The sequence below is a fragment of the Canis aureus genome, chromosome 19, assembly GCF_053574225.1.
Source record: "Canis aureus isolate CA01 chromosome 19, VMU_Caureus_v.1.0, whole genome shotgun sequence".
Lineage (NCBI taxonomy): Eukaryota > Metazoa > Chordata > Mammalia > Carnivora > Canidae > Canis > Canis aureus.
Window position 1 is genome coordinate 41660785 of NC_135629.1, and position 135951 is coordinate 41796735.

A 135951-nucleotide genomic window follows, 5' to 3' on the forward strand; every position below is an offset into this window, starting at 1 on the left:
CAGAGGAAAAAAAAAAAAGGAACTTGACAGGAAACACCCCTGAGTAAGCCCAGGCAGTGGAATTTTTTTTTTAAGATTGTTTATTTCATTCATGAGAGACACACGGAGAGAAGCAGAGACATAGGCAGAGGGAGGAGCAGGCTCCCTGCAGGGAGCCCGATATGGGACTTGATTGGACCTATGGGGATCAGGCCCTGAGCCAAAGGCAGATGCTCAACCACTGAGCCACTGAGGTATCCCCCAGGCAGTGATATTATCAGTGAAAGGAAACTGGACAAAGAGCTAAAAGAAATCAGACAGGGCAGCCCAGGTGGCTCAGCGGTTTAGTGCTGCCTTCAGCGCAGGGCCTGATCCTGGAGACCCGGGGTCAGGTCCCGCATCGGGCTCCCTGCATAGAGCTGGTTCTCCCTCTGCCTGTGTCTCTGCCTCTCTCTCTGTTGTGTCTCCTGTGAATAAATAAATAAAAACTTAAAAAAAAAAAAAGAAAGCAGAAAAACAATGTCTGCATAAAATTAGAATATCAATAAAGAGAAAATTGTAAATGGATCTAAGAATGCTAGAGCCAAAAACTATAAGATAACTGCAGTGGAAAACTAGAAGTGTTCAACAATACACTGGAGCAGGCAGAAGAAAAGATCAGTGAACTTGAAAGTAAGACGAGATATCCAGTCTGAGAATCAGAAAGAAAAAAATGTGCAGATCCTGTAGAACACCATCAAGCACAGCAATATATGCATTGTGGAAGTTCCAAATAGAAAAGAAAGTGAGAAAGGGGCAGAAAAAAAGTTTTTGAATAAATAACGGTCACCTCCTCCCCCCAAATCTGATGAAAAACATGAGCACACACATCCAAGAAGTTTGGTTTGGTGGCTTGGGGCTTAGCATAAATGACTCCATTTTGGGCATCTTGCTTTTGACAGTAAATATTGTATGAATCCCATTTTTATGAGTGGGATATTTAAAGTAGCCAAGTTCATTTAAACAGAAAGTAGAATTGAGATTATCCAGGGTTGGAAGAAGGAGGAAATAGTGAGTTATTGCTTAATGGGTACAGTTTCCATTTAGAATGATGAGTTCTAGAAGTTCTAGAAATAGTGGTAATGGTGGCACAGTATTTTTAATGTAATTAATGTAACTGAGTTGTACACTTAATAATAGTTAAGGTACTAAATTTTATGTATATGTTAGCACAACTTAAATCTAAAATTTGGGGATCCCTGGGTGCTCAGCGGTTTAGCACCTGCCTTTGGCCTAGGGCGTGATCCTGGAGACCCGGGATTGAGTCCCATGTCGGGCTCCCTGAATGGAGCCTGCTTCTCCCTCTGCCTGTGTCTCTGCCTCTCTCTGTGTCTCTCATGAGTAAATAAATAAAATCTTTCAAAAAATATAATTTCTATATCCAGTCTTCCTCATACCCATCCCCCATTCCCACTACTAACTTGGGATGAGAAGGGAAGGACAATGATACAACCAGGAAGTGCGTGATGTTGCAGAAGCCTGTGTTTCGAGAGGTTGGTCAAAAAAGGAAATGTTTATTAAAAGCGGCCGCCATCGCAATGACTTGGCAAGAGTCTTTGATGATTCACTGATCATTGGAATTTACTTGGTAAATGGAATGAGTTGAAGTCAAAATATCCTTTTCCCCCCTAAATTGGAAACTGCATTTTCTAACAGCATTTCTTTATTTATTATTAAGTAATCTCCATGCCCAACGTGAGGCTTGAATTCATGACCCCAAGATCAAAAGTTACATACTCTACCAACTGAGCCAGCCAGGTGTCCCGTCTCTATCCATATCCCCTTTATTACCCACCCCAGGGATTCTCAAACCTGTAACCAGATCCCTGTGGGCTGCCTGAGAAAGCTCTGGGACTCACATTACTCTTCTCACTCAATATTTATTTGATATACTCACCAGTTTATTCTAGGCTGTTTTTTCCATGTGTTTTCAAAATTTTATTAATTTTTTGAAAGATTTATTTATCTGAGAGCATGCATGTGCAATGGTATGAGCAGGGGAAGGGGCAGAGGGAGAGAGAATCCTGAAGCAGATTCTTCGCTGAGTGTGGAGCTTGATGCGGGGCTCAATCCCAGAATCCTGAGATTAGGACCTGAGCCAAAATCAAGAGTCAGCCGTTTAACTGACTGAGCCACCAAGCACCCCTGTTTGTTTTTTTTTAATTTTAGATTTATTTATTTATTTATTTATTTATTTATTTATTTATTTATTTTAAAGATTTTATTTATTCATTCATGAGAGTCACACAGAGAGAGGCAGAGACACAGGCAGAGGGAGAAGCAGGCTCCATTCAGGGAGCCCGACATGGGACTCAATCCCGGGTCTCCAGGATCACGCCCTAGGCCAAAGGCAGGTGCTAAACCGCTGAGCACCCAGGGATCCCCAAATTTTAGATTTAAGTTGTGCTAACATATACATAAAATTTAGTACCTTAACTATTATTAAGTGTACAACTCAGTTACATTAATTACATTAAAAATACTGTGCCACCATTACCACTATTTCTAGAACTTCTAGAACTCATCATTCTAAATGGAAACTGTACCCATTAAGCAATAACTCACTATTTCCTCCTTCTTCCAACCCTGGATAATCTCAATTCTACTTTCTGTTTAAATGAACTTGGCTACTTTAAATATCCCACTCATAAAAATGGGATTCATACAATATTTACTGTCAAAAGCAAGATGCCCAAAATGGAGTCATTTATGCTAAGCCCCAAGCCACCAAACCAAACTTCTTGGATGTGTGTGCTCATGTTTTTCATCAGATTTGGGGGGAGGAGGTGACCGTTATTTATTCAAAAACTTTTTTTCTGCCCCTTTCTCACTTTCTTTTCTATTTGGAACTTCCACAATGCATATATTGCTGTGCTTGATGGTGTTCTACAGGATCTGCACATTTTTTTCTTTCTGATTCTCAGACTGGATATCTCGTCTTACTTTCAAGTTCACTGATCTTTTCTTCTGCCTGCTCCAGTGTATTGTTGAACACTTCTAGTTTTCCACTGCAGTTATCTTATAGTTTTTGGCTCTAGCATTCTTAGATCCATTTACAATTTTCTCTTTATTGATATTCTAATTTTATGCAGACATTGTTTTTCTGCTTTCTTTTTTTTTTTTTAAGTTTTTATTTATTTATTCACAGGAGACACAACAGAGAGAGAGGCAGAGACACAGGCAGAGGGAGAACCAGCTCTATGCAGGGAGCCCGATGCGGGACCTGACCCCGGGTCTCCAGGATCAGGCCCTGCGCTGAAGGCAGCACTAAACCGCTGAGCCACCTGGGCTGCCCTGTCTGATTTCTTTTAGCTCTTTGTCCAGTTTCCTTTCACTGATAATATCACTGCCTGGGGGATACCTCAGTGGCTCAGTGGTTGAGCATCTGCCTTTGGCTCAGGGCCTGATCCCCATAGGTCCAATCAAGTCCCATATCGGGCTCCCTGCAGGGAGCCTGCTCCTCCCTCTGCCTATGTCTCTGCTTCTCTCCGTGTGTCTCTCATGAATGAAATAAACAATCTTAAAAAAAAAATTCCACTGCCTGGGCTTACTCAGGGGTGTTTCCTGTCAAGTTCCTTTTTTTTTTTTCCTCTGTGAATGGGCCATACTTTTCCATTTCTTAGCATGTTTCATAATATTTTGTTAAGAACTAGACATTCTGAATATGAAATGTGGTAATTCTGAAGAGTGAGAACTCTTCAGTAATTTCTTTTTTTTTTTTCTTCAGTAATTTCTGATTTCAGCTTGTGGAGGGGTGAAGCCATCTGTTTATGACCTCTCCATACTATTTTTACAAAGTGTATTTTCCTTGTTGTGTATAGAAACTGAAGTTTCTATTCTATTATCACTTGGTCAGCCAGTGATCTGACAAAGATTTCCTTAAGTGTCCTGCTCCCAGAAGGAAGGTGGGAATGGGGGTGGTGAAGTGAGGTCTACTTAAATCCCTTGGAGCTGGGAAGCTGCCTCAGCCTGTGGGGTTTGAAACAGGGAAATTCATTGAATTGAATTTCTCCATCAAGCTCTCCCTTGGATGCTGCAAGTGTTCAACCTAGACTTTAGAATTCCAAAAAAGCTGCTACACAATTTCTGCTAGGTCAATAGTTATTTTAATAGAGGGAAGGATTCCTGGGGAGTGCTACTCTATCACCTTTTGTGATGTCACATTGTGTTCTAAATTATTTATCAAGACAGTACTTTGTCAATCTAAAAGAAAAACCTGGTTTGATTAGAATTGTATTAATGCCAATAATTTTGGGGAAAGTCCTTTTTTTGGACAGTTGGCCAAGAATTTCTAGCATCAAGTCTTGGTTCTGTTGTAATACTTTTTCTCTTAATCTTCCTCCCTCCTCTTGCATTTTACCATAAATAGCAAGAAGACCTAAGGCTGTATTTTCAACATTTTGCTTGGAGATCTCTTCTACCTAATGTCCAAGTTCATCATTTACAAGTTCTGCTTTCCACCCAACTGCTGGACACAATTCCACTAAGGATCACCTAGGCCAAAGGCAGGCGCTCAACCACCGAGCCACCCAGGCATCTTTTTTTTTTTTTTTTTTTTTTTTTTTTAAGATTTATTTATTCATGAGAGAGAGAGAGAGGCAGAGACACAGGCAGAGGGAGAAGCAGGCTGCATGCAAGGAGCCTGATGTGGACTTGAACCTGGGAATCCAGTATCACACCTTGAGCCAAAGGCAGGCGCTCAACCGCTGAGCCATCCAGGCGTCCCTCTGGGTGTGATTCTTGAAAGAGGAGTCAAGGTTGTCTCCTAGATTTTTAGTCTGAACAACTAGGTTAACGGAGGTGTCATTTACTGATGAAGGCAATTATGGGAGGTTTGGAAGGAAGAGTAAAGAGTTCAGTGTTAGCCATGTTTAATTGAAATGTTGGCCCTCCGGGGGAGATAGTGAAAAAATGCTGGGAATAGAGAAGCCATTGTCTGTACAGACAGCACTGAAGCCCTGCGGCTGGGTGATTTGACCAAAGAGTAGATTTTATCAGGAAAGGAAGAAGTAGCCAGGACTGAGCCCTGGGCTCTCTATTAAGATTGGGAGGTGAAGAACCAGCTGAGGAGCTAAGAAGGAGTGTCCAGGAGGCAGGACAAGAATAGTAGTGTGGGAACCTGAAAGTAAAGAAGGCATTGGCTTTAGCAACATGGAGCTCACCGGTTACCATAACAGGTGTGGATTTGGAGGAGTGATGTAGTGATGGACTGGAGTGGATTTGGGAGAGAATGGGAGGACAGGAATTGCATGCAGCGAACTCTTCAGGGGAGCTCTGCCAGAAGGGTACAGAATGTGGGTGTCACTGGAGGAGGCTGTGTCATAGACAAGAGAAGCCTAAGAAGATGTAACAACTAAACATGTGGTGTCCTGAATAGAATCCTAGAAGAGAAAAAAACATAGGTAGAAAGTAAGGTAATCTGAATAAACTATAGACTTTAGTTAATAGCATACCAATATTGCAACCACCATACCTTAATGTCAGATGTTAATAATAGGGGAAACTGTGCATGTGTGTATAAGGGAGATATATATGGGAACTCTACTATCTGCTCAACTTCTTTATAAATATAAAACTTCTTGAAACTAAAGTTTTAAAAAAGTGGAAAGATGGACTAGATGATTCTATTTTTTATTTTTCATGTCTAAATCATAACTTAATCTTATTTTTTATTTTTAAAAAATATTTTATTTACTTATTCATGAGAATACACAGAGAGGAGGGCAGCCCGAGTGGCTCAGCTGTTTAGCGCCGCCTTCAGCCCAGAGCCTGATACTGGAGACCCAGGATCGAGTCCCACGTCGGGTTACCTGCATGGAGCCTGCTTATGTCTCTGCCTCTCCCTCTCTCTCTGTGTCTTTCATGAACAATTAAATTTTAAAAATCCTAAAAAAAAAAAAGAGTTCTTCTAAAAACAAACAAACAAACAAACAAATAAATAAAATACACAGAGAGGAGAGAGGCAGAGGCACAGGCAGAGGGAGAAGCAGGCTCCATACAGGGAGCCCGATGTGGGACTCGATCCCTGGTCTCCAGGATCACGGCCTGGGCCAAAGGCAGGCGCCAAACCGCTGCGCCACCCAGGGATCCCCATAACATAATTTTAGACCACAAAATATTAATAAACACACACTTAAGCGCCTTTTGTCTGCTTTTTATAAAAGTTATATTTTAAGTATGACTTTTTTTTAAAGATCGCAAAGACAGAAGTAGAATAAATCACATATGAATTACGTAAAAGCAGAGTTCAGAGGTATGCTCTTTCAAAAGTAACATGTGTCTTGCAAAAATTAAAAACTTTGTATTAACACAGAAATCTAACTATGGTGAGCATCCTTTTCTTCCCTTCAATCCATTTTTTCCAGAAGTCCCTCGGCTGAAAGTTTCGAGTGAGTTCCTCCGGATTTTTTTCTTTTCTATGTGGTCTATGAGAAAAGCCGTATTGTTTTGTTCTGTTTGTGGGTGTGTGTTTTGTTTTCTCAGAAAGGAGTTGCAATGTCACAAATCCGAGATTAGGAGTTTTCCTGTTCTACAGTGCGCAGTGGGCGCGTCGCCGGGAACGGGGAGCAGCAGCTTCTCTCTCACGTTCCTCTGGGAATTGTGGCTCAAGGTCGACGACTCCGAATTCGACGTTACTGTCCCGGGGCGTCTGGGCGCACATGCACAGTGCCAGCATCAACCGCCAACGAACGGAATCCATGTTCTCTCCACCCAAGTAAGTAGTCTCTAAGCTGTTCCTTTTTCTCCAATTCCCTCGAAGTCAACCGTCTGAATCTACTTCAACCTTTTCGAGAGAAAACCGTGATCAGCAGCTACCTCACAGTCCCAGCAATCCGCGCCGCTGCTAGGGCCCCGGGGCTCCCATCCCCGGACACGCGGCCGCTGCGCCCCCGGCCCGCGCGGCAGCTCCGAGCTCGCAGTGGATTCGGGGCGCCCGCGAGGCGTGAGGAACATCGGCACTTTGACTCTCACGAGTGAAAGGGGAAGCTGGACTGTACCGCGGACGCACCGGCACTGGCCACGCACAGCCAGGTGGGCTGAGGCACGCGGGCACCCGCCGGCCGCGGGCACAACCACAGACCAACGGCGCGTGAAGAAGCTGCTCTCCGCCAGGAGGCGGCCGAGCGCCACGGCTGCGGCAGTGCGCCTGCGCCTCGGACGCCGTCGCGTCCCCTTTTACGCTTGCGTGACGCGACCTAGCGTCGACTGGAGCTGGAAGATGGCGGCTTCCGCGGTTTGCCGGGCGGCGGGCGCCGGGACGAGGGTGCTGCTGCGCACCCGCCGCTCGGTGAGGCGACAGCGGGAGCACAAGGCCGCGGAGCGCGGGGCTTCGGCACGCGGACGGGAGCGGACTGTTTAGCCGCGCAGGGTCACCGTTGGGGAGGTTCCGGGGTCAGGGCCGTGCGAAGGTCACGGCGCTGAGCGGGGATTGGCGTCCTGCGGCGGGCCGGGGCGGGGGGGCTGCGACCGGGATCCCACTGCTGGCCAGGGAGCCGAGGTCAGATCCCGCAACCGAGTCCTCAATCTCGGTCGTCCCTTTTTAGCAGTCGTCCCTGCTGAGGTCGCCTGCCTTGCGGAGCACCGCCACCTTCGCCCAAGCTCTCCAGAGCGTGCCAGAGACACAGGTCAGCCTGCTGGACAACGGGCTGCGAGTGGCCTCCGAGCAGTCCTCCCAGCCTACCTGCACGGTGAGCCGGGGCTCCCCTCGGGAGGCCGCCTCCCTACTGCGCCTGGCGTCTTTTCCTAGGTCAGGGTGTGACCTTGGGCTCAAGTCCTCTGTGGTTTGGGTCAGACTCCTTATTCACCACTGAATTGACTCTACTGCCTTAATCCCGACCCCAGCTAGGCCCCACTTCTTGGAGGCATTCCTTACTATAACTAGCACACATTTAGTATATGATGCCTGCCAAGCCAGAGGCCAGGTTTTTTTTTTTTTCCAGCGTATTCTTAAGCACCTCAAAGGAGAGAAGTGATCCTGTTTTCATTTTACCATGAGGAAAATGGGTTTCAGAGACATAAGGTAACTGCTAGAGTCACAGCCCAAAGTCATAATCTCCTGGCTAGACTACTTACGGGCCTGCATAAGGAATGCATTTGAAAATTCCGAAGAAATTGATTTCTTCCAAAAAAATACAAATCCCCCAAATTGACTTAAAAGAAATCTTGGTTAGATATATGAATAGATGAGAAGATTCTGAAGATGTAATCCTCTTCTCTGCACTCTAAATGCCAGGGTGCAATAAGACCAATAAGTGGTCTTATTAGTAAATTCCTTCGGTTTTCCAGGAACAAATAATGTGCTTTAAGTTGTTACTGAACGCAGCAAAAAATCATGGGCAACTTTTGTATTACGTGGCTCTTATATCCAAAGCCTGTTTAGAAAGTTGGTGAGAGAATGCTGTATTTCACGGACTCTGAGAAGCTCTAATTGTAAGGGGCACCCACTGTGTCCCAGTGGCATATAAAGAATGCTGCCTATGATAATCAAAGACTATTGTGGGTTTTAAGATTTAAGTTTTCCTTCTGAGATGTTAGTTGTGAAATAGATGTTAGCGTAAGAATTTATGTTATATTGTATGCCTATCAACATCTCTTAGGAAAGTAGATGTGAAAATTTTAAATCAGCTGTGAGCAAATATTAAAAGACTAGATCTATGTGACTTGTGTGGGATGAGTGATGTGGTGTGTGTTTCATAGCACACCAGGAGGCTGTTGAAGTAATGATGAGATTCTCTCATTGGGTGCCAAGGAGACATTTGACAGTGTTAAGTATCCAAGTCTGGTTAAAAACTTAAAAAAAGAAAAATTGTGAATGAAGGCTCCTTGCTTAATAAGATAAAATGTTCAGTGTCTAAACCAATAGCCTGGGCAGCCCCCGTGGTCCAGCGGTTTAGCGCCGCCTTCAGCCCAGGGCCTGATCCTGGAGGCCCGGGATCAAGTCCCAAGTTGGGCTCCCTACATGGAGCCTGCTTCTCCTTCTGCCTGTGTCTCTGCCTCTCCCTCTCTGTGTCTCTCATGAATAAATAAATAAAAATTAAAATAAATAAATAAATAAACCAATAGCCTTCCTTAATGGTGAAAGACAAAATTACCAGAACAAAGGCAGGGTATAATTTTTAGAAAGCAGAAAATAAGTTGTTGTTTGCAAACAATGTGTCGATTGCCTAGAAAAAAATAAAAAGAGTCAACTGAAAAGCAAGACAATATAAGAATTTCATATTGGTAATGGGGTTAGGTGAGTGTGCACAGAAGCTTTCTTGGGAACCAGTCTACAAATAGAGTGGGAAGGAGAAGGGACATGGTATGTCTTTGAGCCCCTGCCTGTGCCCAGGGCACAGCTGTATCTCCAAGCACATGGGGTCCTACTGAGACAACTCTCCCCCAACCTTGGGACCGTGAGCCCTGACCTGGGGCTTCTGTTGAGTCTTCCAGGATAAGGCATAAGTGGGGGCTGGGGTGGTTTGTGTGTTACCTTTGTTGATGGCTTCTTGTCCAGGTCGGGGTGTGGATTGATGTTGGCAGCCGTTACGAGACTGAGAAGAACAATGGGGCAGGTTACTTTCTGGAGCATCTGGCTTTCAAGGTGAGGCTCTTGAAGTCCTGCATCTCCCCTGGGGTTGGGGCTGCCTGGTGTCCCTCCTGAGGAGGATGTAGGTTCACAAAGTCAGCTTCCTCAGTTATGGGCTTCAGTTGGGGGGCGATCTCTGGCTGGCCTTTCTGGAAGGAATCACATGGGCTTAGCCTCTCCTGAGTGAATATATATCTGGTCAGCCCCTGCACAAGGCCCCCAGCGCCTGAAAGAAACCCAGGGAGACGCAGGACCCCACTCCTCACCAGAGAGGCCGGGCGTGCGTCATACACATGCATTGGTGCAGAAGTGTGGAACACGTAGATAGATGTTAAGATATGTATTTGAACAAACTTGTAGACTTGGGCTGTCAAGCGTTCTCGTGAAATGCTCTCTGGCCGAATACCTGGGCATCTCTTGTTTCTAGAAGTAAATACTGAGCTTTCCTGAGGTTGGAGATAGTCTTCATCCTTAGCCCCTTAGCCAGTCCATGTTGTCATGAAGTCTGTTTTTTTAAAAGAATGAAAAAAATGGAGGAGGAGATATAGATGGGTGGGGGCGTGGAGCAGGACCATGTAGATAGCCTAGCCAGCAGCAACATCACAGATGTGTGTGCAGATCTCAAGATGGATGTGTGTGCCAGTGGACACACGCACACATACACGTACAGGGCTGGGGTTGAGTCCCACAGAGGTTGCACTAGTACACACACAATAATATGAATGGCTTGGGGTTAGAGTGGGTAATGGCAGCATCAGCTGAACATTGATGTGTACTAACCTGACCATGACTGTCAGCAAGGTGACAGAGAATGGGAAGGTCAGGCTGCTATGGGGCTCTGGATTTCAGGCAATACTTGCACTGGCTGTGCCTTTCTTGGCCCCTGGCTGTCTCCATTTTGTTAGCCTATGATACTGTGTGGCCCTGCTTGGCACTTGGTGAGTATGGATTGTAGGCCCTATATTCCCATCATCTTTGCTAAAGGATGTGCCCGTGGACTAGTGATCCTGCTGAGACTTTAGCCTTTGAAGATAGGGGTCCTGAGTTCCCATGTGGCTCCTGATTGGTCCATTTGCTGTCTGGCTCAAGGGAACAAAGAATCGACCTGGCAATGCCTTGGAGAAGGAGGTGGAGAGCATGGGGGCCCATCTCAATGCCTATAGCACCCGGGAGCACACTGCCTACTATATCAAGGCACTCTCCAAGGACCTACCAAAAGGTAAAGCCTGGAGGAGGAGGCAGGGACAGGATGATAGGACTTAGGGGTACAGAGGACAGGCCCCCAGGAGCTTGGCCTGGCTGAAGAATGGGGTTACCCTGACAGTATACTCTTGTAGCAGGGCAAGCAGGCATGCCAGGCCTGGGGGGTGAGGGGGAGGGGGTTGTGCTGTTACTGGCCTGCAGTAGCCACCTGGTGCCTAAACCTGCTCTTGCATCTAGCTGTGGAGCTCCTGGCTGACATTGTGCAGAACTGCAGCCTAGAAGACTCCCAGATCGAGAAGGAGCGTGATGTGATTCTACAGGAGCTGCAGGAGAACGATGCGTGCATGCGGGATGTGGTCTTTGACTACCTGCATGCCACAGCATTCCAGGGCACACCTCTAGCCCAGGCTGTGGAGGGGCCCAGTGGGAATGTCAGGTGAGGGTTGGCCGGACCTCTGCCAGAACTTGCTCAAGCCCCATTCACATGAGTTTGTTTTAGTTGGCCTGTGCTATTATATTAATTTGCACAATTGGAAACATCTCTGTTGCCACATGGTCCATGGGGTTCTTTTTGAAGACCTGTGTGGTCTTCATTTAGATTGTGGGCTTCCTTGTAGGGTTTTATGTGTCCTGACCACCTGAGGGAGAGAGCATTGGGGGTCTTGTCCTCTGGTGGGGATCCTGACACCTCCCTTGGAGAGAAAGCACTGCCATGAAGGCAGACATGTGGTGGGGACCTTGGCAGGCTGGGTGGCAGAGATGGGAAATGGGATCAAGGGGTCTGCTAGGGCTTGCTCCCTGGAGAAGTCCTGTCTCCTCGTCTGTCTCCTCAGCTCTGTTTTGTGAGACCCAGATCACTGTGATTTGGGAGAGGCGTTGAGCCATTGGCTGTATGTCTTTCAGGAAACTATCTCGTGCAGACCTGACCGAGTACCTCAGCAGGCATTACAAAGCCCCTCGCATGGTGCTAGCAGCAGCTGGAGGTGAGTACTGGGCTCACTGAAGCCCTGTGGTGATGGGTGGGTAGGACCAGCCTTGTTTACCAGGGCCCAGGTCTCCTGGTTCTGACCATAGGGAATCTTCCATTTCTGGGGACCCTGTTCCTATTCTGTCCTTTAGGGGAGTGACTGCCACCCATCTTTGGGACCCGCCACATAGGGATGCTGCTCCCCCTCATTAGTACAGGCCTTTCTCAGCCCTACCTGTTCCCTAAAAGACCTAGTTAGCAGGCTGATGGGGGATATAGGCCCTCAGGGTGTTCCTTGCAGCCGTGCTAGTGGGCAGCCAGGCACTGGGGTGTGACAGTGCATATTTGATGACAGACCAGGAAGTGCAGAGTTGGAGGTTCAGGGGTGCTTTTGAAGTATATGCTGTGGGAACCAAAGTCTAAAGGATGGGGGGAATCAGTCAGGAGGGAGCTGGGACCCTGAGTGGTGGGGCAGGGCAGTGTCATGGCCTGATGCTTGGCTGTTTGTGGGGGCTGGAGCACATGCGGACCGATCAAGATGCTAGAGCGGCAGAGAACTCCTCTTGTAAGGGTGAGGGTGGGAGGTCCTGCAGTGTCCTGAGGGGCTGAGGTCACAACGTTATTTGTGAATGTCCTCAGAATGAGTCACAGCCCTGTGGTAGCACCTCTGTGCCCTCTCATTTGCCACCTCTACAGGGTAGCAGCCAGGATCCTCTTGAAGGGTCAGAGTGACGAAGCAGGGCAGGAGGCCTTGTGCCCGGGGTACCCCAGTCTTGTCCTTAATGTGGGAGTGAACGGATCACATGGAGACCCATCTGCAAGCCCAGCATGCTACTGCTTCCCTGGGGATGAGGTCATGGGCACTCTTTGACCGTCAGGTGCCTGCCCTACCTCTGAGGCAGAGTCTGCCTACATGGGACTCTTCCCTCACCCTGTCCCGATGTCATGTTCTCCTTCTGTCTCCCACTGAAGATAGGATGTGGGGTCCCCTGACCCTGTGCTTTGGACCCTACCTGGCCAGTAACAGTGCTGTCTATTTTGGCAGGGGTGGAGCACCGGCAGCTGCTGGACCTCGCCCAGAAGCACTTCAGCAGCGTTTCTGAGACATACACAGAGGACACTGTGCCCACTCTGGCTCCATGCCGCTTCACGGGCAGCGAGGTGGGCTGCCTTGTGGGCTGGGGCGGTGTTCTTAGCCCAAGCCTCTAGATGGGCCCTCACGTACCTGGTTGTCTTCATGACTCCAGAGGAGCCTCGGGAGTTGGAAGCGGGTCTTGTGGCTGTTGTGTCACAAGCACAGGTGTTCACACACACACGTGCATGCTTCACCCACAGCTGGTACCTTTTCTGGTCTCTGGATGTTCTGCCTCTCTCAGTCATGCCGTGTCCTTTTTCAGATCCGCCACCGTGATGACGCTCTGCCCTTGGCCCATGTAGCTATTGCAGTAGAAGGGCCTGGCTGGGCCAACCCGGACAATGTGGCCCTCCAAGTGGCCAATGCCATCATTGGCCACTATGACTGCACTTATGGTGGCAGCACGGTAAGCACCGGGGCGAGCATGGGACCTTGCCTTCAAGGTACAGAGGGTACCAGGGCTGTGGGCTCCTGTACCTTGGGGTTCAGGGTGTGAACCATCGACAGGAGGGTGAATGCTGACAATCCTTGCCCCGGCAGCACCTGTCCAGCCCACTGGCTGCTGTCTCTGTGGCCAAGAAGCTGTGCCAGAGTTTCCAGACCTTCAACATCTGCTACGCAGAGACTGGGTTGCTGGGCGCACACTTTGTCTGCGATCGCATGAACATTGATGACATGATGTTCTTCCTGCAAGGCCAGTGGTGAGTGGCAGCCCAGTACTATGGGGTGCAGGAAGGGCCTTTAAGCAGGGGTGGGGTAGGAGACCGCATCATCTCTCGGGATGACCACCTTGTCCCCTGTCCATTTCAGGATGCGCCTGTGCACCAGTGCCACAGAAAGTGAGGTGCTCCGGGGCAAAAACATCCTCAGAAATGCACTGGTGTCTCATCTGGATGGTGAGTTGTGCAGCCCTCTGAGGAGGGTGTGGAGCGCATCCTGGCAGGGACAGCCCCAGGATAGCCACGTTCCCAACCAAATTGGGAAAGGAAAACTCTGAAGGCCATGCCATATCCCCACTTCCACTCCCAGGGGTGTGGTGTGTCCAGTACGAGTGCCAGTGGGCCAGGTCAGCAACAACCCATTGTTACAGTGGCAAGTGATAGTAGAAGTGGGGGTTGAGATCTGGGGTCAAACCATGGTCCAGATGTCAGCCTAGAGCTGGAGGCTCAGTGAGTACCGGTGGTCCAGGACTGGACTGGGTGGACTGGTAACCCTCCCCTGACCCTTGCAGGCACCACTCCTGTGTGTGAGGACATTGGACGCAGTCTCCTGACCTATGGCCGGCGCATCCCCCTGGCTGAGTGGGAAAGCCGGATTGCGGTAATGTGGGCCCCTGGGGGAGGTTCTGGAGTCTTGACCTGGCAGACTTCTAAAGGGCGGGGAGTTCAGGCCTGACAGCGCACTGTGCAAACTGCTCCCGTAGGCATCTCTAGTGTCTTAGGCAGCGTCACCCACGGGTGGCATTATTGGAGGGCAGGGCAGAAGCCGATGGCTGAGGGGATGGGCGGGGCCTGCTGCCTTTTCCCTTTGGGTGAAGGGCAGCTCCTTGGTTCATATAGAAGATCAGGGCTGGCTGGGTGATGTTGACCTGCTGAGGTGGTCCCAGGAGCCTGCCTGTCAGTGTGCTCTCTACTTCACCCTGCAGGAAGTGGATGCCAGTGTGGTGCGTGAGGTCTGCTCCAAGTACTTCTATGACCAGTGTCCAGCAGTGGCTGGATTGGGTGAGTAGCCTAGAGGGCCTGTTCTTAGTCCTCCTCCTCAGGCCTCCTCTTGGCCTCCCCTTCTGCCTCTGTTCCCCCACCCCCTAGCCTATGCTGGCAGCAGCAAACTGAGGCCCCCGAGAGGCTCTGCCCACTAACCTGGCTGCCAGGGAGTTCTTGCTCAGAAAACCTGTCCCAGCAGCTCCCTGACTCCCTGCCAAGGTACCTCTATCAATACCCCACACCCGCCAGGTAACGGACACCTCTGTGTGGGGGGTGGGGCTTCAAGAGCATGAAGTGACAGGCTCAGCACCCCTGGGGGAATGTTCTCTTCCTTTTTTCCACTGAAAGCCTGTCTTGTGCTGCTCTGGGCAGCTCTGAATCGGGTGCGGCGCAGGGCCAGGTGTCCCTGTACAGGCCAGGTACCCCACCCTGACGCCCCACCCTATCCCCACAGGCCCCATTGAGCAGCTCCCAGACTACAACCGGATCCGTAGCGGCATGTTCTGGCTGCGTTTCTAGGCAAGAAGGCTGTACGGGCAAGAGGGCTGGGCCAGGGTTCATGGTCCCTCCCCACCACAAACATGCCACCTCGGCTCTTCAGACCTGTGTGCAGATTACCTTGCCTCCAATAAAGTCCTGTGTTGAGAACTGTGTTGTCCTCTCGGCATTACCATGGAGTCCACTGGGCAGTGGATGGGGGAACAGGGACTTCTCTTAGGTTCTGTATGCCCCCGATCCTTCTGCCTTCCCACAGGCTGTTGTATCCCCAGCCAGGGGCAAGCGTGGGGGCCGCAGTATGCAGGCCGGAAGCCTTTGATGCCTGCAGGGAGCTGAAGCCAGATGTTTCCATTTAGCCATGTGGGGGATGCTCCTCGCTAGTCTGTCCCAAGAGTAGGGTGTGGGAACCCATGTTTTTGCCCTGGTAGAGGTTCCAGCCTGGGAACTCGGAAGCCAGGAAGGAAGCCCTTGGTGTGGGCCCTGTGCAATTGCTTTCTGGCAGTTCCTGGTCCCCTGGACAGGCCAGGAGGGCCAAGGAGTATCCCTGAGGAAGCCTTCTTCATGTTTACTCTGGATCCTGGGAGGAGGATAGCCTGGGGCATAGTGTTCCCATCTGATTTCTAACTATTGCCTGGACAGGCAGGGCAAGAATCCTTTGCCTCGATTTGCTGCTGACTCAGGCTCCGAGAATAGCCCTGAGCTCAGTGGGGCCTGAGCCCCCTCCCTTGACTAGATCTGTCCCAGGCAAGTCCTGAGCTGCTGGCCTGATGATCCCCTTCCCATCTACCTGAGGCAGCCAGGACCTGGTGGAGCTCTCTGCTGCCTAGTCCCCCTTCAGGCCCTGGGCCCACAAGGCAGGTCAGCAGGTAGACCCTTCTTGCTTCCAGCCCTTCTGCAGTCAGATTCCCTGGGAGCCCAGGAAGGAAGTGGAAGTGAGGGGCCTGATTTTCTTAGCAGAAGTGCTGCTGGCAGTCGGGACCAGAGTCCTGGAACAAAGGTCATTGAGAAGCAGGCTCTTCAAAGTCACCCAGCACCCCAGCCTTACAGTGGCCCAAATAACCCTTGAATCACTCCTGCCCTGCCCCAGTGTCTTTCCCTCACCTCTTCATTGACACCAGTTGTCAGTCAAGAAATAATGATCAAGTGCCTTCTAGAACCCAGAGCTGGATAACCCAGGTCATTCTACTTTGTGATCAGTTTGAGAGAAACTGCTGCACAGTGCGGAACCCTGACAGGCTCATTCCGGGTATTTATAGGTGCAGCACACTGGGCCCAGAGAATACCAAATCTTGGCTCTGGGTGTCCCGGGCACACGAGAGAACCCAAGCTCTGGAAGTGATCTGGTCCCAATTGACCTTGTGTAACCAAGCAAGGGATTTTGATCTTTGCTCTGGAGACATTTTCAGGGAGGTATCTTGGGAGTTACTGGGAAGAGAAGTGACTTGGTCAGCCTGAGATTTAGCATGGGGACTCTCAGGCTGGATTTCTGTGGCACCCCAGTAAGCTGTGCTATAGTAGAGCAGAGGTCACAGCTGTAGGCGGAGCTGGAGCGAGCTGTAGAGGATACAAGCCGGATAGCAGCCCCAGCAGAGCTGGGGTACCCCAAAGAGGGGTAGTTTGGAAGATGACCTTCCTAGCTTTGGCCATACTTTTGGTGAGAGATTGCCTGGGCTTAGAAATCAATCCCATCTTCCAGGAACTCAAACTTAAGGTCAAGATTTGGTATTCTCCAGGCCCAGTGTGCTGCAAGAGGCCTCAGAGGGTCACACACCTGCTTGTAGCCTAATGGGGGCTCCAGTCTCATACTCCTCCCCATCTGTTTGAACCTGCCCAATAGCCTCTCCCAGCACCCTCTGAGTGACCCCCACACCGCAGACAGCCTTTTCTCTTAGGGGCACATCATGGTTCTGATACCCTCTCAGCAGGATGTCCAGTCACCCCTAAAGGCTGGACTGCCACATGTGCATAGGACCATTCTACATGTGGCAGCTCTAACCTCTACTGTACAAGAAGAGGTGAGGGTCTTGTGGCAGGGACTGCCTCTGTAGGGAGATTGTGTCTGCTTTTCTCACCTATCAGCTTTAAGGGGTGGGGGTCTTGGGATGCGGCTAAGAGGACCATGACCTTGGAAAAAGTTCTGGGCCCCATGGGTCACAGCACTGTATCCTACGATAGGGAGAAGGATCACTGATAAAATACCATTCTGTAGCTCCAGCCATATGGGCAATAGTAAAACGGAACATGGATGGTCTTCATTGCCTCCAGCCCTGGCCATACTTCATTGCCTCCAGCCCTGGCCTCCAGACCCCCAGCCTGGAAGGCCCAGGGAAGATGAAGCAGTGCTGTCCCCATCTCTCCCCACTCAGCCTGTTGATCCCCAGGAGTGGCCTGGGGCCAGGCATGTTGGAAAGGACTTGGTGGCAGTGGTGAGTGTAGACATACTTTCTGGGCTTCTCAGGATTATCTAGGACTAGCAGGAAAACAAATAAACAAAAACCAGGGCCTGCTGTTCCTGGGAACATCTCTGCCTTGAGGTCACTCTCTATGATGCACACACAAAGACTCACCTCCTCAGTACAGCACTCGTGACCTGGAGATGTATTAAAGGCAACTGTCTACAGTCACAAAAGCCAGTTGAGGGAAATGGGTGGGGAGTCAAGCTGGTTAAGGGGAGAGCAGTGGGGCAAGGGTAGTTATGACGGTGGCAGCCACAGGTGGACCCTAAGAGCAGTGAGGGAAGGAGGGAGGCTGGTGGTGACCTCTGGGTCTGGTGGGGATGATGGGAAGAAGGGGGTCTTCAAGAACAATAGGGTGAAGGAGACTGCCACACCAGAATGAGGACAAATAGGGGGACTTGGAGCAGGACAGGGCCACCAGTGAGGATGTAGGCAGGAAAGAGTGGATTCCTGAGAGATGAGCTGTCACTGTGGGTGGTCCCACCCTGCACATATGGACAACCCCCCCTTCCCTGCAGGCACAGCTGGATGGCATCTGCCTGGGACTGGTTCAGGGCATGGTAGGGGGTACGGAGTACTGGGATAGACACGTATGCATATGCATGACACAGATTCTCTCCTGGCTTCCCCTTCCCAAGGTGGGGTGGGGTGGGTATTTTCCAGTGGTGCCTTGGTTTCCCAGGGAAGAGCCCAGAGCCCCTCATTTGCTGGGGGGTGCTCCAGCTGTCAAGGGGATTGGGGTGGGGCACAGGAGATCTAACAGACAGAGGCATGGCTGAATCACAGGAGTGGCCGGCGGGACTCATGGCCTGAAGGCTTGTCTGGGCACCCCCATAGGGTGGGGGGTGAGTCATCTCCAGCTGCAGCCTCCCCCCACCAGCATCCCACTGTCTCCTCCGTCCCCAGGAACCTATCTGAATTCCAGCCTCCAGCTGTCACTTCACTAGTCCCTCTGACCTTAAAGCACACAAAACTTCTGACCCCGGAGAAGGTTGGAGTGGTCTTCCCGACAAGAACCTTCTGGGGGGAGTCCTGGAAGCCACAGGAGGTGGGGGGCTTTACCTTCAAATGGAGTCAAATCATCTTCCCCGGGCTGGGGTGGTGGGGCGGTGGCCTTTGGGACGCGGGGTGGGGGGCGGGCCGCCCGGGACCCCGCCCGCAGCTCCGCCCCCCGGATCAGGGACTTTTCTCCGCTGTGGCGGCGGGACGGCGGCAACGGCTGGCGGCGGGAGCCGGTGGACGGCAGGCAAGACCGGGACTGGGGGTCGGGGTGGGCTGGGCTCGGACCCGCCACAGCTGCGGGGGCCTGGCTGACTGTCTCCCCCACCCAGGATGAGGCTGCCGCTCCTGGTGGCCGCGCTCTGCGCCGGGATCCTGGCAGGGGCGCTCCGAGTGCGGGCCCAGCAGAGGGAGAGAGGTGGGCACTGCCGAGAAGGACTCCATCCTGGGCGCTGCGCCCTGTCACCTGTGGCCTTCATCTGGCCCCCCTACCCACCTCCACGACCCTGCCCGCATCCCTCCTCAGACTCCCCAAACCCTGCGCCACCCCTGCTGGGTCTCCCAGACTGCATCCTATCCTATTGGGTCTCAAACTCTGCTCCCCAAATGCGGCTAGGTCACCTACTCTTTGTCACTCCACTCGGCCCCCTGAGGCCAACCTCAGTCCCAGAACCACATCCGTGCGCTTCCTTCTCTGCACACACCAATCCTCCTGGAGACTCTGCTCTGGGCCCCTCTGTCCCTCCCTTCCCAGGTTCCCAGGCCCCAGCCGGCCTGGGCCGGTTTGCTTCCCGATGAGGCCTACTGCATCCTCCCCAGCCCCTAGTGTCAGGGGACCACAGCACGAGGAGGGGTGGGTGGGCTCCAAGAAGAGAGCGTGATGGCTCCTCCCTGCCCTAGTGACCTGCACACGCCTTTATGCTGCTGACATCGTGTTCCTACTTGATGGCTCTTCATCCATCGGCCGTGGCAACTTCCGTGAAGTGCGAGGTTTCCTGGAGGGATTGGTGTGGCCCTTCTCTGGGGCGGCCAGTGCACAGGGTGTGCGCTTCGCTGCCGTGCAGTACAGTGATGATCCACGGTGAGTGGGGGCCCCTGGAGGTGGGGACTTGGAGATCTCACCAGGATTCTTCCCCCACAGAAGCAGAGAGCCCAGAACCCCTAGGCCAGGCCTTGGAGAACCCCAAGACCCCTCTCCCCTCAGCCAGGACCTCCTCTGGAGACAGAGGCAGGGATCTCTGAGGTAGAATACTCACACCTGAGACACTCTCAGGCTAGTGTCCTGCCAACGACAGGGCTGAGTTTTCTGATCTAGAGATGGGGAACCCAGGGGCCTCAGATGCCCCTGCCTCTTGGACTCTCCATGTTGCAGCCTCCCGATGCCTTCAGCCTCTCCCCTCCCACAGGGCCTTCCTGTCTGGCCAAGATCCACCTCCCTACAACTGGACCCTTCCTCCCACAATTCCCTAATTAAGCAGACATCCTGCTCCCCAACGCAGGGAGCCCCAAGGGCTCCAGCCACAAGCCGGACACAGAGGGTACCCGAGGAGTTTGTTAACGGCTTCAGAGGTGGAGAACAGGAGTCACAGCAGCAAGAGGACCCTCAAAGGGACATGATATTCATAGACCTCACCCCAGGGCGAGGCCAGGGCCAGAAAAGATCCTGGCCCCTAGCCTGTCGCCACCTTCCCTCCCCTGTGCAGGACAGAGTTTGGCCTCGGTGCACTTGGCTCAGGGGGTGATGTGATCCGAGCCATTCGTGAGCTCAGCTACAAGGGTGGCAACACGCGCACAGGGGCTGCAATTCTCCATGTGGCCGACCATGTCTTCCTGCCTCAGCTGGCCCGCCCAGGGGTCCCCAAGGTGATCTCTCACTCTACCACGCCCCCTACATTAGCCATCTGAGGCACACTGATGTATTGCCCTGCCCCGCCCCTGCCCCAGGTCTGCATCCTCATCACAGATGGGAAGTCCCAGGACCTGGTGGACACAGCTGCCCAGCGGCTCAAGGGGCAGGGCGTCAAGCTGTTTGCTGTGGGTGAGTACCCTGCTGAGGTGACAAGTGGGCTGCGGAAGGGCCTGTCGGAGGGCATGTGAGCTGCCAAGCTCTGACTGGGCCTCACCTCAGGAATCAAGAATGCTGACCCCGAGGAGCTGAAGCGAGTCGCCTCACAGCCCACCAGTGATTTCTTCTTCTTTGTCAACGACTTCAGTATCCTGAGGACACTGTTGCCCCTTGTTTCCCGGAGAGTGTGTACCACAGCTGGTGGTGTGCCTGTGACCCTGCCTGGTGAGCTCCTGCCCACACCTGTGCCCTGACCTGGACCTCTGACCCCACCCCAGCCTGGCAGTGCTGACATCAATCCCAGGCGCTCCTGACACCAGGCGGGGGTACCACCCTCTGGTCCTGCCCTGGCAGTGCTGACCCTATCCCATGTGTTCCTGACCCTGGACCCCAGTTCTACTTTACTTCTGACCCCTGATCCTCTTGTCTGATTGCCTGACTACCCCCCGCCTTCCCAGCTGATGACTTGACCTCTGGTCCACGAGACCTGGTGCTGTCTGAAGCAGGCAGTCAATCCTTGAGAGTACAGTGGACAGCGGCCAGTGGCCCAGTGACCGGCTACAAGGTCCAGTACACTCCTCTGACAGGGCTGGGACAGCCACTGCCAAGCGAGCGGCGGGAGGTAAGGATGTCAGGGGTGGTGTGTGGAGGGCTTGGGATTTGGCTGGGCAAGGTAAAGTGACCTCTGACCCTGGGCAGGTGAGCGTCCCAGCAGGTGAGACCAGCACACAGCTTCAGGGTCTCCGGCCACTGACTGAGTACCAAGTGACTGTGGTAGCCCTCTACGCCAATAGCATCGGGGAGGCTGTGAGCGGGACAGCTCGGACCAGTGAGTGATTCTGCTAACCTCTCACCCCATCACCTAACCATCCCTAACCCCTCCCCACTCCTGACTGTGCTAACCCCTGCTGCACCTTCTCCCAGCTGCCCTGGAGGGGCCGGAACTGACCATCCAGAATACTACAACCCACAGCCTCCTGGTGGCTTGGCAGAGTGTACCAGGTGCCACTGGCTACCGTGTGACATGGCGGGTCCTCAGTGGTGAGTGAGGAGTGTAGACTGAGGGCCTTCCCTGTACCTCAGACACGATTGTAGGGTTCTGAGTCTGCAAGACACACCAACCACCCCCCTTCCGCACCCCCGTGCAGGCGGTGTCACACAGCAGCAGGAGCTGGGCCCTGGGCAGGGGTCAGTGCTGCTACGTGACCTGGAGCCTGGCACAGACTACGAGGTGACTGTGAGCAGCCTGCTTGGCCGGAGCATCGGGTCTGCTTCCTCCCTGACTGCCCGCACTGGTGAGAAGGCTGGGTGCTTTCTTCAGGCTGGGTGGGCAGGCAGGCAGTGTACAGTGGCTACTGACGTCCCGTGTGCCCTGGGCAGACACTTCTGTTGAACAGACCCTGCGCCCGGTCATCCTGGGCCCCACATCCATTCTCGTTTCCTGGAACTTGGTGCCTGAGGCCCGTGGCTACCGGCTGGAATGGCGGCGTGAGAGTGGTCAGTGCAGGGGAGAGAGGTGGGCAGGCAGGGTTGGGCTTGGCTTCAGCTGACCTGACCCTGCCATCTTGCAGGCTTGGGGGTGCCACAGAAGGTGGTGCTGCCCTCTGACGTGACCCGCTACCAGCTGGATGGGCTGCAACCGGGCACTGAGTACCGCCTCACGCTCTACACCCTGCTGGAGGGCCGCGAGGTGGCCACACCTGCAACTGTGGTCCCCACTGGTGAGGGCTCTGTGGGCCTGGCCAAGTGACAGGGGAAGGGACGGGGACCCTGGGACAGCCTTTCATGCTGTGCTCCCCCACAGGGCCAGAGCTGCCCGTGGGCCCTGTGACAGACCTGCAGGCAACCGAGCTGCCTGGGCAGCGAGTGCGAGTGTCCTGGAGCCCAGTTCCCGGGGCCACCGAGTACCGCATCACTGTGCGAAGCGCCCAGGGTGAGATAGACACAGCCACGCCCATACACACATTAAAGATCCAGCTCTTGGGGTTTGACCACACCTTCACCCCATCTCTTTCCATTCCTGGGTTTCTACAGCTCCTTTCTGTCTCCTTGTCCATCTATCCCCCAAGGAGGCAATAAGCCCAGGTCTGCCACAGAGGCTGCCTGCTTCTGGCCCTGCCTCAGCCCATCTTCTCACCTGGGTCTGTCTGCACTCACTGCCCCCCCATCCCTGTCTGCACAAGGCAAGCTCAGTCCCTGCCCTTTGGTTACCCTATCTGGAACCACTGCCCACGCTCATCTCTCACCCCCTGTCCCCACCCGGGACTTGCCCCTGTCACCCACATCACTGTCTATTGATGACCTGTCAATTCACATTATGGTCCACTGACTTCTCTCATCCTACATTCCATGTCCCTGTCCACTGACCCCTGTCCTCCTGTGTCTCCATTCATCCCTGGTCCATTATCCTGTGTCATTGTCCATCACTGACCGCTGTTATCCCATATCCCTATGTCTCACTGCCAACCTATCCTGCCTTTTCTCTTAGGGGTTGAAAGGACCCTGGTGCTTCCTGGAAGTCAGACAGCCTTTGACTTGGATGATGTCCGGGCCGGACTAAGCTACACTGTGCGGGTGTCTGCTCGAGTGGGTACCCGTGAGGGTGGCGCTAGCATCCTCACTGTCCGGCGGGGTGAGCACTGCAGGAGGGCTGTGGGGGGGAGAGCTGACTGTCTCACTCCAGTCCTGGTCTTGACCTCTGACCTCTATCTTTAACCCTTAGAACTGGAAGCCCCACTTGCCATCCCAGGGCTACGAGTGGTGGCCTCAGATGCAACACGGGTGAGGGTGGCCTGGGGACCTGTTCCTGGAGCCAGTGGATTTCGGATTAGCTGGAGGACAGATGGTGGTCAGTGTGGGCTGTGTGTGGGAGGGCTATAGGGAAGAACAATTAGGATATGGGGCATTGAGGGGGCAGGCAAGAGCCATGTCAACACTTCTCTCTGACACTAGGTCCGGAGTCCAGCCAGACATTGCCCCCAGAATCCACGGCCACAGATATCCTGGGGCTAAGGCCTGGAACCTCCTACCAGGTGGCTGTGTCAGCACTGCGAGGGAGAGAGGAGAGTCCCCCTGTGGTCATCGTGGCTCAAACCGGTCAGGGTCTGACCTAGCTCCTTGGCTGGCTTTCTCCAGTGGCCCTTTAGACCCCTATGCCTTCCCTCTCAGACTCTCACTTTGCCCCACAACAGTCTCCCTCTTCAGATTCCCATGCCTTCTCCCTCAGAGTCCTGCTTTCTCCTTTGGCCTCCTTTGCCACCTCTTAAGCCCCTACCTTCTTCAGATTCCTCTGCCTCTCCTCAAAGATCCCACTTTCCTCTCTTTGCCCTCAGATTTCCACCACCTCATCTCTCAGGTTCCAACTGCCTTTTCTGCTCCACCTGACTCTCCTCTTAGACTTACGCTTACACTTTTCTCTGTCAGACTCCCTCACTGTCTCCTCATACCTCCATCAGAACTCTATTATCTTCTCTATCAGACCCTCTTCTCTCTCAGATTCCTGTCACCTGCCTCACTCAGATTCCCACTATCTCCTCTGTCAGAACGCCCCTTCTTCCCCCATCTGGCCCATTCACTACCTTCCCCATCAGATCCCTGTCTCCTTTTAGACTCCTATAGTCTTCTATTAGATGGTCCTCTCCAATCCTTCCCCATCAGATCCTCTACTGCCTCCTCCATTAGACTCTCCATTGCCTCTCCCTGCAGACCCACTGGGCCCAGTAAGGACTGTCCATGTGACGCAGACCAGCAGCTCATCTGTCACCATCGCCTGGAACAGGGTTCCTGGTGCCACAGGATACAGGGTTTCCTGGCATTCAGGACATGGTGGGGACCAGGGGTTTTGGAGGAGACTAGATGGTCATGGGGGGCAGGTCTGGGTAGAATGCAAACTGGGGGCTTATTAGGGGTCCAGGTGGGGCTTTGGGGGGCAGAGTCTGCCTAGCCCTGAAGCTGCCTCCATTCCCGTTGCCAGGCCCAGAAAAATCCCAGTTGGTTTCTGGAGAGGCCACAGTGGCTGAGCTGGAGGGGCTAGAGCCAGATACTGAGTACAGGGTGCATGTGCGGGCCCATGTAGCTGGTGTGGATGGGACCCCCGCCTCTGTGGTTGTGAGGACAGGTGAGTGGAGCCTGGCCAGCTGGCAACCACATCTCATTGGCTACCCCACCCTACTGTGTATTCCTGGCTGCTTCAGTTGCCTGCTCCATCACTGCTCAGTGACTTCTCCATGTTGACTAAGTGTCTCCCCTCAGCAACCTCCTGGCTGCTCCACACTGCCCACTCTGGGGTGCTGACCTCCTCCCTCTCAGAGGTTGACTGACCTGTGCATACCAACCTCACACTGACCTTCAGGCCTCCCTGCGTTGACCATGTTTGCTCTGCCACCCTGTTCTCTGCCAGCCATCCAGTGGCCCCTGACCCCTTACCCTGCCTCTGCCCCCAGACCCTGCGCCCGTGGGCAGTGTTTCGAAGCTGCAGATCCTCAATGCTTCCAGTGACATTCTGCGGGTCACCTGGGTGGGGGTCACTGGAGCCACAGCCTACAGACTGGCCTGGGGCCGCAGCGAGGGTATGGTTTCCTGACACGGCCCTTGTCCCTCCTGGCTGGGATTGACCTCTCACCCTGACTGGTAAGCCACCCACACCCCGACCGTTGCCCCATGTTTGCCTGCCCAGGTGGCCCCACGAGACAGCAGATGCTCCCCGGAAACACAGACTCCGCAGAAATACGGGGCCTGGAAGGAGGAGTCAGCTACTCTGTGCGAGTGACTGCACTTGTCGGGGACCGGGAGGGCGCGCCGGTCTCCATCGTCGTCACCACGCGTAGGCGGAGCTCGGGCTGGGGCGAGCCTTGGATTGGTGTCCTGGACGGTTTGGGGGCGGGGTTCGTGCTCGGCGGGGTACAGGGGGAAGGAAGGATGAAGCCTGGGGAAGGCAGAGGGGCCGGGGCGGTGCGCGTTGGTCTGGGGTTGGCTCAGGAGCCGGGGCCGGAGCCTCCCTGAGTCCCGGGCTTCCTCTGTAGCGCCTGAGGCTCCGCCAGCCCTGGAGACTCTTCGCGTAGTGCAGCGAGGGGAGCACTCGCTGAGGCTGCGCTGGCGGCCGGTGCCAGGGGCGCGGGGCTTCCGTCTGCGGTGGCGACCCGAGGGTGAGAGGTGGCCCCCGGCGGGGGCCGGGGCGGGGCGGGGCGGGCGAGGTGGGCGAGGTCAGTGAGTGGGCAGGGTCTGTCAGTGGAAGGGGGTGTCAGCCCGACCTGCGACAGTCTGCGGATCTGTCAACCAGATGGGTGGGATGGATAAGGGTCAGTCGTGCAGGGTCAGCGAGAATGAGGAAAGTCAATTAGGAGGGTGGATCTGGTCAGCAGGGGCAGTCAGTGAGGTGGGCGCGTTGGTTAATGCTGGTCTGGAGCATCTTTCCACGTGCCCTGGGTCCCCACTCTCACACCTGCCCCAGGTGGCCAGGAGCAGTCCCGGGTCCTGGGGCCTGATCTCAGCAGCTATGAACTGGATGGGCTAGAACCAGCAACCCTATACCGCATGTGGCTGAGCGTTTTGGGGCCGGCTGGAGAAGGGCCCCCCATGGAAGTGACTGCATACACTGGTGAGCCTAGACAGTCCATTCTTCCCTGGTGAGCCTAGACAGTCCATTCTTTCCCCCACTGACGACCCACCCTGGTTTCCTGCACCCCCATGACCCTTAGCGACTCCTCCTGTAGCCCTCCTACCACTCTTGCCCCTGGGGTGATCCCAGCACGATCTCCCACGACACTTATTTCACTAAGATGAATCTGCCCCAGAACCTCCTCAAATGGTCTCTCCCCCCTGGGTTCTCAGCTCGTAGACTCTGACCTCTGGTCTTTGATTCCTTCTTCAGAGTCACTCCGTGTCCCAAGTTCTGAACTGCGTGTGGTGGACACTTCAGTTGACTCAGTGACTCTGGCTTGGACCCCAGTGTCTGGAGTATCCAGCTACATCCTGTCCTGGCGGCCACTTGGACGCCCTGGCCAAGGTGAAGGGGAGGCCAGGATTGGGGTGGGCTGGCAATTGGGGTTCCAATGGAAGGCCTCCTGTTTAACCAGGTTTTATCCTCTGCAGACATCCCTGGGGCCTCACAGACACTTCCAGGGATCTCGAGCTCCCAGCAGGTGACAGGGCTAGAGCCTGGCATCTCTTATACCTTCTCTCTGACACCCATCCGGGAGGGTGTACGGGGTCCTGAGGCCTCTCTCACACAGAAACCAGGTATGATGGGCACAGTGGGAGAGGGTAGCTAGATGGTCCAGCTGCTTCAGTAACTCAGCCCCCTTCCTGCAGTGTGTCCCCGTGGCCTGATGGATGTGGTGTTCCTGCTGCACACCACTCAGGACAATGCTCATCGTGCAGAGGCTGTAAAGCGAGCCCTGGAGCGTCTGGTGTCTGCACTTGGGCCTCTTGGGCCACAGGCAGTCCAGGTTTGGTTCCAGAGGCAGTCAGACCCCTTCCTATCTCAGCCCTTCACCATCCCAGGCTTCACAGCAGCTACCATGTTCCTACTCTACCATTGGTCCAGGCTGTCTCCCAGCCCTCTCCAGGCTCCAGATCTCCTCATCTGCTGGTTGGCTTCCTATCCTACCATCACTGCTGACTCCCTAGTGTTCAGGTTTAGTCCCATACCTGGTTTAGTCTCCTACAGGCTCTGTCATCCTTGCTTTGCCATCCTCCCCACCCCAGGTTGGCCTCCTATCCTACAGTCATCGGCCCTCCCCACTGTTCCCGCTGAATAGCTCCTACAATCCTGATGTCATCCTGCAGAAGATCCACAGCATCCCCTATGTGGACCCAAGTGGGAACAACCTGGGTAAGGAACTGCACTGGATATGGACTCTTAGGGCTTCCTTGTGGGAAGCTGGTTCCCCTGGGTTCTGACATGTTCTTTCTCCCAGGCACTGCAGTGGTTACTGCTCACAGACACCTATTAGCACCGGATGCTCCTGGGCGCCGCCAGCACATACCAGGGATAATGGTTTTGCTAGTAGATGAGCCCTTGAGAGGTGACATCTTCAACCCTATCCGTGAGGCCCAGGCTGCTGGTAAGGAGTAGAAATGGGGCCTGGGAATCGGGCTGGCCCCAGCAGGGTTGTCACACAGGCTGCTGGATCCCTCTTTAGGGCTCAAAGTGATGATATTGGGCCAGGCCGGAGCTGACCCAGAACAGTTGCGTCGCTTGGTGCCAGGCATGGATCCTGTCCAGACTTTCTTTGCTGTGGATGATGGTTCAAGCTTGGACCGGGCAGTCAGTGGCTTGGCAACATCCCTGTGTCAGATTGGCTCCACCATTCAGGTTTGCAAATTACCTCTGGGGGGAGAGGTAACTGGCAGGGGAGAGGGGGCCTGGGGACTCTTGCTAGAAGAGCCTGGCCTCAAGGAGACCTTATGTCCACAGCCACAGCCAGAGCCATGCACAGTGCATTGTCCAAAGGTAAATGTTCAGGGTGGAGAGGGTGGGTGAGGGCCACACCTGGGGCTAGCCACTCAGATCCTCATTTGACCTATCTTTCCCCAGGGCCAGAAGGGGGAACCTGGAGAGATGGTGAGTGGCCCTAGTTGGAGGCAGAGAATGGTTGGAGGTCAGTGGGGCCGGGGGAGGTTGATGGCACAGGGCTCACTGATCACCCTTCCTAGGGCCTGAAAGGACAAGCAGGGCCTCCTGGCCCCCCCGGCCTCCCGGTGAGTGCCTCCCCACGCCTGTCCTCTGCTCCCTGACTGGCGTACTGCCTCCTTACCTGCTCTCTCCTCTCAGGGCAGGATTGGTGTTCCTGGCCCCCAGGGGCCCCCTGGTGGTACCGTTGCAAAGGGTGAGAGGGTGAGTAGAAACCACTGAAGTTCCCCTAAGACACTCCTCCAAGTGTCCTTAGGATTTTTAAAAGACAGAAGGAAAGAACAGGTGTAGAACCATGGGGTATTCCTAGAAGCCTAAGTGGACATTATAACCACATCAGAGACTTTGGGGGAAGGGCCTAAAGTAGAGCAGCCTGGGGAGTTTTGAGATTCCCCTAGAGAACCTGGGTGTAAGTTCGAAATCCCAGAGGCAGGGAAGGCCCTCTGCCTCATTGCTGCCCTTGTGCCTGGGATGAGGCCCTGTTTAGCTCGGAGAGGCTGTTTCTCTGCCCCACTGCTCTGCCCCAGCAATACTCAGGGGCTGTAGGGTGGGAGTTCAGGTAAAGAACAGTCTGGGCTCCTCCAGCAAACCAGGGGCATTGGAGAGAGGTCCCTTCCTGCCCTGACCTCTTTGCTTCCTTAGGGCTTCCCTGGGGCAGATGGGCCTCCAGGCAGCCCTGGCCGCCCTGGGACTCCTGGAACCCCTGGCTCCAAGGTAAGCAAGTCTTGCCCTTGCAGGTCACATGGTAAGGCTCTTGGCTAGAGTAGGCAGGTGGGTGGTCTGACTGTTCTGACTGCTTCCATTTACAGGGCTCCCCAGGGTGGCCTGGTCCTCGTGGAGAAACAGTAAGCTGCTTTCCCTTCTTTGCCCATCTAGTGTCTCCCCAGAGTTCTTTCTGCAGGCTGGGGATCTGTGGTGGTGGGGCCAGTGTTGGTATACTTGAGCCCAAGCATCACCCTTTGTTCTATTTTGTCCTCAGGGAGAACGAGGACCTCGAGGCCCGAAGGGGGAGCCGGTAGGTGAAGGGGAAAGGGAGGCAGCCTGGATGTCCTGGGAGAAGCAGGCTGGACACTGCGTAGGGCATGATAAGGAATATTGGGGGCACGTTTCAGGGCCTCTCTCACCTCAAGGCTCCCATACCCTGAATCCTGTCCACTGCTTCCTGTCCCACAGGGAGAGCCTGGACGAGTCATTGGAGGCGGTGGCCCAGGGCTTCCTGGGCAGAAAGGGGACCCTGGACTTCCAGTAAGTTCCAGGACATGTGGGGACAAGTAAAGTGTGGTGGGGGACCTAGCAGGAGGCAGGGTAGGAGTAGGGAGTCTGTGGGGTTGTACTTTATACTCTGTCTCTTCCATCAGGGCCTCCCTGGATCCCGTGGCCCATTGGGGGACCCAGGACCCCGTGGTCCCCCAGGACTCCCTGGAACAGCTGTGAAGGTGACAACATGACCCCTATATGGTCTCATGACCTCCATGTGATCCAGTGACCTGGTGACACCATCTGAACCCACACAACCCCTACTGGTCACTCTGACCCCATGTGAACCCTTAACCCCCTCTGCCCATGACTCCTCAGTTCCTCCATACCCTTTGTAATCTAGTTGGTCCCATGATCCTCATTTTTTCCCCATATGTTGGGGAGTGGAGGTGTAGCCCAGGGTCATGGAGTCATGATCTGTCTTTCAGGGTGATAAAGGTGATCGTGGGGAACGGGTAAGTGAGGGGCAAGGCTTTCTAGGGGTGGCTTGGAGTCTGATTCCCCTTGGCCATCTCTCCTGACCTGCTGTTCTCTCTCAGGGCCCCCCAGGACCAGGTGATGGCAGCACTGCTCCAGGGGAGCCTGGGCTGCCGGTGAGGGAGGCTTGAAACTCTGCCGGGGAACTTGGGAGCCATGCTCAGGGTTGTGGATACTGGGGCCAGGGCTCTGCTGGGGCAGTGGGTGGGTGCTGGGCCTCACAGTTTGGGGCTCACATTTTTACCCACTTTTCCCTAGGGTCTTCCTGGAAGCCCTGGACCCCAAGGCCCAGTTGGCCCCTCGGGAGAGAAAGGAGAAAAGGTAGGAAGCCTGACCCCTTTGTGTCCCAGGTCTGGGGCAGGGGTGGGGTAGGTGGGGGCCAGGTCTCCGACTCATCTGTTTCTCCTTCAGGGTGACTGTGAGGATGGAGCCCCAGGCCTCCCAGGACAACCTGGTAGCCCGGGTGAGCAGGTGAGTGTAGGGGCAAGGGTTCTGAGGGGTGGCCCTAGCTCTCTCAGCCTCCCACCCTCTACACTGTCCTTATGCCCAAACCCAAATCTCTGAACCCCTTCTAGGGCCTACGAGGACCTTCTGGAGACATTGGCCCCAAAGTAAGTGCCATTTGGGGGAGTCAGGAGTGGAGTGTGACACAACCGGACCACTATAGGGTTGGGGAAGGTGGGAAGATCAGGAGATCCAAGTCAGAAGTTGTGGTTTCAGGGGCAGGATGGCCAGAGGTTGAGGCACCTTTTCCGGGGCCTGACAGTCAAGGCACCTCTCTCTCCTGTCTGTTTCCCCTTAGGGTGATAGAGGACCCAAAGGGGCTGTGGGTGACACTGGAGAGAAGGTAAGTACAGCCTAGGGGTCTCTCAGGGCCCCAGAGGGCCTGGACCCAGACTCCTCTCTGACCCATCCTGTTCCATCAGGGTGAACGTGGATCCCCTGGCCCAGTGGGACCCCAGGTGAGCCCCGTGACCCCAATGCTGGTGCCCCTATCTGGTTCTGACTTCTAGGCCTTGACTCCTCCTGCCCCTCCACCTCTCTTCATGTAACTCCTGCTGACACAGGCTCTAACCCTCACTCCCTGGAACCCCCTTGAAACTTCCTGACCTTGCTGAACTGACCTTGACTTCCTCTGACCTGGTCTCTGTCATCCCGCTGGGTTCAACCCCTGCTACCTGAATCCTGACCTCCTGTGCCCTCTCTTCAGCACCCTCACCACCTTGAGCCCCTGTTTGCCATGATCTCCCTTGCCTCCATGCCTCCATCCCTGGACCAGCATCTCTGCTCTTCTTCCCCAGGGGCTGCCTGGAGTGGCTGGACGTCCTGGAGCCGAGGGGCCTGAAGTGAGTCTGTGACTGTGGTAGGACCTGGAGAGGGGTTTTTATGTGTTTCTCCACTCTGGCTTCACACTTTTTCCACATGCAGGGGCCACCGGGACCTGTTGGCCGCCGAGGAGAGAAGGTGGGCAATTGCCTGGGGGCCTGCCGCCTCCCCTGTACTAGGGATTGGGGCAGGCAGGACACCAGGACCTTGGGTTCCTAGGTGGGTCTCTGACCCATCCCTGCCTCTGTCCTTTTTCCACAGGGGGAACCTGGTCGTCCCGGGGACCCTGCAGTGGTAAGCAGAGGGAGGATGGGGCTCTGAACGCAGCGCAGCTCCTTGCACACTGGCCTGCCCCTAGCCCAGTGTTCCAGGCTGGGACCCTGTGACCTGGGGGCCCTGGGCAGACTAAGATCTCTGTGACTCTCCTTATGCTACAACACATGTCCTGACTCTTGGCTGTCACCTGTGACCCCATGACCGTCGCACAGGTCATAAGCTCTGTGTAACCCCTGCCTGGCTCCCAGAGGCAACTCTGTGACCTCTGGAGGGAGACTGAGCTCTGTGACTTCCAGTTCTATATTACCCCATCCCCAACCAGTCTCATAGTACTGTGGTCCCCAGGTGGGGCCAAGTGTGTCTGTCCTGTTTGTTTCCAGGGACCTGATGGGACCGGGGCAAAAGGAGAGAAGGTAATTCTGACAAGAGTGAAAGGAGGCTGACACAAGGTTGAGGTCAAGGTTGTAGGGCCTGCCTGGAGGCCTCTGAGGGGCAGGAGGGTCGTGGCATGATTGCTAGTCGGGGAGGTGGTGGGGGCTGGTCATGAAACCCAGGGCTGATGGCCAATGGTCTTTGTCACCTCCAGGGAGATGTGGGGCCCACTGGGCCCAGAGGAGCTGCGGGAGTCAAAGGGGAGAGGGTGAGTAAAGAGCTTCTAGAGGGATAGGGCAGGTGAGAGTTGCGTTCCCTGACTTCTGATCCTTCCACCACAGGGTCCACCTGGCTTGGTTCTTCCTGGAGACCCTGGCCCCAAGGGAGACCCTGGAGACCGGGTGAATAAATATGGGGTTGGGTAGTGTGAAAGAAGGAGATATGGTGGTACCTGGGAGCCCCAACTAAGTCCTGTACCCCCTTCCATGCCTTGCAGGGTCCCATTGGCCTCTCCGGTAGAGCAGGACCCCCAGTAAGTACCTGTGACCTCAGGTAACCTCCAGGTTTCTGGGGTTACCAGCCCTCAAGGGTTGGCTGCTACCTGTGTCCTTTGTCACCTCATTTCTGTCTCCCCCACAGGGTGACTCAGGGCCTCCTGGAGAGAAGGGAGACCCTGGGCGGCCTGGCTCCCCAGGACCTATCGGACCCCGAGGACGAGACGTAAGAAGGCTGGATTTTGGGGTCCTGGGGGGGAGGGGAGTGGGGTGTTGTCAGCCTCATGGGGGATCTGGGGACTAGGGCTGACTCTCCTGTCTCACAGGGTGAAGTTGGAGAGAAAGGTGACGAGGGCCCCCCGGTGAGACTCTTTCCCACTGTGGTTTCTGACCTTCTTCCCTCAAACTGTGATCCCGTTGGGCTGTGGGCTTCACCAGGTCATCCGGTCCATTCCCCTGCCTGCTGTCCTGCTGGGGCCCAGGCCCTTCTCTGCCCTACTCCCAGAGTCAGTTTGAGTCCAATTCAGCTGCTCAGTGTGGCTTTCTCTCCATCACCAGGGTGACCCAGGTTTGCCTGGAAAAGCTGGCGAGCGCGGCCTTCGGGTGAGGCTGGCAGGGCAAAGTAGGGGATGCTGGAGAGTCTGGAGGGAGGCATGGTGTGATGGGAAACTCTGGCATGATATTTAGGGTGATGAGGAACCTGTGGAAGTATGGGGGGGTCCTGAGAAACCTGCAAAATGCAAGGAGGGTCTGTCTCAAGCTAGCTGCTCTTCCCAGGGTGCGCCTGGAGCTCGGGGCCCAGTGGGTGAGAAGGGAGACCAAGGAGATCCTGGAGAGGATGGACGAAACGTGAGTCCTGACCCCTGACCTCTGTCCCCAACTCCAGCCATCCAGTTCCCAGTCCCTGATCCTGTCACCACAACCCTGCAGTGCTAAATCCTCACAATCCCCTGTGGTCTCTTATCACAACCCCCAAAGGCCACCAGGATCTCCACAAGTCCTTAGTTTGCTTCCCAAACTCCTGGAAATGGCTGCCTATCTTGAGTGACCCTGACCCCCTGACTTTCTGCAGGGCAGCCCTGGACCATCTGGACCCAAGGGTGACCGTGGGGAGCCAGTGAGTTGTGACAGTGTTCTGGGCTCTGGAGGGATGGAGATTTCCCGTGTTTGGTCTGGTCAGTGTCTCTGCATACGGGGCCTGGAGGTCAAGGTGGGGAGCACTGAAAGCCACCTCTAGGCCTGACTTGCCTTCTGGGCATTGGCATTGGAGTGCTTCAGGGAGTCTGGGAGCAGAGTTGAGCCTGGGGAAAACCTAAACCATGCCCTGAGACCTCAGGGCTCCTGTTAACCATGATCATTTCCTTTCCTAGGGTCCCCCTGGACTCCCTGGACGGCTGGTAAGAGTTGAGCTGATCTAGTCCTGTGTCATCTCCCTTGTTGGCCTCTGTTGGTGCAACATGGCATCCCTTCATCCCTACCACTGGCTCCCATTTCCCCCATGGCTTCCTGGGGGGAGCTTCCCTGATCCCATAGCCCCTCACTGGCCCCACTTCTCCATGTTGAACCATTCACTGGCCATTCCCCCCATAGGTGGACTCAGGACTTGGAGCTGGAGAGAAGGTATGAGGGTCTGTGGGTGGAGTGGGGCTCTGAGCGCAGGCGGCATCCCAGTGCCTCCATGATGGGCATGCCTGTGGCCCTGGGGCTGTTCCTTCAACAAGCTTGTCTCTGTCACAGGGAGAGCCTGGGGACCGTGGACAGGAGGGTCCTCGAGGACCCAAGGGTGACCCAGGCCCCCCTGGAGCCTCTGGGGAGAGGGTGAGTGTGGTTGGCCCCCCAAGGAGGTGTGGGTCTGAGGAGGCCTGGTCTGATTTCTTCCTTCCCCTATTCTCAGGGTGTCAGTGGACTTCGGGGGCCCCCAGGGCCTCAGGTGAGTGACGCTCTTTGCCCCAGCAGCCTCAGAGCCCCTCATACCCTCACCTCTCATCTGACCTTGTTCCCTCCAGGGGGACCCAGGTGTCCGAGGCCCAACAGGAGAGAAGGTGAGAGAGCAGGGAGGTTTTCTAGCCATGAGCCAGGCTTTTAGGCCTACCTTATCCTCTGAGGCCTCTTACCTCTCTGTTTTCCTCAGGGTGACCGAGGTCCACCTGGCCTGGATGGCCGTAGTGGGCTAGATGGGAAACCAGGAGCCCCTGGCCCCCCTGGACCGCATGTGAGTTGTGATGACCACTGCCTGGGCACACCCTTCCCTTCCGTCCTCACATGACCCCAGATTCACCTCGGTCTTCTTGGTCTTGATGAGCTCTGGAGCCAGATGGGATGTTTGTGTCTCCTCCTAGAATCTGCTGGGGTGGGGGTGGGAGGTTGAGGGGAGAGATCATGCCTTGTAGGCCCTGAATTCATAGGAACCTGTGGCTGTGTCAGTGGGTGGTGCTCCTGATCCTGTGATCACTGCAGACTCCCTGATTTTGAGTCTCTCTTCAGGGTGCTACAGGCAAAGCTGGAGACCCAGGGAGAGATGTAAGTGAAGGGAGATGTTAGGGTGGAGGGTGGCTCAGGGGTCCAGCATAAACACAGCCAAGTCATAGCACCATAGTATCAGTGGGAGTTGGGGGAGTGGGTCCAGCCCAGTGCTTGGGAGGGTCCCTGGCAGGCAGATTTTCGCAAGGTCCAGCTTTTGGACCTTCTCTGCCACGTCCTGGGAGTTCTTCCCTTGGGAGTTTTAGTAGGAACCCCTAACGAATGGGGATTCTGCCTCAGGGGATCTCAGTGAAACCTCCAAATTTTGGGGGGTCTCTGTACTCCCAAGGAGGATCTTAGTGGAGATCCCCCCAAGTCCATGGGTATGCTCCAGGGGCTCTCTCAGGGGGTCTCTCCATCCTAGCAAAGACTTTTTCCAGGGGCTTCCGGGCCTCCGAGGAGAACATGGCCCCCCGGGCCCCCCTGGCCCCCCTGGAATCCAGGTGAGACTGAGCTTTCATGGTACCCTTTTTTTTTTTTTTAATTTATGTATTGGGCATCCCGGGTGGCTCAGCGGTTTAGCACCATATTCAGCCAGGGTGTGATCTAGGGGGCCCGGGATTGAGTCCCACGTTGGGCTCCCTGCATGGAGCCTGCTTCTCCCTCTGCCTGTGTCTCTGCCTCTCTCTGTCTCTCTGTGTCTCTCATGAATGAATAGATAAAAATCTTTAAAAACATAACAAATAAATTAAAAAAATAAAAAAGTTTATGTATTTATTTACTTGCTTTGTTATTTAAGTAATCTAAGTAATCTCTACACTCAACGTGGGGCTCCAACTTGTGATCCTGAGTTCAAGAGTCACATACTCTAACAACTGAGCCAGCCAGGCGCCCCTCATGGTACCCTTTGCCCCTTTACTACCCTTACCCAAACCCTGACTTCTGATCAATGATCTGTTCTACAGGGAAAGCCAGGAGAAGACGGCAAGCCTGGCCTGAATGGGAAAAATGTAAGTGTCCGGAGCAAAACAGTGACACCTGCTGATAAATGTCAGCACATGTACCCAGCCCAGATGTGCATATACACATGGGACACACATGCAGACACCTACTGAGATGTGTCAACACCCATGTACCTAGCCTAGACCTACAGATACTTCCAGAAACACACGTCCATGTGCAGATGCAAGTAGCCTCACGGAGAGTGAGCCATATGGCTATGCTGACTTGTGCCCAGATGGTCTGACACCTGCTAAGATAACATATAGCCACAGGCATAGGCGAAGAGCCACAGACACAGATGGAGAGGTGCAGAAGTACTGGTATGAAGCCACATTCAGGGATGCTTGGAGACATGTAGACACACAGACACCTCCACCCAGACTAGAGATGTGCTAAGACATATGTGGAATTAGGGCCACACGTGGACTTGTGTTGAAACATGGGAAGACACACATCCAAGGCTCTGGCATGTGACACACACATTTATATCCACAATCACTCATACATATGGCTCCACGTACTGAGATACACTTGCAGGCAGGTGTCTGAGACATACAGACCATTCTCAAGGCACCAGGAACATGTAGATCCATGTCCATCCTGTGTATACATGTATGTGCCCATATCTAGATGTGGGTAAAACGTGCAGACTGAGATGCCTACTAAGTGTCACTTGCCAGGACACAGACCTTTGCATGGATACACATGATAACACACACACACACACACACATCCAGAGATGCATAGATGTGGAGTTACATCTAGAAAGCCAGAGAGAGGCCATGTGCAGTTACATGTGGAGGTTAGCAGAGCCACGTAGGCATGCCCTCAGATGTGACACAGCTCACTTAGTTGGTCACAGGCCCTCCTCTGCGACACACAGGGGCCTGGAACTACAGACACAGACATATAGTCATCTGAGACCAGCCAAGCCAGTGTCTTACAGCCAGACCCAGTGAGTTTTTGGGCTGATGTTAATCTTCTGCCCACAGGGAGAACCTGGGGACCCTGGAGAAGATGGAAGGAAGGTAAGGCCCCTCACTCGAAGTCTGCTATGGCTTCAGATTAGGGCCCTGTCTAAAGTACCCTTGTCTTCCTTAGGGAGAGAAGGGAGATTCAGGTGCCCCTGGGAGAGAAGTGAGTACTGGAGTCTTCTGCAATCTGGCCCCTGACCCCCAACTCTGCAGTATATGGCTCCACTCTTTTCTGGGATCTCAGAGTCCTGATCTTGGCTGCGTCCCCCACAGGGTCACGATGGTCCCAAGGGTGAACGTGGAGCTCCTGGTAGCCCTGGACTCCAGGGCCCCCCAGGCCTCCCAGGGCAGATGGGCCCTTCTGGCCAGGTGAGTCTCCAGGAGGGTAGTTCTAGGACTTGGGAATAGCAGGGGCCTTTATGTTTCCACCAGATACCCTCCTGGGATGCCATGATCCTGTGTGACCACTTTGTGTTCTGTCCTATCTCAGGGTTTTCCTGGGGTTCCGGGAAACACAGGCCCTAAGGTGAGCATGTGTGTGGTCGATAGAGAGTGTGGTGAGGGCTGAGCAGGGCTGGGGCATTTCTCTCACCTGATCATTCTTTGTTCTCAGGGTGACCGTGGGGACACCGGACCCAAAGGGGAACAGGTGAGGTCCCCACCTTTTTCATGTGCTCAGGTAGCCATATAGCTCTTACCTATGCACACACACTCCCCCAGAAACTGGGTCCAGCAGCTTGTCTATTGGTGTCTCCAGGGCCTCCCTGGAGAGCGTGGCCTGAGAGGAGATCCTGGAAGTGTGGGGGTGAGTGAAGCTTAGGACCTCGTCCTTGACTCTTACCTGCATGTGTGAAGGAACCACATCTCTCCCCTTCCCTTTGCTATGAGGCCCCACGGGGTCTGTCCTGTGTGCTCAGTCCCCTGTCCTATTGGGATTTCTATAGCCTACATTCAGGGAACTAGGGAATGGGGACATGCCAGGGAGGGGCTTCCAGGGCCTTGGGCCGCCTAAACCAGTGCTAGAGGGTCCTGTGGCCAGAGGGCTGGGTAAGAGGGTATGGGGGCTGTTTCTGGGAGCAGTGTAGAGCTTCCTGAGGCTGCCCCTCACCTAGCTTGTGTCCCCAGAATGTGGAGCGGTTGCTGGAAACTATTGGCATCAAGGTAAGTTGTTTGGGGCCTGGGAGTGGCGGTAGAGGGGAGCCCCGCAGGGCAAGTAGTGCCCACATGGCCAAGCAGGGGCCTGGGTGGCTGCAGGAACAGGTCCCATTTCTCCAAACTCCTTGCTATCACTCAGACGTCTGCCCTGCGGGAGATTGTGGAGACCTGGGATGAGAGCTCTGGCAGCTTCCTGCCCATGCCAGAACGACGCCGTGGCCCTAAGGGGGACCCAGGCGAGCGGGGCCCCCCAGGCAAGGAGGTGTGTGTCTGCCTCAGTGGGGGTGTCCTGGGGACAGCATCATGGCACAGCTAACAACATTCACTCTTCTGCTCCTCCAGGGCCCCATTGGCTTTTCTGGAGAACGTGGGCTGAAGGGAGAGCGTGGAGATCCAGGCCCACAGGGGCCACCAGGCCTGGCCCTTGGAGAAAGGGGCCCCCCTGGACCTCCTGGCCTTGCAGGGGAGCCTGGAAAGCCTGGCATTCCTGGGCTCCCAGGCCGGGCTGGGGGCGCGGGGGAGGCAGGAAGACCAGGAGAGAGGGTGAGCTGGCCTAGCCAAGAGGGCTGGGGATACGGGCCCAGGAGAAGCTGGACTCCTCATGGACATGGCCCCCTTCCTCCTATTTGTACCTCAGGGAGAACGGGGAGAGAAAGGAGAACGCGGGGAACAGGTGAGCTGGGAGGGCTGCAGGGGTGGGCCTGCCTGGGCACCGCATTGGGGCAGCCCTGCCATTTCCTTCTTTTCCACAGGGCAGAGATGGCCCTCCTGGCCTCCCTGGACCTCCTGGCCCCCCTGGCCCCAAGGTGATCAGCTGAGCCCTGCCCAGTGCCTATGACTGTTGTTACCAGGAGGCCACCGTTGACTCAGACCCCAGAAACTCCATGTGGTGTCTCTGACCCATAATCCTGTGAGATCTTGTGATCTGGATGACCCTTCCATGCCTTTGTGACTGATACCTTTCTCCCCTGTGACCTTGTGTGTGTAGGTGGCTGTGGATGAGCCAGGTCCTGGACTCTCTGGAGTTCAAGGACCTCCTGGATTCAAGGGCGCAAAGGTCAGTATGCACGATCAGTTGGGGGGCCACCCCCTGCTATGGCACCAGGGCCTGGCTTGACATGTCATCCCTATAGGGGGAGCCAGGCAGTGACGGCGACCAAGGCCCCAAGGGAGACAGGGTGAGGCCTCCCACCCCATCATGCTTCCCTGTCCTTAATGGGAGCACACAAAGGGTGGTGTGTATGTGGGCACACAGCAGTGCCTGGGGGCTCAGGACCTGCCATTCTGCTTGCAGGGTATGCCAGGAATCAAGGGAGACCGGGGAGAGCCTGGACAGAAGGGGCTCGATGGCAGCCCGGTGAGTCTGTGCCCTAGGCCACCACATGCCAGCCTGGGGCTCTTATCATGTTGTCTGGACTGGAGTCCGTACTACCTCGGATGTCTGGGGGAGGCTGGGGTGAGGGAACAAAAAGGAACAGTGTGGCCTTGAATCTATTCTCTCCAGGGTCTACCAGGAGAGCGTGGTGTGGCTGGACCTGAAGGGAAGCCAGTAAGTGGTGGCAGGAATGGCCTGGACCAGGCTCCTGGGAACAGCTGCTCTCTGCTGTGCGCTGGCCCCTCTGTGCACATGTCACTAGTAACAAGGGTTTTGTGCCTGCAAGCATGGGTGTGAGAGCAGATGCGTGACTTCCGTGCATGTGTGCCTGCGCATGTAGGCCAGTATATGTTATCCCTGAGGGGCAGCCCCTGGGTGAGGGGTGATCTCTGCCTAGGAGGGATGGTGGCCTGCAAGTGGGCCCTCTGGACAAAGGCCTCCAGAGGGTGGGAACAGGTCCAAGTGAGGCCCAGCTTGAGGCTCAGCAGCCGCCTTCTCTGTCCAGGGTTTGCAAGGTCCGAGGGGGACCCCTGGCCCAGTGGTGAGTATCCTAGAATCCTCACCCCCTCCTGCCCTCATCCTACCCCATCCCAAAAGGATACTGTCTTAGTTTCTTTTATGGGGTAGGACTGGCTTCCCCTCATCAAACTCTTTCTCTCTCCAACAGGGTGGCCATGGAGACCCTGGACCCCCCGGTGCCCCGGTGAGTCACGGGAGAGTACTGCCTGGTGGGAGTGGGATGGGTACTGGGCCCCACTGATGAGCCCAGTACATTAATACACTGATTTGTATTAATCCCTGAGCCCAAGCAGATAACTCTGACTCCTGTCTCCTCTTGATACTTTTTTCTAGGGTCTTGCTGGCCCCGCAGGACCCCAGGGTCCTTCTGGCCTGAAGGTGAGTATAGGTGTGTGTGAGTGTGTGCCTAAAAGGAAGAGGAGGCTCATCTGAGCCATGTCCACCCCAGGATAGCCACCCCCCTCTGCCACCCCCCTGAGATGTTGTCACCCTGCAATGGGGCTGAGTGTCAAGGTGTCTCATCCCTGTGGGCTTTGCTTATGGTGAGGGGCTGAGGAGCCTCTTGTCCTTCTGTGAGGTCATGCAGTCTCTGGGTTTTTGGCAGGGGGAGCCTGGAGAGACAGGACCACCAGGACGGGTGAGTGACTCAGCTCGTGGGTGAGAGTCACTGGGAACTGCCCTGTGTGAGGTTGGGACTGCCCTGAATTGTTTCTTCTCCCAGGGCCTGCCTGGACCCACTGGAGCTGTGGGACTTCCCGGTCCTCCTGGCCCTTCAGGCCTGGTGGTGAGTGAGGTTCCTGCAGGGACACCATGTTCTGCCCTCTGGGTCTCACATTCTCCCATGTCCCCCTCACATTTGACTTGTCTCCCTCAGGGTCCTCAGGGGGCGCCAGGTTTGCCTGGACAAGTGGTGAGTCCTGAAGGGTCAAGGCTGGGCCCCAGGGGCCAGGAGTCCATGGCAGGCCCCTGACAGAGCTCCTCCTTCTCAGGGAGAGACAGGAAAGCCAGGAGCCCCAGGTCGTGATGGTGCTGGTGGAAAAGATGGAGACAGAGGAGCTCCTGGTGTGCCGGTATGTTCCGAGGGAGCTTGCTTCAGGCCTGTGATGGGGTCCAGTCCTGTGGCTGGAGGATGAGGAGAGCAGGGTGGTGGGGTGACAATGAGTTCTTCACACTGCTCTGTCGCAGGGGTCACCTGGCCTGCCTGGCCCTGTTGGACCTAAAGGAGAGCCTGGACAAACGGGGACTCCCGGACAGGTGATCTGACCCCAATCTGTACCTCCTCCTCCCTGGCCTACTTCCGGCCTCCCATCCAGGATGGTTGGGCGGGGCTGGGGGCAAGGCCTGAGGGTAGGTAGCTCACTGGGCATTCCCCACAGGCTGTGGTCGGGCCCCCTGGAGCAAAGGGAGAGAAGGTGAGTGTGTGGATGGCCTGGGGGGAGGGGCCAAGTGCTGGAAGCCAAGGCAGCCCTCTGACCCTTCTTCCTTGTCAGGGAGCCCCTGGAGGCCTTGCTGGAGACCTGGTGGGAGAGCCGGTGAGTGTAGAGCCTCTGTCAGCACAGCTCACCGATCCTCCTGTCCCTCAGTGTCACGTTTGACCTCAGGCCTCATGCCTCTTCCCTTGAGTGGTCATCTTTCTGTGACCCTAATGCCCATGTTTCTTCCTGTCCCCTCTCTCTACAGGGAGCCAAAGGTGACCGAGGACTGCCAGGGCCTCGGGGTGAGAAGGTGAGGTGGGCCCTGCCTAAGGGTGTAAGCACTGAGTCACTGGGTAGGGAGGGCTAAGTGGGGTGGCTAGAGCCACTCACCGTCCTCTCTGTGCAGGGTGAAGCTGGCCGTGCAGGGGAGCCTGGAGACCCTGGGGAGGATGTGAGTCTGGGGTCTGGGCGAGTCTGAGCTTGGGGGGAGGAGTGCAGTTGTGGACATGAGGGACCAATCCCGGGCATGTGCACCTTCCAGTATATTCAGGATCCTGCTCCTGGGAGCACCTGGGATCAGGCATCTTGGCTCCCACACTCCCGGGTTGGGAGGGGGCATCCTTTCTTCCTTGTGTCGGTCCTAGGTCTTCTGCTCCTCACTGTGTCTGAGCACACACGTATGTGGTTTGTGTCTGCTGCCCCAGCTCTCAGGACACATCACAGTTCCTGTGGGCTCTCCTTTCCCTTTCCCCGCCCCGTCTGAGTTCCCCGTATCTGACTGTGTGTTTGTGGGCCCCGTCTTAGCTCCTTGAGCTGGGATGGCTCCGAGTTCCTGCACTTGCGTGCTCCTGGGATCACCTGTGTGTCTGTGCTCACATCTGAGATCCCTATGCCTGTGCTCATGGGGAGCTCTATGTGTCTGTCGTCACACCTCAACTCCCACATATCTGTGGTCCCCTCTGAGTGTCCCTCTGTCTGTGCCCTCATGAGTCCATGGTCACCTCTGAACTCCCGTGAGTCAACCCTTGTAAATTGGCTGAGTTTTGTGTCTCTAGGAACACATCTGAGCTATCCTGGGAATATTCTTAGGCTGTGTCTAAGGTTCACATTCCTCCCCTCAAGTACTATTTACATTGTTTTTTTAGGGTCAGAAGGGGGCTCCTGGACTCAAGGGTAATAAGGTATGTGTACTCTGAAGTGTCCCTGCTGGGGTCATGTTCCTGAGACTCCCTGAGCCTGATCTGAACCCTTTTTTCCTTGAAGGGGGACCCGGGAGTCGGGGTTGAGGGACCCCCCGGGCCAGCTGGTCTTCCGGGTGTGAAGGTGAGTCGATGCCCCATCACCAGAGGTGGGCAGTGGGCAGGGAGGTCTCTGGAACTGTGCAGAAGAGGGCATTCTGGGGCTAGTTCTGGGAGGGAGTCCTGTTGGGACCATTCCTCCCTTTGCTATATGTTCCAGGGAGATGTGGGCCCCCCTGGATCCCCCGGGGCTCCTGGTGTTGTTGGATTCCCTGGTCAGACAGGCCCTCGAGGAGAGATGGGTCAGCCAGGCCCCAGTGGAGAGCGGGTAAGTGTGATGGGAACAACATGTGCAGGACTTGGTGACTTCAGGACCTTTGAATCTGGTAGTGGATGAGTGGATGAGGATGAGGAGGGGGCCTAGGCCCTGCCTCGGGCGCTCCCAGTCTTGGAGTGGCCAAGGGGGCAGGAAGGTCCCTAAGTCACCCTCTTCCTCTTTTGCTTCATTGTTCTGGTAGGGTCTGGCCGGTCTCCCAGGGAGAGAGGGACCCCCAGGTCCCTTGGGACCACCTGGACCACCAGGGTCAACGGTGAGTAGAAGTGCCCCAATGTCCCAGCTGTGTGTTGGAGTCTGTCCATGTGGGAACTGGGACACACTGTGTGGCTGGGTATGTGTGTGTGCCTTTGAGGGGCACAGGACCCTCACCTTACTCTGCCCACAGGGAGTGCCCGGGGCCTCTGGACCCAAAGGAGACAAGGTAGGTGGGACAAGGTTGCTGGCTCTCCTGTATCTGTCATCCCTCCCACCTCCAGCGACCCCTATCACTCCTCCCACCTCCACTGACCCCATCACCCCCTCCCACCTCAGCTGACCCCCATCACCCTGTCTATCCCCATCTGGCACACACACCCCCACCCCATCCCCACTGATGCCCCTCACATATGCCTGGTATCCTGTTGCTCTCCAGGGAGACTCTGGAGTGGGGCTGCCAGGGGCCCGGGGTGAGCGTGGGGAGCCAGGAGTCCGGGTATGTATGTCCTGCTCTGCAGTCACAGCTCCCTGTATCACAGCCCTAACCTCTGATTTCCAACTTCTGACTCAATGAGCTTAATGTCCCCGTCCAGGGTGAAGATGGCCGTCCCGGCCAGGAGGGACCCCGAGGACTCACGGTGGGTCCCCTTGGGGAAAGCACCAGCAGTGTGACTTCAGTCCCCTGCCTGTGTCCTCTGTGCCCTTGGGACACTCTCCATAGCCCCTTGGGTCTTCTCATGTACTTCATCTATCCTCTTTCCCTGGGACCCCTTGGTCCTCCTGCCTCCCGAATGGTCTCCCAACGAATGCCCCCAAATTCCTTTAGCTCACTGTTGTCTTCTTCTCACACAGGGACCCCCAGGAAGCCGGGGGGAACGTGGGGAGAAGGTAAGTACAAGGGGGAAGGCAGCTGGGGGGAGCAGGGATGGGGCTAGATCCTGTAGTTCAGGACTTGGAACTCCTCCAATTTGGAGAGACTCACACTCTTCTACCTACTAGGGTGATGCTGGGACCTCAGGGCTAAAGGGTGACAAGGTGAGTGTTGGCTTGGGGGGGGGGGCAGGGACTAAGGGTGCTCCTGACTCCTCTGACTGCCCCCTATCCAATCAGGGTGACGCAGCCTTAGCCATGGGGCCTCCAGGGCCACGGGGTGCCAAGGGGGACATGGTGAGTAGGTCTGGCCCGTGTATAGCCTGGATCTCTCTCTTGTGTATGGTGTGGGGGGACTCCAATGGGGGCTGGGCCAGTGGATCTGAGAGCTCAAACTCTCAGATGGTGAGGACCCTCCAGCCCCTGACCCTGGCTTCTGACCCCTGACCCAGGGTGAACGAGGGCTTCCAGGCATAGATGGTGACAAAGGACCTCGCGGAGACACTGGGAACCCTGGAGAGAAGGTACAGGGAAGAGGGTGGAGTGCTCTGTATGGAGTCGGGAGAGGGTTTCTGTGGGCTGTGGGGGCTCTATTGAGGGTCTGTGAGGACAGGAGGAGAGGGTGGGGCTTTGTGGAGGGCAGAGGGGAGGGAGTTCAGTAGGCTGTAGTGACTCTGTGGGATGGCTGAGAGGATGGGGGCTCTCTGGAGGGCTCGAAGACCTCCATGGGAGGTCACTACATACTCTGTGGAATGTAGTTCGAGGAGAGGCCCTCTGGGAACAGACAAGGGGCTTCTTAGGTGACAGGGGTATTCCAGGTAGGTTTAGGGGCCCCGTGGTAGGAGGGAGAGGCAGGGATCTGAGGGCCTGGGGTGAGAAATGAGCCATACTGAGGGTGGTGGGTGGGAGCAGCTCTGCCCCCCGCCCCCCATGGGTTCCAGTCATACTCCAAGCCTCCAGCATGTGTCTCTCTCCTGGTCATACCCACAGGGCACCAAAGGAGAGCCTGGTGACAAGGGTTCAGCCGGGTTGCTGGGAGCTCGTGGACTCACTGGACCCAAGGTCAGCCCCACCCCAGGCACAGACCCAGCACTACCGGCCACACATGTCTGTCTCATGGGTGCCCTCTGAATGCTGGAGGGCTTCCAGCCTCCCTTGCTGTTGGCCATGTATGTGTTCACACAGGATTTGTGTGAGGCCTGGGAGTCAGTGAGTGGCATGGGGGAAGTCACACTGAAGGACTGCCCTCTCCCATTTGTGCTTCCCACAGGGTGAGCCTGGTGCCGCAGGGATCCCAGGAGACCCGGTAAGATCACATCACCTGCTCCCACAGAGATGCCTTGCCCCATGCGGCCCCTGTCCTCACGTGGTGGTCTTTGACCTTATAGTGACCCAAGGCTCTCATGGTGGCCTCCTGATGCCCAGGGCCTCCACCTCCACAGTAATGGCTGTGATGGTTCCACCCCTTCGGCGACCCCCAACCCCTGGAAAGCCCTGCCCTTCCAGTGGCTCTGGCCTCCATTTGTGACTCACCCTGTGATATCCCCTGTTCCTTTCCCTGGATCCCTCCTGACCTTCTTGACTTTATATTGACCTCTTTCCCCACCAGGGATCCCCAGGAAAGGATGGAACCCCTGGTGTCCGAGGAGACAAAGGAGATACTGGCTTCATGGGCCCCAGGGGCCTCAAGGTGGGAAGGGGCTGGGTCTTTTTTTTCCTGGTCAGGGGAGCCTGATGTGGGTGGTCACGGTACCTGGGGTTGAAGGTCAGATATCTTGGGTCAAATGTTGGGTATCTGGGGTTAAATGTAGGTTATTAGGTTAGGGGTTGGAAGGTCAGAGGTTAGAGTGTCTGAGGCCAGTTTGGGAAGTGGTTATGTGATCAAGGGGTCATGGGGTGAGGTATTGGGAAGTCCCTCTTCTATCTGCTTTTCCCCCGCAGGGTGAACGAGGGGTAAAGGGGGCCTGTGGCCTCGATGGAGAGAAGGGAGATAAGGTAAGGAGGTGATGGGGGATGTCGGCAGCTGTGGGGCCCAGAGCCTACGTCTGACACCTCCACCTGATGCCTACAGGGAGAAGGTGGTCCCCCAGGCCGCCCTGGGCTGGCAGGACGCAAGGGAGATATGGTGAGTGTCGGGCACCCAGGATGGGGAGGGGATGAGTAGGCCAGGGCCCAGCTTATGTTTTCTCTTCTCCAGGGGGAGCCAGGTGTGCCGGGCCAGTCGGGGGCCCCTGGGAAGGAGGGCCTGATTGGTCCCAAGGTATGGGGTCTCTCGACAGTGGACAGAAGGGGGTCAGAATGGGGCAGGGATAATCACAGTAGGATCATGAGGGTTTCATGTCAAAAGGGTTGTGGAAGGTTGGGACATTGGGGGAGTAGAGTGAGGTTGGTCTTGAGGTTTCAGGGTGGCTTGGGGTCACAGTGGGGATTTTGGTAGGATTAAGGGATGAGAGGTGGAGAAGTGGGGAGATGGGCATCAAGGCTAAGATGTCAGTGGGGGAGGTTGGAGTGTCAGTATAAAGGACATAGGTGGGGATGCCTGGGTGGCTCAACGATTGGGGGTCTGCATTCGGGTCAGGTTTGATCCCAGGAGGCAGGGTTGCATTCCACCTCGGGCTCCCTGCGGGGAGCCTGCTTCTCCCTCTGCCTATGTCTCTGCCTCTCTCTCTCAGTCTGTGTCTCTCATGAAGAAATAAATAAAATCTTTTAAAAAAAAAAAAAAGGACATAGGTAGAATCAGAACAAGGGAGATTGCAGGAAGGTCAGGCTCATGGGGAGCATGACAGATGGAGGGTCCTGAAATGGTAGGATCACAGGTGCTTGGGTCATGGAAGATTGTGGCCATTGGGCCAAGGGGCTCTTGACAATTTATCTGAGGAGGCTGAGGGAGATGGTTTCTCATGCTTCTTTCCATTCCCAGGGTGATCGAGGCTTTGATGGGCAGCCAGGATCCAAGGGTGACCAGGGAGAGAAAGGGGAGCGGGTAAGTTGAGACCAAGGTCATGGTAAGCTAAGGAAATTGTACTTTCTGGAAATGCATCCAGCTTTTGGGGCTTTGACCCTGACCTGTCTCTCCACAGGGGCCCCCAGGAATTGGGGGCTTCCCAGGTCCTAGGGGCAATGATGGCTCTAGTGGTCCTCCTGGGCCACCTGGCAGTGTCGGTCCCAAAGGCCCAGAAGGACTTCAGGGCCAGAAGGTAAAATGCTGTGACTCTGCCCCCTACCCCCTGACCCTTCCAACCTCACTGACTTCTGACCTATAACCCATCCCCAATACCCCTGCCCCAATCTCTGAACCTATGATCTCCAACTTTCCCTGCTTCTCTGACTGTTCACTCGGTCCTTGTGCCTGACAGGGTGAGCGAGGTCCCCCTGGAGAGAGAATGGTGGGTGCTCCTGGAGCCCCTGGGACCCCTGGAGAGAGAGGAGAGCAGGTGAGTGGGCATCCATGGGCTTAGGGTCAGAAATTGGGGTGACTTCTGGTGTTCCCAAGATCAGAGGTCACAGCCTGGTCCCATCCCTTGTGCATAGGGGCGGCCAGGGCCCGCTGGCCCCCGTGGAGAGAAGGGAGAAGCTGCGTTAACAGTAAGTGTGGGCCTGGGTGGGCCAGACTCCACCTCCTGCACCCAGTATCCTGACCCCCTGGGCCTGGGCCCCTGACTCAGTGCTGTCCCTCCATGATCCCTGCATCATATGCCTTTTGTCTCTCCCGTGATCCACGGGATCTTCATGATCCTTATGGTCTTGTGTCCCAGGAGGATGACATTCGAGCCTTTGTGCGCCAGGAGATGAGTCAACATTGCGGTGAGTGGGGCCCAGCTCAGAGCCTCTGGGGTCCCATTCCCACTATGCCCCAGCACCCCTAGACAGGGGCAAGCAGGGTCCCCAGAATTTACAAGGGACAAGCAGTCAAGGAGATGAGTGGGTATGCAGGACATATGTGCTTCAGGACAGACATGATGAGACTTTCCCCATATGGTGACCCACAGCAAATGTGGATGGACAGTAGTGTTCCTAGAAGCCCAGTGTGGCCCTGTGTAGGGGGTGGAGGTGGGAGCAGTCCGGTGGGTATCAGAGAGTGATGCTCTGTCTCTTGTCTCTCTGCTTCCTACCCATTCTTTCTTTCTTTGTTGGTCTCTCTGCTATTCTCTCCTGCTGTCCTCCTCTGGCCACCTCTGCCCTTCTCTGTGTGTGTCCCTCTGTCTTTTTCTCTGCCCTTCCTTCTCTGCCCTCTCCAGCCTGCCAGGGCCAGTTTATTGCCTCTGGATCACGTGAGTAGTTTTCTGGGATTTTCTCCCGGAACCTTCCTCATCCCAGGCCCTACTGTGTCCGTCACCTCGGTCCACTCAGCAGGGGCTTGGCTGGGGTAGCCACCACTATGACCCCAAGGCCTTGCACCTCTGCCTTTTACTCCAGGACCCCTCCCTAGCTATGCTGCAGACACTGCCAGCCCCCAGCTCCCCCCTGTGCCTGTGCTCCGGGTTTCTCATGCAGAGGAGGAAGGTGAGGATGGCTGGACCCCTTGGGCATGCATGGTGGGGTACAGACGCATGCAGCGCTGCTCACACATGCAGGGCACATGCCGTGTGCATAGGGACAACACGGGGGCACCACATGAACACCAGTGCTGCCTGCCCCGCCCCCAGGGTGGCCTTGCTCACGACACCCCACCCTGTGTGCAGGCCAGGTACCCCCTGAGGATGATGAGTATGAATACTCTGAGTACTCCGTGGAGGAATACCAGGACCCTGAAGCTCCTCAGGATGGCAATGGTCAGAGTAGGCACTGGCCCAGAGGGATTCAGGGAGCGGCGGCAGACCCCTGGTCCCTCTCTGACTACTACCACCCCTGCTGACCTCCTGACCCCTACTGGCCCTAGACCCTTGCTTGCTTCCACTGGACGAGGGCTCCTGTACTGCTTACACTCTGCGCTGGTACCATCGGGCTGTGGCAAGTGGCACAGAGGCCTGTCATCCCTTTGTCTATGGTGGCTGTGGAGGGAATGCCAATCGTTTTGGGACCCGGGAGGCCTGTGAGCGCCGGTGCCGGCCCCACATGGTCCAGAACCAGGGAACAGGTATGAGTCTACCCCTCCACCCTGATAAGAGTCTGGACACTGATCCTACCCAGATCAGGTCCTGGTCGGGATCCCAGATCAGGAGCTCTCACAGACTAGGGGCTAGGGACAGACCCCCCAGATCAAGGAGCTGAGCAGAGAACCCTAGCTGTGGGGTCCCCTCCATGTTCCCTCCTCCAAGGACCTGAGGATCCCCTCTCTACAGTCAGAGCCCCACTCCTGTCCTGCCCGCAGCTGTCCCACTGATCTGAAGATAGCTCCCCACCTGCCGCACCCCCCCTAGGTGCTGCCCGGAGCTGAGGCCCAGATGATTGGCTGAAGTTCAGTGTCTCCTGGAGGAGTTCTGCTGTCCCTCCCCTTGGTGCTAGAGGCCTGTGTGCATGTGAGCGTGCATGAGCGTGTCCGTTATTTCAGTGACTTGGTCCCATGGGTCTGGCCTTCCCCCCTGTGGACAAACCCCCATTGTGGCTCCTGCCTCCCCAGCAGATGACTCAGTGTGGGGGTGGCTGTGGGCAGTGAGCGGATGTGACTGCATCTGACCCGCCCCTTGACCCAAGCCTGTGATGACATGGTGCTGATTCTGGGGGGCATTAAAGCTGCTGTTTTAAAAGGCCCCTGTTGTGACTGTTTGGGGAGATGGGGGTGGCAGAGGGTCAGGTTTCCCCTGGGAGGTCAGTATTGTCCCGCATGGGTGCAGAGTCCCTCTGTCCAGCCCTGGTTATTGTCCTGTGACCCTCAGTCCCCAACTTGTCCCCAAAGAGGAGCAGACTGAGTGGGGGCTGAGGACATGTCCTCACTGCCCCCCAGGAAGGGATGAGTCAGAGGTGGGGGGATGCTTCATGCCAGGAGCCATGCCCCAGCTCCTACCACAGGGGGTAGAGAGATAAATGGGCCCGAAGGGAGCAGAGGGCCGGCCCACAGCACAGCACTGCCTGGCCCCGGCCGCGGGCTGCTCCGGTGCCCCACCTTGCCGCAGAGGAGGTTGCTGCTGGTAGGACTGGGCTGGCTCTGGGTGGCATGGGCAGGGCCTTGAGGGCTGAGTGGATCTGGGATTTGGGTTGATGGAGGTCTCTGGACCTCAGGGGGCATTGGAGTCTCTGGCTGCTTCTCCACCTTAAGGACCCTATTTCTGGTCTTCTTTGTCTGTGATCAGGCTTCTTTGTCCGTGATCAGGCTCCCTTGGACCTTGGGTTCCTCTTTTGTCCCTCTGTGTTCACTCTGTGTCTCTGCATTCCTGTTTTGAAGATTTTATTTATTTATTTGAGAGAGTCCAAGCAGAGGGAAGAGGGAGAAGGGGCAGAGGGGGAGGGAGAACAGGCTCCCTGCTGAGCAAGCAGCCTGATTGAGGGGGTGGGGTTCATCCCAGAACCCTGGGATCATGACCTGAGCTGAAGGCAGACGCTTAACCCGCTGAGCCACCCAGGCGCCTCTCTACATCCCTGTTTTTATCATGTATCTGTGTCTGGGGTGGTTCCAGCCTCTTTTTCTTCCAGGCCCCTTTGTTTTGCTTTGCCTCCATGTCCTCCCTCTCCTTTCTCTTCTTCTCCATCTCCTCCCTAAGTGTATCTCTGTCTCTGCATCTAGATCTAGATCTTGCCGGGCTCTCTGTCTCTCATTCTCTTTCTCACTCTTTGTCTCCCGGCCGCTGCTGTGTCTAGTGCTGTCTTGATTTTCCCAATCTCACTCTGGCTAAGTCTTGTCCCTTCATCTCTGTCTCTTCTATCTCTCTCCAACCCTTGCCTGGCCTCTCTAATCTCGCTCTCTGTTTTTCCCTCTGTCTCCCATTCTGTCTGTCTGGTTTCCCCATCTGTCTCTGTCTGCTGCTGTGGCTGCTCAGAACCCCCGCCCTGAGCCTCTTTTCTCCTTGCAGCCTAACCACGTGATGACCAGGTGGGCTTTGCTGGTGCTGATGGTCCTGACATCGGGCAGAGTCCTGCTGGTCACTGGGACCCCTAGCCCAGCCTTCCAGCTCCTCCCTCAGAACCCTCCCCAGGCTACTCCCTGTCCTGTGACCTCGGAGAGCACTACAGCCACCACCACAGGCCCCTCCACTGCTTGGGGCCACCCCAGCCCTGGCCCTCGCTCGGGCCCCCGCATCATCCTCTCGCTGGATGTCCCCATTGGCCTCCTGCAGATCTTATTGGAGCAGGCCCGGGCCAGAGCTTCGAGGGAGCAGGCCACCACCAACGCTCGCATCCTGGCCCAGGTTGGCCGCCGCTGAGCCTGGGGGCAGGAGTCACAATAACGGGGCCATCCTGGATCAGGAGACCTGGAAGCCTGCAGTAGAGCAGGACAGCATTACATCTGGGCATGGTGCGCCTGGCTACCTCCCTATGGGGTCACTGCCAGCTGGTGTCATATCACAGCTGAGTGCCTCACAGAGCCCCATTGTATCTAGACAGCCTGGACATTGCCATATTGGGTGGCTGCCAAGTGGAGTCTTGCCATGCCTGGAGCCCCACAGACTTACAATATGTCTGGACAGTTTGGACACTACCGTGGAATGTCAGTACTGTGTGGAGTCTTGCCATGTCTGGGTGCCCCACAGTTGAAGAGCATCCGGACACTGCCAGTGTGGTTATTCTTGTGCCACTTTTGGGAATCTCATCAACACAGGAGCTCAACATTGCATCTGAGGCTAGTCCACCTAAGGCCAGGCCCGTGGGTCTGCCCTGCCCCACACAGGTCACCACATAGGAAGTGCAGGCTGAGGGTCATATGCATGTTTTGTGCTCCACAAGGCAGCACCTGCCTCAGATGAGTGGGGTCACCAGGGGCATCTCTCTAGGCGTGGAGAGCCGTAGGTGAGAAATCTGTAGCTGTGGCAGCCTTGTTGTAGGTGTATGCATGCAGGAGTGGCTGTGTCTCTGTGTATCTGATAGTTGTGAGTCTGTGTGGGCAAGGTGAGGGCATGTGAGGGAGCTGTGAGGAACAGATGCTTATCCCCCAGACCAGCATGAAGCATGCCCAATGCACAGCCAGGCACTGTCCACACGCCTGCACACCCAGCTGTGGCCCTTGGACACATGTGGCTCCAGCTGCTGGGGCTCAACCCAGCTCTGCTCGTCCTTCATCAAATTGTCTGCAGCAAACGTGTTCACCTTTCCAAGCCTTGGCTTTCTCCTTGGTAGGGCAGAGCCATGCCACCAGGCTTCTTGTGAGCACCAAGTGACATGTACATGAAGGTTCTGGCATGTAGGAAAGAGCTCAATAAATGCAGTGACTGGAGAATGGGATGAATGAGAATCACAGTCCTGTGCACCCAGAGAGTGACAGTCTGGCTACACAGCCCCTTTGCCCACTCCCCACCCCCCAGCCCCCAACCACTGGTCGCATTTCACCGACCTGGTCCCTTGGTGTAGAGAGAGTGGAGAGTGGGTTTTCCCTAATCTCACACCCCCAGCTCCATGGCTGGGCTGGAGAGGGAAGTGACCTTCTGAATGGTGTGGACAGGCTTGCCTGCAGATGGGACAGAAACTCTAGGTAGTGTAGACAGCTCCGGTTGGAGACAAGGGCAGACCCTGGGCATTATGGACTGCTCTGACCGCAGAGGGAGGCCACACTGGCAGGAGTGCGGCTGTCTGGGGTGGGGGCACTGTTGATCGCTCAAGTTGTGAGCAGCCCTGGGGGGCGGGCCCAGGGCGGGGCTGGGAGGGCGGGGCCACACGGGGCACACCGCAGCTCCCTCCCGAGCCCGGAGGGCGGGGCTGCCCGGCCCCAGGCTGCAGGGGGCGGCGGCCCCGGGGCCAGATCGCTTGCAGGATGGACACAGGCGCGGAGGGAGGCAGCGCCCTGACGGACCCCGGGTCAGGGAGCAGCAGGCGGGGTAGGCACGGGCGGCGGGGAGAGAGTGGGGGGGATCGGGGAAAGACGGTTGGTGCTGGCAGAGGTGCAAGGGCGTTGGGGGTCTCTCTAGGTGTAGGGGTGCTCAGAGGGGGCATAGCCTGTCAGTGGCAAGGAGGAGGGGGAACACTGTCGCCTTGCAGGGGAGTGGGGAGGCTGGGCCAAGGGGGAACTATAAATAGCTTCTTCCTCCAGCCCAGAGAGAGGGACAGCCAGCTGGAGCTGCCTGAGGCCCTCCTGCTCTGCCCTTTGCTGGCCTCCAAGGGGTCGTGTTTGTCCAGGTCCCCCCTCAGGGGTCACACATCATTTTGGGGAGGCCCAGAGGCTCATTTGGGACATTTTTCATATGAAGTGGCTTTAGCCTTTAAACAGCATTTCTAGGGCACCTACTGTGTGCCTTATGTGAGTCCTGAGCTGCTCTAAGCACCTACTGTGTGCTCTGTCCTGGTCATGAGCCTCTCTGAGCCTTTACTGTGTGCTTTGGCTGGCCCTGAGTCACTTTGAGCACCTACTGTGTGCCCTGTAACAAGCTGGAATCAGCAAATGCAGACCACAGTTCACAAGCTACTCAGTCACATGGCTCCATATCCCTAAGCTGGAACCTCACAGCCTCTGTGAGCTCTGGGGCCATGGAGATACTGGAGATGATCCTTGGCTTGAACTGGCCAGAGGAAGCTGGAACTCCTGGGATCTCCCTGAACCTCCCATTGGCAGCAGAGGGGAGAGAAGAAGGGAAATAAAGGGGAAGGGGGGCAGTAGAGAGCAGCAGGCTGCTGCAGCCTGCTCCTCCCTGCGGGCCTGGGTTGCTAGTATTTGTGCACATGTGGCTCTGTGTGCATGCTTCCATGCACTGGCATGTAGGTCTGTGTGGCATTCGCTGAGCGCCCTGGGCCTTTATGCTGCAAAGTCTGGCCAGGACTGACCAGCAGACACAGAGGTTGGGAAGAGTTTGAGCAGTGAGAACTGAGGATCTAGGACTTCAGCACCCTATATTTTATAGCCAGGGACACGGGAGAGAGGTCCGGTGGTCAGTGCAGAGGGCACCACTGGAGCCAACCAGGGCCAGCCAGGCAGGTTCATAGAGGAGCAGAGAGGCTGAGCAGGACATATTCACACACCAATGCATGCTGACAACCCAGTACACTTTTCACCCCATCACTTTGGGATGGCCCCAAGGAAGGAAAAGTCATGAAGGCTGGCTGTTCTATTGGGCATCTACTGATGCTGGGGGAGCAGAAAACTAAGAGAGCATTGGAGGGAACAAACCAGAGCCCACGTGTATGGGTGGGAAATATGATTATCTAGAAGAAGTGGGAGGGGAGTTTTTGAAAGGCTGGAGGTTCATCTGAGTCCACTCTGCACTGTGGGCTGGCTCTGTGACCCTGGGCCCTGCTCCCCTTTCAGTTTCCTATTCAACAAATGGGCAGGGAGATGAAGAATATTCTTAGAGTAGAGGTAGACTCTGGCCTTGGGGAGGAGCCCCAGACTCCTCCTGCTGTTAACCTGTGGCCTCCCACTGGATATTGGGACTTGGGAAGGTACGTGTGGGTCAGCCCAGGGTCAGACTGTTTGGGGAAGAGTGGAAGGTACAGAGCCACGGCTTTTCCTGGGAAGCTAGGCTCACACTGTCTGGATGTGAGGACAGCTTCCTCGAAATGGTCCTGGCATTCTGCCCTGCTCTGACTACCCCCTTACCCCAGCCTTTGACTAACATCCCAGGAGGGCTGAGAAGGAGAATGGGCAGGCCAGAGGAAGTGCTGGGCGTCTGTGGATGCTAGAGCATGTAGCCTTTGCAACAAGTGCGGGGGGGTTGGACAGGGTGTGGGCGGGTGGTGACAAGGTCTCTGAAGTCAAGGTGGCCCCAGGATGGCCTTGGCAATGGCTAGGAGACAGACAGGAAGGCTGACTGTGTCAGGAACAGAATGACAGGCTTTGGAGAAGAAGGAAGCAGGCAAGTTGTCGTAAGGGGCATCGTGCTCATCAGAAGCTGCCCACGGGTGTGCTCAGAGCTGCCTCTGCATGAGGTGGGGGGTGGACAGTGCAGACGGAGGATGAAAGAGGAAGTGCTCAATTCTGGGGCAGGGCGTTCCTCTCAGAGGAGGCAGCCAGAGTTAGTTTCAGGGAGGACTTAGGTGAGCTTCTACCTCCTGAACTTTCATCTCCTGTGAAGTGGGCGAGACATCTGTATTAGAGTTATCTTAAGAGTCCTTGCCAGGCTCTGAAGTGCTAGGTGGAGACAAGTATGTGGAATGGAGGTCAGAGGTGCACTGGGCAAAGCCTTGTTCTCCATGCCCCTAGCCCTGGCTCCTGGCTGGGCACACTGGGCAGAGAGGACCTGAGGATGCCAAGATCCTGTCTGGGGGTTTGTGGAGGACATCGCTAGGGGGCAGTGTGACTCAGGTTGGAGCAGTGGTAAGGGGTCCCCAGGATATTAAGTGTATAGAATTTGGGAGAAGCTGGGCTGAGGAGACAAAGGAGAATGACCCAGGGTTCCTAAACTTCTGGCTTTCTCCCTTGTCCTTTGCTTCCACTGCATTCTTAGAGACAGAAGGGAGATAAATAATACAAATGATAGTGCTAATGTGCTTTACACTGTCACATTTAATCTATACCAGAATCTTGTGAGGTTGATGATGCCCGCGTTGTTTTCCTGATGATGAGAGGAAGGATCATGTTGGAAATATGCAAATTTACAATTTAATTGGTAAAAATGAAATCCTGGAAGAAGAGAGACTCAGTGAGTCCCCAGGGAGCTTGGTTAAAAGATCCTGCTCACGTGCTCCAGGTGGGCTGGAGTTTAGCCTGAGCTCCCCAGCAGCCAAGGTAAAGAGAGGAAACAATTTTGAGATGTCCCCGTCCGTGAGGTGAAAGAAGATTTTCCGGTGTGGTTGGGCCAGTGGGTTCGGTGGGCGAGAAGGAGTCCTAGGGCTCAGGGACGCACAGCCGGCGGGGCGCAGCAGTTGACAAGTGGCAAAACGCAGGAGCTGCCAGGCTGATCCAGACCAAGTGAGACCTGCGAGCCAAGCATGCAAATCCCTCCCTCCTGGGGGCCCTGACGTCAACCGTAGCAGCGAGCGGAACCCGAGTGCCCTGGAGGCAAGGCTGTGCAAGGCGAGGCCCCGGACCAGGTGGATCAAATCTGCGCGGTCGAGTCGGGCGTGCTGGGCTCGCTCATCGCCGGCGGGGTCGGCACGATGCAGGCCTGGAACCGGCGGGCAGTCGGGCATGCGCGTCCTCGATGCCGGCGCCAGGGGCGGGCCTGCTCGGGCCCAAACCGGCTGGCAGGCGAGTTGGGCATGCGCGGTCGCAGGCCGGGCCCTCCCCGCTGGGGGTAGGGCCTACTCGTCCGGGGCGGGGCCTGCGGGGAGTCGGACGGACGCCTGCCGGGCTCGAGGCGGGGCGGGCTCGGGGGCGGGCCCGGGGGGCGGGCCCGGGGGCGGGGCCTCGAGTGGCCCGAGGTGGCCCGGCTGCTGGGTCGGAAGCAGCGCAGTCCGTCTCATCGCGTCCCGGGTATGGCGTCCCCACGGGAATTGACCCAGAACCCCTTGAAGAAGATCTGGATGCCGTACAGCAATGGGCGGCCCGCTCTGCACGCCTGCCAGCGCGGCGGTGAGGCGGGGGCTGTGGAGAACCGGGGGGTGGTGCACGGGAATGGGTGGATAGGGCGGCCTGGGCAGTGGTCTCGCGTGGAAGGGGGGCCAGGAACAGGTGGGGAACCCGGGACAGGTGAGGCTGCCGTGACTGCTGGCAGGGGAGCAGGCACAGGTCGTGGGCCGGGCACAGGTGTGGCGGAGCGGGGGGTGGAGGGTGGTGCGGAGACAGGTATGTGGCCCTGTCTCCTCTCGCTAGGGGCTCAGTCCTGTTACCATCACCTCCGGGAGGGCGCCGGCCCCTTCTCACCCGAGTCTCTACCCACCAGGTCAGGCCAGGGGGAGGATTCAGAGCCTCCTCTTACCATTCACTTCAGGCCAGAGTGCATGGACCAGGTCTGAGCTGTGTTGGCTTTATGGAAATCGCTTGACCTCTGTGAGCCCAGAACTTTCAGAAGTCCAGTGGGAGCCCCTTGGCCTTGACTACCCACCTCTGGGGCCAGTTTTGGGAGGAATTTCAGGGAAGTGCAGTTGTGTTCAGGGTGGGTGAACACTGCCCTTATGGACCTATCTTTGGGTCCATGGGGGTATATGCATCCAGGTGGGGTCGTGGGTGAATGGTGAGGTTGGAGGCAGAAACACCTAGGAGACATACTGAAATTCTTGGCATTGTTAAGGAATTGTTAAGGGACTTGGATTTCCTGAGATCCTGGTGTTTAATCCACTTTACTTGACTTTCTGCTTGTCTTTTTTTTTTTTTTTTTTTTAAGATTTTATTTATCCTTTTGAGAGAGAGAGACCACGACGAGCAGGGACAGAGGTAGAGAGAGGAGAAGCAGACTCCCCACTGAACAGGGAGCCTGACGCAGGGCTCAATCCCAGGACCCTGGGATCATGACCTGAACCCAAGGCAGATGCTTCACTGAGCCACACAGGCACCCCTCTGCTTGTCCTTAAATGAGTCTGCAACCTCTTATTGCCAAGAAAAACAAAGTTGTTTTTTTTTTTCTTTTGAGTAACTGAAACATTATAATGAATTTGCAAGTTGGCAAAGACCTCAGAGAACATCTCGTTCAACTTCTGATACAGATATAGAACTGTGATCAGGAGATTGTGTGATGTACTAAGATCTCCCTGTACTCCTTGACCTCTGCTTGGGCATAATAAGGGAGGGGAGAATGCTCCTTGCTTGTTTTGTTTTGAGGCCAGCCTGGGAGCCCTGGCTTTGAGCAAGGTGTAAGTCCTGTGGGTAGACTGTATCTCTTACTACAGTGGGTCCTGGTAGGGGGTGCCCATGGTTTTGGCAGGGCATTCTGGTGGGTCATGGCTGTGACCATAATTCAGGTCCTGCTAGGATGTGGAGATGGTGATCAGGCTCTTAGCGCTGGGCCATGGCTTTCCATTCAATACTCAGTCCTGAGAGGCAATGGCTACATCCTAGCTAGCCCTCCTTCCAGACTTTCTGGAGCGACCAAGATCAAGGCCCCTTGCTCTTGTGTTTCTAGCCAGTCTGTGTTGTCCTAACTGGGGATGGCTGCTGTTATTACATAAAGGGGAAGGGAAGGAGTCAGAGCCTGGGCTTTGAAGGCAGGAACACTCAAGCCACATTGTGGCTTAGCTGTGTGACCTTGGACAAGGACCTGACCCTCTAGGCCACGGCATGGGTTCCTCATCTGTGGGATGGAGACGGTCATCATCCCTGCTCCTAGAAGCTGCTGTGAGCCTCTTCACAGGAGATGCTTGATAAGTGGTGGCAGGTGGTGCTATCATTTCGTCACTAGCCTTCTTTGCTTCTCAGTACCTCAGAGTTGGGAATTGAAGCATCAGCTCTGAACCAACCCCCATTCCAGATGGCAAAGATGCTGAGGCCCAATGGGGAGGAAACTGTTTCTTCAAGCTCCAAGGATGCAGTGAAAATATGGCTGTGAGGGGCTTGTGCCATGGTACTGTCTCAGGGTATTGCAGTGGGTGAGACTCTGGACTGGCCCAGCATAGGGAGGGCTTCTTGGAGGAGGAGGTACCCAAGAAGCCAGAGATAAGACCTGCAGATTGTATAGAGGTTGGGCCCCAAGTGAGGGTCCCCGAGTTCATAGCAGGGAGTAAGCTGTGAATGAACATCGAACCTGTCTGGGCAGCACCTCCAGTCCCCAAAGCCTGTGTTCATGTAGCGTTTTATCCTCTGCATGGTAGATTTTTTAATTAAAAAAAATATATTTATTTATTCATTCATGGGAGACACACAGAGAGAGGCAGAGACATAGGCAAAGGGAGAAGCAGGCTCCCTACAGGGAGCCCGATGCAGAACTTGATCCCAGGATGCTGGGATCACAACCTAAACCAAAGGCAGATGCTCAACTACTGAGCCACCCAGGTGTTCCGCGTAATTTATAATTTGGTGGAAGACCACAAGGACAGGTGAGGACCTGAGGGTGGGGGGTGGGTGGAAGTTGACCACAGGGCTTTGTAGAGAAGGGGCTGTGGAGCTCATGGCTGGTCTGTGCTGTGTAGTGGGTTGTCTTTGGTATCTTGTGCCTGGCTCCTGAGGGAGCCAGAGGCTGCTTGGCTCTGTGTGCCTTCTCCACCCCTACAATCCATGAGTTCAGAACTACATATGAGGGCCTGGAAGCTGTTACCTTCTTCATCATTGACCCCTCAGCTCAGCCCTGGAGGAACCAGCCCTGGAGGGCAGGTGGGGCAGGGGATGAAGACAGAACGTGAAGCATGCCAGAAGGACAGTGCTTGTGATAGCTTGTATTAGCAAAAAGGTAGCCAGACTTGGCTAAGGACATGACTGGAATGTGCATAGGATGGTAGGAGAGATTACTTTCTGTCCCATCTGAACAGGACGGTGATGCCAGGTTACTTTCTTTTTTTAAAAGATTTTATCTGGGCAGCCCGGGTGGCTCTGCGGTTTGGCGCCGCCTTCGGCCCAGGGCCTGATCCTGGAGACCTGGGATCGAGTCCCACATCATGCTTCCTGCATGGAGCCTGCTTCTCCCTCTGCTTGTGTGTCTGCCTCTCTCTATATACATATATCTCTCGTGAATAAATAAATACAATCTTAAAAAAAAAAAAGAAAATAGTACTTTAAAAAAATGAAAGATTTTATTTATTTATTCATGAGAGACACACGAGAGAGGCAGAGACATACGATAGAGGGAGAAGCAGGCTCCATGCAGGGAGCCCGACATGGGACTCGATCCCAGGCCCCTGGGATCACGACCTGAACCGAAGGCAGGTGCTCAACCAGGTGCCTCCAGGTTGCTTTCTTTTGAAGAGTTCTCCCTTCACCAGCCTGGCCCAAGGGTGTGGGAGCAGGTGCAATTCGGAAACCAGTTCTGGACCCCACTCGGGCTTGTGGCTGCCCCTGGGGTGACCCACCAGAAGGTGGTAATGAGGTAGCACCAGGCTTGTCTCTGGCCTCTTAATTCCTAGGGCTCTTGTGGCCATAAGCACGTTTATAGGAAAAGGAACCAGTGAGATAAGTTGAATGGACATGTCTGCAAATCTCTCTTGTTTTAAATGGTGCATCCTGCCACCTGGTTGCTCGGTGCCGAGGCTCTCGAGTGCCCAGAGCTGCAGTTCTAGCCACACAGCCAGCTCACCTGGTGCAAATGCTCTGTTCAGGCGCTGTAGCACATTCCCTCTGTGGGCCTCAGTTTGTAATTCCTCTATTGCTAGCTTGCTTATGTTTTGCTGTTGTAAGCAGAGCTATTATTGCAAATACACTTCTTGTACTTTGACCTTTCTTTGGGTCATTTCCTTGGGAGCTTATCTTGAGGAACAGAGATGATAGGTAATTTATTGCTGTTGTTTCGCACCCAGCCCTGGTTTACTGCCCTGCCTGCCCACAGCGGCTGTGCATGGGGCCAGGGGATCCTGTCACCAAACACTGGGAGAGGAGGCCGGGGTGTCTCTGGGAAGATAGAAGATGTGAAGAGAAGGTGTAGAATCCTACTCCTGAGGTCATGGGAGAGCCCTTCATGGAGCTGTGGGGAGAAGTGAGCAGGCTGAGTGTGCAGGTTTCCCCCATGCTTAGTAGCTGATTCACTGCCCTTTGGTTGCTTGAGAGCCCCGGCCAGCGATTGTGCAAACGGTACAGGCCCCAGTGTCACTGGCCCTCGGGACGCAGGGCCTTGCCTAACTTGCTTTTCTCTCACCTTAGCCAATGCTGAGGTTTTTCTGCAAGTTCTCTCTTGTTCACTGTCAGCCTGTGTTCCGTGGGATCCTCTCCTTCCCTCCCCCGAGGCTCATAGTTTGGGTCACCTTTGCCCAAAGGTCATGTATAAGAGCAACAGAGCCCACACTGGCAAGTTGGTCCCCTTACCTCTCTGCAGGGCCCAGCTGGAGACAGATGGGTGCTTCTGCACCCTACATGCCAAGGGCAGTTGGTGCTAAGGTGCACCTGCGTCCTTAGCAGGTATCCTGCCAGGGCTGGGCAGAGGGCATGGCTTCCCAGACATGCTTTGGCTTTTACATGGAGGTAGTGCAAGGCCTCATTGGGGGATTGATCATCATCCCATTTTACGGGTGAGGACACCAAGGCTCAGAGTTGCCAGGAGCTGTCAGGGTCAGGATAGGAACCTAGACCTGACTCCTGACCCCACAGACAGGGCTGCCCCTGCGGCCTCTATGCTCTAGCTCCGGTGAGGGAGACAGCCTGAGGGGTGGGGCCCAGCAGTCTGTCCAGGAAGGACTACCAGGAGAAGGCCCTTGTAGAGAGCCCTGGGGTTCTCCACATCAGCCGTCTGTCTGTGGCCCAGGTGCTGGGGACGAGGAAAAGAAAGCTTCCTAAGGTTTCTGAGGTGAGGCTGACTGAAAGCAGAGCTGAGTCACGTGAGGCTGGTAGTTCTGCTGCCTTGGTGTCTGTCCTGGTAGGCCAGGGTTTGGGGATGTGCTGTCCAGACATGTCCCTGCCTCCGACCTTGGCAGCTTCTCTGGCTGGTGGCCCATGGGATGGAGGGGGGTGGGCTGTCAGAGGGACAGTCCTTGTGGACATTGCTCTGGGTCTCTGGCCTCAGCCCCTGGTGGCACTCACCCTGGGGGATTTCGAGACGCCACTCCCCCATAATTTTTGAGCACCAACTCTGTGCCAGACCTCATGTTCCCAAACAGCTCAGATCCTGCGGGGCTGCCTATGCTCCACGTGGTCAGGTGCAGGGGGCCAACTCATGGGCGAGATGACCGGGCCTGGGGGAGAGAGTGCACCAGGGCAGCGCAGAGGTGGCTGGGAGGAAGGGTTCACTGAAGAAGCAGCTTACGAGCTGGGCTTTGTACACAATGAGGCGAAATTCCCAACTGGGAGGGTAAGGAGTGGTACTGTGCTATCAGGAATGCTGAATGGCTGCACGGGTGGGGTGTGGATTCCCCGATAATAGGTGGGTGTCGAATATCCCCTGGGCTTTGGCTCTTGTCCTGCACGTTCATTCAGGGGTGTGGCAGGTCCAGCTTTATATCTGCCGTGCACACCAGGATAAGGGGCTGGTGAGATTCTGCTACATCTACTGGAGCCCAGACAGGCCTGGGCAGCAGGGACATGCCAGTGGTGGCTTGAGACCAGGGTCTGAGGCCAGGAGGCCTGGAAGGTGTGTCTGATGTCCTGTGACAGGAGCAGAGGGAGGGGCACCCTCGGAGGCATCCCAGCCCTTATCTGACACCAGCTCCTTGTCTTTCAGTTTGCATGACCAATTGCCCAACGCTCATTGTCATGGTAGGCCTGCCCGCCAGGGGCAAGACATACATCTCTAAGAAGCTGACTCGCTACCTGAACTGGATTGGCGTGCCTACTCGAGGTGAGACTTGACCTCGGCTTCCAAAGGGGCCTTGGGGCTTTGTGGGGAGAGGGGGAAAGAGAGAAGGCTAGCCTGGGGTGAGTCAAGGTCAAGAACGGGGGGAGGGCTGCTGCTGTGTGAAAGCTGAGCCTTTCTTTCCCCCAGAATTCAACGTTGGCCAGTATCGCCGGGAAATGGTCAAGACATACAAGTCGTTTGAGTTTTTCCTTCCAGACAACGAAGAGGGCCTGAAAATCAGGAAGTGAGTATATGTGTGTGATTATGTGTGTTTACAGAGAAGGCCCTGGAGCCCGGGCACCCAGCTGCTCCTGAGCCCTGGCCTTACTCTGCCCCACTGGACTGTGACAGGGCTGGTCTCTTGACCTCTCAAGATATGGTGGTATTGGGGATGTGTTGGATTAGGAGACAGTGGGGAGGGCGTATGGCCTCTTGGTGGCTGGCTGTGCCCTAGGACTCATGAACCCTTAGTAAGGACGTCCTATGGAAGGGGAATACGGGGTTTCAGAGAGATAGAGGAGACCTAGCCAGGGCGGGGCAGGGGCTGGCTGCACAGAAACCTCTCACTTGCTTACCCCAGGTGCTCCATGGGGATGGCCTGTGGCGGGGGGGGGGGGGGGGGGGTGAGTGGGTGCAGGGACACAGTCCTCAGAGATGAGGCAGAGTGAGAGTGGGCCTACCTCCTGGCACCTTCTCCCAAAGCTAAAAGGATGGATGGAGCCCAGAGCTGCAGCCTTCCTTCCCTTGCCCCAGGATAAACTGTATATTTGGAGCATGTTTGGCATGTGCTTGGCATGTTTTTGGCACGTGTAGGACAGGCCTTGGCTTCGCTTTCCTGTGGCTCAGACTTCACCCTCCTGCTCACATTCGTGAGATGGGAATTTGCATATGACACCCTACCTCCTTCCCTCCCCGCCTATTCAGACTTGAACCAGGAGCACCCGCTGGCTGTCTGAGGATCTCTGCTGTGGTCTTTTTGGCAGGTGTCAGCTGAGGGATCAAGAAGCTTCCTTGTCCTTGCTTTGGGTTCAGCCATGGTGGGAGGGCATTTAGCAGAGGTTGGCCCAGCTCTAGTGAGCTCCCCTAATCAAGAAGAGCTCCAGGCCAGAAGATGCCAGATTGTTGCCCAGGCCTGGGTCCTAGGCAGCCTGCTCTGTCTCTGGCCACCAGGGGGCAAGAGCTCCCCAGTGTGGGGCGTGGTCCTTCCCCAGTGTTGGCTTTTGCGTCAGTGGGGCTGGGCCAAGTGGCTGCACCCAAAAGGGAAGGGGAGTCTGATGTTCAGGCCTGTGGCCGAATTGTGTGTGAAACTTGAGGCTGGACAATCCAGTGACCCAGACAAAGGGAGGGGACTGATATTTGAATTCCTGCTGTGCATGATGCCCGATTGTCACTCCTCTTCCCATTTTACAGATGAGGAAGCTGAGGCTCAGGAGTCTCACACAAGATAACAAGTTATTTCACAGAGCCCAGACTTGAATCTAAGCCCATACCACTAAAAACTGTTGTGTTCATCTTTCTAGCGTTACGCAATTAGTAGATCAGAGGCTGTATCAAATGCAAATTCTACAACTACCTCACGCTATGGGCACTGGCTAGCTTATTGGCTCTTCCCTGCAGTGGGGCAGGCGTTGTGTCACCTCACTCCCCCGTATTCAGAGGTGAGGTCTGAAAGTGATGGGCCTGTGTAGGATCACACTGAGTTTGAATTTGAAGCCAGGTCTGTTTGAATCCAAAGTGTTTATGGGAAGAATAAGGAAGCTGGCACCCCTGGGGCTCACTAATAATTCTGCTCAGGCCTCCTATCGAAGGTAGGAGTATTGGGATTAATTCAGATGGGGAAACCCAGACTTGGGGAAGTTGGGGAGCTAGATCAGGGTCACCCAGCTGGAACAGAGGCCCCAGCAGGAGAAGCTAGGGGCAGGTTCACATGTGCCTCTCTGTAGGCACACCCTCTGGCTATTCCTAGAAACCTTCCCTCCTGGATCTAAAGTCTGGGTCTGGCGCCAGGGCTTCAGGACCATTTCCCAATAACCAGCCCCAAATGTCCTGCAGATAGTTGGTAAAATAGAAGGATCAGACTTTTTAAAATGGGAAACCTGAAAAGAAAAGGCTAGATTTCCCAGACACCTAGGTGATCATACATTGTTGAGGTTCCTGGAGCTACACGATGTTGATGTCTGTCCCTGACACTGGGAAGGTCCAGGAAAGGGTGTGCACAGTCACATGTGCACGTGCTGGTCACGTGTACACACACACCATAAGGCACATACTCATGCTCTCAGTCTCCTACCACACATGAGCACCTATGCACACCTGTGGGCAGGCACATGCACACCCATGGGTGCATGCATGTGTCGCTAACAGTTCAGTTCCGACACTGTCCACCTGGAGTTAGCATCAGTCTGCCCAGGTTAAGGGCTCAGTTCCACAAGATTGCCCCATGCTCATACCCCCGTACACTCAGGGTCCCAGGCTATACCTTCCACATCTCCATTAGAACCCTGATCCCCCTCTTACATGGTGCTGCCTCAGCCAGAGCAACCCACAGATCTTAGCCCAAAACATGGTCCTTGATGTGGGTGGCTAGAAATGGCTCCAGCAATGCCAGTTTCCTGGACTCTCAGAATCCAGTTTTTTTGGGGGAAGAAGAAAGCTCTTTAAAGTTTTAACTGAAAGACCCACTGGGTGGGGTCTTCTTGGGGCACAGATAGGTCACAAGGAGGCTTAGGAGCAGAGCTTCTTCCAGGGACCTGGACTCAGCTCTGCCACCAATTTCCCCATGACCCCAGCAGGCTGCCCCTTGCTCTGCCTGGCCTGTGCCTCCATGCTTGGGCACGGTGGCCTGGTCTGGCCCAGTGAAAGCCCCGATAGCACAGTCCTTGGATGCACTGGGGGTTTATATACAAAATCTGAAGACCAAACAAATGGAAGGAGATCTAATTTTACTCTTTTTTTTTTATAAAGATTTTATTTATTCATGAGAGACAGAGAGAGAGAGAGAGGCAGAGGCATAGGCAGAGGGAGAAGCAGGCTCCATGCAGGGAGCCCGATGCCGGGGACTCCATCCCCGGACTCCAGGACCACACCCTGAGCTGAAGGCAGACGCTTTAACCACTGAGCCACCCAGGCGTCCCAGAAAAGTGGTATTTTAAAAAAATATTCCCAGGGGCCCGGAGCATATAGCCTTTCACTTAGAGGATCAGAATTGGCAAAAGCACTGAAAATGACCTCAAGGAAAGAGAAACCTTGAAAAGAGAAGGGGCTCCAGGGACTGGGCCCTCTCCTGTCTGGGGTAGGATGTATCTCTGATCTACTGCCCTCCTGCAGCCGGGTTTGGGTGCTGGGCTGACCCTGTGTTTTCTCTTCTTTTTGTGTGTGTGTGTGTTTGTGTTTTCTCTTCTGAAGGCAGTGTGCCCTGGCAGCCCTCCGTGATGTCCGGCGGTTCCTTAGTGAGGAGGGGGGACATGTGGCGGTGAGTGTAACATCATGGTGACTTCTGGGAGTGACATGTGATAGCCTATATATCGCTAGCCCTTTGCTCATCGGGAACCTGGAAGGGAAGGCAGCGTGTGTGGCCCCGACTGCCAGGCCCTGGGAGGAAGTCTGCAGCCACTACTACATAGGAGGAGGCTGAATGTGTGCTGGGAATTTCCTTCTGGGCTTGTGGTTGCATTTGACCCTGTAGGACTTCCTTCCAAATACTCACATTGTTGGTCATCACATGTGCTATCATGTTACCTAAGTCTTTAGCCAATGTGATTTCTCCTGGGGTGGAGAGAATCCTGCCCCACATTTAGTGACTGTTCTGGAAACCAGCTGAATCCTGGGCAATGGAATTCCAGCTGTGTGTTGGCTCCTCCTGTCAGATGGATGAGTGGAACAAAGCTGAGCACGGGTGCCTCTGGGAAAGGCCCCTACCCTAACCCTATGCAGTCAAACACAGGAGCCGCTTTTTCATTTGCTTTTCCTTGTGGAGGCATGCCTCCAGGAGCCCTTACTCTCCCAGCTCTGTCTGGATCGATCAACTTCTCGGTGTGTGGAACCCTGGGAATTCCCTTCTCCCAACTCTTGGGTTGAAGCCCTGCTCTCGGACCCCATGTCTTCTTTTTACTTGGTTTACTGACTTGTTTTACTGGAGTGTATCCTCCAGTGGCTTCCTGAGGAAGGTACTTGGGAAGTTCTTGCATGAGACTTTGCATGTCTGGAAATGTCCTTCTGTATCCTCATAGTTGATGGTTGGGTATAGGTGGGAAGTATTTTTCCTTTAGAATTTCTACAGCATCTCTCTGTTGTATTATGGCTTCCAGAGTAGCTGTGACAAAATCTGATGGCATTCTGATTTGCTGATCTTCCTAAAAGTTTCATCTCTTAGAGGGAACTGGGGCTGCTCTTGCCCTTTTCTCTGGGAAAGAAATTAGGGCATTGTGGTGGGTCATCTTCACCATGCTGGGTCCCAAGGTGGCCCTTTTCAGTGGGAGCCTCTTTTCTAACAGGTCAGGAAGATTCTCATGTATTATTACTTTGATAAACCACCCCTACCAGTTTCTGACAATTGATTCTCTGCTCCACTCCCATTTTCTGAGCTTTTTTTTCTTTCTTTCTTTTTTTTTTTCTAGAACTTCTGGTGGCTTCATGCTGGGCTTCAGCCCTAATCTTTATCTTTTTCTTTCCTTATTTCCTATCTCTATCATTTTTGTTCTACTTTTTTTTTTTTTTTACGGTTTTATTTATTTATTCATGAGAGACACAGAGAGAGAGGCAGAGACACAGCAGAGGGAGAAGCAGGCTCCTGCAGAGAGCCCGATGTGGGACATGATCCTGGGACTTGGGGATCACGTCTGTCCCAAAGGCAGAAGCTTTAACTGCTGAGCCACCCAGGCATCCCATTTCTGTTCAATTTTCAGGGAGACTTTTTCAACATTATCTTACAAGCATTTGGTTGCATTTTCAAACAGTTTCTGTGATCACATTTTAATTTCTAAATTCTAAATTTCTTATTCTCGGAGTGTTCCAATTTTTCAGAACTCTTTTTGTTTCATGGTTACTTACAGTATTTTGTATCTCCCTTTAGATAACAGTTGTAAGGCTTATTTATTTTTTGACACTACTTTCTGTTCTAGGCTCTGTCTTCATTTTCTCAAAGTTCCTTTTATTTTTTTTAGTCTCTGTTTTTCATGTTAGAAGTTTTGCTGGAGCATCCAGTGAGCCCTGGTTGAAGGCCCTTTTAAAAAACTCTGGAAGCTGCTTAAAAGCAGCTCTAGAAGCTGCTTCTAGACATGCAGGCGAGTGGGTTACCCCTGAGGGCACATGGACAGGCTGTGGGCATTTCCTGGGGAGCCCCAGGTGGGCCCCTGGCCTCGTGAGACAGGGAGAGGGCGTGGGGCTCTATCTGCTCTTTGTTGTACCACCAGGCAGTCTTCCTTTTTCCTCTGCGCACTTATCCCTTTTCTCAGAGACACCTGAGACCCATTCCTGACTCTCCTACTTCTGCACAGGTGGGTGTGCTCTGGTGGGTGAGGGCTTGTGTTTAGTTTTCTCTATTTCTCTGAATCAGTCACCAGAATTTTATTGATATCTCCTCTCCCATTCTCTTTATTTTTCTTTTCCCATCTTAGTGGAGTCTCAGGATGGAGTGGAAATAAACAGTGGTTCCGCTCTCCATGTTTAACTGGTTTTACAGGAAGTCCTGGTGGTCAAGCATGAAGCGAATGCCCGCCACACGTGGGGCAGTGCTGAGTGTGCCCCGTGTGCCAAGGGTTTGCCGTCCCATGTGCCAAGGGTTTGCCGCCCTGCTGGGAGCACAGGCCCCTCCCCTTCCAGCTTCCCTGAGGCATGTTCCTCAAGGAAGGGGAGGCCTAGCTCAGCCCTTGCAGGTCTAAAGGACCTGCCGGGTGGGTGGCCGGGTGGGTGGCCTGGGCACCAGCTGGTCCCTGTGAGAAATCTGGTCCCTGTGCAGCCACTGTTGGCTGATCTCCCCCCTGCTCCAGGGCCAGAGTCCCAGTTAACCCAGTTTGGTCCTAGGTTTTCGATGCAACAAATACCACCCGAGAACGGAGAGCAACCATCTTTAATTTTGGAGAACAGAATGGCTACAAGGTGAGGTGTCTTTGGCTCACCTCCTTGGTTGGGCTGTGGCATGTTCAGACCCTCTGGGGACCAACCCTCTTACAGCCTCCTGATGTGCGTGGGCATCAGGCCAGCAGGCTCCAGAATGGATGTGGGATCTAGGGGTTGCTATTTCCTCTCCATCTGGGGTTTTCTTTCTGGGAAGGTGGGCATTGTGGGAGAATCCTGGATGGGGTGGCACCTGGTTTGGGTCGGGGCTTCTCTATCGTGCCCTCACCCTCTTGGGGTCACCCTGGCCCTATGTGAGGGGGAAACTCCGTGGACCCAGGCCCAGTGCCCTGAACGTATCTGTGATTCCTTCTGTCCTGCCTGCCTTGTCCTTGCCACAGACTTTTTTTGTGGAGTCCATCTGTGTGGATCCTGAGGTCATAGCTGCTAACATCGTGGTGAGTGGTATACCTGACCTTGTGGGGGCAGTAACGTAGCTGAGGGAGCATATGACAGCGAGGTCCTTCTCCAGGTTTGGGCTGGTGCCTAGGCCAGCCCTGATTTGGTCTTCTTGAACTTTGGGGGCAGGAGAGGGGAGGCAGTACAACACAGGGATCAGGTGATCAGAGACTCCCAAGGACCACTTGGGTAGAAGGCTGTGTCACCAGGTGGCATTCATTCATGTTCCCTCGTCTTACCTTCCCCTCTCTTCCCCCTCATAATTCCCTGCACAGTGAGAATGGAGCTTCAGCCTCTGGAGATGGGGGGTAGGAAGTGATGTTCATATTTTGAAAGAGAAAGAGATTCAACTTCTCTCCCCTACTCCCTGTTTATCCAAGGAATGAACATCTGGGTTTGGGGAAATGGTTCAGGTGGGAAGAGGCTTCTAAGCCCCTTGCCCCTCTGGCCTCACCTCCCCCTGTGCCACAAAGATGAGGACGCCAATCTTAGGCTCCCCAGTAATATTCTGTTGGCACACTAGCGTGGGAACTAAGATCAGGGAACTGCTGGACTCTTCCTAGTGGAACCAGTCTCCTGGGATTGGCCTCCAGTCTCCTGGGATTGGCCTCCAGCCTCACACCCCCAGTCTTGTCCTGGCCTCTGGCCTAGCCTTCCCCCGCCCCGCGCCCAGCAGTCTCCTTGGTCTCTGGCCCGGCCTGGCTGCCAACCTTGATGTGTCCTTGCTCTGTGCCTGGTTCGGCAGCAAGTGAAACTGGGCAGCCCTGACTATGTGAACCATGATAGTGATGAGGCCACGGAAGATTTCATGCGGCGCATTGAGTGCTATGAGAATTCGTATGAGTCACTGGATGAGGACCTTGACAGGTGAGTGAGGAGAACACCATGTCCTGCAACTATGATGGTGGGTGGTGAGGGTCCCCTCTTGGCTGCTTCCTTGTGACTTGCCGTGGTGGTGGCTTAGGGGCCATCCCAACTGGCAGAGATGGTCTGACCCTGTTTCTTTCCTTCGGGCAGAAATCGTGGGCCAGAGGTGACTTGCAGAACCCCTATTACCTTATGTGGGGCTCCGCAAGTCAGAATTTTCTGTTATTCCATGCAACTCTTGATCTCAAGGTCATAAGTTCAAGCCCCCTGCATTGGGCGTAGAGTTTACAAGAGAAAGAGAAGGAAGGAAAGAAGGAAAGAAAGAATTTTCTGCTATTGCCTTATAAAATCAAGCCTAATTTCTATGTAGAAGGTCTTCCTGCAAGGCATTTGCAAGCATTACATGTTCTTTAAATTTGTAGTCTGTATTTTGAGCCAGGGGTGGGGGTGAGGGGGAAGGAGTGCCCAGATCCTGTCTATGCATAGCTGGCAGTGGCCCATGTGGCCCATTCTGGAATGGCAGACCCAGCAGGAGGAAGTGTTGGGTGGGGAGGGGTCTTTAGGCCCACAAGGGGTATTCAGCTGAGGCTCTTAGAGTAGCAAATTTTACCTGTAAAGGGTCAGGTAACAAATATTTTAGGCTTCAGGAACATACAGTTTGTGTTGAGCTATTTAACTCCACCATTGTAGTGCAAAGGAAACATAGACAATATGTCAACAAATGAGCAAGTCCCAATAAAAGTTTATTTACAAAAACAGGCTGCTGACTGAATTTGACATGTTGGCCATAGTTCACCAGCTTCTGTATAACAGCATAAGTGGGGACAGTGGTTAAGTAAGTAACACTGTGGCCCCTTGGTAAAGTATTGCATAGTCACAACTCAGAGCGAAGACACATGGGACAGTGTAAGTTACATAGTGTTAAGTGAAAGGCTGGAATATAAACTTGGGTGAGGGTCCTGTATAATCAACATGAGAACATCTACTGCCTACGAGCCCAGGAGAACAAGTGCCTGGAAGAGGAATGATTTCTCTGGGTCTTTGCAGAATAATTCCTACACTGGCTGAGTCTCCTTGGCCAGGCTCTGTGGCCAGCTCAAGCCAGCTGCCACCCACTGCCTGGGCCGCTGTGGTATTTTATGTTTCTCCAGTCACCCCAGGACAGTGGTTTTCCTCATGGTTCTGTTATGTGATTGCACGAGAGAGGCTTACTGGGGCAGCTTCTGTTGGATTCCTCGCTTAGTTAATGCGGCTGCTGTTTTTATTGGTATTGATGTAACAACCCTAAACTAAACCCATGCCCTGGGGCCAGACAGTGAGAACTCAGATGAGAACATTCAGAATGGTCATCCTGGGCCAGCCCAGAACACTTGCCTGAGAAACTCCGCCTTTCCTCCTGCTGCTTCCCCAACACCCAGTAAACAAGCAGATGAGCGAGGCGAGCGTGTCCTCCCAACCATCATGCTGCCCAGCCCGAGCAAATAAGCAACCAAGGGAAGAGGCTGAGCTGGGTTACAGGGGGAAGCAAGGAAAGGCAGGGGCAGGGGTGGCTGGCCAGGGAAGCGGAGGGGAGGAGCGTTTGCCAGCTACCCCCAGGTCAATCCTGGAAAAAACTATCTCTTATTTACCTTACAGACTGTGCGTTGAAAGCTCGGAGGTAGGTAAGCGGGGTCCGGGGGACACAGCAGCAGTGAAAGTCACAATGTGTATTACTGACCCTGTGCTTTGGATGTCACCTTTTGGAAACATGACAAGTGTTGAGCACCTCTCATGGGGTTTGTCTGGATGTCACATGTGTTACTCCCTCCTCACCCCTGTCACTTGCATACCAGCTGCTGGTCCTGTGTGTTGTGATCTCAACTCTGGTGGTCAGAAATGCACAGCTCTGCAGCTAGTTCCTATGGCTGGCAGGATAAGCCCTCGAGGGCCAAGTCACACTCATAGGTCTTTCTCTACCTTCTCTCTGCAAAGGGATCTGTCCTACATCAAGATCATGGACGTGGGGCAGAGCTATGTGGTAAACCGTGTGGCTGATCACATCCAGAGCCGTATCGTATATTACCTCATGAATATCCATGTGACCCCCCGCTCCATCTACCTCTGCCGGCATGGGGAGAGTGAGCTCAACCTCAAGGGCCGGATTGGCGGGGACCCAGGACTGTCCCCCCGGGGCAGGGAGGTCAGTGTGTGTGTGTGTGTGTGTGTGTGTGTGTGCCCACGCGCGCGCATGCGCCCGCGCTGCACTGGCATCCTTAGGGTTGTAGGGGGAGCTGCGCATTGGTACTCCTGGGCAGCTGGGTGCATGTATGTGTGTATCCAATGGGCCTGGGCTCTAGCTCTTGTAGCTACTGTGTAATCAAGATGGATGACCTTCATTCAGTCTGGAATGTTCCTGTCATGTAAAGGAACTTGGAAAGTCACCAAGCACCAAGCTAGGATCTCTGGCTTTCATGTGAGCTGTCACCAGCTGGACCCCTTTCCCTGAAGAGGCCTGCCATTATAGGAGTGACCCAAGTGTCTGCAGTGCAGCTGATAGCCACACCACAGTCCAGGGGAGATATTGAAGCCTCTGTAGGGAGGTCATAGGGTCCAGGACACATGGTGGGCAATGGCAGGAGACGTAATGATGGAACTGGAACGACAACTGGAATTACAGAGAGGGTCTGGAGAGAATGTATAAGAACAGCACTTGAGGTCTGTTCTCATGAGGTTCTCATGAGGTCTGTTCTCTGTGCTCTCAGAGGCTGGATGGGCATGACACCATCCATTGGGCCCTGTGGCTTCAGGGTCCCTTGAGGACAACCTTGGATCTGTGTGTCTAAATTTGCTTCTGATACATTTCAGTTTGCTAAGAGTCTGGCCCAGTTCATCCGTGATCAGAACATCAAGGACCTGAAGGTCTGGACGAGCCAGATGAAGAGGACCATCCAGACAGCTGAGGCCCTGGGTGTGCCTTATGAGCAGTGGAAGGTCCTCAACGAAATCGATGCGGTAATCACCGCCCCTGCCCTCCACTGCCCTTCACCTCCAATCCCAAACCTCCACTGCCTGGGGCTCACCATTCCTGTTTGCTCACTGTCCCTGCCCTTGTCCTCTGCTGCCCATTGCTGCCTGGAATTCAGGTGCTCACCGTCCTGGCTCCCGCCCTCCCGGGCCCTCACTGGCTCTGCTTGCTTACCATCTGTGCCCTTTGCTGTCCTCCACAGCCCTGTGTTCCTGGGCATGGCTGCACTCAGCCAGGGCACCTGTGCTGAGGCTTGGGAGAGCTCACTCTTCCAATTTCCTTCAGGTTTTAGGAATTGGATTCCTCCCTCCTGTCTTCTTTCCTTCCTCTCTTCCTCCTCCTCTCCCTCCTTCCCCTCCTCCTTCCCCTCCCTATGCGGGACTCAATCCCAGGACCCCAGGATCAGGATCTGAGCGAAGGCAGACGCTCAACCACTGAGCCACCCAGATGCCCCCCTTCCCTTCTTTTGAATTTAACTATCTCAACCAACCAGAATTTATTTTTTTCTTTAAAAAAATTTTTTTAAAGATTTTATTTATTTAAGAGAGAGACAGGGCAGCCCCGGTGGTGCAGCGGTTTAGCGCTGCCTGCAGCCCAGGGTGTGTTCCTGGAGACCCGGGATCAAGTCCCACGTCGGGCTCCCTGCATGGAGCCTGCTTCTCTCTCTGCCTGTGTCTCTGCCTCTTTCGCTCTCTCTGAATAAATAAATCTTTAAAATAATAATAATAATAATTAAAAAAAAAAAGAGAGAGAGAGAGAGAGACAGAGAGCACATGGGGGGGAAGGGAGAGGAGGGCAGAGGAAGAGGCAAAAGCAGACTCCCTGCTGAGCAGGGAGCCCAGCCCCATGTAGGGCTCCATCCCAGGACCCTGAGATCATGACCTGAGTGGAAGGCAGATGCTCAACTGACTGAGCCCCCCAGGCACCCCAGTCAACTGGAATTTCTTTTGGCATTCTAACATAAGCCTTAAATCTGATCTCACTTACCTATAACCACCCATTTATCTTTTCCCTGTTGGCTTATTTCACCTACTTTTATGTTAAGTATCACTTAGAGTATCACAGTGTTTTTTTTTTTTTTTTAATGATAGTCACAGAGAGAGAGAGAGAGAGGCAGAGACACAGGCAGAGGGAGAAGCAGGCTCCATGCAGGGAGCCCGACGTGGGACTCGATCCCGGGTCTCCAGGATCGTGCCCTGGGGCAAAGGCAGGCGCTAAACCGCTGCGCCACCCAGGGATCCCTATCACAGTGTTTTAATTGTAGCCGTTTTTCACTCTGTTTCTTGGCCATTTAGATATCTTTTATGAGGTCTTGTGTTCTTTTTCTTCCCCTATTGGATGGCCTACCTTTTTCTTTTCTTTTTTTTTAAGATTTTATTTATTTATTCATGAGAGACAAAGAGAGAGAGAGGCAGAGACACAGGCAGAGGAAGAAGTAGGCTCCATGCAAAAAGCCCGATGTGGGACTTGATCTGGGATCCCAGGATCATGTCCTGAGCCAAAGGCAAATGCTCAACCACTGAGCCATCCAGGCATCCCGGATACACTGCCAATTTATGATGGGGAGCCAGACGTTTTGGATGAACAGTGTTGGAGATAATTTTGGCTTGGGTTAATGTTTTCTCTCTCCAGAGAGAGAAACTTTTACTTTGGGCAGCCAGTTGTGGTAGGTTACCTTAGTCTACTTAGGGATAGAGCAATTGCAGAGCTGCATTTTGACCTTCATAGAGGCCACTAGATTTTCAAGTCTTCCATCTCCGAGAATGTAGCCTTGAAAGTTCTGATGGAAAACCTTGTGGGCGCACGCTTCTTCTTTTGTCCCCTCAGCCCAAGATTGCTGCCAGCTTGTCCAGGCTTCTGTCCACTCAGTCCTGACTTCCTGCTTGGCTTTTCCTCCTCCATGCCCCAGCCCCAGTTTTATTGAGATATGACAGATGGGTAACATTGTGTTAGTTTTAGGGGTGCAACATGATGACTTGGTATACATATATATTATGAAATGATTACTAAAACAAGCTTAGTTAACATATGTCACCTCCCATAGTTACACTTTTTTTTTCTTGTGAGAACTTGGAAGATCTAATCTCAGCAACTTTAAAATATATGACAAAGTATTATTAACTGTAGTCACCATGATGTATGTTATATTCCCAAGACTTGGGATCCCTGGGTGGCGCAGCGGTTTGGCGCCTGCCTTTGGCCTAGGGCGCGATCCTGGAGACCCGGGATCGAATCCCACGTCGGGCTCCCGGTGCATGGAGCCTGCTTCTCCCTCTGCCTGTGTCTCTGCCTCTCTCTCTCTCTCTCTGTGACTATCATAAATAAATTTAAAAAAAAATTATATTCCCAAGACTTACTTAATCACTGGAATTTTGTACCTTTTAACCACTGTCACTCATCTTCCCCACCCCATCCCCCATCTCATCCTTTGAAAGATTTTTTTTTAACTTATTTATTCATGATAGACATAGAGAGAGAGAGACAGAGACAGAGACACAGGCAGAGGGAGAAGCAGGCTCCATGCCAGGAGCCTGACACAGGACTCGATCCCGGGACTCCACGATTGTGCCCGGGGCCAAAGGCAGGCGCCAAACCACTGAGCCACCCAGGGATCCCCCCCCCCTTTTTTTAAGGTTTTATAAAAATTTATATCTCATCCTTTTAACTGCCACTTTCAAAGCAACAAAACCCCGAAGGAAGAAATGATGCCATGTATCAGGTTCACCTCTTTGGGTTTCCTTTTCTCCAAGACCTTGGCCCCTCTTGGCCTCTACCTTGTAGCTCTATGATAATATCAAACAGATTTAAATTTTTTTTCAGTCTGGCTTTTCTAGTTGCTCTCTCTGGAGGGTGGTTCTGAAGCCAGCTAGGCCACCATTGCCTGAAGTTTAAGCTGGTAATAAGATCAGATTTGAAGTGTAGAGAGGTCACCCCAGCTGGCATAGAGAATGGTTTTGTTGGGTGAGATAGGGGGACAGGCTGGAGAAGGGAGACCAATGAGGGACGTTTGTAGTGGCCTGGTAAGGTGATGACATCTGGAACTTGGCTGGCAGCAGTGCAAGAGGGAGAAGTGGATAGATTTGCAGGCTGTTTATTCATTTATTCAAGTATTTAAGTGAACCTGCCCTGTGGTAGGAACTGGGCCAGGTGCTGGGGACCGACATGGTGAGGTGATAGAAGTGATAACTGAGGGTTGGGGTGAGAAGAAGATAAGCATCCAGGACGATTCCAGCTTTCTAGCCCCCGGGAAAGGTTCTGGGTCACGTGAGGGCAAGAACTGTATCTACCTTGTATCCCACATGGTAGGTGCTCAGGAAATATGTACTGAGCGGAAGAAGGAAGTTTGGGGGAGAATTGGTGAGCTCTTTAAGAGAGTAAGCACGGGGCAGCTCCAGTGGCCCAGCGGTTTAGTGCCACCTTCAGCCCCGGGTATGATTCTGGAGCCTCTTGGTCAAGCCCCACGTCAGGCTCCCTGCATGGAGCCTGCTTCTCCCTCTGCCTGTGTCTCTGCCTCTGTGTGTGTATGTCTCTCATGAATAAATAAATAAAATCTTAAGAAAAAAAAAAGAATGAAGAGGGCAAACACTTTTTGTGACTCATCTCGTAGCCCCTTTGACCATTTTGTAGGCTCCCATCAGTGGTGGCTCCTGGGAGTTGTGGGAGGCCTGCAGCCATGCTTCCTTGGTCTTCCTGAGCCTGCATGGATGCCACTGTCTGCCCTGCAGGGACTCGGATACGGCTCTAGCATTGGGTTTTGCACAGAGGCCTTAGGCCACCCCAGTTTTTTTTTCCTTTGTAGTTGATCTGATTATTTTCCTAGATGCTGGTGGATTCTCTTCTTTATCTTTTGAGTTTGGAAGCTATTCTAATATCTGTGATCTATTGATCATCTTTCTTTGTTTATCTTTGTTCTTTTCCTGGGTTCTGGTAAACAGCCTTGGGCTAGCCTTTTATTTCAACATTGGGATTTTTTTGTTGTTCTTTGTTCAATCCACAATTCACAGCCTTATTTGTTCTTTTTAAAAAAATACCAGCTTTATTGAGAAATAATTCACATACCATATGGTTCACCTACCTAATGCATACAATTCAGTGGTTTTTAGTATATTCACACAGTTGTGCAACTACCACCGCAATCAATTTCAGAACATTTCATTACTCCAATGAAACCCTGACCATAGCTATCCCTCTGTTTCCTGCAACCCCTTCCCCCAGCCCTAGGCTACCACTAATCTACCACTCTGTGGACTGGCCTAGTGAGGATATTTCATATAAATGGAATCATACACTATGGGGTCTTTTGTGACTGGCTTCTTTCACTTAGCATTTATTTTTTAAAGATTTTATTTAATCATGAAAGAGAGAGAGAGAGAGAGGCACAGGCACAGGCAGAGGGAGAAGCAGGTTCCATGCAGGGAGCCTGATGTGGGACTCGACGTGGGTCTTCAGGATCATGCCCTGGGCTGAAGACTGTGCTAAACCGCTGAGCCACCGGGGCTGCCCATGTTTTTAGAGTCCATTCATGTGGTAGCGTGGGTCAGAGCTTCATTCCTTTATATTGCCCCATATCCTGTCATATGGATATACCACATGACATATTTAGTTATCAGTGGTTGAGCTTTTTGGGGGGTTGCATTTGGGCCTATTAGGAATAATGTTGCTGTGAACACTTATGTGCAGGTTTCTGTATGGATGTGTCATTCCTCTTGGGTATATATGTAGGAGTTGCTGGGTCATATTGTAAACTCCGTGTTTAACCTTGTGAAAGACTGCCAGATTACACCATTGTACATTCCCACCAGCAGTGCGTGAGGGTTCTGGTTTCTTCCCATCCTTACCAACTCTTGTTATTATCTTTTTATTAGTAGCCAACCAGCAGTAGAACATAATTCAGCAAGTTCTCTGCCATTTTATTACAAAAATCGCTTTTTCTTTTTTCTTTAGTGTCCAGTAAATACCACCTCCTTTTTCTTTTTCTTTTTTTTTATGATTTTATTTATTCATGAGAGACACAGAGAGAGAGAGGCAGAGGCACGGGAAGAGGAAGAAGCAGACTCCATGCAGGGAGCCTGATGTGGGACTCAATCCCAGGACTCCAGGATCACCCTGGGCCTAAGGCTGGCACTAAACCACTGAGCCACGCAGGGATCCCCCACCTCCATTCCCTACTGATGCCTCACTAGAAGCCCTTTTAACATTCGTATTTTTTAAAAAGATTTATTTATTTATTTATTTGAGAGAGAGAGAAAGAGCATGAGTGGGGCAGGGGTGTGCAGAGGGGAGAGGGAGAGAGAGAATCTCAAGCAGATTCTCTGCTAAGTGTGGAGCCCAACACAGGGCTCAATCCCAGGACCCTGAGATCATGACCTAAGCTGAAATTAAGAGTTGGCTGCTTAGGGGTGCCTGACTGGCTCAGTTGTTTAAGGTGTCCCTAAACCAATCTGTTAAAAAAGAAAGAGTTGGCTGCTTAATCAATTGAGCCACCTAGCCACCTCAACATTCATATTTCTAGCAGCGTTATGCTCATGAGGATATATGTATTTTTAAGATAATAGAAGCTTGGGACACCTGGGTGGCTCAGCGGTTAAGCACCTGCCTTCGGCCTAGGGCGTGATCCTGGAATCCTGGGATCAAGTCCCATAGCGGGCTCCCTACATGGGGCCTGCTTCTCCCTCTGCTTATGTCTCTGCCTCTTCCTGTGTCTCTCATGAATAGATAAATAAAATTTTTTAAAAAGATGACAGAAGCTTTCTCTGCTGTGCTTCACTTCTTTCTGAGCCTTCAGCAGAATCACTGTCAATGCCCATATTTTTAACAAGTATCTGGTCATTGCCAACAATCCTTGGCATCCCTTAACTTACAGCTAGCTGCATCACCTCAGTCTCTGTCCTCACATGGCCTTCATCCCTGTGTGACTTTCTGGGTCATCACCTGGTCTTCTTCCTTTTTTTTTTTTTTTAATTTTTATTTATTTATTTATGATAGTCACAGAGAGAGAGAGAGAGAGAGAGAGGCAGAGACATAGGCAGAGGGAGAAGCAGGCTCCATGCACTGGGAGCCTGACGTGGGATTCAATCCCAGGTCTCCAGGATCACGCCCTGGGCCAAAGGCAGGCGCCAAACCACTGCGCCACCCAGGGATCCCTTCACCTGGTCTTCTTGAAAGGACTTCAGTTAGTGGATGAGGGCCCACCCTTGGTGACCTCATCTACTTGGTTACATATTAAAAAACTTTTTTTTTTCTTTTTAAGGCTTTATTTATTTTAGGGACACCTGGGTGGCTCAGTGATTGAGCGTCTGCCTTTGGCTCAGAGCATGATCCCGGGTCTGGTTTCGAGTCTTGCATCGGACTCTCCATGGGGAGCCTGCTTCTCCCTTTGCCTGTATCTCTGCCTCTCTCGGTGTGTCTCTCATGAATAAATAAATAAATTTTCTTTTTTAAGATTTTATTTATTTAAGAAACAGCACATACACACAAGTTGAAGGAGGGACAGAGGGAGAGGGAGACCGAGAATCTCAAGCAGACTCCACGCTGTGTGCAGAGCTGGACTTAGGGCTCAATCTCACAACCCTGAGATCATGACCTGAACCAGAACCAAGAGTCAGACGCTCAACCAACTGAGTCACCCCGGTGCCCCCAAAACCCTATTTCTAAATAAAATCATGCTCACAAATACCAGGTGTTAGGACTTGAAACCCCACTCAACAAAGATGGTTTGTCTCTCTAGGAATTCTCTGACTTAATGTAAGTTACCTCATTTGTTGGCACGGAGTTGTTCACAGTAGTTCCTTAGAGTCTCTTCTCTTTCTGTAAGCTTGGTAGTAATATTCCTCTTTTGTGCCTGATCGTAGTGATTTGAGCTTTTTCTCTTGTCAGTTGGGCAAAGGATTTGTGAATTCCATTAATCTTATCAAAGAACCAATTTCTGCGTTCATTGCTTTTTTTCTCTTTTCTATTAAATTTGTTTCTGCTTGTATCTTTTTTACTTCCTTCCTTCTGCCTGCTTTGTGTTTAGCTTGCTCTTCTTTTTCCAGTAACTTAAGGTGGGATGATTTGCGATCTTTCTTCTTCTTCTTCTTCTTTTTTTTTTATATAGACATTTACAGCTATAAGTTTTCCTCCCAGTTTTTCTTTCTTAATAGACAACTTTGCCCCAAGGCTTTGTCTAGGAAACAACTTAGAACAAAGGCAGAGAACAGCAGCTTTTTATTAGGACATTTTATGGCTTCTTCCCCTCTCAAGGCCCTTGAACCATACTTAAGTGTTCTCAACCAGTGTTCTCTGCTGGATTTCTTTGAAAATAGCATTTGTATAAGGTAATCTATGCTACATGTGAGTGCGTGTGTATCTTGAAGGACACAAGTGAAATCTTGCTTTATAGCTTGTACAACAGTCCATACTCAGTAAGTATTTCTATAGCACAGAAAACAGAAGACACAATAGTTAACATTTCTGTTTATTTTTATGGCATAAACTGGATGGATGGATGATGGATGGATGGAAAAGACTGTTCTGGTAGCTCTTTACAAATGAGATGCAGACTCCTCTTTTACGGGTCTGCTCCTCCCAGGTAGGTTCTAAGTCCAGGCTAGGAGGGGCCCCATGGCCTAGGAAATGCCCTGTAAACCTGGTCCCCTCTGCCTGCCCTCCCCCTCGACACAGGGTTGATCCCGGGCCTTGCATGGGAGATGTGATGACCACTGTGTCTCCCTAGGGTGTCTGCGAGGAGATGACCTATGAGGAAATTCAGGATCATTATCCACTGGAGTTTGCCCTGCGGGACCAGGACAAGTACCGGTACCGGTACCCCAAGGGGGAGGTAGGTGGGATTTGGGGCCTTAGTCCCAGCCGCCACCTGCTGTGCCTCAGAACCCCTGGAGCACTCTGTGGAGGCTGCATGGACAGCAAGTGGGGCCTGACCCTAGAGCTTGGCCAGGCTAGGTGTGTGTGTCATCTCTACCACTTCCCAGCCATGGTACCCAGGCTGCAGTCCTCACCCACCTTGGGCAGGTGCACGGGACTCCCAACTCTGAGACTCGTTGGATCCCTGCTCCCCAATATTGCTCATCTTTTCTTTTCCCCTTCCCCATGGTATCACAGGGATCATGTCCTCCCTGTGGCTCCATATTCAGGGCCCTGAATACATACCTAGAAAGGCTTTTCCCAATTGAGTCGTGGCCACAGCAAGCCATGTGCTCTGACACCTTCCCTCAGGCTGGCTTCTGTCTCAGCCCAAGCCCCAGCTCAGAAATAGGTCACCGTTGACTTGGGTATCTTCCATTTCTAGGAAGTGGCCTGGGGCAGTGGCCAAACCAAGATACCCCTGCAGACACACAAGTGTGTATGCACATCCATGGACACACGCAGAAGATTCCCCTACCCCCATCCCAGATGGCTGACTCCCAGCCCCTCTGCTATACTATCTTCAGGAAAAGTACAGCTCTGGGGAGCTTTAATTATTCCCCTTGTGGACTGGGAGGCAGAGCTCAGATTTAAAACTAACCCAAAGCAGTGGCCTGTTCAGACTTGAGAATACAAAGGGAGAATTGGTAGGGAAATTACAGTTACCAAAAGACCTGATCTAGAATTCCCCTAGAACTACAGGGCATTGCTCCAGTCAGCGTACTTTCAGCTGCAGCTTGAGGTGTGTGTTTTGAAGGACCACTTGCTGTATGCAAAGGGAGCTTGGTCTCTAGGTGGATAAGTCTCTAACCCTCAGGGCACAAGTGTAGGTCCAAGGGCTCCCTCATCAGCTACCTCATGGCACCCAGGGGAGGCACAGGACAGGCAGATGGTGAGGATTGTTGTTCCTAGGCCCTGAGGAATGCCGACAGGTTGTGCTCCAGGAAGTTTTGGAGGGTCTTTGCTCCTCCTACCCCCACGGTTCCTTCTGTGTGTTCCGCCTGCTGTGAGCTAGAGGGGTGTGGTGTCTCTCCCACCAGTCCTCAGCTGCCAGTGTGTGAATTCCAGCAGGAGAGGGCTCAGCCAAGGGCCCTATAGGTGGGTGTACGAGATGGCCCCTTAAGATGGTAGCCTGAGGCCCAGCCCTGCCCTCTAGTCCTCCTAGGCCCTGGCCCTAGGGTGGAGGATGAGATCTCTTTCCCAGGCTGCTAAGTCTCCCCTCCCAGCTTCCCTCTCAAGCTGGATATCTCACTCTCCTATAGGGGCAGGCCTTAGCCTGGAGCTGTCCACCCCCAGGTCCCCAGGGGTCAGGCTGGAGTATCCCTAGCCACAACCTCCCAGAATGGTGAGGGTCCCGGGCATGAGGAGGTAGCTTGCTACCCAGAATGTCTCCATAACTACCCCTGGAGCAGGGCCTGAGGGACCCTTCCCACTTCCCTTGCAGTCCTACGAGGACCTGGTCCAGCGACTCGAGCCTGTCATCATGGAGCTGGAGAGGCAGGAGAATGTGCTGGTCATCTGCCACCAGGCCGTGATGCGCTGCCTCCTGGCCTACTTCCTTGATAAGGCAGCAGGTGCAGGCTGGCCCCCTGGGAGGTGGGATGTGTATATGTGAAACAGAGGGACTGTTATGTGGGCATCCCTGGTGTGCCAGCCCTTCCTATCTGTGTCCACAGAACAGCTGCCCTACCTCAAGTGTCCGCTGCACACCGTCCTGAAGCTAACCCCTGTGGCTTACGGTAAGGAAGCTTCCTGCACGCTCATCTGGTTGCCAGGTACTGGCTTTCCATGGGGCTCTGTGAATTTTCTGCAGATCCCTGAAAATTCCATTAGGGGCTCATTCCTCTTCTGCCCACTCCACTGCCTTTCCCAGTTTACTTTTTTTTAAAGTAAGCTCTACACTCAACGTGGGGCTGGAACTCGTGATGCCAAGATCAAGAGTCACATGCTCCCCTGACTGAGCCTGCCGGGAGCCCCTCCCAATTTACTTTTTACCTTTTTTTTTTTTTTTTTGGTTTTAATTTCTGTGGCCACACAGTGATCCTTTACCATCCTTTACCATCCTTTACCATCACCCACCTGCATGAAGGGCTTTTCTACTGGTTTTTCTGAAACCCCCACAAAGCACCATGGCTCCTACGACCTGGGCCTTAAAATATTTGGGGTATTTTGAGTGCAGAATCGTTTGAGTCCCACCTCTGCCTTTCACTGTGCCCGCAGAGACCTCAGGCCACCTCCTAAACTCCTGGGTCTCAGCTCCTCAAGTTCAACATAGACTATGAGGCACCCCTCAGGTAGCCATGTCCTTGGGAGAATGACTGTAAAGCCCAGTGGCAGCAGGTGTCATGCCATTTATCCCCTTGTTCCTATTGCACTGAGCACCTGGCGTAGCATAGATTTGGCTCTGTGTTTGTGGCACACTTGGGGTGAGTGGTTTGGGGGTCCCCTGAAGGCTCACGTAACGATTCCATGCTGAGCTCAGGCCCACTGCTCCTTAGAATGCCCTCCACCCCGGCAGTGGATAGCTCGTGTCCTCAGCATAGCCCTCCTGGGTGTCTGGGCTTCTCACCAAGGCTGTGCTGTGGCACATGATAAGCACAGGCCTAATGGGGTGCCTCGTCCTTCCTCATGTGCTCCTCAAAGGTGCCTAAGGTGAGAGGACCAGGATGAAGCTGAGAATGGCTGCTCTGTTCTATAATACCCCAGGCCTCTACCCGAGAGAAGCTTCTACCCTCTATGGGTCTAGCTGCCCTCCAGGAGGCGAAATGGATTTACATCTTTCCTTTGGCAGGTTGTAAAGTGGAGTCTATATTCCTGAATGTGATGGCTGTGAACACGCACCGGGACAGGCCTCAGGTAACAACAGGGTTATTGCAGGGTGGCAAGCATATTCCTGGGGGCATAAGATACGGTATCTTCCAAACCCATGTCCGGTTGGGGTGCCTGCCAAAATGAGCCTGAGTACTCTGCCAAACCTGCTGTTTTATCATCAGGACAAGATTATGACTCTGGGCGAGGCCTTCCCAAGGATGCCGCCCTGGCAGTGGGGAGGTCCCTGGGTGTGATGGCTTCCCAGTAGCCCTACCATAGAGGTCTGTGCCAGGGGGAAAGGGGTTCCCAGCTTGTGGAGCTGAGGAAAGCGTCAGGCCTTCCATTCCTTAGACTTGAGCTCAGCAGGCTGTGGAAGGAGCTGGGCTTTGTGGTCTGGCAAGGGCTATCTGTGGCTGAGGGCTGAGGGCTGTCCAGGGTACCCTGTGCCCCAGCTCAGAGTGCAGAGCAGGCTGCAGACTAGGAGAGGTCTGAAGGCTGCTGGGACCTCATCTGTCCACCGAAGCTCAGACCCAGAGGAAGGCACCCTCAAGGAAGGGCCTCCTTCCTTGCTCCCACTGGTGAGGAGGCAGGCCCATAGCCAGCTCTTCCCTCCCACTTGACTCAGGCCTGAGGTAGGACGTGGGATGGCCTCATTCTGGGTGCTGCCTGTCATGTGTGCCAGGAGCCAGCAGGACCCAGGGCACCGTGCACCCCTGCCTTTGAATCCTCATGTTTGTCCACCAACCATGTGTTGAGAAGCTCTTGGGCCCTGGCTCTTAGGGAAATTTGGCTCCTAGGGGGTGAGTATGTGAACCCAGAGGGCTATGGTGATGGGGAAAGGAGACAGCAGGACAGTGGATGTCTACCTATTCTCACCACAGAGTGAAGGTTCTGTGTTTTGTTTGTTTTGCAGAATGTAGACATCTCGAGGCCTCCAGAGGAAGCCCTGGTCACGGTTCCTGCTCACCAGTGACCATGTCTCATCCACGGTGACCCCCAGGAAGGTATTGATCCCGGCAGACAAGGTCATCCCAAGCCCCCTGGTCCGTGTGACAGTTTCTATGCTGGAGCATCCTCAAGCTGCACCTGGCTGGTGGCACCCAGAGCCCCTGCACCAGCCCACCTGCTTCCTTGTTAATGGAGACAGGATTCCACAAGGTGCCCAACCTGCTGCTAAAAATCATTTGGTCAGACTGCATCTGCCCTGGACTGGTGAGAGGTTTCCTAGCAACCTGGTCCTTCTGTTGCAGCTTTGAGGTGTCCTCTCACTGGTCAGTTGGCTTTGTGAAGTATGAAACCCTAAACATGTGAACGGAGAGCGCATGCTGTGATGCTCCCACGATGGCCGAACTGTCTGAGGTGGACCTGAGGATTCCAGCAGGGACTCTGCTTCCCTCTCCGTGTGGGGCCCTGAGCTCTGCTCCTTGGGTCTGGGGGAATGCCCTTCCCATCCTGCCCTGGCAGGAGCTGGAGAGCCGCTGAGGCAGACCCTTCCACCAGCCAGGCCGTTGTGTCGGAGCCGCTTGTGAGAACACTGTGCTCACTTCATGCCATGATGCATAGAAACCCACGGGGAGCACAGCCTCTCTGGTCACTCCTTCCCTACTGTGCACACACTGGAACATTTGGGGGAGCTGGTGGCCAAGGCCACCCCTGCCGAACTGCTGTCGCAGTGAAAGCACTCAAAGACAGGGCAGTCGTGTAAGCACCCCCGTTCCAGTGCACATCCCAGGTGCTCGGGGGGAGAGGCTGCCAACCTGCCTCGCCCTCCTAGCTGTGCTCTCTAGGCTACCTCTCCCCCACTGCCACCTGTTTCCATGCAGGAGCACACCCTGGGGGGCAGACAAATGCATTTGCTGTGAATGATTCATAGAAAAAAGCCTGTCCTGACGTTCATTGACCTCTGCCTGTGACACCGAGCAGGGGAAAGGCAGGAAATCCGAGGTGCCCTGTCCAGGGGAGGATTTTCCCAGCATAGTGCAGCTTCGGATTCCTGTGTATGGGAGCCTGGCCTGGCAGGAAACTGCCTTGGGACACTGCCACCTGTCATGCCCCTGAGTTCTTTTGGGCCCAAAGAGGCAGGCTGGGCAGTAGGTTCTGGCTCCCATTTTGTAGCTGGGCAGGGGGCCTGGCCAGCAAGTTGTGAGGCTGCGTGAGGAGGGGTCTGGGTCTGTAGCTGGATGCTCTGCATCCCCAAGTGGGTCCTGGTCCAGGAGCCTGAGCCCACTTTGTACCTGGAACCTTCCCTGGCAGAACAGCCCACCTTTCCTGGCCTCCTCGGGCTTTCGTAGCCTGTAGTTGCTGCCTGCCCCTGAGGGAAGCGTGCGCCCCTGCCCCCAGCTGATGGTGGCTCAGCCCTGTGTGCTGCAGTGGCTGTGCACAGACTCAGTAGAGGGCTGGAGCAGAATCTTCTGGACTTACCTCCTGCCAGAGCCCCTCAGGACCAGAGGACCCTCAGGTCCCTCAGGACCAGAGGACCATGCCACTGTCTTTGGGACATGAGGACCATAGCCTTTGTTTCTGTGTCCCCCAGAGTTTTGGTGACTTGGTCACTTGGACACACTCACTTGTTGGCCATAGTGGGCCTCTTTGGTTGGTGGCATGTACATCTGGATGTCCCCCACTCCAGGACCTCAGGCTGACTGAGGCAAGACCAGTGAGGCCTTTTCTCTGTGCCCAGAAGGCAGTCAGGAGCTGCTGGACCCACAGTGTTACAAGGACCGGGATAGGGCAGAGGGAAGTCTAGGGGTATGGCCTGGGTTGGGGCAGCTCTTCTCCACCTCTGCCTGGAGCGATCTCTGCATGGGCAGCAACCCCCTGGTTGGCTGCCGGATTTTATCCATGATGGTCAACATGCTTGTGTCGAAGACATTTTCCTATTTTCCCTGGAATGGGTGTTGGTGGATCTCAGCCACACATCACACTGTGTCCAGCATTCTTTGCAATAAATATTTTTTTAAAAATTGGGGTGCCTGGCTGGCTCAGTCAGTAGAGCATGTGACTCTTAAGGTTGTGAGTTCGAGCCCCACATTGGGCCTAGAGCTTACTTTAAAAAATAAATAAATAAATCAGAATCTAAGGTTGTATCTTTTTTTTTTTTTAAGATTTTTAAATTTATTTATTCATGAGAGACACACACAGAGAGAGGCAGAGACACAGGCAGAGGGAGAAGCAGGCTCCATGCAGGAGCCTAATGTGGGACTTGATCCCTGGTCTCCAGGATCACACCCTGGGCTGAAGGTGGCGCTAAACCACTGAGCCACCAGGGCTGCCCTCTAAGGTTGTATCTTGTGGCTGTTTCTCCATTTGTGAGGTGTTTCCATCTGGTTCTGCAGACTCCCATGTTGTGGTCTCTCATTGGTCTATGTTAGGATCTTTGGTCCAGCTCCCACTTTCGTGCCTACCCCCCTTTTTGGAGAGGAAACTGTCTTACCCTGGAGTGAGTCCTGGGCCTGGACATGGGCAGGGCCAGGGCCAGGGCCAGGTTTTCTGTGGGCCAATCTTCTGGGACCTCACCCCTGAGCAGGAAGCAGATGCGTGAGGGGACATCTGGGGTGGAGCACCATTAAAGGGAAATCATGGGTCCTGAATGTTGACATCCTTGGGGAGGGGAGCCAGGGGCTGGGTCGAGGACAGAGAGGCTGCACAAGGCCGTGAGTGGGGGCATGTTGGCTGATTCTGTCCTGTTTTCTTTGTCACCTACCTCTGGATTGGGGAAGATGGTGACCAAGGGCAGGGTTTTCCCTTGCCCTTGCCCCAAAACTTCATTGGATTTTATATACCTCCTGCCCTGGGGCTGGGCTATTGGAGACCAGCAGACCCCATGTGGGTGGACATGGCTGGGGACCCATCGGCACCTCTCCCACTGTGTCAGGGCAGAGGTAGCCGTGGCTGGGCTGCCTCTGAGTGGTTCATTGTTGCCAAGAGCTATGGCTCTGTCTTACCCACCTGTGTCATGATGGGTGATAGAAACCCCTGGGCTTCATCCCTGTGTTCCACGGGATTTATCCCTGTGTTCCGAGGGATTTCAGCTGTGATGGTCTTCCTGGTGGGTGATATTTGGGGACAGCTTGATGGTCCTCACTCTGTCTCTGGGCAGAGTTCTTGGATGGACACCTGACCTGAGAGGACTCGACGCTTTTAGAAGAGGTATTAAAGATTTTTAGTAGCAAAGCAACAGCAGAAGGAATGAGATTTAACACTATGAGAATTTTTCTTCAGGTCCTTTTCTACTACAACCTAGAAAGAGGGATTATATATCATCATATTGAAAAATTGTGTAGCATTTTGGGTTTGCTAGGAAACAATGACCATCATTGGATGTTAGGGTCAGAAGATACTTGGATAGAAAGAAATGCTGTTGCAAAGGCTTAGACTTTAGCAAGGGCCCCTGGCTGGCTTAGTTGGTGGAGTGTGCAACTCTTGATATCGAGGCTGTGAGTTCAAGCCCCACATTGGGTGTAGTGATTACTGAAAAACAAAATCTTTTAAAAAAAAATCCATAGATTTCAGCAACTTTTGAATTATGTTTATAATATAATATTTATTATATATTAATAAATTAAAATATAATTATCACCTGCAAAGGGGAGTGTTAATATGTTTGGCTTAGACCAATTATGTGTGGGCCTGGGTATGTTGTTACATTGTTTGAACAAAACTATTTTATTAAAAATGAAAAATGCAGGGGCACCTGGGTGGCTCAGTCATTTGGGTGTGTGACTCTTAGTTTCAGCTCAGGTCATGATCTCTGGGTCTTGGGATAGAGCCCTACTTTGGGCTCTGTGCTCAGAGGGCAGTCTGCTTGAGATTCTCTTCCTCTCCCTTTGCCCCTCTTCCTGTTCATGTGCAGACTCTCTCAAATATTTTTTTAAAAAGGGAAAAATGGGGCACCTGGCTAGCTTAGTTGGTGGAGCATGTGACTCTTGATCTCGGGGTAGTGATTTTGAACCTCACATCAAGTATAGATTACTTTAAAAAAAAAAAAAAGTGGGATGCCTGGGTGGCTCAGAGGTTGAACGTCTGCCTTCACACCCAGGGCATGATCCTGGAGTCCTAGGATCAAGTCCCACCTCGGGCTCCCTGCGTGGAGCCTGCTTCTCCCTCTGCCTTTGTCTCTGCCTCTCTGTCTCTCTGTCTCTCTCTCTGTTTCTCATGAATAAATAAATAAAATCTTAAAAAAAGAAAAAGTGAGGGATGCCTGGGTGGCTCAGTGGGTGAGCATCTGCCTTCGGCTCAGGGCATGATCCCGAGGTCCTGGGATCGAGTCCTGCATCAGGCTCCCTGCAGGGACCCTGCTTCTCCCTCTGCCTGTGTCTCTCTCTCTCTGTGTGTGTCTCTCATGAATAAAGTTTTAAAAAGTGAAAAATGGCTTTGGGGTAGGCTAGCACTAGTATCTGCCACACCTCAGTTAATGGCCACAAAGCCCTTTGGGAAGGACTGTGAAAAAAGTGCCACCATGAACCTGTGCCATTTTCACAGGGGCCTCCTTCTTTAATGGGTACCCACTCCACTTCCTTCAGGGGCCCCTGGGTTTATGAGCTGATTTTATCTATAAACTTGGAGGAAAATCCTCTGTTTCAGGCAAATCTCTGCCAGTCCTCTTGCTAAACACATTAAGGAGGACTCTACGCGCCTACCTTTTGGTCATAGGGGCCTGGTGATCCTGGCAAAGACCCTTCCAGGCCAGACCATGCAGATTACCAGCATGTCCTACTGCATGTCATGGTCTCTTGTACCTTTCCTCGGCAACTCAAGGCTCCTACTTGGCTCTTAACACCCAGAACCCTCGTATCTGTGTTGAATTCAAGGAGTCATCTTAATTATAGTGTCTCTAGTCAAATCCTTGACCCATGGGGGCACCTGGGTGGTGCACTCGGGTAAGTATCCGACTCTTGATTTCAGCTCAGGTCATGATCCTGAGGTCCTGAGATCAAGCCCTGCATTGGGCTCTGTGCTCAGCAGAGAGTCTGCTTGGGATACTCTTCCTCTGCCTCTCCCACTTGTGCTCTCTCTCTCTCTCAAATAAAATAAATCTTAAAGAAAAAAGGAGCACCTGCATGGCTCAGTGGTTGAGCATCTGCCTTCAGCCCAGGACGTGGTCCTGGGCTCCTGGGATCCAGTCCCATATCAAGCTCCCTGCTTCTCCCTCTGCCTATGTCTCTGCCTCTCTCTCTATGTCTCTCATGAATAAATAAATAAATGATCTTAAAAAAAAAAAAAAGAATAGCATCTTTGCAGATGCAATGAGTTGAGGTCATACTAGGAACTGTGAGACTGGGACGCCTGGGTGGCTCATCAGTTGAGCATCTGCCTTTGGCTCAGGGCATGATCCCTGGATTCCAGGATCAAGTCCCACATCGGGCTTCCTGCATGGAGCCTGCTTCTCCCTCTGCCTATGTCTCTGCCTCTCTCTCTGTGTCTCTCATGAATAAATAAATAAAATCTTAAAAAAAAAAAAAAAAAAAAGGAACTGTGAGACCTTTTTCTGTTGTTTAAGCCACTCAGTGTGTGGTACTTTGTTACAACAACTCTAGCAGACAAACTTTTCAGACATTCCCCTCAGCAATGAACTTCTAAATGATGGTGAAGGGAGTCTCTCTGGATAGAGTTGTCTGATAAACTCAGTTCAGCATTTTTTCCCAATGAATGAGTGAATCCTCCTGAGGCTTTGGATTCTTTCCTCTACATTCTCCCAGGGAGCTTTTGGCATCTTGATTTCTTTTGGTGAGACAACTTTCCTTCCAGCCAACCAAATAGACGTACAGAATGACCTCTAGTAGCTGAAGCCAGCACACTGAATCCAAAATTTCTGGCAAGTGCAACTGTATTGATAAATTCAGCCCAATCTAAACTTTGTTTCTTATCTCCTTGGTCCAGGACCTTGATTTTCCCTTACACATATTCTCCATATTGTGACTAAGGTAAAGTAAGGTTTTATAATTTCTTTGATGTATAAGCCTTCCCCTCTGAGTCTGACTTGTTTTTTTGTTAAGATTTTATTTACTTATTTGAGAGAGAGAGAAAGAACAAGCAAGGGGAGCAGCAGGCAGAGGAAGAGGGAGAAGCAAGCTCTCTGCAGAGCAGAGAGCCCAATGCAGGACTCAATCCCAGGACCTGAGCCCAAGGTAGACAATCAACTGAGCTATCCAGGCGCCCCTGGACGTGACTTTATAAAAAGATCTTCAGACACGTTGAAATCCATCTTTTTCCCCCCAATATTTTATTTTTCAGTAATTTCTACATCCAACATGAGACTTGAACCCACAATCCTGAGATCAAGAGTCACATGCTCCACTGACTGAGCCCATCAGGCGCCCTGCTGGAATCCATCTTTAATTCAAGGCACTGGGGATGTTAAGGAGTTTGGGAAGAGGGCAGGAGAAGGTTAGGCTTCCCCTTGCAAACTTATTTCCTCGCAAGGTTGCTTCTGTGGGCAGGGAGATGCAAAGGGGCTGGTGTTGGTGGTAATTAGATTCCTCTGAGTTTTTTCATGTATCTTCATCCTGTGTATATAACACATGAAATGCCTACCGTGGGCTAAACAATGTGTACAGAGCAGTAAGCCTGACAGACAAACCCTTGCTGTCACAGAGCTGACTTTCTAGTGGTGGTAGACACAGTAAAGAAATAAGTAAAAATGTAGTCCCTCACGGGGTGCCGGAGCAGACAGGAGGCTGTGGGTGTGGGGGTGTGTGAAAGCAGACCTCACTGGAAGGTGACCAGAGACCTGGATGAAGCCATGGAAGATTCCACAGCCAGCACAAGATACTGAGGGCAAGCTATACCAGGTAAGTTCCAGAACATAGGAGAGGCTGGGGTGGCTGCAGAAGCAGGAGTGAGGAGGAGGGGGAAGGCCAAGTCAGAGATCATGGGGTGCAGATGATATGGGGCCTTAGAAATGGGAGGCCCTTGCAGGTCTTTGAGCCAAGTGTTTTGATTTGATAAACATTTTTAAAGGGTCCCTCCGGCTGCTGCTGACTCCAGAATAGACTTAAGAGGGGCAGAATAGAGGCCTGGAGACCTGTCCAGAGGCTCCTATGACAGTCTGGGCAAGAGTCCTTGACACTGGTGTTGGGCCTACTGAGAAGTAATCATGTTCTGCCTAAATTGTGAAAGTAGAGCCAAGGTCGGCTGCTGGTTTGTATGAAGGCCTATGAGAAACACAAGATGCCCAGGGGTGGGGTCACCACTCTGGACATGTGAGAGTCCACAATGGGGGCAGCACGGTGCTGGAGGTCCACAGTTCAGGTGAAGGTGCATTCAGGTTAGATGCCAGGGATATCCAAGTGGAGGTGTTGATAGGACAGTTGCATCTTGGCATCTGGAATTGAAGCCTGGGCTAGAGATAAGAAATTGTATCCCCTGGTGTGTAGACAGTACTAAGAGCTATGACAGTGGACGAGCACTCAAGGGAAATGTAAGTAGAGAAGAAATGGCATCTGAGGACTGAGCTCTGGGGACCCTGCAATACAAGCTGGACACGAAGAGCCAGAAGAGGAATGTGAGAAGGAACAGTGCAGGGAGCATGGGTGGAGAGTGAGTGGCCCACTGTTTCGGAGGTCACCAGTGGGTTGAGGAAGGTGAGAAGTGCTACTTGATGCGGGCTTGCGGAGTGTTTCCCGGTGTCTCCATGCACACTTTCTGTGTGCTCTGTCCTGAGCAGTGCCTAGCGTTCACATAGAAGATTTTGGGAGAAAAAAAAAAAAAAAGAAGATTTTGGGAGGGGGGTTCCCTGGGTGGCTCAGTGGTTTAGCGCCTGCCTTTGGCCCAGGGCGTGATCCTGGAGGCCCGGGATCGAGTCCCACGTCAGGCTCCCTGCATGGAGCCTGCTTCTCCCTCTGCCTGTGTCTCTGCCTCTGTGTGTGTGTGTTTGTCTCTCATGAATAAATAAATAAAATCTTAAAAAATAAAAAAGATTTAGGGAGGCTGTGAATTCAATCAGTATTTAATCTGGAAGCCACAGCATTGGCCTGTGGGGTTGATGATGGGCTACCTCAGCCCCATGGCTACAGGAGAAAGGAGGCTCCTTGCAAAGCAGAGAAAGTTTTCAATTTGAGCCTTGACCAAGCAGCTAAGAATCTTACCCTACTATGCTCTTTCTTTAAACTGTTTGGTGCTGTCGGAAGCAACCACCTGACACTGGTCACTATGCCTTTCTCCGGCCCTTCATGCTGGTGTGAGGTAAAGCCCTTGGCCTCTCAAAGCCCTGTCTTGCATGGGTTCCTCACTTGAGGAATCCCCTGTGGTGTCTTGTTTTCTGACACCATTTTGGACACTAAATATGGTGGGGGTTTTCACACCAATAACGAATTCTCTGAACCTCCCACACCAATAGGGTGTCCAACAATTCAATTCGATTTGGACACTAACTCCTGAATTAGTACAGACCCTACAGGTTAACGGCTCAGTCTCATAAGACTGACTCTACTTCAGGTGCTAGTCCCAAGCCCCATGACTTCTGACCAGCTGGCTGTACCTCAGGTATAAGCCCCATCCTCAAATTCAGTAATTTGCTGGAATGACTCACAGTATTCAGGGAAACCCTTTATTTACATTTACCAGTTTATTAAAAAAGATACAATTCAGAACAACCAAACAGAAGAGATTCATAGGGTGAGGTATTGGGGGAAGGGAAGGAGTGGTGTGGAGCTTCCAGGATACCCAGGGCTCCTGCCTTCCCAGCTCATACCTTCACTGATCCCAATACTCCCTGAACTCACTATGCAGGGGGTTTTATGGAGGTTTTGTTACAGAAGTACCATTGATCAAATCATTGGCCTTTGTAAACTGAAGGACAAGTGTAGGAGAGTAGGGGTACTGAAATTCACAATTGGATTGAAATTTTATTTTATTTTATTTTATTTTTTTAAGATTTTATTTATTCATAGAGACGAGAGAGAGAGAGAGACAGAGAGAGAGAGAGAGAGAGAGAGGGGCAGAGACACAGGCAGAGGGAGAAGCAGGCTCCATGCAGAGAGCCTGACGTGGGACTTGATCCAGGGTCTCCAGGATCACACCCTGGGCTGCAGGCAGCGCTAAACCGCTGCACCACTGGGGCTGCCCATGGATTGAAATTTAAAAAAAATTAATGTTTTAACTTTAAAACTTTATTTTTTGAGGGACACCTGGGTGGCTCAGTGGTTGAGCATCTGCCCTTGGCTCAGGGTGTGATCCCAGAGTTCCAGGATCCAGTCCCACATCCGGCTCCCTGCATGGAGCCTGCTTCTCCCTCTGCCTATGTCTTTGCCTCTCTCTCTCTCTGTGTCTCTCATGAATAAATAAATAAAATCCTAAACAAACAAACAAACAAACAAAAACCCTTTATTTTTGAAGTGAAGGAAAATTTGCTATTCCTGGTGTTGATTATCAAAATTAAAAAAAAAATCATTGGCCTTTGGGTTTTTTGTTTTAAGATTTTACTTATTCATTCATGAGAAACAAAGACACAGGAAGAGGGAGACACTGGCTTCCTATGGGGAGCCCAACGTGGGACTCATCCCAGGACCCCAGGATCACGAACTGAGCCAAAGGCAGATGCTAGACCACTGAGCCACCCAGGAGCCCCTGGCCTTTGGTTGATAGAAGTGAAATCTCCACCCCCACCTCCCTAGTCTGGGCTCTCATTCAAGGCTTGGTCTTCCTGGTGACCTGTCCCCATCCTGAACCTATCCAGGGGGTATGACTTTCCCTGCCAGGAGTCTTTTCATTAGCATTAAAAGGACAGTAAATTCCAAGTGTTTTAGAAGGTCTGGTGCCAGGAAGCAGGGACAAAGAACATCTATTTTGTATTAAACTACATCACCAGTGGTGGCTCCAGTCTGCTAGGTTTGCTGGAACCCTTTCCCTTCATCCTAGCTGGATTTCCATTGCCTTTAGCTTCCACCAGATGAATATCTAGTCCGCACACACCTCTATTTCCCTGGATACTTCCTGCCATTCCTGGTGACAACTTGTCTATCACTTGCCAGAAACAGACTCTGCCCAACTTAATCAGAAGCAGAGGGCAGCCCAGGTGGCTCAGCAGTTTAGCGCCACCTTTAGTCCAGGGCCTGATCCTGGAGACCTTGGATGAGTCCCACATCAGGCTCCCTGCGTGGAGCCTGCTTCTCCTTCCTCTGTCTGTTTCTCTCTCTCAAATGAATAAATAGAATCTTTTTTTTTTTTTAAAAAGCAGAATTTATGAAAAGGAACTCGTGTAGCTCCCAGACCCACTGAGGGGCTGAAGGACAAGACACAGAGCCACATAGATTGTCTCCAACCCAAATCACAGTTCTGCTCTGGCCTGTTGAGCATGCCACCCCGGCTACCACCCCGCCATCACCATAGGCTCAGATGCTGCAGGCTGCTGCCCAGCTGCCACGACCCCCGTGAAGTAGGCTATCTGCTGTCCTCCCGCTGGCCACCAAACACCCCCCACCCCCCGCTGAGTGAACTCCAGGGAGGGTACATTTGATTTGTTGGGCCTGGACATAGGCCCTTGGCCTAGGGCAAAGGACACAGAGCAAGTGAATATCTGGCATTTCTACCTTCTGAAGTAGAAGAAAGCGGCCCAGCTGCTGGGTGAAAAGGAAAGGCAGGGACCTCTACTTCAGCATTGTTACTTTTTGTTTTTAAGATTTATTTACTTATTCATGAGAGACACAGACTGAGAGAGGCAGAGACACAGGCAGAGGGAGAAGCAGGCTCCCCGCTGGGGGCCCGGTGCAGGACTCGATCCCAGACCCCGGGATCACGACCTGAGCCAAAGGCAGGCGCCCAACCGCTGAGCCACCCAGGCGCCCCTGAATGGTTAATTAACAAAAATTCCAATGAGTAAAAGTTAAAGATCTAATTGGCTTTACTGAACGCCTCATGAATTGGGCAGCGTTCCATCTTGCACGTGGAGGGGAGCTCTGAGGAGTGGGACCAGATGGAAAGTTTTCATAGACGGAGGGTGAGGGTCCTGAGATCGAGTCCCGAATTGGGCTCCCTGCAGGGAGCCTGCTGCTCCCTCTGCCTGTGTCTTTGCCTCTCTCTACATCTCTCATGAATAAAAAAAAAAAAAAAAAAAAAGAAGGAGGGCGGAGGCCAGAAAGTTATTAGCAAAAGAAAAGGATTGTTCCCGGCCAGGCTCCTTTCTAGGGGGCACAGCAAGGTGTCTTATCATGCGGATTACCTCATCTTCCTTTGAGGGGTAGGAGAGGAGCAAGTGGCAGACTCAGTGGCGCTGATTTAAAATTCCTGACTGACCGGTTGAGACCACATTTCTGGGGGAGGTTGAAACTGCAATTAGATTGGATATCAAGCCTGGGGAACTTGGTCTGAGGGACCAAGTGGTTTCCTTTTTAACAGCACTCAGTGCTCCTGACCCGGAGGCTCAGTCCCGGGCTGATGGGCCACATCCACACCCTGTCACCCACACACCCTGTCAGCACCGGGCTTTCTGGGCATTGCTGGGTGTTGCTTTGGGGTGCCTGCTGGCCTGTGTGAAATTCCCATCACAGCTTGGCCACACACCAGAAGTAAGGGTCCCATTGTCCGCACGCTGGGTATTTGAGAAGAACTCAATACAAGGGCTGTTTACGGGACTGTTGATAAGTTCAAGGAGTCACCTTGGTTGGAGAGCACTGGGTGCTGACACCAGGAGAAGCCCTTTCCATCCCTAGGCCTGCAGGGACAAGGTGCAGAAGGGTTATCCGAAGCTGGTGTGGGACCACCCCGTAGCGCCGATGGGCCCCCAGGGCTCCAGTTTCAGTTTCTGTAATCCATCCACCAGAGGGATGGCGTTCACTCCCGTGGCCCTCTAGGTAGGTAAAATCTCAATTTCTCAGCGTATGGCCCTGAAAGCAACCTAGGAAAGAGGAATGGCCATGGGGTGGGCTGTGTTGACTGCAGGCCAGGAGTTTGGGGACCTCCCACCTTTGCCTTATATCTGCCGAGCCCAACCAGAAGCCCAGGAAGAGGGAGGCCCAGGACAGGGTAGGGTGGAGCGTGGACCTAGAAGGAGAAGTAGAAGGCAACCTGCTGCCACAGGCCGCTGCTCTGGACAGCACAGGGGACTGGGGACACTGAGGCAGCCCATCCCCTAGGGGAGTGATTGCAGGGCTGGTATTCAGGGGAATGTGGTTAGTGGGCTGAAGGGGATCCTGTCTTTCCTTTTTCAATGATCTGACACCAACTATGTGCATGGCCTTTGTGCTGGATACAGAATACAGACACTACCTCAGCCTCGTTGAACCCTCGGAGTCGCAGAAGACACCCAGGGATTGGTGTTGGATTGTGGGGGTCACAAGGGCTGTGGAAACAGAGAGGAGCCCTAACTCAGATTTGACATCTGGGGAGGCTTCCTGGAGGAGGTGGTATTTAAAATGGGACCTAAGGGGTGAGCCAGAGAGGGTAAGGGGGATGTGTGTGGTGGTGGCTGCAGAGCCAAGATGCATGAGGAGCCCATTTATTGCCGGAACTGAAATTAGAACTTTACTTTAGGAGCCATGGGGAGCCCTTGCAGGGTTTAGAGTGGCAGAGGGGCTACTGATTTATTCTTTAGGAAGATCAGGACTGAAAGCATGGAGAGAGGTGGTGAGACCAGAGTTGGGTCAGTAGTAAGTAAAAGAATGTTCTGGAGGGGAGAGGGGCAGAGTGGGAGGGGAGTTGAACCACAGCCTGGGTGACCAGGTGGAAGTGGGGATATAGGTGTGATTTGTCCATGGAGCCCCAGGAACTCTTCGGAGGTGGTGTTCTGGGAGTCCTCAGGGCCTGGACTGTGGTGAATGGACAGGAAATCTCAGAGGCCAAGATGGCTGGGAGAGATGTCAGGGCAGGGTTCCCTGTGAGAACACTGGGGAGGGGGCAAGAGTAGAGCTGTGGGTGGAAGGTGAGAAAGGTGGCGTTCAGGTGGTCCCAGACACCAGCAGGCAGTGCAAGGCAGAAATGCAGAGGGAGAGGGTAAGGACACAGGGGAAGACCCTATGGTGCCAGTGGCCAGGGACAGGGGAAAAGCAGGAGGGAGGGGGTGCCCTGAGCTGGGAGGGGGAATCATTTCAGGTAGACCAGATGGAAAAGGGGCAGAATTTAAGATAGGGTCGCCTCTAAGCAGGGAAGGACCTCTGCTGGAATGGAGAGCAGATGGGGGAGGCCTGAGGAGGAAGGCTGTCAGGCGGGTGGGTCTGAGTGCAACAGTCCCAGCTGCCCGGCTTCTCCATCCCGTACATGTGGCCTGGTATTTTTTTGCTGTGCTAGTTCAGCTGGACTGGGTCCTCACATCATGTGTGCTGCCTGTAGGAACCTCAATCTTGTTGAGTACATTAAAACAAAAAAACAAAAAAACAAAGGGCAGCCCGGGTGGCTTAGCAGTTTAGTGCCACCTTCAGCCCAGGGTGTGATCCTGGAGACCCGGGATCAAGTCCCACATTGGGCTCCCTGCATGGAGCCTGCTTCTCCTTCTGCCTGTGTCTCTGCCTCTCTCTTTCTCTGTGTGTCTCTCATGAAGAAATAGATAAATAAAATCTTAAAAAAAAAAAAAAAAAGCCAGAAACAAACAAAAAACCCTCTACACCCAATGTGGGACTTGAACTCAGGACCCTGAGATCAATAGTCAGATTGGAGGACCCTCAATCTTGTGAAGATCCCCATGTTTGGCACAGGGAGTTTGGTTTCTGCCCAGGAGGGGCTGATTTCCCCAGGCAGCTTGTGGGAAGTGAAGTGACCATTTCCCAGCCTCATAACTTGGTGTCCTTTGCTCACCACCATGGGCACATGCCTGTCAGATGCATGGCTGTGATTTCCCAGTCACTGGCTGTTCCTGGCCTCCAGCCCCTCCTGTCCATACACAGCTCTGAGGGGTCATGGAGCCCCCACTCTACTCCCCCATGAAGGTTTCACATGTTTATCTGAGGTGTGGGAAAATGAGAGGGCATGGGGACCCCAATCCTGAAAAGGTCAGGAAGGACAAGGCCAGGGAAGAGGCCCCTAGAAGAAATGGGTTGGGGGTGTCAGAGTAGAGAGGCCAAAAGACAGATGACAGGAAGTAAGAAAGGACAACTCTTAGGAGCTCTGTTGGGGGCAGGGCACCCAGAGTGTGGAACGAGGGGTCAGAGGCTGGCTAGACAGGTGCACGTGAGGGGAGCATGTGGTGGCTGTTGTGCATGGGGCAGGGAGACCTGGGCTGTGTCCAACCTCAGACTGTAGTGCTGAGGGGGCAGAGCCAGTGGGGCAGGACAAAGCCGAGCTGGGTCTGAGAGGGCTACTCATTCTGTCCCAGGACAACCATGCCTCTGCCTCCAGTGCTGAGTCCTGGGTCTTTCCTGGCCAGCTGGTGGCCAAGCCCTCTCCTGCCTCTTCTCATACCCTAGCCTGGGGAACTGCACTGAGGACACCCCAGGTTGTCTCTGGGGTCTGTCACAGGATGCCCCTGTCCTCAGCTGAGAAACATGTGGTGGCACACAGGGTGTGTGCACTGGCTCATGTGCCCAGTCAGTGTGACATTTCATGTTTCCCGTCTTGAGTATAACGTTCTGGATGTGCCAGGTGCAGTGTGGGCAGCAGGTCAGGAACCCTGGGTGAAAAAATGCTTGCCACAGATTGAATACCTGTGTCCTCCCAAAATTCAGATGTTGAAATTCTAACCCCAAGGTGATGGTATTTAGAGGTGGGGCCTTTAGGAGGTGATTAGATCTTGAGGGTGGAGCCCTCGTGAATGGGGTTTAGTGCCTTTATGGAAGAGGCTTCACAGAGGTCCCTCGGTCCTTCTGCTAAGTGAAAACACAGGGAAAGGACAATCGTCTATGAACCAGGAAACTCTCATCAGACACAGAATCTGCTGGCAACTTGGTCTTGGACTTCCAATTGGCAGAACTGCTGTTTATAAGCCCCCAGAGGCTATGTTTTGCTATAGCCCCTGGAACAGACTCTAGACAGTGCTCTTTCTCCATTTTCTTTCTCTCTCTTTTTTTTTTTAAGATTTTATTTATTTATTCACGAGCGACACACAGAGAGAGGCAGAAGACACAGGCAAAGGGCGGAGAAGCAGGCTCCACGCAGCAGCCGGATGCAGGACTCCATCCTGGAACTCAAGCATCACGCCCTGAGCCGAAGGCAGACGCTCAACCGCTGAGCCACCCAGGCGTCCCATCCTTCTCCATTTTCCAGACTTTGCCCAGACCTCTGCCCACAGTGAATGGCAGGGCCACTATTAGTCATTGATTGTCCCACCTCAAGGAGTCTTGTGTGAGCACATGGTCCTGGAACAGGCTGGAATGCCGGCCAGCCATACTCCCCTGAGCCAGGAGGTGGCCCAGTGTGCTGGGAGCTGCCAGTCGCCGTAGACCAGGCCATCTGAATCAGGCTTGCCCTGAGAAGCAGGGTGAGCCTGCCTGGGCTGGGGGTGGGATGCCTGGAGGATAGAGGTGTCCGCTCAGTGGGCAAGGCGGTGGAGCTGCCTCAGGGCCTTCAGACAAGGCTTGCCGGAGGGACTGGCCTTTCTGGAGTGCCCGCTGCGCGGCCGGCTGGGCCCGGGCACCGTTCCCCCACCTCACCTGGCCCCTGGCCCCTGGCCCTGGAGTGGGGACCCGCGGGCCCAGGACGGCCGGCCCGCCGCGGGGAGCGCCTGTGTCCCGCCTCCCCAGGGTTAGGATGCGGACCTGGGGCGCGGGGGAGGCGGGGGCGGAAAGTATCCCCCGCACAGAGGGCAGCGTCGAGGGGGCCGCCAGGCGCGCGCCTGGGGGCGGCTGGGGCCGTGGTTTCCGTGTGGCCCCCGACTGGCCCGGCCGAGGCTGGGAGGGGCGTCGGCTCCCCTCCCCGGCCTCGCTCTCCCTGCTCCCTCCTCCGGGCGGGGTTCCCGGAACAGCCCGCCGGGGCGGGGCGAGGAAGCGGTGGCCTCACGGGTCGCCGAGGCTGCCGCGCACCTCAACCCCTGCAGCCTCTGCCCGTGTGTCCTTCGGTCCGTCCACCGCCCCGCCATGGCCGCGCGGGCGCCCGCGCCACGGATCCTGCTGCTGCTGCTGCTGCTGCTCCCGCCGCCTCCAGGTGGTGAGCCCGTGGGGGTGGGGTGGAGTTTGTCCCAGGGAAGGGACAGTGTGTTGGGGAGGGTGGTAGCCACCTCCGTGCAGTCTCTGGAGTGAACCCGGGCAGCACCATCCCCGCAGTGGCCCCCACCCCAATAACCCGGAGGCGGTCAGCCAGCCCCCAGGCCTGACCTGACCTGGACCACAGCAGCCTCCTATCTGAACTGACACTGCTCAGACCCTAGGAAGTTGCCACCCTCGTCCTGCCCTCGATGGTGGCAGTAGTGGTGGCGTCTGCTCTTTCAGATGTTCCAAGGGATTGGGTCCCCAGGGGCTCCTTAGCCTAGGGTGGTGGCAGGAGGGAAGCCTGGCCCCTCCATCAGAGGCCTTCCCTTAGGCTCTATTTACTGGCTAGAAGACCCCACCCGCTGCTCCATGGCCCTTGGGTTCCTGGAGACCGCTGAGCCTGGCCTCAGGGGTTGGAGGAAACACTACTGTGTGTGTTAATGGTAGACGGATGATTCACAGACAAGGAGGCCAGGCTGGGGGCCCTTTAGGGGTAGGAATTGGAACAGCCCCTTGCCCAGCCAGAGGAAGCGATGATCCCTCTGGGGTGAGTGGCTTCCTTGAGTAGAAGGGCTTTATTTCCTGGGGGGTGAGATGAATCTGGGAACTTGGGGTGGGAAAGGAGAAGGTGGAGCCCTGGTCCCTGGTCCAGTGAAATCTGGCACAGCTCGTGCAGAGTGTCTGGGGCCCAGAAGAGCATTTGTGTCGTGGGCTCTTGGCCCAAACGGTGTTGGGGTGTGTGTGCAGCCCCAGCTTAGAGGCTGGGCTGTGGCCATAAGGCTGTAAGGAGGTGGTCACCTGAGTTACCCAGTAGCATGGGCCACGTGGACCATACCTATTGTCAGTTGCACAGCTGGCTGGGGTGAGCCTGGTAGCAGCCAGGTCCTCTGCCCTGCAGCTTTGCCCAGAGCAGGGCTCTGCCTGAACCTGTCAAGAACAGAGCACCCCGCCCTGCCCGCCACCCCCCCCCTCCCATTTATAGTTATCTCTTCTCAAGGAGGTCGCTCAGTGCCTCTGTCTTTGGGCCTCGCTCTGTACATGATATACTGACCAGGCTGCACACTGCCCTGGGGCCCTGGCCAGTCTGGGTCTCCAGAGTCCAGGTGCTGTGCCCTGTTTCCAGGTGACATACCCATACTTCAGGGTTTTTTTTTTTTTTTTTAATTTTTATTTATTTATGATAGTCACAGAGAGAGAGAGAGAGGCAGAGACACAGGCAGAGGGAGAAGCAGGCTCCATGCACCGGGAGCCCGACGTGGGATTCGATCCCGGGTCTCCAGGATCGCGCCCTGGGCCAAAGGCAGGCGCTAAACCGCTGCGCCACCCAGGGATCCCCTACTTCAGGGTTTATCATCAGACCTGTCCCCAGGCTACCACAGTCATCTGGACCTTGCTGAAATGGGTGTTCCATTTGGGGTCTGTCCAGGTACCATCTGGGACCACCCCATCCTGCTGGTGGGCTCTAGATCTCTGCTAATCTAGCCTAAGGATACATGACTATAGCATCTTCCTGGAAGTTTGCAAGCCTCATGGTCTTCCAAAGTCCTCGGTAATTTCCCACACTTGTCAGCCAGGTCCTTTCATCATGACCTGGAATATTGAAGTTCTGTCTTTATCCCAGCCTATGGAAAGGTCCTTGGATCCCAGCTCTGGCTGAAAGCCTTGTGATGGTTCTGGAGTTGAGGTGGTGCTGCCGTCCCAGAACCCTGGTCACCAATTGCGTAAACATTTTCTAGGTTATCTGCTACAGTCCCAGCCTAGGGTGAAGTGCTTCACAGACACATATATGGTGGGTATGGCTGTGACCAATGGCCAATGGCGAGTTGGTCTGAAGACAGCCTGCCCCGAGGGTGTGGTCTGTGATCTGTGCCCTGAGAGCCAGGCCCCTGCAGTCCCCTGTCTAGCAGAGGCTGAGGCTGCTGTGGCTGAGTGGAGAGGAGACAGAGTAAGGATTGGGAACTCATTGGCCCAGTGTCTGGGCCTCTGCAGCTGGTTGGGGGTGTTCCAGTTCAGCTCTGTTACTGCTGGGCTTGGGCGGCTTCTGGAGGAAGGGGCCTGGAGGAAGGCCTTCAACGACAGGTAGATTTGAAGACAAGGAATGGAAAATAGGCAAAAAATATGGCCTGAGTGTGGGCAGAGCTGGAAAGTTGGGGTGACCATCAAAGCCCTTGGTGATCTAGACCCTGGACTTGAGCATGAGACAGTGGAGACCAGGGATGGTCCAAGAGCAGGAAGTGATCAGATTCCCACTTAGAAAGGTCAGGCTTCTGTCAGAAGGCAAGTGGCTGGTGGGGGAGAGAGGGAGCCCAGTTAGGTGCCTGTGCTATGGGGTGGGGGAGAGGGCAAGGCTGATGGGGATGTGGCCAGAAGTGGCCAATGACTAGTGTCGCTCAAAGACAGCCCAGACTCTTGTACCTGATGGCTGTGCTGGGCCAGGGCTGTTGACCGGGACGTGGCTGAGATCTGGCGTGAGGCCTGGCCCCATGGCCACAGATTGACCAGTGTGTTTGTCTACTCCAGCTCGCAGTGAGGTGTGTGTGGCTTCCCATGGACACAACCTCTTCCCTGAGTCCTGTCCTGAGTTCTGCTGTGGCAACTGTTACTACCAATACTGCTGCTCTGATGAGCTGAAGAAATTTGTATGGAATGAAGAAGGGTGTGGTGTGCCTGAAGCCAGGTGGGTGCACCTGAGTCTGCCCCCAGCAGAAGTGTGCATGAAGGAGAAATAGCCTTGCCCCTCTGGCCTCTGAGCTGCTTCAAGATGGTAGAGCACTGGACTAGGGGTGGGGGTGAGGTTGGGGAGCTCCTGTTCTGGGCTGAATTCCCCAGAACTTGCTCAGTTAGTTCCTTGTCCCTCTCTCCCCAACCTTCAAGGGCTGCAGCTCACCTGGCACACTCAGTCTTCTGCTGAGCGGGTTTCTCAGGGGTGGTGGCCTCAGCTGGCGCTGTGGCTCATGCCTGGCTATGTACCTGTATCTGTGCACACCTTGGTGTGAGTGTACCCTGTAGTGTATGCATGTACCTGGCAGGGGGATTGTATGTGATTTATGTAGGTATCATCCTGGGGCCCCTGGAATGCACATTACACTGCCTGTGTCCTTTTGGTGTGGCCAGTGGATTTGCATTCCATCTGGATTTAGACCGTTTCATGGGCTGGAAATAAGATCTCCCTTTGCCAAATCTGTGTTTCTTTTGTGTTTAGTCATAGGTATAGAGAGGCTTGAGGTGGTTCAACTATTCAGCTCATGGCAGGTGATCATCACTGGTCTGGGCAAGATCAGCTCATACCATTTTACATATTCAATCTCACATGAGCCTTCCATTTCCCTCTCACTCCATAAGCAACCAGCCTGTATGTCCTTTTGTTTGTGTGATTGATTGCCTGATTTTTTTTTTTTAAGATTCTTTTTTTTTTTTTTTTTTAAAGATTTTATTTATTTATTCATGATAGTCACAGAGAGAGAGAGAGAGAGAGAGAGAGAGAGAGAGAGGCAGAGCGAGAAGCAGGCTCCATGCACCGGGAGCCCGACGTGGGATTCGATCCCGGGTCTCCAGGATCACGCCCTGGGCCAAAGGCAGGCGCCAAACCGCTGCGCCACCCAGGGATCCCTTTTTTTTAAGATTCTATTTATTTATTCATGAGAGACACAGAGAGAGAGAGAGAGAGCGAGAGAGGCAGAGACACAGGCAGAGGGAGAAGCAGGCTCCATACAGGGAGCCTGATGTGGGACTCGATTTCTGAGACTCCAGGATCACGCCCCGGGCCAAAGGCAGGCGCCAAACCACTGAGCCACCCAGAGATCCCTGATTGACTGATTTTTTAAGTTAAAGTTTTGTTTTTTAAAGACTTTATTTATTCATGAGAGACATAGAGAGAGGCAGAGACATAGGCAGAGGGAGAAGCAGGCTCCATGCAGGGGGCCCGATGTGGGACTCAATCCCGGATCCTGGAATCACGCCCTGAGCCGGAAGGCAGACACTCAACAACTGAGCCACCCAGGTATCCCTACCTAAGGATTCCTGATGGATCCTATTCTACCCTTTTACTTCCAACCTTTTGGTGTCCTTTAAAAAACAAAATTCCATTCCAGTAATTTTTTAAATAAAGGAACATTTCATTTACATTTAATGTAATTATTGGTGTTCTGAAACTATATTTATCATCTTATTTTTGTGCTTTTCATTGTTCTCTCCTATTCTGTATTTCTTTCTTTTTCACTTACCATATTGTTTTGGTTTGGTTTTATTCCATTTTTTCCCCTTCTACTCTTTACTTCTTTCATACTCTGTATGCCTTTATTCCTCTTTCTTGCCTCATTGCATGGGCTAAGACCTCCATTGCAATGTTGAATGGACGTGGTGAGAGCATATTTCCCTGTTTAGATAAAACATACAGTATTAGGTATGATGCTAGTTGTAGCTTTTTTATTGGTGCCATTTATCAGATTAAAGAAGTTTCCTTCTATTTCTAGTTTGCTTGTACTTTTAGTCATAAAAGAATTTTGAATTTTGTCAAATAGTTTCTCTGCATCTGTATTTTTTTCCCTAGGTAATTAATCTTTTTTGATGGTACTATAAGTAGTATAGTTTAAGATTCTCATTATTTATTGATACAGAGAAAGGTAATACATTTTTATAAATTGACCTTGTATCCAGAGACTTTACTAAATTTACTTGTTAATTTGAGTGATTTTAGTTGAAACTTCTTTAGAATTTTCTACCAAGTCACATCATATGTAATTAATGTTTTATTTCTTCCATTCCTATTCTTATACTTTTAATTACTTTTTCTTGCTTTATTGCACTGGCTAAGATCTCAAGTACAGTGTTGATCGAAAGTGATAATAGGTAGCATTCTTGTTTCAGAGAGAAGGCTTTCATCATTTCATGATTAAAAATAATTATTTGTTGTAGTTTTTTTTAAGACAACTTTTATTAGACTAAGGAAGGTTTCTGCTATTCTTACAGCGATACTAAGAACTCTTTTTTTACAAATCTTTGATGCATTTTAAAGATTTATTTATTTATTTATTTGAGAGAGAGAGAGTGTGCGTGAGGGGAGGAAGGGCAGAGAGAGAGGGAGAGAAAGAATCTCAAACAGACTCCCTATTGAGTATGGAACCCAACTTGGGGCTTCATCTCATGACCTCAAGCTCATGATCTGAGCCAAAATCAAGAGTCAAGCATTTAACTGAGCCACCCACATGTCCCTCTTTGGTATCTTTTAAAAGAAACATATTTCTGGGACTCCTGGCTGGCTCAATCAGAGAGCATGAGACTCTTGATCTCAGGCCCCACACTGGGAATAGAGATTACCTAAAAAAATAAAACTTTAAATAACACATATTTCTTTTGGGTAAATATCTAGGAGTAAAATTGCTGAGTCATTGGGTGCATGTGTTCAGCTCTGGCAGATACTTATAGTTTTCTAACACTGTTGTACCATTTATACTCTTACCAACCATGTGTGAGAAGTCCAGTTTGCTGTGCATCCTCTCAAAACTTGGTGTTATAAACCATTTTTTAAAAAATTGAGGTATAGGGGCATCTGGGTAGCTCAGTCAGTTGGTGTCCAAATCTTGGTTTTGGCTCAGGTTGAGCCCTGCATCTGGCTCTGCATCTGGCTCTGCACTGAGCTGAGCATGGAGCTTGCCTGGGATTCTCTCCTCTCCTTCTGCCCTTCCCCCTTGCTCATGCTCTCTTTCAAAAATAATAAATAAATAAATAAAATAAAATAAAATAAAATAAAATAAAATAAAATAAATTTTTAAAAATTAAAGAAAAAAATTGAGGTATTACATACAGTAAAATGCACAAGTCTTAATTTTTCAGTTTGATGAGTTTTAGTAAATGTATACTTCTCACATATAATACCTCAGTCAAGATTTAGAATTATTTCTATTTCCTAGAAGGTTTGAATTTTAATAATTTTGGTGAATGTGTAGTAATATCTCATTGCGAAGTTTTCTTTTAAGATTTAAGTCCTTTGAAATTTATTGAGATTCATTTTATGTCCCAGCATATACCATACCTTGGTAAGTGTTTCACATGAACTTGAAAAATGGTATATTCTGCAGTTGTTGGGTGTAGTCCTTTTATAAGTGTCAGTTAGGTCAAGTTGGTTGATAATAGTGTTTGGATCCTTTCCGTCCTTATTGGTTTTGTCTGCTTGTTTTGTCGATTACTAAGAGACCACAGATATATTTATTCTTCTTTTAGTTCTATCAATATTTGCTTCATGAATTCTGATGTTTTGTTATTAGGTACATACATACTTAGGATTGGTTTGACTTTTTTTTTTTTTTTTTTGGTTTGACTTTCTGGTGAATTATTCATTTTATCATGTATAATATGCCTCTTTATCTCTTGTAATACTATTGTAAACCTCAAAGATAGTAAGTTGTTTGTTTTTGACAGCGAATGTTTATTTGCATTTATCCATATATTTATCCTCTCTGCTGCTGCTTATTGCTTCCTGCATCTTTAAGCCTCAACTGAGATCGTGTTCCTTCTACCTCTCATGCAGGTATGCTGGTGTCAAATTTTCTCTGTTTTTGTTTCTCTGAAAATGTCTTTATTTCACCTTCCTTCCTAAAGGATAGTTTTCCTGGTTATAGATCTCTAGGTTGGCAGCTATTAACTTCTTTTAGCCCTTAAGGCTTTTATTACATTGTCTTTTTAATTTTTTTTTTTTAAGTAATCTCTATACCCAATGTGGGGCTTGAATCTATGACCTTGAGAGGCTTTTCTGAAGGAGCCAGCCAGGTGCTCCATTCCATTGTCTTCTGATGTCATTTTTATTGAGAAACCAAATGACAGTTTAGTCATTGCTCCTTTGCAAGCAACACGTTTTCTCTGACTACTTTTTATAAACTTTTAATTTTTTAAAAAGATTTTATTTATTTATTTATTTATTTATTTATTTATTTATTTATTTATTTGAGAGAGAGCGCATGCATGTGCCAGATGACCGGCAGAGGGAAAGAGAGAATCCCAAGCAGACTCCCCCTGATCAGGGAGCCTGATGCAGGGCTCCATCTCACCTACCCTGAGATCATGACCTGAGTTGAAACCAAGAGTCAGACACTCAACTGACTGAGCTCCCAGGTGTGCCTCTGACTACTTTTAAGATTTTTCTTTGTATTTGTTTTTTAGCAGTTTTGCTGTGATGTGCCTCACTGTGGCTTTGTGCTGTGCTTGGGGTTCTCAGTACTTCTTGAATTACTGGCCTGTTTTTCTTCAGTTTTGAAAAACTGGCAGCCGTTATCTCTTTAAACATTGCTTCTGCTCCATTCTCTCACTCTTTTCCTTTTAGGACTCTACAGATATGTAAGACCACTTGTAAACCTCTTGTATTTCATATTTTGCCCACCACCTTCTGTCTTTACATTTACTATCTTTTTGTGTCTCTGAGCTTCAGTCTACATGTAGACCTATCCTCCATTTGATTAATTCTGTCTTCAACTGTGACTAATAAATTATGAATTTGTAGTATTGTTTTTTAGTTCTAGAATTTTTGTGTCTTCTTTTATATTTCATGTTCTCCTGGACTGCTTGGTTTTTTCTTTTGTCTCCTTGAACTATGTATGTGGTGGCGTTTGATGTCAGTAGCTTCAATATTTGAAGCCCTGGGGGTATTTCTGTTGTCAATTGTCTCTGTTTTGTATTCATGTTGTCTAGTGTCCTAGTGTTCCTGAAAATTTTTGATGGTGTGCTTGATGCTACATTTACAGAATTGATTATAGAAATTTAGAGTCTAGGACTTCTTCCAGGGAGGATTTAAATGATTTATATTGCTTTTGTCAGGGACACAGCATTCTTTTTTTTTTTTTAAAGATTCTTTCTTTATTTTTTTTTTTTAAAGATTTTATTTATTTATTTATGAGAGACACAGAATGAGAGAGAGAGAGGCAGAGACACAGGCAGAGGGAGAAGCAGGCTCCATGCAGGGAGCCTGATGTGGGACTCGATCCCGGATCTCCAGGATCAGGCCCTGGGCTGAAGGCGGCACTAAACCGCTAAGCCACCGGGGCTGCCCCAAGATTCTTTATTTTATTTATTGATGAGAGACACAGATTGGCAGAGACATAGGCAAAGGAAGATCCAGGCTCCATGTGGGCAGTCTGATGCGAGACTCAATCCCAGGACCCCAGGATTACAACCTGAGCCAAAGGCTGACGCTCAACCACTGAGCCACCCAGGCACCCTGGGACACAGCACTCTTAAAACCATCTTGGCCTAACTGGAGAGACTAAGAGGATTAGAAGCTGAGATCTCTATACTCACCTTCCTCCCTTCTTCTTGGGGTGCAGCTTTTGAGGCCTCATCCCAAGTGAGTGGGAATCATCAGGGCTTTCCCACCTGGTGGGCTCTGGTTCTAATATCTATCACCTGAGACTTTTGGAAGTGCTACTCAGCCCTTCAGCTGCTCCTCTGAAGTTGGCTAATGCTTCCAGGAGAACAGAGCCTCAGGTGCCAGGCTTACTTCCATGGATCTTTATTTCCAGCCTCCAATACACCAGCTTGGTATCTTTTGCTCTGTTATTGCTCACCTAAGCCCATGCATTGATTTTTCAAAAAAGTTTTATCTCTATACCCAATGTGGGGTTCAAACCCATGACTCTGAGATCAAGAGTCACATGCTTTTCCAACTGACCAGCCCCTGTATACTGTTTGTTTTTTTTTTTAAAGATTTTATTTATTTATCCATTATAGACAGAGAGAGAGAGAGAGAGAGAGGCAGAGACACAGACAGAGGGAGAAGCAGACTCCATGCAGGGAGCCCGATGCGGGACTTGATCCCGGGACTCCAGGATTGCACCCTGGGCCAAAGGCAGGCACTAAACTGCTGAGCCACCCAGAGATCCCTGTACACTGGTTTTTAAAAAATATTTTCTCTTCAGCTTCACTTTTTTTTTTTTTTAATTAAAAAATTTTTGGGGGGGTGCCTGGGTGGCTCAGCAGTTTGTGCCAGCCTTTGGCCCAGAGCATGATCCTAGAGTCCCAGGATCGAGTCCCACATCAAGCTCCCTGCATGGAGCTTGCTTCTCCCTCTGCCTATGTCTCTGCCTCTCTCTGTGTCTCTCATGAATAAATAAAGAAAATCTTAAAAAAAAAAAAAAATAAATAAATAAATAATTTTTTTTTTTCTTCAGCTTCACTTTTCCTTCAAATTTAGAATATAGGTGCTCCGGGATGCCTGGGTGGCTCAGCGGTTGAGCAGCTGCCTTTAGCTCAGGGTGTGATTGATCCTAGGAACTGGGATCGAGTCCCACATCAGGCTCCCTGCGAGGAGCCTGCTTCTGTCTCTGCCTCTCTCTCTCTCTCTCTCTCTCTCTGTCTCTCGTGAACAAATAAATAAAACCTTAAAAAAAAATAGAATGTAGGTGTTCCTAATGCTTTTTAATTTTATTTTGTTTTACACTTAATTTTAGAAATTTTCCAAAATTATAAAAGCAGAGAGAATAATATAACTCTATATATCCATCACCTGCTTCCATAGTTACCAAAACTCTGATGCTTTTTTTTTTCTTAAGATTTTATTTATTCGAGAGAGAGAGAGAGAGAGAGAGAGAGAGAGGCAGAGACACAGGCATAGGGAGAAGCAGGCTCCATACAGGGAGCCTGACGTCGGACTCGATCCTGGGTCTCCAGGATCATGCCCTGGGCTGAAGGTGGTGCTAAACCGCTGAGCCACCTGGGCTGCCCTGATGCTCTTATTCTATACATGCCCCCCTCACTTTTTTTCAGATTATTTTAAAACAAAATAAAAATTGAAACACCATAAAAATTTCTCCCAGGGTGTCTGGGTGGCTCAATGGGTTGAGCATCCAACTCTGGATTTTGGCTCAGGTCATGATCTCAGGGTTCTGGGATCAAGCCCCAAGTTGGGCTGTGTGCTCATTGGGGAGTCTGCCTGAGATTCTTTCTCTGCTTTTGCCCCTCCCCCTGCTCTCTCTAAAATAAATCTTTTAAAAATTTTCTTCTTAAATGTTTTTCATTTGTACAGTTTTCATCTGCACAAATGAGTCCTTTGTAAAGAAATATAACCACTAATTCAGTAACATATTTGGCACAATGAACAGTAAATCATTAATAATTTTCAGTGCCAGTCTGTCTTTAGTTGCCTCCACTTGTTCCTTTTCATGGGTGGTTTGTTCAAATCGGAATCCAAATAAGGGGAGTACCTAGGTGCTCAGTTGGTTAGGTGTCTGCTTTTAGCTCAGGTCAGGATTTCAGGGTCCTGGGAACAAACATTGCATTGGGTTCTCTGCTCAGCAGGGAATCTGCTTCTCCCTCTCCCTCTATGCCCAGTCTTGTTCTCTCTCCCTCTCTCTAATAAATAAATAAATAAATAAACTTTAAAAAGAATATAAGTAATTATTTTTTAAATCAAAGTATAGTTGACAAACAAGATTCTATTAGTTTCAGATATACATCATAGTGATTCACTATTTTTATATTGCAAAATGATCCCAGAATAAGTATAGTCACCATTTGTCACCATACAAAGTTACTACAATATTATTGAGTATATTCCCTGTGCTGTACATTACATCCCTGTGGCGTGTGTATTTTATGACTAGAAGTTTGTGCCTCTTAACCCCCTTCACCCACCCCACCCCCCAACTTATCCTCCCTCTGGTAATCACCAGTTTGTTTCCTGTATCTATGAGTCTCTTTCTGTTTTGTTTTGCTGTTTCTTAGATTCCACATATAAGTGAAATCATACGGTATTTGCCTTTCTCTGTCTTATTTTGGTTAACATAATACCCTTTAGTTCTATCCATGTTGCTCTATCCAGTGTGTGTTTATGTGTGTATGTCTGTGTGTCTGTGTATCTCACATCTTCATTATCCACTAATCTACCAATCAACACTTGCGGTGCTTCTATGTCCTATTATAAATAATTCTGCAGTGAACCTAAGGGTGCACATATCTTTTCAAATTGGTGTTTTCATTTTCTTTTTTTTTTAAATTGTAGCTCCCTTGTGAAAGTTCTTTTTTTTTTTAAGACTTTATTTATTTATTCATGAGAGACACAGAGAGAGAGAGGCAGAGACACAGGCAGAGGGAGAAGCAGGCTCCACACAGGGAGCCCAATGCAGGACTCCATCCTGGGACTCCAGGATCACGAGCAGAAGGTGGCACTAAACCGCTGAGCCACCAAGGCTGCCTGTGTTTTCATTTTCTTCAGGTAAATATCCAGAAGTGGAATTGCTTATTTATGGATTATATGTTTATGCCTATTTTATTATTATTATTTTTTAAAGATTTTATTTATTCATGACAGACTCACAGAGAGAGAGAGAGAGAGAGAGAGAGGCAGAGATACAGGCAGAGGGAGAAAAGCAGGCTCCATGCAGGGAGCCTGACATGGGACTCGATTCTGGGACTCCAGGATCACACACGGGTTGAAGGCGAAGGCGGTGCTAAACCGCTGGGCCACCGGGGCTGCCCTGTTTACGCCTATTTTCAACTTTTTTTTTTTTTTTTTAAGATTTATTTATTTATTCAGAGAGAGAGAGAGAGAGAGAGAGAGGCAGAGACACAGGCAGAGGGAGAAGCAGGCTCCATGCAGGGAGCCCGACGTGGGACTCGATCCCGGGTCTCCAGGATCACACCCCAGGCTGCAGGCGGCGCTAAACCGCTGCGCCACAGGGGTGCCCGGCCTATTTTTAACTTGTTGGGGAAACTCCATACTGTTTTTCAGAGTGGCTGCACCAGTTTGCATTCCTACTAACCATACACGATTGTTCCCTTTTCTCCACATTTTCCCTAGTACTTGTTATATTTTGTCTTTTTGATACTGTCCAATGAAGTTATTACTTTTATTTTTTGAAGATTTATTTATTTTTAAGATATTTTATTTATTTATTTGAGAGAGAGAGAGAGCTCAAGCAGGAGCAGTGGCAGAGAGAGAGGGAGAAGCAAGCACCTCACTGAGCAGGGAGCCTGATGTGGGACTCGATCCCAGGATCCTGGGATCATGACCTGAGCGAAAGGCAGATACTTAACCAACTGAGCCATCCAGGCATCCTTTATTTATCTATTTTAGAGTGAGAGAGAGGGAAGGCAGTGGGGAGGGGCAGAGAGAAAGGGAGAGAGAGTCTCAAGCAAACTGCAGCAAGTGCAGAGCCTACATGGGGCTTGATCCCATGACCCTGAGATCATGAACTGAGCTGAAACCAAGAGTCAGATGCTCAACCAACTGTGCCACGCAGACACCCTTAAAGTTACTACTTTTAAAATCTGTTGTACCTGTAGTTATTTCCCCCTTTTATTTATTTGTTTATTTATATGTTTTTAAGATTTTTTTTATTTATTCATGAGAGACACACAGAGAGAGGCAGAGACACAGGCAGAGGGAGAAGCAGCCTCCCTGCCGGGATCAGGCCCTAGGCTAAAGGCGGGTGCTAAACCACAGAGCCACCCAGGCGTCACTCCCCCTTTTTATTATGCTTTTTTTCCCTTTGTGTGACTTTTCTCTTTGATGAGTCTTGCCAGAGGTCTATCAACTTTGGGTTTTTAAATCTTTTGTATTACTTTTTGTGGCTGTTGCTCTATTTTATTTTTGTGTTTCCCTTTATTAATCTCTTCCTTAATGAGGGGCTTTGCTCTATTACTTTTCCCCCACTTTCTTCAGTTTAATATCTTACTTTTTAAATTTTTTAAAAAATATTTTATTTTTATTTATTCATGAGCGAGAGAGGGGCAGAGGGAGAAGCAGGCTTGCTGTGCAGAGCCTGATGCAGGACTCGATTCTAGGACCCCGGGATCCCGACCTGAGCCTAAGGTAGATAGATGCTCAACCACTGAGCTACCCAGGCGTCCCTAACATCTTACTTTTATTATTTATTTATTTTTTTAAAGGTTTATTTATGTATTTATTTATTATAGACATAGAGAGTGAGAGTCAGAGACACAGGAGGAGGGAGAAGTAGGTTCCATACCAGGAGCCCGACGTGGGACTCGATTCCGGGTCTCCAGGATCCCGCCCTGGGCCAAAGGCAGGCGCTAAACCGCTGAGCTATCCAGGGATCCCACATCTTACTTTTATTTTTATTTATTTTTATTTTTAAAGATTTTATTTATTTATTCATAGACACACAGAGAGAGGCAGAGACACAGGCAGAGGGAGAGGGAGAAGCAGGCTCCATGCAGAGAGCCCGATGTGGGACTCAATCCCAGGTCTCCAGGATCACACCCCAGGCTGCAGGCGGCACCAAACCGCTGCGCCACCAGGGCTGCCCCCACATCTTACTTTTAAAGATAAATACATTTTGGGGGCACCTGGGTGACTTGGTTGAGTGGCTTTTTTTTTAAGATTTTATTTATGTATTTGAGAGAGAGAGAGCAAACATGAACGGGGGTGGTAAGTTAGGGAGAGGCAGAGGTAGGCTCACACGAGAAGAGAGCCTTTTGAAGGGCTTGATCCCAGGACCCTGGGATCATGACCTGAACAGAAGGCAGATTCTTAAACTGACTGAGCCACGCAGGTGCCCTGAGTGTTTGACTCTTGATTTCAGTTCAGGTAATGGTCTCGGGGTTGTGAGATCAAATGTGGTGTCAGGCTCTGTGCTCAGTGGAGAGCCTACTAAAGATTCTTTCCCTCTCCCTTTCCCTTTGCCCCTCCTCCCACCTTGGAATCTCTGTCTCTCCGAAATAAGTAAATCAATCCTAAAAAAAAAAGAAAGATAATAGGGGCAGCTGGGTGGCTCAGTGGTGAACGGCTGCCTTTGGCTCAGGGCGTGATCCCTGGATAGAGTCCTGCATCACACTCCTCACAGGGAGCCTGCTTCTCCCTCTGCTTGTGTCTCTGCCTCTCTCTCTCTGTGTCTCTCATGAATAAATAAATAAAAATCTAAAAAAAAAAAAAAATAAATTTCCCTCTAAGAACTCTGTTAGCTATGTTTCATGAATTTTAACCTATCATATTTTTCTTATCCAGTTTTATTTATTATTTATTTATTTATTTATTTTCAGTTTTATTTATTTCTTAATTTCTTTTTTCCCACCCTGCACAATTTTATTTATTATTTTCTTCTAAATATTAATTTAAATTCTAGTTAGTTAATATACAATATAATTAATATTGGTTTTAGGAGTAGAACTGAATGATCCATCACTTACAAACAGCACCCAGTGCTCATCAGCCCTCTTTAATGACCATTCCCCAACTAGCCCATCCCCTGCCCACCTCCCTCCATTAACCCTCAGTTTATTTCCTATAGTTAAGAGCCTCTTATGAAGGATGCCTGATTGGCTCAGCAGTTGAGCATCTGCCTTCAGCTCAGGACGTAATCGTGGGGTCCCGGTATTGAGTCCTGCATCAGGCTTCCTGCATGGAGCCTGTTTCTCCCTCTGCCTCTCTCTCTCTCTCTCTCTCTCTCATTCTGTGTCTCATAAATAAATAAAATCTTTTTCGTTTTAAGTCTCTTATGGTGTGCCTCCTTCTCTCTCTTTTTTCCCCCTAAATTCCACATGAGTGAAATCATACGGTATTTGTCTTTCTCTGATTGACTTATTTCAACCAGCATAATACACTCTAGCTCTATCCATATCATTGCAAATCACAAATATCATTCTTTTTTTTTAAGATTTTATTTATTTATTCATGAGAGACACAGAGAGAGAGAGGCAGAGACACAAGCAGAGGGAGAAACAGGCTCCATTGAAGGAGCCCGACGTGGGACTCGATCCCAGGTCTCCAGGATCATGCCCTGGGCTGAAGGTGGCGCTAAACCGCTGAGCCACCCGGGCTGCCCTATATTACATATTTCTTAATTTGCTTTATAATTTCTTATTAATGTACAATTTTGTTGCTGCTTTTCTTTTTTGGTACCATGTTAGTTTCTCAAGGTGTGAGTTATGTTTAGCATTTCTGTTTGAACTTTGTGACATGGTAGTCTTCCTTTCTGACTTCTAACTTCATCGCATTGTGGTGGGAGAAGATGACTTTGTATGATACCAGTCTTTCCAAATCTGTTGAACCTTGTTTTGTGACCTTACACGTAGTCTGTACTAGAGAATGTTCCGTGTACACTCGAGAGGAATGTGTGAGATCCTGGTGTGTGTGATAGTCCTCCTCAGGGGCCATCAGGGCTACTCTGTGGCCTGTAGAGGATTGGCTTTTGTGCATTTTGTGTGTGTGCTAAGGTAGTGTTTGTTCCTGATGTGCTAGGTGGGGCTTGGGTATATTAATCGTGAGGTTTCGTCTTTCAGTGTGTCCATTGATATGGAGTCGCTGGAGCAGCTGGGCTCGGCGCTGAGGTTCTATTCCAGCTTGGACAGTGATCCCATGTCAGGGTAAGTAAAACTTGCAGGCTGGGTACATCTTCCTGGTCGAGGTGACAGGGGCCTCAGTGGGCTAGAGTGAGGGCTGTGGGGACCAGGTGGCCACAGAGTCATTGTAGTAGGGCTGCAGAGAAGTTGATCACCAGGTCCTTGATCCTTTTATATATATATATATATTTTATTCATGATAGACAGAGAGAGAGAGAGAGGCAGAGACACAGGCAGAGGGAGAAGCAGGCTCCATGCCGGGAGCCCGACGCGAGACTCGATCCCGGGACTCCAGGATCACGCGCTGGGCCAAAGGCAGGCGCTAAACTGCTGAGCCACCCCAGGAATCCCCCTCCCTTGATCCTTATATTGGAAAGTTGAGTCATCATCATTGTACTAGGGATGGGGGGACTGTGGCTGACAGTTGAAAGGCCAAGGGTAGAGGGTCTAGGGATGCCTGAGTGGCTTAGCAGTTGAGCCTCTGCCTTTGGCTTAGCGTGTGATCCCGGGATCTGGAATCGAGTTCCGAATCAGGCTCCTTGTGGGGAGCCTGTTTCTCTCTCTGCCTGTGTCTCTGTCTCTCTTTGTCTCTTATGAATAAATAAATAAAATCTTAAAAAAAAAAAAGGGTAGAGGGTCCATATTGACCTAGGTGAGACAGGTGCCCAATATGGATTGGGCACAGGTGACTGATGGGGAGAGAGTGACAGTGATGGGGGTGATGGTGTTGATAGTGACAGGGCAATGATGACAGTGATGTGGCAGTGGTGATGGTGACAGGGTGATGGTGGTGACAGTGATGGGTGTTAGTGACAGTGATGGGAAATAGTGGTGACAGGCATGGGGTGACAGTGGTGATGGTGATGGGTGATGGTGGCAGTGATGTCAGGGTGACAGTAGTGACAGTAATGGGAGAATGGTTGTGATGGTGATGAGTTAAGGTGGTGATGGTGGCAGGGTGAGGGTGATGGTGATGGGGTGACAGTGGTGATGGTGATGACATGATGGTGATGCAGGTGCTCAGTGATAGAGTAGTGATGGTGTGGTAAAGATGCTGGGACAACTGATATGCCCAGTCTCTGTCAGGGCTTGTGCGTCATGGTTGCTGTGTCAGGGCCAGGCAACAACCCAATCTCCCAAACCTCAGTTCCCTTGGCCAAGTTCCTGCTCTGTCTTGTTGCCACCATGACGAGGTGTTATGATGCACACTTCGTATGGGTGGAGTAAGTGTTGGGAGGCCAGAGGGAGGCTGGACACAATTCAGCAGTTGCCTTCTAGGGAGTGGGGGTGATGGTGGGGGTGGTCTCTGCTCTGTTGACCTCCCAGAGGTCCAGCCCTGGAGAGGATGTGGGACCAGGAGCCGGTTAGGGTGAAGGGCTCAGGGTGGGTGGTAGGGGTGTGTTGAGGACTGAACCTGAGCATTAGGAACATTTGAGAATGGCCTGGGGAGGTGCCCAGAGGGAGGGTTCAGAGCCGTGGGGAGAAAGGGGAGGACGCTTGGGCTGTGGGGTGCTGAGAAATGTGGATGCTACCGCACAGAGGCCGTGGTACCCTTGGCAGGAGGTGCCGTTTAGTGGAGCGGATTGAAGAGTGAGTAGGCAGTGTGTAGGGTGAAGCGAGTGCAGACAGCTTCAGAGAGCGATCTGGTGGAGGACTAGGACAGGAGGAGGAGAAGTCGGGTTGGAGAAGGGCTTCTTCAATGCTGGTGGAGACTTGAGCTGAGAAAGGGGAGGGAGGGGACATTGCAGAGCGAGGTCCCGAGGGACACGGGAGGAGTGGTGGCAGCAGAGAGGTGACTGGGGTGAGCCTGGAGCACCTGTCGCTCCCCGAGGTGTGCACAGGGCCCTGGGTCTGGTGTGTGAGTTGGCAGCTGCGTGCCCCCGCCCCTGCGTGTCCTGGGCGTGGCGGGCGTGGCTACTCCCTGTCCCCTGGCTCTGCCCTTCGTGCCCCCGCCCTGCCTGCTGCCGGCTGGCCTGCCCTCTCCCTGCCTCACCTCTCCTCTGCTCTCCGACCAGAGACCTTGTGTCTCGCACAGCACCTGCCTTATGAAGGTTTAGGGCATGGGAAGCAGGTGGAAGGGCAGGGTCCCTAATGACACTTCTGTGAATGCCCTCTAGTGGGCATCTGGGTGCTGCCCCCTTGGCCAAGGGCACTGTTTATCCACTGAAGTGTGGCTTCTAGGTGGTTTCCAGCTCCTGCTCCCCAGCCCGTGGCTGGGAGCTCCAGGAAAGCTTCAGTGGGGGGAAAAAAACCCACGTCTCCCTGTGTCAGTGACTCCTTGGGTTCCCCAAGAATGAGGCATCAAGGCAGAGTACAGGGACCCAGATGAGGCCACCTCTGCTTGTCACAGCCTGGATGGGTGGTGTCTTCCCTTGACGTGGTCACTGTGCTCCCCATGATGTGGCGTGGGGTTGGTCTAGGTCTTCTGCTGCCTGCTCCCCAACTTTGGCAGGTGAGCCCCATCCTGCTCTGTTGAGCAGTCAGTGTCTGTGTCCATTCTTGGCTTGTATGCTCCCTAGAGCTTCCTTAGTCCCCTGTCATGATTCTTTTGGATCCTCATTTCATTGTCCTTTCCTAGTTCCTTGCTATTCACAGGATGGTCGGGCAGGATTGGCATGTTTTTAAGCACCTGATTTGTAGGATGCATGGTCACAGGTCCAGGCTGGTAATTGCTGACCCTGACTGCTAGGACAGTGTGGAGGGAAAGGCATGCAGGTCCCTTAGGTGAGGTGAGGCCCTGGTGCACCTGTCCCGGCCCTCCCAGCATCCTTTCTGTGGCTCTCACACCCGCTGTATCATGGCCAGTCCGCTGTATTGCCAGTATCACGGTGAAATTGCTCTTGTCCCTGTTCCACAGATGGTCTTTCCCTGGCCCAAACATTGGGAGTCTTCGGCCTTCTGGGACCACCCGTTCAGCCCTGAGCACACCCTGCCTGGGCTGATTCTGCATTTTTGAACTTGGCCTTTGGACTCTGATCCAACCTTGGGAACCCCATTCCCTCCTCTCAGGGGCGTGGTTCCACTAGAACTATGACCATTGGCACTAAAGGCCCCTGCCACACTCTGCAACCACCCCTCAAATATTACCCTTCCTCAGAGGACGATGCCTGGCTATCCCACTAGGTGTTACCCATGGGTCTTGAGTGAATTTTTCATTCATCAGATACCTATTTAACACTTACTGTATGCTGGATGCTGAAGATACAGTGATGGCCCAAAGCAGGTATGTCTGTGCCTCTGTGAATCCATAGGCTGGAGACAAGGTGCATGTCAATCAAATGCTTACACAGAGTGTCCATTTATAAACTGAGGTAGACAGGAATTTAATTCTGTAAGAGCATTTATCAAGGAGCCTGAACTTATCTGGATGGTCAGGGAAGATGTCCCCAAGGAAGTGATATTTTGAACTGAGTTCTGAAGGGTGAGGGTAAGAGGAAGAGAAGGGCAGACCAGGCAGGAGGAGCTACATACGCAAAGACTCTGAGGTCAGATACAGCATGGTGCTTTGAAAAGCTGAAAGGAAGGTGATGTGGCTAGAGCACAGAGAACGAGGTAAGGTGGGAGTTCCAGATCACACAAGTTTTTTTTTTTTTTTTTTAAGATTTTATTTATTTATTCATGAAAGACTCAGAGAGAGGCAGAGTCATAGGCAGAGGGAGAAGCAGACTGCCTGCAGGGAGCCTGATGTGGGACTCGATTCCAAGACCCCAGGATCACGACCTAAGCCAAAGGCAGGTGTTCAACCACTAAACCACCCAGGTGCCCCCAGATCACACAGGTTTTATTTTATTTAGACTTTATTAACTCAAGATTAAAATCTATCTTATTGTAAGTATTACTATATGGTGAGACATATCTTAGATTTTTTTTTTTGGTCTTTTATTGCCAACTATAATACATAGATACACACAGTTTATTTATTTTAGACTTTTTTTTTTTAATTTTCAAGTAATCTCTACACCCAGTGGGACTTGAACTCACAACCCCTAGATCAAGAGTCACATGCTTTACCGACTGAGCCAGCCAGGTGCCCCAGATACACACAGTTTAACAAGTAAATTATAAATCAAATTCCTGCATGATCCCATGTGAAGGAGCCATGGTAGGCTTTTGAGCAGGGGTGATATGATCAGACTTGGCAGGTTGGCCAAGGGCACTTGAGAAGACATCTGCATCATCCTGGTGAGGCAGGCTAGTGGCTTGAAGCATGTGCAGGTAGGAGAGGGGGGCTGAGGGGACTCATCATTCTGGGGGCCCCAGGGGCTGCTGGTGGCAACTGAAGTTGCCCATCAAGGAAGACAACTGGAACAGGGCTGGTGGGTTGAGCAAGAGTGTGGCTTGTGCACTCAGGGCACCTGTGATGCCAGGGCAACGTCCGGGCAGGGGGGTGGACAGCCATGGTGAGAGGCCAGGTGAGGGCAGGTGAGGCTGGGGAGGCAGCTCCGGGAGGACCGCCTGACCACCCCAGGCTTCAGTCCCTGCTCCTGGCCGCCCTGGGTGCAGCTGGGCCTGCTGTGTCTTTAAGGGCTCTGTATTGCTCTTCCTCCCACTGACGTCAGGGCTAGGGGAGGACCAAGATTTGCTTTCTGTTTCCTGGAAAGGGGAGGAGATTGAGACTGAGTGGCCCATGATGGAAAGAGGGGAAGTCCAGGGGTGCTGGAGCCCTGGGAGTGAAGGCGGAGGCTAACATGGGGTGAGCTTGGGCGCCATACTGTGTGTGGTATGTGTGGGAGTGTGTGTTCCGCTCCATTCCTTGGGGCAGGAGAGGGTTTAGGAGGAACTTGTGAGTCAGGGCCAGGTGAGGGGCCGCACATTCTGTTTTGTGAATGTGGTTGTGTATTTTGGAGTCCCTGCCGTGAAAGGTCTGTTCTTAGCCAGTCCCCTCCCCGGGCTGTGTGGGGCCCTGCGGAGGTGGTGCTGTCCCCTGGACTGTGGGGGAAGCCCCTGCACCCAGGGTGGACGGGGCCACAGCCCTTCCGGGGCCTTCGGGAGAGGCACACGCCCTATAGCTCACCAAGCTCTGTCCATGTTTTGTCTTTTATTTTATTTTATTTTTTTAAGGAGGCTCCATGCCCAGTGTGGGTGGAGCTTGAACTCACGACCCAGAGATCAAGCACATTCTACCAACTGAGCCAGCCAGGTGCCCCTCCTTGCATGTTTTAATGTACTAGGTGCAGTCACCAAGCATGTGCCTTTTCTTAGAATAGAGCTGGGTCTCTGGTAACAGAGGAGGAGAGCAAGGGACTCTGTCTGCCCTTGAAAGTCAGTTTTGGCGAACTTCCTGGCCAGGGTCTGTTCTTTCTTTCTCTCTCTCTCTCTCTCTCTCTCTCTCTTTTTTTTTTTTTTTTTAAGATTTTATTTATTCACGAGAGACAGAGAGATTGGCAGAGACACAGGCAGAGGGAGAAGCAGGCTCCATGCAGGGAGCCCGATGTGAGACTTGATCCTGGGACTCCAGGATCACGACCTGAGTCCAAGGCAGACACTCAACTGCTGAGCCACCCAGGCGTCCCAAGGGTCTGTTCTTTCTCCAAGCCCCTCCACTCTGCTGTGGTCCTTGCTGAGGGCGGGCATCAGATGGGCAGACCTCTTCTTCCAGAAGGAGCACCAGCTCCAGCACCCTTGTATCATCTACATGGCTCTTTGTTGACCCACTGGCCATACTAGTCAGAGCGCGGGAGCCCAGGGATGTACGTGAACCCCTGGCACAGTGCTTGGCACCCAGCAGGCTCACGGTCACTGCCAGGGAGCCAAGGGGTCAGCAGCCCCTCTCTGGGGCTAGTGCTGAGGCTGTGTTCCCTGCGTGCCTCTCCCCACTGTTCTGGCCACACTGGCCTCTGCTCTCCTGCAGTTTCTCCCCACCTTTGTCCCTTGTGCTTCCAGAGTCATTTTACCTCAACATCTGTCTCGTACACTGAACTGTGGGCTCCCAGAAGCCATGAGCTGGTCTGTCTTGCCCCTAGGGACTGAGGACCATCTGCTGAGTGGGGGGAAGTGGACAAGATGTGTGTCTGGTGGGGAGGCACTAGAACTCCCTGCCATGCTTCTAGCCGGGGGGAAAAGAGGGGCAGGCCCTGGCTGAGGTGCTTTAGCCAGGCTCACAGAACAACCCCATTATACGCTGAGGACACAGTCTGACAGAGGTCCAAGCTGCACAGCCTTGAAGTCGCTCTGTGCTGCCCAGAGTCTCCTTTGGCAGGAGGGGTGCCCCTGCGAATGGTGGGGTGTTCGTCCTGGGCAGGAGCGAGAGGTCATGACTGGCTCTTTGCAGGTTTGGAACAACTGTAGCCATTGGCCTGACCATCTTTGTGCTCGCTGTGGTCACCCTCATCGTCTGCTTCACGTGTTCCTGCTGCTGTCTCTACAAGATGTGCCGCCGGCCACCACGTCGTAAGTATGCCCACCCCCTCCCTGCCCCACTGTGACCCCAGGTGCAAGGGGAGCCGACCAGGACCCTGGCTTGGCTGAGTGGGAGTGAGGGGCGGTCTTGACTGGGATTCTCTTTGCAGCGGTGGTAACCACCACCACGGCCACCACCGTGGTACACACCCCTTACCCTCAGCCTCCAAGTGTGCCACCCGGCTACCCTGGACCGACGTACCAGGGCTACCACCCCATGCCCCCGCAGCCAGGGATGCCGGCAGCACCCTACCCGACACAGTACCCACCACCCTACCCTGCCCAGCCAATGGGCCCCCCGGCTTACCACGAAACATTGGCCGGTAAGTACCACTGCCAACTGCCTGACCCTGCCTGACCCCCCAGGTCTAATACCACTGTCCCCTCACATTGCAGCCCTCCATGTTCATAACCAGTGTCCTCTCTGTTTTCAGGAGGTGCCGCCATGCCCTACCCTGCCAGCCAGCCTCCTTACAACCCGGCCTACATGGACCCCCCGAAGGCAGCCCCCTGAGCATGTCTCTGTGCCTCTGGCTGCCACTCGATTGTGTGCGTGTGTGTGTGCATGTGTGTGTGTGTGTGTGCGTGAGAGAGAGAGAGAGAGAGAGAAAATGGGTATGTGTATGTGGGTACAGTCTTTTCTCCCTGTGCCTGGTGTTTGTCCTGTCTGTACACGAGACTTCTTATGCCAGCATGGTTGGGAGACATCCTTGCTGGAGTTGCTGGGACCCTACTTTGTTCTCTTCCTCACTTGAAATTGTGCTCGTTTGAAATCTCAAAATTTAAAGACTGGGGTGGGAGTTCTTTTTCATATCACCCCAGGGAGATCAAGCAGGTGGGGCTCCTTATGCTAGGGTAGTATGGCCTTTTGTGGGCAACATGCACACATGTTCCAGTTTTCGTGGAGGCTAGCCACTGCTCAAGGCCATGGTCTGTCCCCAGGGTGGGGTACTTTTCAAAGAACCAGAGCCATCATGGCACGGGGGTGAGGCTTGGGGACATGGCTAGGTTGGGTTTTAATCCTTTCGGCGACATCCCATAGTCCCCAGAGCCTGTGCCATGCCCAGCAGAGGACAGGCAGCCTCCTGAAACCAACTCACCCAAACGCTGTCTGCCTGCACTGTTCCTGGCACCACCTGGAGGGCCACGGTCACCCACAGTTCTGGCTGCCCATGACCTGCATCATGGTCTGCGGGGTAGCCTCTGTCCACTTGCATACTCAGGTGTCCTCCCTGCAGTGTTTCTGTTTTCCTTCTAGCCAACCATTTTGCCTGTTTTCCTGTTCAAAATGTATGTGATAGTTTTTGTGAAGCTGAAACCCCTGGGTCCTGGAGGGAAATTGGCCCACAGTGGAGAGGGACCGTCTGACCTCTGATAGTCCCTGCTTCTCCTGACACTAGCTTCACAGAATAGCCAGCTCCTGTACCCCAGCCCAGAGTCCTGTCCTGTACCCCAGGACAAGGTGGGCCAAGGGGCTGTCTGGACCAAAGGTGGAAGGGGCCCTAGGTGGCTGCTCTGGCCCAGGCATGAGTACCTCGGTGTTCCCTGTCCCTCTCTTAGTATCTCACCAGCTCTGTCTTAGCTTTGTACCTGTTGACGTGTTTCTGAGAGTCTAGGGTCTGCACCTTTGTATATAATAAATGCAAACATTTGGGGCCACTGCCTCCTTTCTTCAGAGCCTTGGCTTCTGAGACTGGGCATTAATTAGGCCAGGTATCATCCTCATCCGACTCTTGGATTTCCATGTTTTCCCATCTTTCCTGGGCTCAGACATCTGACCATCCTGCTGGGGAGGGTGAAGGACAAAGACTGCCATTCTCTATGGCCCCCTCCCCAGGCCCCTGAGTGTGGGCAGAGGTGCAGAAGGCTCTAAGGCTGCCAAGGAGGGTAGAGGTGAGTGGCCACTCAATGCTGTGTGTGTGTGTAGGGGGTCTTTATTAGTTAGACTTTCCTTCTTGGACTATTGCCCAGGTGTGGCCAGGGAGAGCCCATACAGTGTGGCTATTGCCAAGGTGAGGAAGGCCAGCAGGCCCAGTGGGGCCAGCAATCCCTCCCTGGGTGAGGCTTCAGGGCCCTCCATGGGAGGAAGGGTCTTAGGCTTCCTGCCCCTGCCAATGTTAGGACTAGTGTCCCTGGCTCTAGCCAGGGGTATAGTGGCTGTGGTGGCAGATGGTGTTGGGTTGGTTCCAGCAGAGGCTGTGACCCCATACATGGGCTTGACAGTGCTGAAAGGCCTGGCATTAGCATCAACCCACTGTAGCAGGGCCTGTGGCCTCCACTGACAGATGCTGAGCAGGGCTAGGACGTCACCCTCGGCCATGTGGGAGTCTGGTGGGGCCTGCCCATACAAGCGTGTGTAGATGCTACCGAGGCTGTAGCTCTTCCTTGGGCCATGCTCCGAGGGGCTGGCAGCTTGCTCCAGCGCCTTCAAGGCAGCAATGCTATCCACACAGAAGGCACCATCCAGAATGCTGGCAAGGCCTAGGACAGCCAGCTCTGCCTGGAGCAAGGGGAAGTCGTATCGGTCACCGTTGTGTGCCACAAGGCACCAGGGCTGTGGCTGGCGCCGTAGGAAGGCTTGGAGCAGGTTGGCCAGGTCGGCATCGAAGCGTTGACGCCCATGTGCTGCCAGTACAGCTGTGCTCAGGCCTGTGATCTTACTGGCTTCTGGGCTGCAGGCCTTTCCTGGAGCCACGCACAGAGAGAGCTTGTCTACCACCCGGGGTGGCGGGGGCACTGTGGGACGTTGCCCCTGAGGGGTGGGGGAGCTCTCCAGGGCACATCTGTGGACAGCCAGCAAGCACAGCTCCGTGACCTTGGGCTGAGAGGAAGGCAGGCCAGTGGCCTCCAGGTCCAAGAAGATGAGGGTCTGCACGGGACCCTGGGCTGGGGCCTGCGAGCCCATGATCGGTGCCTGCCGCTGAGCCTAGGGAGGAGCATGGGGTGGGAAGTGGATGTATGAGTGCTCCAGTGGAAAGAGCTAAGGCGGGTGGGGGGTGGGGCAGGGCCGGAAGGAGCACATCTCTGGCCTTCTCTGCAAATGCAGGCACTGTGGGTGAGCTCCAGGACCCATTTACAAGGCAGGAAGCCAGAGAGGGTGGGGTGGCTTCCTTAGGGGGGGAGCATACTCCGCTATCTGGGGGAGGCTTGGCTCCTAGCCTAGCACCCACCTAGTCTGGGCCTGGGTGGGGGGTGGGGCCTTCCCACCCTGCCCCATCCCCATGGGGGTTCCTCACTTACCAAGTAGCAGTCAGGCAGCAGTGATTCAGGGTGCAGTCTGGCTGGTTCTTGCTGGCAGCAGTGGCGGGAAGTGAAACAGAGTGTGAGCCGCCTATAGGCTGTCCTAAGTGAGGCCCGCCCTGCTGTCAGCAGGCCAGGTCTGTCCCTCCCCAGCATTACCTCCTCGTGACTCTGCAAAGGCCTCAGACCTACCACTGTGGGGCTGTGGGCCCCGCTGGCTAGCACAATGCATCAGAGCCCTCATACCATGGGAGGCAGCTGGCAGGATAAGGGCAATGTTGCCCAGCCCTTGGGGAAGGCTAGCACCAGGACCCTAGCCTGCCAGGCACCCCTGCTGTGGCCACCTTACACCCACCCCTTGGCCCCACTTGCTCAGGTCTCCCTGGTGTAGGCCCGGGCTGACAGTTGCCTCCTCCCTCCTCCCTCGTCACACAATGGTTTCTTCCCATGGCCTCAGCCCCAAAGCTATGACTCATGATAATTCCACAGGCAGGGCAGGGCAGGGTTCCTAACTCAGGGCAGATTCATTACCATGGGGACAGGGTCTCAATTCCAGCCAGGGACAGGAAGAAGGATCCCAGCCTTCCCTGGATCTGGCTCCTGCTCCATCCCTCCCACTCAGCCGCCACAGATCAGACTCAGGAAACATCACAAGGCTAGTGTGTTCTCAAACAGCCCTTCACTGTTTTTAATCAGTTGATGTGGTGAGGGAAGTAGTGGTTCTGGTGCCACCATGTGGCTCAATGCTCACTGGCCTCAGCTACAGTCCATCTCGGGGTCATCGGTATCGGTTTCAGCAGCACAGAGGTCATCCAGGGCTGCCTCTGAGCAAAGAGAAGAGGGGTTTATGGTAAAGGCCTGGAGGTGTTGGGCACAGGTGGGGGGGAAGACCCACCGACTGCTCCTCCCCCACACCCAAGGGAACTAACCAGTCCCTTCCACGCCCAGGCCTTGATCCCTCAGCTACTGCAAGCAGAGTGATAAAAAGTTAATTCAGACAGGGATGTTTCTGGAAAAACCAGAAACCAGAGTGGCTCTGCCAGGCCAACTCAACAGATACAAGCAAAAGGCAGCCTGATATGCTGAGAGGAGTCTGAGCAGTAAGGCCAATATGACCCCCGTGCCAGCAAAGGCTGCTTGGAGGGAAGACTGCTGACTTATGGCCAAGAAGTCTGACCTGTCCATGAACTTCAGAGAAACTCCACATGTGTGTTGGGCAGGGGGTGGGGGTACCTCCTGCCGGCTCACCTTCACAGTCGGCCACATCAGGGAGCCCTCGAATCAGCATGCTGACCCCTGGCATCACCTGGTCATACTGATGCAGGACCTCCACGCAGTGCACAGTGAAGAGCTTATCCTTCTGGGACAGGCCGTGCAGCAGCAACACTGTGTCCCGCAGACACCGCACTGTCCGCCTCTGGCAGTCTGTCCTTGGGGACCCCCCTGCCCTCCGTACTGTCAGCCACTGTCTGTGCAGCATCACTGTGAGTGCTCTGACCACCTAGGGAAGAGTGAAGGCCAAGGCCGCGTCTCAGGGCTCCTGCACCTTCACAACCTGCTCAGCTGGACAGCACCCTTCCTGGCCACTCCAGGCGAGGAGGGTTCTGAATGATGGCAGAGGGTTAGAAGGAGCAGAGGGTCCTTGCATAGGGTCACCTCATCCCCCAACAGAGCTGCCACGCTGTTGGCCTCTGGGGCACTCACCTCCACGTTGCACTGGCAGTTAGAGCCAGTGACTGGGGAGGAGGGGCTCTGCACGCCAAGCTTAGCCAGGAGCCACACGGCCTAGAACAAGAACAGACTGTTCCATCTGTGGCAGAATGAGACCCTGATCACAGTGAGGGCTTTCTAAGGCTTCTCCTACAAGTGCTCTAGTTGCCTTAGCAACTGCCTGTCTGTACAGCAGGATCCAAGAAATGGTGTTGTGGGGCCTTCTCAGGCTAGACTATGGGCTAATACATGTGTCTCGCCAGTGACCCACCTGCCTCTGGGCCCCAAAGCCAGGATAGGACCCATTATCAGGCAAATCTGCCAAATTTCAGGACATTCTTAGGTCCACCTATATGGCTTCCGTGCAGTGTGGAGCCCTCAAACTGAGTTTGCTTTGTTACCAAAATGAATTAAGCCCCGTTCTCCCCAGAAGGAGTAGGAACAGTGGCCCTTAGGTGGAGTGGGATGGTGAGCAGTTCGCAGAGGGGGCTCAGGAATTTACCTCTTGTTCTAGTTGAAGCCACTGGGTCTCGGAGGCCACTTTGTCAGGCCTTGATGTGATGTACATGTACAGCAGCAGGAGGAGACAGCCTTCTGAAAAGGACGCCCCACCTCTCGCTCAGGGTCTCCCTTCTTACCCGGAGCCCAGGGCACAAACTACAGAAGCCCTGAAGAGGCCTCTGACCTGCCCCTGCCACCACCCTTGCTTCCAACCTGCAGGAGCAGCCCAGCCGCCCACCCCTGCCCTGCTTTACCTGAGTGGGAGCAGAGTTGAGGGGCCAGCTTCTCATGGTCCACCAGGAGGGAGAGGAGCTCAACAGTCAACAGCACACTGGGCAGGGGGCTCTCGGGGCTGAGGCACTGTGGCAGCACCCGGAACACACACTGGAACCTATAGCACAGGGGCCCAGAGGGACAGGACACTGATAACCCAATCCCACAACTTCACTGGAGGCAACAGGAAGTTTTGAGCAGGTCGTACAGGGAGCTGTGGTTCAGACCTGGGTTCAAATGCTGGCCGACCACTACCACCTACTTGCTAGTACATCCGCTTCCTATGAATGAGTGGGTACTGGCCTCCATTGCAGTATTGCTGTGGCTTAGGACAGGCCCTTACCAGGCACAGTGCCACCTGTAAACAGGGGATGCCTCCCTGGACCTGGGGTGCCTTGCTTCCACATTGCTTGTGGGTGCTTTCCACCTCTGCTCCCAAACAGGGAGGCAAATCTTAACTTGGGTGTGAGAGAATGTTATGATCCCCCTATCTGAGGACTGGTCAGGCTCCAGAAGTGACAAATGCAGACTTGGCTAGGGTGGGATTTTATGAGACCACTTGCTGAGCAGAGCATTTTTGAAAACATCAGTTCCTCTGTCACCAAGTATGAGCAGGTACCTACTTGGAGAGTGCATGGGTGAGGAGTTCTGGGCACACTCTCCCCCAGGTTTCACAGGCACAGAAAACAAAGGAACTAAGTCCCAAGACAACTACTGCTATTTGCTTAACCCACACAACCCCATGGGTGAGAAGAGGGGCAATTCTACATGTCCCCCTGCAAGCATCTGCAGCACCTCAGTACACACCATCGAGGGTTGAGAATATTCCTCAGTATGCCATTATGAAACAACTTCTTACTATTTGGAGTGAAATCATTTTAGAGCAAATCCCATACAGTGGATAAGCTGCATGATTTCAGTTGCAGGTAGTGTGAACTTTGTGGGACACTGGGGTTTAACCTGGTGGTTACTCAATTTCACCATGAAGTTAGAAGTGGTCTCTAGTCCACGTGTAAAGTCCCTGAAACTATCTGCAAGAAAAATCCATCTTTATGTATGACACAGTGGTTTCCAAATTATTTTTCAGAACCTTCTTTAAAATTTTTTTTCCAGAACCCCCAAACACACAATGTAGTCCTACTATTGTCTGAAGCTGGGGATAAGACCTCTGCTCAAAAGCCACTGCCATCCTAGTACCTAGGGTTGACCCTGGACCTATGTCTACACCAGATGTGGTATGAAAACATGGGTCTAAGGGGATAATTTGTCCTCAAGCCTGGGTGGGCAGAGGTGCCCTTTATGAGACTACAGTCTCCCTGGCTACTTGTGTCTCACTGCACATTGCTTTGGAGCCTTGGTGGCACATGTCCTTAGCTTTCATTCCAAGGTGAACAGGAAGCAGTGTCGTAGTGGGGTTCAGCCTGAAAGGATGTAGGGATTCTGAAGAGAAGCACCAAGTGGGAGGTGGTGTCAGACAATGATTAGGGGCAAGTCAAGGAGCCTGGCTTGAAACTCACCCAGCATGCTCTCTATTCATATTCATATAACAAATACTGAGTGCTTATAGTGAGCCAGGCTCCATGCTAGGTGTGAGGATGCAGGGCTTGGAGGCTGTCACGTGAACTAGTGAACAGAAGGTCTCTGTCTGGCCTAGTAAGCATCCACTAAATAGCTGTTTTTCCATGTCCTCATGAACAAGCTCAACAGGAATGGAATGATGGTATATCTACTAAGAGGAGTGGTAAAAAGTGGTTCTTGGGATTCATTCAACACCAATGAAACAAGCAACCAGCCACTATGAGCTAGGTCTGTGCCAGAAACAGGTGATGGTTCTGAACCTATGGAGCTGCCTACACTACACTAAGGTACTGTGTCCAACTCTGAGGACTACCTTCAGGATGGACTGGACCAACCAGAATATCCTCAAATGGAAACCAGGATCCAGAAGTGTTTTTAGGCAACAAGTGTGCTAAGCTCAGAGACTAAAAGCTTAAGGTAAGTGCAGCCAGTAGAGTTACTCCAAATAGGAACTGGCCTTTTGGTGGCATGCTGACAGGGAGGCAGGATTACTGAATGAGGGGATGGGCTAGATGGTGTTTACAGTTCCTCCCAGTCTTAAGGCTCTGGAATCCCAAGTTAGGAATTTATGACAATAGTGTTCACAAGCGAGGTTCACTATACAACCACTTCTAACAAACCTTAAGAGGAGCAGGTAACCTATGGCTCATGTCAGAGTAGGGCACAATGATGATAGGCAGATTCCCAGCAAAGTCAGCTTATGGGCTGCAGACCTACCCCACACCCTCTGCTTCCTTGGGGAACTTCACCAAACTTAAATGTGGTGTGATACACAGTCTTCATTCATGGCTCAGGTTCAGGACTCTTGGTTCAGCCTTTGTCCTACAGACAGGACATGTTTCCATAGTGGCTAAAACCCTTCTTTCATCACATGTCTTTTGCTTACTTGCTGTACAGAGGCAGAATTAAGCCAAATAAATCACTTCCTTGGTTCTCCTAACACCTGTCCCCACTCCATCACTCCAGAACTCCCTGAACGAAGTCTTAGAGTGTAAAACCAAGGTTTAGCACTGAGCAGTATAGATAAGTCAAGATGTGGGCAAAGTATAAGGGCCACAGGACAGACCTCAAGAGGTCAGGTAAGACCCACGAAGAATCATGACTCCCAAGCTGTGTTATACCTGGGCAGGAAATCAAAGGAAGCGTTTTCAGCTAATTTCACCAAAATCTTAAGACATTGGCTCAGGACACTGGCTTGAAGGTGACCTGTTGCTGATGAAGAGAAACTCAACAGGTGAAGAAGCATCTTCAGTAGTGGATGCTGGCCTTGGTCATTGGCAAACCCCCTTGGGGCTGAGGACACATCCCTATGATCTTGTCTGTGAACCTGGCTCTGGTTTCCTTCCCTAGCAGCAGAATCCACCCCTGCATCTGACAGTAATAGGTGGACGACTGCTCCGCTGTGGCACACCAGGTGCTGAAGAACACTGAGTGAAGCCACAGAGAAGCCTTCCATGTTGCAAGGTGAGTCCTCGAGGCTGGCCTCTCCCCCAGAGCTCACGCAGGAGGAATGTGTCGGTGAGTCTCCAGGTGCTCCATTTCTCTTGGCTGCTGCCAAATCTTGCAGAGCCTGGCAGTGTAAGCCGATAAAGAACTGTACCAGGGGGAGGAGATGCACAGCTCCAGGAAGCTGGCAGAGTGGGAAGGCCCTTCTGCCTCCCTCTGCTGGGTCTCCATCAAACGAGCTTTCATCCCTGGCAATCAGATTCAATCCAGTGAGTGCCAGGTTCTGTGCTTCTTTCAGGGCCAAGAGGGGAAATGACCCATCGCGAGAACCTGTGGTTCTAAGGCTTGAAATCCCAGTCAAGGTACTAGCAGCAAATACAAAAGAAAACATAAGTATGAGATGGAGACAAGGTCAAGGGCCCCAAACAACCTGCCTGCCAAATTCTCTAGTTTCCCCCCAAGCACACAGACCCCCCAGGCTGGCCCAGACCAGAAAGGGACTTGCTTCCTGGGAACTTCTTCCTAAGTGAGCTTTTTAGGAGTCTGAGGCTTACCTGCCAAACCCCAGTGGCTGTAGCAGGGTGCCAGTAGGAGCCTCAGAACAACTGCTCAGGAGGTGGCACAGACCTAAAGATGACCCTGGGATCAAAGGCTGCTTCAGGAGAAGGTTTATGAGAATGGAACCTGTAGAAGACAAGGTGATTCTAGACGGTTCTAACAAGGGAGGCCTTTTCTAAGGCTTGAGGGAAAAGTGAGGGTTTCTTGGATGCTAACTGTCATCTAAGCTACCCTTAAGCTCCCTGTGGGTGCTGAGGGCTCTGGGACATACCTGTTTTGGACCCTTCTATTTTACAGTCTTCTGCTTAAGTCACAGACTACTATTCCCCGGGACCCTCTGAAGGACTACCTGGGGTGCTGGTTTTCAGAGGCATTTCTATTGTAGCTCTGCAGAGGACTACCGGAGCTATGCTGGCCTTCTGCACAAGGAGCAGGGGTTCTGGTACCTTGAGTGTTTGATCTCTGCATCCAGCTGTCAATTAGACTTTTCTGGGATTCTTCTTGCTTTACGGGGTCACCTCCCATACTGTGGCTCTTATTCTCTACAACTAGATAAAACATGAATCAAATCTTGAGCACAAAAGCACAGGCACATCAGAAACTCTTGAATGTAACACATTTTTAATTTACTTTTTTTAAATAAACTCTACCATCAACATGGGACTCGAACTCACGACGCTGAGATCAAGAGTCGCAGGCTCTATGGACTAGAGGCCAGCCAGGCACCCCATACTGAGTTTAAAACAAGAGCCATGGGCAGCCCGGATGGCTCAGTGGTTTAGCACCGCCTTCAGCCCAGGGTGTGGTCCTGGAGACCTGGGATTGAGTCTCACATCAGGCTCCCTGCCTGGAGCCTGCTTATCCCTCTGCCTATGTCCTTGCCTCTCTCTCTCTCTGTGTCCCTCATGAATAAATAAATAAAATCTTAAAAAAACAAACAAACCAGAGCAACTCAAGAATCCTCACATTTTTGCCTTCCTCATGCAAAACAGGAACTCATACAAAGGAAGGAAAGGGGAAGGGGGAAGGGGGAAGGGGGAAGGGGAAGGGAAGAGAAGTTGTTTGCCCCACTTTAAAATGAAGCAATATGGGACACCTGGGTGGCTCAGCGGTAAAGCATCTGCCTTCAGCTCAGGGCGTGATCCTGGAGTCCCGGATCAAGTCCCACATCGGGCTCCCTGCATGGAGCCTGCTTCTCCCTCTGACTGTATCTCTGCCTCTCTCTCTATCTCTCTCTGTCTCTCATGAATAAATAAAATCTTAAAAAAAAATGAGGCAATATAACATAAAAGCACTAATCACTAATACTTATGGTGGTTATTCTGTGCCAGATAGACTCTGTTCTAAGAGCTTTACCCATGTTAGCTTATTTGTTCCTCAAAGCAACCCTAAGAGCAAGTGTTATCATTAGCACTATTTTATATCTAGGAAAACAGAGGCACAGGGGTTAAAGGACTTGCTTACCCACATCACACAAGCCAGTAAGTAGTGTGATTTATGTTTCTGCCCGGCCGGTAGGCAACATTGCCTGGTCCTAACAATTATCCTATACTGTTCCCATATTTGCCAGATGCCAAAAATGTGAATGGTTGAGGTTCTCAGAGGTGGCGTGATGGCCAATGACTTGAAAGAGTTGATGGTGGTAGGAGAGAGGCAATATATCTGAATTGTAAGATAAACTGACACAACACATTCTCACAGTGAAAATCTACCAGTGCTAGATTGTGTCCCTCTCTATAAAGCAGTAGCACACCCTCAGTCTGGACTCAGTGGCACAAACTCAAGGTTGAAAGGAACACAAGTTCCTGTATATGAGCTAGGTTCCTTGTATGTCAATGGATGTCAACTGGGGAGGTTTTAAATTATACCTGGAAATTCTAGACACACTTCTCTTCAGAAGGTGCAGCCTAGTTTCCTTCCCCTTGAACATGGCTTCTAAGGAACAGACTGTGGCAGAAGCGATGATACAAGATTTCTAAGGCTAGGCCATAAAAGGGCTAGCTTCCACCAGCTCTCTCTGGTTTGTTACCGCTAGAGGAAGCCATCCACCAGGTTATGAGGTCACCCACGTAGCTTTGTGGAGAGGCCCACATGTGGAGAACTGCATTGCCAGTCATGTGAGTAAGCCACTTTGAAACAGATTCTCCAGCCCCAGACAACCCTTCAGTGATTCCAGTCCCCATAGAGACAAACCATCCCCACTGTGCTCTCTCAGAATTGTTGTCCCACAGAACCAGGAGAAATACTCATTATTGTTTTAAGCCACAGGTTTGAATAATTGGTTACACAGCAATAGACAAGAGACAGACTGACTTACCCTCTCTGCCCACGAGGCACTTATATCCTGGCTCTGTCTGGAAGGGGTGGGGAAGGGACATGTTAGCACTAAAAGACTCCTTTGTAGGGAAAGATGGTTTTCCAAATTGTGGAGAAGAAGCTTCTGGCTTTATAGCCACAGAAGGGCTTTTCCTAGGACTAGAAAAAGTTAACTATGAAACCAAAGTAATGATTTTGCTAAAAAGCACTTAAAATACCTGGTTATAAAACTTCTAATTTGTTTAAGTGTTAAACTTTTCATGTCTAGATGCTTTGACCAAAGGTTTTATCTATTATATATTTGTCATTCTTTGTCAGGATAGCAGTGCAAAATTCAAGGCATTTTGATCCAAATTGTTGAAAAACTCTTTGATGTCTTTATTCTTCTAATCACCCAACATTGGCCATAATTCCATTGCTATTTCCAATTCCACCAAAATATGTTTTTAATGTACAACAACCTCTTATTTAATAGTCCCCAGCGGCTGAATTAAAAGATTTTCAGTAGAAAGAGGGTCTGTTAAAAGGCATGTTGGGTCCTACAACTTGAAAATTGAGCCAGGTACTCAGTGCCAGTGTCTTTGTGTTAGAGAAGCAGCTCTAACACTCTGAGCGCATCAGACAATGCCAAGACCCTTCTGTCCGAGATGTGTGAGGAGGTGAGGATGGATCTCCTCCACTCTCCTGTCTTACCTGAACTAGGCAAGGCAAGAAGAGTTCAATTTTATACCCTTTATGAGCAAAGGCAGCAGAATGTTCAATACCAGAAAAAGATACCCTGATTCATATTGTTCAAATTTCAAGGCTGGGATCAACAGCATGCCAGACTTCTCTGGCAGGCAGGGGGTAGGACAAGACCATTAAGAAGCTGATCACAGGGATCCCTGGGTGGCGCAGCAGTTTAGCGCCTGCCTTTGGCCCAGGGCGTGATCCTGGAGACCCGGGATTGAATCCCACGTCGGGCTCCCGGTGCATGGAGCCTGCTTCTCCCTCTGCCTGTGTCTCTGCCTCTCTCTCTCTCTCTCTCTCTCTCTCTCTGTGTGTGACTATCATAAATAAATAAAAATTAAAAAAAAAAAAAAAAAAAAAAAAGAAGCTGATCACATCTGCAGCAAAGGCGGGGGCTGTTGGACAAAGGTCCCCCAGGGCAGCAAATGAGAAAAAAATGTGCCAGGTAGCTGGCATTGAAATATGCTTACACATGGGGCAACATCAGTTATCTGAAACAAATTACATAAAAATGAAGACTGGGCCACCCCAAAAGTTCAGAGAGCATCTTTCCAGCCTTTTTTAGTCCTGAGTAAAAAGTCCTACAGAGAGGAAGCCATTCTAGAGTGTGAGGTCTTTATGTTGTAATGCACTAGACCATTCATGCCTCATCTAAACCACCTTTGAGGCCTTCAGGAAAGAGGGTCTATGTCCAAATGACAAAGTTTAAATGGCCTTCATTCAAGACTAGCCTGACCTTGTTATTCATATTTTCTACTAAACCATGCAAAACAACTCTCCCTCTAGCACCATCATTACCTGGCATGGGGAATGGAGGGAGCAGCCAGTTTATTTGCTCGTTCGCTGCTCTGAAGCTTTGTCCTTAATTCATTCATCTCTGCATCTTTAAATTGAAGTTCAGACTGCAATGATTGGAGCTGGAAGGCAAAAGCAACATACTTGTGGCAGCCCCATCAAACATGTGAAAATATCTCTGGGCTTCAAAATTTCAAGCTCATTAAGGAAAAAAAAACAATGAGAAATAAGTATGAAAGTCTGCTGTGACACAAATGTCCTTTCTACCAAGTTTTAGCTTTCTTCCTGAAAGTCAGCATGGTATTCTAAAAAAAATATGTTGAGGGCAGCCCCGGTGGCTCAGTGGTTTGGCACCGCCTCTGGCCCAGGGTGTGACCCTAGAGACCGAGGGTCGAGTCCCACGTCGGGCTCCCTGGAGGGAGCCTGCTTCTCCCTCTGCCTGTGCCTCTGCCTCTCTCTCTCTGTCTTTCATGAATAAATAAATAAAATCTTAAAAAAAAAAAAAAAAAAATTCTGACCCGAACTATTGTGAGGTAGTTTGTGAGGGTTGAAATACCATTTACTCAGCCTCTCTAAACTTTAGCTTATCTGTAACACAAATACGTGTCTTCATGGTTGAGGGGGTTAAAGAGGAAGGATGAATGTGAACTGCCTAGCCTGGAGCTTGGCAAGATGCCTTATCTCACAGTG

General features: G+C 52.4%; 7 protein-coding genes and 1 long non-coding RNA gene across 19 annotated transcripts in view; 5 read left to right on the forward strand and 3 right to left on the reverse strand.

The window, feature by feature from the left end:
• Positions 1-6157: 6157 nt before the first annotated feature.
• On the reverse strand, positions 6158-7404 carry LOC144290095 (uncharacterized). Its single transcript, XR_013357936.1, has 2 exons — positions 7028-7404; positions 6158-6802 (listed from the first exon to the last, which is right to left on the reverse strand). It is a non-coding gene; the product is annotated as an uncharacterized LOC144290095 (long non-coding RNA).
• UQCRC1 (ubiquinol-cytochrome c reductase core protein 1) lies at positions 7147-15242 on the forward strand. 2 transcript variants are annotated; one of them, XM_077858947.1, is made up of 13 exons: positions 7147-7306; positions 7563-7706; positions 9515-9601; positions 10676-10805; positions 11027-11225; positions 11693-11772; positions 12802-12917; positions 13154-13297; positions 13432-13592; positions 13702-13787; positions 14123-14211; positions 14537-14612; positions 15049-15242. In XM_077858947.1, the coding sequence occupies exons 1-13, from the start codon at positions 7238-7240 to the stop codon at positions 15111-15113; spliced, it is 1446 nt and encodes a 481-aa protein (XP_077715073.1). In that variant the 5' UTR covers positions 7147-7237; the 3' UTR covers positions 15114-15242. The 2 variants fall into 2 exon arrangements, with proteins under 2 accessions (XP_077715073.1, XP_077715074.1); XM_077858948.1 differs by having other exon boundaries at positions 7152-7306; positions 7566-7706.
• A 3471-nt stretch (positions 15243-18713) lies between these two features.
• Positions 18714-49677, forward strand: COL7A1 (collagen type VII alpha 1 chain). Of its 2 annotated transcripts, XM_077858949.1 has the most exons (119): positions 18714-18794; positions 18880-18965; positions 19448-19628; positions 20251-20410; positions 20492-20585; positions 20676-20837; positions 21071-21234; positions 21312-21441; positions 21537-21653; positions 21761-21907; positions 21993-22109; positions 22184-22333; positions 22417-22545; positions 23101-23244; positions 23335-23460; positions 23565-23708; positions 24318-24437; positions 24586-24729; positions 25055-25180; positions 25288-25434; positions 25634-25756; positions 26062-26208; positions 26482-26616; positions 26703-26849; positions 26922-27058; positions 27318-27444; positions 27530-27676; positions 27755-27927; positions 28030-28065; positions 28150-28176; positions 28269-28313; positions 28387-28449; positions 28888-28959; positions 29055-29090; positions 29225-29260; positions 29419-29490; positions 29604-29681; positions 29931-29957; positions 30042-30095; positions 30238-30300; positions 30391-30450; positions 30555-30590; positions 30782-30826; positions 30906-30941; positions 31281-31325; positions 31408-31443; positions 31567-31599; positions 31962-31994; positions 32168-32221; positions 32295-32354; positions 32450-32485; positions 32593-32673; positions 32774-32809; positions 33006-33050; positions 33225-33296; positions 33520-33564; positions 33818-33844; positions 34038-34067; positions 34185-34265; positions 34342-34377; positions 34454-34489; positions 34579-34659; positions 34932-34967; positions 35348-35410; positions 35873-35917; positions 36902-36937; positions 37011-37046; positions 37157-37252; positions 37374-37409; positions 37497-37532; positions 37641-37688; positions 38009-38044; positions 38178-38300; positions 38381-38581; positions 38676-38711; positions 38791-38844; positions 39027-39095; positions 39172-39216; positions 39333-39395; positions 39543-39587; positions 39919-39954; positions 40081-40116; positions 40266-40310; positions 40537-40569; positions 40654-40716; positions 40807-40842; positions 40922-41002; positions 41118-41186; positions 41309-41344; positions 41423-41464; positions 41613-41657; positions 41754-41798; positions 42493-42528; positions 42611-42670; positions 42806-42913; positions 43104-43175; positions 43308-43343; positions 43554-43613; positions 43711-43755; positions 43970-44005; positions 44117-44152; positions 44228-44284; positions 44440-44511; positions 44978-45049; positions 45258-45293; positions 45597-45677; positions 45929-45982; positions 46059-46112; positions 46185-46247; positions 46908-46970; positions 47068-47184; positions 47344-47421; positions 47519-47572; positions 47743-47791; positions 48226-48258; positions 48404-48490; positions 48670-48759; positions 48867-49064; positions 49348-49677. In XM_077858949.1, the coding sequence occupies exons 2-119, from the start codon at positions 18881-18883 to the stop codon at positions 49362-49364; spliced, it is 8811 nt and encodes a 2936-aa protein (XP_077715075.1). In that variant the 5' UTR covers positions 18714-18794; position 18880; the 3' UTR covers positions 49365-49677. The 2 variants fall into 2 exon arrangements, with proteins under 2 accessions (XP_077715075.1, XP_077715076.1); XM_077858950.1 differs by lacking the exon at positions 48670-48759.
• A 144-nt stretch (positions 49678-49821) lies between these two features.
• Positions 49822-52300, forward strand: UCN2 (urocortin 2). The gene has a single exon (XM_077858951.1). It carries the CDS (start codon positions 50947-50949, stop codon positions 51283-51285), a length of 339 nt encoding a protein of 112 aa, XP_077715077.1. The 5' UTR covers positions 49822-50946; the 3' UTR covers positions 51286-52300.
• A 450-nt stretch (positions 52301-52750) lies between these two features.
• Positions 52751-92108, forward strand: PFKFB4 (6-phosphofructo-2-kinase/fructose-2,6-biphosphatase 4). Of its 6 annotated transcripts, XR_013357946.1 has the most exons (15): positions 56338-56516; positions 62173-62289; positions 62434-62530; positions 65692-65758; positions 68308-68382; positions 68742-68798; positions 69545-69666; positions 71638-71845; positions 72511-72657; positions 80385-80489; positions 82017-82146; positions 82249-82311; positions 83364-83428; positions 84297-84541; positions 84634-92108. XR_013357946.1 is itself a non-coding variant. In XM_077859017.1 (14 exons), the coding sequence occupies exons 1-14, from the start codon at positions 52827-52829 to the stop codon at positions 84354-84356; spliced, it is 1377 nt and encodes a 458-aa protein (XP_077715143.1). In that variant the 5' UTR covers positions 52751-52826; the 3' UTR covers positions 84357-92108. The 6 variants fall into 6 exon arrangements, 5 of the variants coding, with proteins under 5 accessions (XP_077715143.1, XP_077715145.1, XP_077715146.1 ...); XM_077859017.1 differs by lacking the exon at positions 56338-56516 and adding an exon at positions 52751-52890 and having other exon boundaries at positions 84297-92108; XM_077859019.1 differs by lacking the exon at positions 56338-56516 and adding an exon at positions 55948-56035 and having other exon boundaries at positions 84297-92108.
• An 8095-nt stretch (positions 92109-100203) lies between these two features.
• On the forward strand, positions 100204-123770 carry SHISA5 (shisa family member 5). 2 transcript variants are annotated; one of them, XM_077858957.1, is made up of 6 exons: positions 100204-100390; positions 102952-103108; positions 115657-115740; positions 121988-122106; positions 122226-122438; positions 122550-123770. In XM_077858957.1, the coding sequence occupies exons 1-6, from the start codon at positions 100321-100323 to the stop codon at positions 122627-122629; spliced, it is 723 nt and encodes a 240-aa protein (XP_077715083.1). In that variant the 5' UTR covers positions 100204-100320; the 3' UTR covers positions 122630-123770. The 2 variants fall into 2 exon arrangements, with proteins under 2 accessions (XP_077715083.1, XP_077715084.1); XM_077858958.1 differs by having other exon boundaries at positions 100205-100387.
• On the reverse strand, positions 121049-126035 carry TREX1 (three prime repair exonuclease 1). 2 transcript variants are annotated; one of them, XM_077858956.1, is made up of 3 exons: positions 125887-126035; positions 125356-125406; positions 121049-125041 (listed from the first exon to the last, which is right to left on the reverse strand). In XM_077858956.1, the coding sequence occupies exons 1-3, from the start codon at positions 125887-125889 to the stop codon at positions 124076-124078; spliced, it is 1020 nt and encodes a 339-aa protein (XP_077715082.1). In that variant the 5' UTR covers positions 125890-126035; the 3' UTR covers positions 121049-124075. The 2 variants fall into 2 exon arrangements, with proteins under 2 accessions (XP_077715082.1, XP_077715081.1); XM_077858955.1 differs by lacking the exon at positions 125887-126035 and having other exon boundaries at positions 125356-125859.
• Positions 126016-135951, reverse strand: part of ATRIP (ATR interacting protein) — a 15671-nt gene continuing 5735 nt past the window's right edge. The window contains exons 4-13 of one of the 3 annotated variants that reach the window (XM_077858953.1): positions 135265-135383; positions 133739-133896; positions 131868-131969; positions 131418-131547; positions 130539-131228; positions 127821-127957; positions 127568-127656; positions 127060-127140; positions 126604-126856; positions 126016-126179 (exon numbers count right to left, since the gene is read on the reverse strand). In XM_077858953.1, the coding sequence (XP_077715079.1) occupies positions 126112-126179; positions 126604-126856; positions 127060-127140; positions 127568-127656; positions 127821-127957; positions 130539-131228; positions 131418-131547; positions 131868-131969; positions 133739-133896; positions 135265-135383 (1827 nt within the window). In that variant the 3' untranslated portion in view covers positions 126016-126111. Of the gene's footprint in view, positions 126180-126603; positions 126857-127059; positions 127141-127567; positions 127660-127820; positions 127958-130538; positions 131229-131417; positions 131548-131867; positions 131970-133738; positions 133897-135264; positions 135384-135951 lie in introns of all 3 variants that reach the window. The other 2 variants (XM_077858952.1, XM_077858954.1) reach the window with 2 other exon arrangements.

Bases quoted from the DNA above. Each gene is read 5' to 3' on its own strand.
- UCN2 (XM_077858951.1), top strand. From the start codon at position 50,947: ATGACCAGGTGGGCTTTGCTGGTGCTGATGGTCCTGACATCGGGCAGA.
- SHISA5 (XM_077858957.1), top strand. From the start codon at position 100,321: ATGGCCGCGCGGGCGCCCGCGCCACGGATCCTGCTGCTGCTGCTGCTG. The intron at 122,107-122,225 runs GTAAGTATGCCC...TTCTCTTTGCAG, and splicing joins GTGCCGCCGGCCACCACGTC to CGGTGGTAACCACCACCACG. The intron at 122,439-122,549 runs GTAAGTACCACT...CTCTGTTTTCAG, and splicing joins TTACCACGAAACATTGGCCG to GAGGTGCCGCCATGCCCTAC.
- UQCRC1 (XM_077858947.1), top strand. From the start codon at position 7,238: ATGGCGGCTTCCGCGGTTTGCCGGGCGGCGGGCGCCGGGACGAGGGTG. The intron at 12,918-13,153 runs GTGGGCTGCCTT...GTCCTTTTTCAG, and splicing joins GCCGCTTCACGGGCAGCGAG to ATCCGCCACCGTGATGACGC. The intron at 13,593-13,701 runs GTGAGTGGCAGC...TGTCCATTTCAG, and splicing joins TTCTTCCTGCAAGGCCAGTG to GATGCGCCTGTGCACCAGTG.
- TREX1 (XM_077858955.1), bottom strand. From the start codon at position 125,511: ATGCTGGGGAGGGACAGACCTGGCCTGCTGACAGCAGGGCGGGCCTCA. The intron at 125,042-125,355 runs GTAAGTGAGGAA...GCTCCTCCCTAG, and splicing joins TGCTGCCTGACTGCTACTTG to GCTCAGCGGCAGGCACCGAT.
- COL7A1 (XM_077858949.1), top strand. From the start codon at position 18,881: ATGAGGCTGCCGCTCCTGGTGGCCGCGCTCTGCGCCGGGATCCTGGCA. The intron at 37,533-37,640 runs GTGAGGTCCCCA...TGGTGTCTCCAG, and splicing joins CCGGACCCAAAGGGGAACAG to GGCCTCCCTGGAGAGCGTGG. The intron at 37,689-38,008 runs GTGAGTGAAGCT...TTGTGTCCCCAG, and splicing joins GAGATCCTGGAAGTGTGGGG to AATGTGGAGCGGTTGCTGGA.
- PFKFB4 (XM_077859016.1), top strand. From the start codon at position 56,420: ATGGCGTCCCCACGGGAATTGACCCAGAACCCCTTGAAGAAGATCTGG. The intron at 56,517-62,172 runs GTGAGGCGGGGG...CTTGTCTTTCAG, and splicing joins GCACGCCTGCCAGCGCGGCG to TTTGCATGACCAATTGCCCA. The intron at 72,658-80,384 runs GTAATCACCGCC...GTGTCTCCCTAG, and splicing joins TCCTCAACGAAATCGATGCG to GGTGTCTGCGAGGAGATGAC.